General features: G+C 48.8%; 15 protein-coding genes across 15 annotated transcripts; all 15 read right to left on the bottom strand.

Annotated features, from left to right (window-relative positions):
* Nucleotides 1–33,198: 33,198 nt before the first annotated feature.
* On the bottom strand, nucleotides 33,199–39,954 carry LOC131557864 (inositol 1,4,5-trisphosphate receptor-interacting protein-like 1). Its single transcript, XM_058805335.1, is given in 5 exon segments — nucleotides 33,199–33,376; nucleotides 34,931–36,331; nucleotides 36,333–36,618; nucleotides 38,462–38,607; nucleotides 39,947–39,954. Coding segments are annotated over 5 exon segments (2,019 nt in total).
* A 203-nt stretch (nucleotides 39,955–40,157) lies between these two features.
* On the bottom strand, nucleotides 40,158–41,801 carry LOC131557861 (inositol 1,4,5-trisphosphate receptor-interacting protein-like 1). Its single transcript, XM_058805331.1, has one exon. It carries the CDS (start codon nucleotides 41,733–41,735, stop codon nucleotides 40,158–40,160), a length of 1,578 nt encoding a protein of 525 aa, XP_058661314.1. The 5' UTR covers nucleotides 41,736–41,801.
* Nucleotides 41,802–45,408: 3,607 nt separating this feature from the next.
* Nucleotides 45,409–47,052, bottom strand: LOC131557858 (inositol 1,4,5-trisphosphate receptor-interacting protein-like 1). The gene has a single exon (XM_058805328.1). It carries the CDS (start codon nucleotides 46,984–46,986, stop codon nucleotides 45,409–45,411), a length of 1,578 nt encoding a protein of 525 aa, XP_058661311.1. The 5' UTR covers nucleotides 46,987–47,052.
* A 3,597-nt stretch (nucleotides 47,053–50,649) lies between these two features.
* Nucleotides 50,650–52,293, bottom strand: LOC131557857 (inositol 1,4,5-trisphosphate receptor-interacting protein-like 1). The gene has a single exon (XM_058805327.1). The coding sequence runs from the start codon at nucleotides 52,225–52,227 to the stop codon at nucleotides 50,650–50,652; it is 1,578 nt and encodes a 525-aa protein (XP_058661310.1). The 5' UTR covers nucleotides 52,228–52,293.
* A 3,623-nt stretch (nucleotides 52,294–55,916) lies between these two features.
* Nucleotides 55,917–57,560, bottom strand: LOC131557856 (inositol 1,4,5-trisphosphate receptor-interacting protein-like 1). The gene has a single exon (XM_058805326.1). The coding sequence runs from the start codon at nucleotides 57,492–57,494 to the stop codon at nucleotides 55,917–55,919; it is 1,578 nt and encodes a 525-aa protein (XP_058661309.1). The 5' UTR covers nucleotides 57,495–57,560.
* A 1,376-nt stretch (nucleotides 57,561–58,936) lies between these two features.
* On the bottom strand, nucleotides 58,937–66,402 carry LOC131557854 (inositol 1,4,5-trisphosphate receptor-interacting protein-like 1). The gene is made up of 5 exons (XM_058805324.1): nucleotides 66,383–66,402; nucleotides 64,774–64,897; nucleotides 61,197–62,869; nucleotides 59,498–59,621; nucleotides 58,937–58,942 (listed from the first exon to the last, which is right to left on the bottom strand). The coding sequence occupies exons 1-5, from the start codon at nucleotides 66,400–66,402 to the stop codon at nucleotides 58,937–58,939; spliced, it is 1,947 nt and encodes a 648-aa protein (XP_058661307.1).
* Nucleotides 66,403–66,474: 72 nt separating this feature from the next.
* LOC131557850 (inositol 1,4,5-trisphosphate receptor-interacting protein-like 1) lies at nucleotides 66,475–68,044 on the bottom strand. The gene is given in 2 exon segments (XM_058805319.1): nucleotides 66,475–67,876; nucleotides 67,878–68,044. Coding segments are annotated over 2 exon segments (1,569 nt in total).
* A 3,704-nt stretch (nucleotides 68,045–71,748) lies between these two features.
* LOC131557848 (inositol 1,4,5-trisphosphate receptor-interacting protein-like 1) lies at nucleotides 71,749–73,392 on the bottom strand. The gene has a single exon (XM_058805316.1). The coding sequence runs from the start codon at nucleotides 73,324–73,326 to the stop codon at nucleotides 71,749–71,751; it is 1,578 nt and encodes a 525-aa protein (XP_058661299.1). The 5' UTR covers nucleotides 73,327–73,392.
* A 3,638-nt stretch (nucleotides 73,393–77,030) lies between these two features.
* LOC131557847 (inositol 1,4,5-trisphosphate receptor-interacting protein-like 1) lies at nucleotides 77,031–78,674 on the bottom strand. Its single transcript, XM_058805315.1, has one exon. The coding sequence runs from the start codon at nucleotides 78,606–78,608 to the stop codon at nucleotides 77,031–77,033; it is 1,578 nt and encodes a 525-aa protein (XP_058661298.1). The 5' UTR covers nucleotides 78,609–78,674.
* A 3,638-nt stretch (nucleotides 78,675–82,312) lies between these two features.
* LOC131557845 (inositol 1,4,5-trisphosphate receptor-interacting protein-like 1) lies at nucleotides 82,313–83,956 on the bottom strand. Its single transcript, XM_058805312.1, has one exon. The coding sequence runs from the start codon at nucleotides 83,888–83,890 to the stop codon at nucleotides 82,313–82,315; it is 1,578 nt and encodes a 525-aa protein (XP_058661295.1). The 5' UTR covers nucleotides 83,891–83,956.
* A 3,638-nt stretch (nucleotides 83,957–87,594) lies between these two features.
* LOC131557844 (inositol 1,4,5-trisphosphate receptor-interacting protein-like 1) lies at nucleotides 87,595–89,238 on the bottom strand. The gene has a single exon (XM_058805311.1). The coding sequence runs from the start codon at nucleotides 89,170–89,172 to the stop codon at nucleotides 87,595–87,597; it is 1,578 nt and encodes a 525-aa protein (XP_058661294.1). The 5' UTR covers nucleotides 89,173–89,238.
* A 3,629-nt stretch (nucleotides 89,239–92,867) lies between these two features.
* LOC131557840 (inositol 1,4,5-trisphosphate receptor-interacting protein-like 1) lies at nucleotides 92,868–94,499 on the bottom strand. The gene has a single exon (XM_058805309.1). It carries the CDS (start codon nucleotides 94,443–94,445, stop codon nucleotides 92,868–92,870), a length of 1,578 nt encoding a protein of 525 aa, XP_058661292.1. The 5' UTR covers nucleotides 94,446–94,499.
* A 3,650-nt stretch (nucleotides 94,500–98,149) lies between these two features.
* LOC131557838 (inositol 1,4,5-trisphosphate receptor-interacting protein-like 1) lies at nucleotides 98,150–99,793 on the bottom strand. Its single transcript, XM_058805306.1, has one exon. It carries the CDS (start codon nucleotides 99,725–99,727, stop codon nucleotides 98,150–98,152), a length of 1,578 nt encoding a protein of 525 aa, XP_058661289.1. The 5' UTR covers nucleotides 99,728–99,793.
* Nucleotides 99,794–103,431: 3,638 nt separating this feature from the next.
* Nucleotides 103,432–105,075, bottom strand: LOC131557835 (inositol 1,4,5-trisphosphate receptor-interacting protein-like 1). The gene has a single exon (XM_058805301.1). It carries the CDS (start codon nucleotides 105,007–105,009, stop codon nucleotides 103,432–103,434), a length of 1,578 nt encoding a protein of 525 aa, XP_058661284.1. The 5' UTR covers nucleotides 105,010–105,075.
* A 3,635-nt stretch (nucleotides 105,076–108,710) lies between these two features.
* Nucleotides 108,711–110,354, bottom strand: LOC131557834 (inositol 1,4,5-trisphosphate receptor-interacting protein-like 1). The gene has a single exon (XM_058805300.1). It carries the CDS (start codon nucleotides 110,286–110,288, stop codon nucleotides 108,711–108,713), a length of 1,578 nt encoding a protein of 525 aa, XP_058661283.1. The 5' UTR covers nucleotides 110,289–110,354.
* Between the last annotated feature and the right edge of the window lie 1,141 nt (nucleotides 110,355–111,495).

Genomic DNA, 111,495 nt, shown 5'->3' with positions numbered 1-111,495 from the left:
TTGCACAGCTAAGCACCACTTCTTAAGCTCTTTTGCTCCCCATAACCCCACTCAACAGTACCAGCACCAGGACTGGAGGCTGAGTCTCAGTATCCAAACAACATTAGAACTGTCCCTGCAGAGCCCTTGGCACAGGGATTGTTGGGAGCACAGTGTGACAACATGTTTCCCAGGACAGGGAAGAAGCTGGGACAGCACCTTCACAGCTTCAAGTGAGAACAGCCTGCAGGTATTGTCTGGTTGGCAACACTAAATGGTCCATGGGGTGCAAGAATCCTCAGCTTTGCTTCTGAAGCCTTCAAGTTCAACCATGCCTTGTGAACACCAACAAAAGACTTGCCTTGTTTTCAACACAAGAACTTCCTTGTGGTAGCATCTGGATTTTATCACAGCACTACACCTTGCACCTTGGATCCTACAGCTCTTCAGACTTCACCCCTGCACCAGGTGTTTCACTCAGGGAGGCCTTGTCAGAGCATTTCTGTGCCAGGCAGCAGCATTTTTTTTTTTTTTTTAGCATTTGTCTAGTGAAACTGGAGAAAATTTTTTTTCTGTCAGGATTACACAGCAATTCTGTGTGAGGTAGCATTAGTCTGTTGCTCAGTGTAAAAGGAACAAATGGCAGTGTCTCTCCTGAGAGCCACAGCCAATCTTAATCTATTTTGTCACTCCCCTAACCCTTCCCAAGCACTGTGGGTTTGTAATTTATCCTTTTATCCTTCCTTTAGGTGTCCCAATAAACAGTTGTTTTTCTTTCCTCATACGGCTGTCTCTTCTCAGCAGCCCCAGCCTTCGTGTAAGTTCTGTTTACTGTAGGGAGCAACTACTCCATTCCCTTTCCTTTCTCCTGTCTTGGCTCTCCAGGTGGTGACATCTCCTGCACCTTATTTTAGTCACTAGACAAGTAGGTAAACTTTCCTGCAGAAAATATTTCTTTTCCAGTGAAAGCAAGTATTCTTCTACTTGAATGTGCTGGATGTACTTTGTTTCTTTTTAAAGACACACTTTAGCACAACGTTTGTAGAAGAAAGGGAAAGAGATCAATAAATGAAATGAATAAATCATAAAGGCATTTTTTCCACAGTCAAAGGATGAAGGGGAAAGGGTACCAAGGAAGTCACAGGGTTATTTGTGCACTTCTGAAACATTCCAGAAACAGGCACCAAAATTGGGGAGCACTGTATTGTAGTATGCAGAGGTCAGAAACGTTGCTCAAAGGCTCAGCCCCTGGCCTCATAGGAGTATATTGAAATATTAATATCTTAGAATAAAGAAAGGTCAACCAAGAAAACTCCTGTTCTTTCCAGTTGCTGGGAAAACTGCACATGTTAAAATATGGTCTAAGAAGACACAGAACATAACTATTAGGAGGTAGAAAACCTAGAGCTTTGCTTCTCAAATAAGATCTTTTAGCCAACTGGAGCACATCAGCATCATACAACTAATTATTGTTGTGGGAATAGTAGTGGGAATTAGCATTAATTTGGAAATGACTCAGCATGACCATGCATAAAGGATGAATTAATCACTCCTACAGAGTCTCTGGCTGTAGAAGTCCAGTCACAAGTGTGAGAAGCAAAGCAGTATGGCTAACACTGAGATACAAATTTAAGCTGTATTTGAAGCTACCTGATAAATTTAGTGTCAGTCTAAAGAGGCAAAGGGATTTAGGAATGGAAAATAAAGTCAACTGGAAAGGACAGAAGATCACTTGGATGAAATTAACTTGTACACGGGGCGGAAATTAGGAAGCAGGGAGCAAGATCATGCAGGCAGATGTGCTGTCAAAGGTTCAGTCAGGCACAGGCAGAAAATAGCAGCTTTCACAATGAAGAGATACTGCCTGTGATCTGGAGAACAAATGGGTCCACCATTTACCTAAGGAAGAGGACAAACGTGAGGCAAAAGCATTACTGTCAGAGTTATATTTAATAATTTTTCTACAATTCTTTTGAATCTGATGGACAAGTCTTCAGAGCATGGACCAATCCTTCCAACACCTACCAAAGGAAGAGAAGTGGATTTTGAAGTTGCAGAACAGACCTTTTCCCCACATAACTTGTGCAAAGCTTACTGCAAAGACACCAGCAAACCTGGTTTTCTTCTACAACCCTGTTGATCAAGGGAAGCTGATTGATGTCACTTTTTTGGACCTCAGCAAAGCTTTCAGTACTGCCTTTCCCAGGATCCTTCTGGACAAACTTTCTGGCCCACAGCTGGATAAACACATCCTGTGATGGGTGAGCAACTGGCTCAGGGGTCAGGCACACAGGGTGACAGTGCCTGGGGTGACACCAGGCTGGCAGCAGTCACTGGTGGGGTCCCACAAGGCTTCATCCTCAGCCCTGTGCTCCTAAACATCCTCATTAATGATTTGAAGGAATATTAAGTAATTTTGCCAATGACACCAAACTGGGAGGAGTTGTTGACTCCATCGCGGGCAGAGAAGCCCTGCAGAGCCCTGGACAAATGATGGGGCTGGGCAGTTCCCACTCTGAGAGGTTCCAAGGGAATTCTGCCCCTGGGATGGGGCACCCCTGGCTGTATGGACAGACTGGGAAGGGACCTGGGAGTTCCAGGTTGTGGCCAGCTGGACACGGGCCAGCAGTGGCCTGGTGCCAGGAGGGACAGCCCTGTCCTGGGGCACCAGACCCAGCATGGCCAGCCAGGCCTGGGAGGGGATTCTCCCGCTCTGCTCTGGGCTGGGGCAGCCTCACCCCCAGTCCTGGGGGCAGTTTTGGTGCCACAGCATAAAAATCATGGCTGGAGCAGTGTCAGGGGAGGATTAGGCTGGCTTTTAGGAAATTTTCTGCCCTGAGAGGGTGGTTGGGCACTGAACAGGCTCTCCAGGAATGGTCATATCCCCAAGGCTGCCAGAGATCGAGGAGTTTTTGTATAATGCTCTCAGGCACAGGGTGGGATTGTTGGGGTGTCCTGGGCAGGGCCAGGATTTGAACTTGATGATCCTGAGTTGGTGCCTTCCAACTCAGCCTATTCTATTATTCAATTAAATTTGGCCCATAATACTAGATGATGAGCATTTTTCTCTTTTGCAGACATGTAAGTGACCTTGGAAATTTCTTTTCCCTTGTATGTTCTGTATTTGAATAAATTACTCCCCTCGGTGACTATCTCACATGGTCTTCCAGCAACACATGCCAGCAAATGTTTTGATCCCTTCCAATCATGGAAACCAGGCAGGGCTGCAACAGAACCCCTTGGACTGCACAGCTACAGCGCATCCCAGGATAACGCAAAAATGAAGATGGTTACAAATGAGGAACTGACCTCCTTTTCACAAGCAGGATTCAATCACAGAGTGAATAAATTTAACCATGGCTGCCTCCTTCCAACCCCCTGCCATGGGCAGGGGTACCTTCCATTATCCCAGGTTGCTCCAAGCCCCATCCAGCCTAGCCTTGAACAGTTCTATAAAACATGAACATTGCCCCATAAATCAAAGTTACCAGAAAAATATGATTGTATTCTTGAATGGTCCAAATTCTGAGACTCACTCTATTTGGTTCAGTTAAAGATCAAAATTAACATATTTATCTTAGAAACAAGGTCACTTTAAATTCCTAATATCTGAAAAAACTCAGATCTATCAGAAAGGAAAAAGAAATTTAATCACCACTTTAAAAAAGCCGCCACTTGTATTCTAGTTCTGACATCCTAAAAAATAGTAAGCCTTACAATTTTATTTTGATTGTACTAGGCCTTTCTAAACACTCTGTTATGACACTTTTAGGATTTAGTATTTCCTAAGTATGGAAAATTAAGGCTTTTTTCTTTTGAAAAATACAAGAAAAGCCAATCCTTGGAAAAAAAACACAGAGGGTTAATCTTTAACTGTAGGAGCCCATGAGAAACCAGATGCTGAAATCAGGTGGATGCAAGTAAAATGATGTGAAACTGCTCACATTCAACAGACCCATATAGAGGCTTTCAGAAAGAGTCAGCATTTCTAAATCCTGGCCTGTAATCACCAGAGAAAAAAACCAAAAATCCCTCTGGTACAGGCCACAGTGATAGGGAATCGTTTTGTTCAAGACAGAAAAATCAAGATCCTGTCCTCTTGTAGTTAGGGTAGTTAAGATGCCCTGGCAACCTTCTTCAAGCAGGACTATCCAGCTTTTTGATTTGCTTCTAATTTGACTACTTCCTCCCTCCACTGCCCCTCAGGAATCATTTTATACAACTTCAGTATGGAAAGACACCTTTGGTCCATGTCTTTATTTTCCTGTAGCATTGCAGCATATTGGCATGTATCACATCTCCTCAGTTCCAGGAATTCAGGTGCCACACACACAGGTGGGCAACATGCACTCAAAAAGTATCATGACATAAGGAACCATAACCAGATTCGGGCTCATTTCTCCAACAGCAAAAAAAAGGATCAATTTGTCACATTGCTTTGATTTTGAAAAGCACAATTTTCAAAGGGCATCTCTATTTATGCCTCCTAATTATAAGCACCATTACTGGGCACAAACAAGACAGTTCAACAGCCAGCTAAGTGGTCTGCACACAGAGATGCTTATAGATGCAGAGTTCACGTGGGGAAGGCGTATTCACCATACTCATGATGCCTCTTTGAAAATGTCAAGGTACTGCCCTAAAGCTCTAGAGGCAAAGCTCAGCCAGTGCAGAGCACCAGCTCTGAAAATGAACCTGTGAGGACTTTTTAAGTCAACAATTCTGTTCACATTAACAATTTCCATCTTAAAACCACAAGTCACAAAATAAATATAACGTTTTACAATGCAATGCTATCAGTTCAGAACATCCTAATACATGAGTAAGGAGGTTCCCCTTCCCAGAAATGCCCTTTCTTTGTAAAATTCAGTATAAAATGCTTGAAAAGCTAGAAAAACTGTAGTACCTTTACCCTATAAAGCATAATTTTCCCCATAATTATTTATCATTCTGCTCCTGAATTGTGAGGGATAGGCTCTTCATGAGAATTTATAGTATGCCATTGTCTTCTCCAAAGTTCTGGCAATTTATAACAGGAGAAAACTTAGCCATTCATAAATGCAGAATTAGAAAAAGAGTTATTGAAAATCCCTCCAAGTTCAAGGCCTAGGAAATCATACTTGCATGACAAAATATTAGAAGAGGGTAGCTCTGTTTCCTAGCCATCTTCTAAATTTCCATTATCCTGCAAAATATTTCTACAACAGAATTACAGTGGTGAGTGAGCCAACAGCTGTAATGATGGAAATGACATGGAATTTATTAGGTCACAGAACCCTGACACCCTTTAGGTGTATGAAGAGTGCAGAACAGCACAGACAGATGCAGTTAGCCCAGCTTTCCCTGGAAGGAACTCGATGCTGTGAGGTAGGATAAAACATTTTGAGTGCAAGTTAGGAGTCAGAAGGCACGAATTCCATGCCTCCTTCGTGTGGCTGGGAGCCACGCTTGGTGCTCAGCAGCACCAGTGGGACCCACACACAGCCCATGTCTCTCACACAGGAGAAGTGCCAGCAGCAGTGGGCAAAGGTGTAGAGGAAGGGCTGAAGTGTTTGAGTAAGTCGGGGAGCTGTGTAGTTACACAGAAGCAAGGTATCTGTAGATTTTCGTAGTTATGCAAAGGGTGTTTGCCAATTGAAAAGCTGAAAGACTTACTGGCGGCAATAGTACTGGCAGGAGATTCCTCCTGCCAAGGAGAAAAAGTAATAAAACAAGTGCTAGAAATGCAAATGCCATTTAATTAAACCAAGAGCTCTGGGCACTGTTTAGAATTAGCTGCACAGGTTCCTTCAGACCAAATACCCAGCTTAACACAAGTGTGTATATTCAGTCTCTAACAATTTCATAATATTTTATAACAGAAGCTTTTTTGCACTTCTTTCTTTTTGAAGAATAAGCCATACTCTTATAAGATGAGAGTACTGAAAACCATTTCAAAGTTGAATAACATGGAACTCTAAGTGACCCCTGTAATGATCTATTGCCCCTCTGTGAGAGGCATCATTGCTCAGCAGCCTCATGCTGATCCACCTTTTGGATACCATTGCCTGCCCAAAGCTTACTAAAAGGTCATTCTTGGTCTCTAAGGATGCAATTTAAAACTTAGCTCTGAAAATAACCTTTCATCTTTAATGATGTGTTATAATCCCTCTGCAAAATGCTATTAATTTGTAAGCCTTGTGGAGGTAATTGTGTTTACTCAAACCCATAGTCTGAAGTATTCAAGTGCTGGGGTTTAGATATCAGTGGCCAGGTCCCTGTGCAAGCACACTCATTTTAATTCAACATATTGACTTCTTTCCTCTCCACACATCTTCCCCTATTATTTAGAGCCAAGGAAAGTAAAAGCTGTATCTGCTGGCCTTCTTCCCCCTTCCAGCTTTATTTTGGTCTTCTTTCAGAAAAGGTCTCCTGTGAAGGACCACATCAAATTTGTGTGGGAGAAAACAGCAGCTGCAGGCAAATTCAAAGAGTAGAAAGACTGTGAATTTGTCATACCAATTAAATATATACTTGCACACTGAAAATTAAGACATTCAGGATACCCAGTTGCCATGAAAAGAGATGCAATTCTTGGCTGCTCTGATCATGGTCAGCATCTCAGAAGAAAAACAGTGCAACAAAGCTGTGAGCAAATGGGTTGGATCCCAGACATTTTTCATGTGATGGAGCAAACCTGCACCCTCATGTAGCTCTCTTTGTATATCTGATGTCTTTCCTAAATGCCATGTCTTAGAATTGCATTCCTTCAAATGGGAAAAAAAGGCATCTCATATTTCCCTCTATTATCACCCCAAAAAGAAAAATTAGAATAATGCACATATTCAAAAGCTCAGAGGAAGAATCAAGAGTTCCTGATATTTGTTTCTTAATCATCCAACATTTTCCAAGTGTTCAGGGCTGAAAAATCACATTTATTTCACTCCTTTCTACCTTATATTCAGACAAGCAGCAGTTATCCAAATCCACACTGAACAGGCCAGTTAGTTTGGGTTCTTTTTTATATAAAACAATAAATTACAGAAGGTTACATAGAGCAAGAAGAAGAGTTCATTGTGGTCACATAATCAGGAACCAAAATAACACAGCATGAACAAATAGAAATTAGTTATAGACACTTGCTACTATTTCTACAGTGTTGAGCCATCATAGATGAGATTAAATAATGTCATGGTGGGGAGGGGGTGGGGAAATAACTTCCTCTAATCTCTCCTGTCAAATTGCATCCAGGTTAAGAAAAGAATTAAAGGATCTCCTTTTACATTTCCCAGAAGATAAAGGCAGACAGATCATCCCACACTGGGGGTAGGGAGGCAAGATGGGATTCTGGTCTAACACCCACATCCTTAGACAGTTAATGCAGGGAAATTGGGGGTTACAGTCTGGGGTGTCCTGGCAGAATTTTGTGTGCCCACAGGAGAAGGCAGAGATGCATTTCCTGCAGAAGAGTCCTTTCTGTCCTCACTGAGTAGCTCAAGGCTGTGCATACTCAGGGTCCCTAACCTAGCTGAGGTCCCACCTGGGGAGCTTTCCAGGCTGTGGGCACAGGTTGTCAGCACCTGGCAGATATTTCCACAAACGCTGTGTTTGGAAAGTGAGCCCAATCTATTTGAAGAACTAGAATCTCCAATATATGGTCTAATCTATCCAAACATCTTCCCCTTCATAGAAAATGAAGATTATTAAACCCAAACTTTTCCTGATGTTTTGGGTTCTTTCCCTCAAAGCATCCCAGAACAGTTATTCAAATACTGGAGAATCACCATTAGGATTTCCTTTGTCCACATTTATTTATTTATATTTTTAGAACAGGCTCCTGTAAACATCACGGTATAAAGAAATCTAGGTTGTTAGATTTTGAGGACATAATTGCCAATCTTAGCCTTAATTATCACAGATCATTTCTAGCAAGGATATGACCACCCATACCTTCAAGCACATTTGCTCGTTTCTGCAAAACTTATCTAAAAATTTTGCTAATATCAATCAGAACTTAAGGCAGGAAAAAAAGACCACTACTCAACTGCACCTCAAGAAACATGATCTGTGCAGGATTTTACACCTCTCTTTTTATTTTATTACATAAAATCTAATCACACTGAGTATTGCTTCAATACGCTCAACATTCACCATTGAAATTTTCATTAGTTAAAATTCATTCACATCAATAAAAACACAGATAGCTTCTTCTGTACCAAACTGTTCTATCCATCTTCACCACACACTTTGCAGGCACTTAACAGAACACTTGTCAAATCTGGGCTCCTGTGAGGTGCAATGGGTGAAGTAAATTATGTCATTTTATTATCAGCAGGATTACAATGAGTTTGATCAAAGGGATGGTGTCAATGGGGCCTTCTGAAATCTTTGGCATGAGAGCAGCATCTCAAAAACCTCATAGTAATTCCTCTAAATGAATTCACCAGCATCTACTCTGTCACTGTTAATGAAGAATCATTTGCTCCCTTAGGCTCCCATATAGGAAATTTTACTACATTTCATGAAATATCTTGCATCACAAATTGTAGTTGTGATGCAACAGGTTTGCCAGTTTGCAAACAATCTTTACCACTGTCACTCTCTTTGCAAATGGTATTGGAGAAGGTGATGGAGGCAGGCTTCCTTCCCTACCTGCTCAGGTGGGCAAGCTGCCCCTATGGGGCTGGTGCAGAAGGTGTCAAGTGAGGCACTAAAGCTCAGTGATTTCCTTTTTCCTGGCCTTTTCTGCACGTGCTCTGTTTTTCTGGAGATGTCTAGCAATGAGGCAAGCCCTCACAATACCAGCACTGGTAGCAGAGTGACACAGCACTAATGAACCACTTGGAATGATCATCATTCTTACAGAACTAATGAGAATTAGAGTGAAAAACCCTAACTGAATCATTCACACACTGATATATTTATACAAATCAGATGTACCTATCTGGTCTGCTTCCACCAGCTGCTTTTGGTAAAGCTGGATCAGAAAGAAGATTGCCTTAGAGAGAGAAATGACATGCAGAATAATTAATTCTCTTTCCCTTTACTTGTTTACAAAGTATGTTCACACAAAAAAAGCACTCTCTCCCTTTTTAGTATGTTCATACATGCTCTCATTCTTCTTTTCCCATCTAAAAGATTAATTTACTCAACAGTTTGTGGGTATGAAACATTAGACTAACATCCATCAGATGTTATAAAAAAAGCTACTGATCAGCCCAAATTATCTCTGATAGTATTCAAATTAGCATCAAAGTGACAAATGTGTGTTAGTCTGAAATGGCTGGTCCTGCAAAGCATGAATGGCTAAAAGGTCACCACCTAAATTGTCTCTGTGCCTTGTAGCACATCAGCAACAGTCAGGATGTCATCCACTCCCTAGGAGACAAAGTTTAATGAAATTTGAAGAGCAAAGGACTGGACTTCAGAAGAGAGTTTCCATTTCCATCAAAACCCAAATATTACTCATCTTTTAAAAGAAAATTATAATGAAAAAAACATGCACATTCCAATATTTAATTAGGGGCAAAAGTATTTCAGTGAAATTTCCTCATTACAAAGACAGGGATAGAAGAGAATTTAATTACAATACTTATTGAAAATGTGTTAGCTTTACAATTCTCTGTCCTTCTGTCACAGTTCTCCATTAGGCATAACAAAACAGCTCACAGACCAGGTACTCTGATTAGAACAGCAGCTTATGAATATAATATAAGCTGTTGAACATACTGTAAGCAGCAAAGCTTTCAAAAAAATATCTCTTTGTCTGCAAGACAAATTACCTCTCCTCACAACTGCACTGATACTCTGAGTCCTGAATATGCTGAATATAATCTGTGTCACACAGGGCTTTGCTAGTTTTCTTTGTGTTAGATATTTCCACACAGACACCCCTCACTCTCACGAACCACTGCTGTGGTGCATCACATTCTGAAGGCTATTTGCAGTTTGCAGTATATGACTGATCCTTTAAGTCACTGATTAATATTTCTCCTCTCAGAGACCTTTCAAAATGGCTAATTAGCATTTTTAGAGGAATTTTGGGAAACACTCTATTGCCTGGTTAATTGATGGCAATTTCTTTGTCCCCTTCACAAGCACAAGTCCCTTCTACAAATTCTAGAAGTTGAAAGAATTTAAAAGGTGGGAAAATAGTTTCCAATCCAGCAGGTCAGAATGTCATATTCATTTGATTTTAAGTAACATTGATCATCTAGTAGATCAGCAAATGTAAGAGTCATAGAAATTTATGTGGTAGTTGCGGGATGATTTGAACCAAATTTGCAGAAAGTACATTGCAATAAAAATTATGGCTTTAAGAATAATTTGTTTCATGTATTGTTTTACACCTCGAGTGAATTAAAAAAAAAACCAAAACAAAAAACCCTGCTTTTCTTTACCATTTTGAATTAAAAAACCTTAGCTTCTTATCTTGAATATTAATTTCATTCAAAGGGTTGCTGTGCTTTAACCAAAGATGATAAAAATTATTAAGCCACATTGAGTTTTAAGAAGTCAGAGACAAAAGCTCATTAAAGATTAAATTCTGCTGGCAATTCATCATGCTGCCTTGAAGGTAATTTTGAATTGAGGTATTAGGCTTTGGGAATACATCTTTCTACCCAATTCACACACTGTCATTCTTCAGCTCCCATTAGAAGAGGTTACCAACATGTTCCCCTGATTACACGAGGAACCCGCTGCCTTGACACATCTTGAAACACCTCTCAATCATACTGGGAATGGAATTGCTTTAGAATCCCTGACTTGGGAAGCATCAGTGCTTCAGCTCTTTCCCTGCAAAACAGGACTGACTGCACACTGTTTAAGACAGCACCTAAATAGATAAAAGAGAAAGCTGGGGAAAGATAAGATCAGAAACTGAACCAGAAAAAAAGGTAAAAAAAAAAAAAGTAGGATGTGTAATTTGCCTAAGTTCAGAAGGAATGAAAAGCAGAACTGGGAATTGAAAGCAGAAAGCAGATCTTCTGGTCTTAATTTTGAAAATATCTGTATCCAGCACTACCTTTTCCAAATGAGAATTGATAGAAAAGCAGCTGTTTGATTTTGTCTTCCTTCTAAGGAATATCTCACTGTAAACAAGATGATAAAGCGAGGCAGGGTCTAATCAGGACTGAGACAAGGTCTGGCAGAACTATCAGTCTTGATGTTCCAAGAGGTTTTCAAGGACTCAATGGGAGGCATTTTCTCCCCAGTCCAAGAGTCTGTCTCACAATTAGCTTTGCCCAGCAGTTGTGGTAATTGGATAAAATAAGCCCCTATGGGAGCTGTAAGTGTTCAAGCAGGTGGCAGGGAAAAATTTAGCTTTATATGAAGCTGGGCTTCAAAATCCATGCTAATTTTCAGCCTCATCCCTCCCCCTCAAAAAATAAGGGAAAAAAAAAAGGTTGATGATAATTCAAGGTTAGGTTAAAAAACAACCACCCAAACCCATGGAGAGAATGTCCACAATCATAAGGCAATCTGATTTCTGACGAGATTAGAGACATTCGACATAACAGCAAAGAGCATCATGAGAACAGAAGCCCTTATCTCCATTTATGCTCCAGCAGAATTGCAAAATCTGTAATGTTCTGATGGTACTACAATAAAACTACATCTGCCAATCCTCACCCAGCTGTGTCTGGAATAAGCCAAGGTGCAGCCTGTCTCTGTGGGCACTGAAACCACTGTGTAACTCATAGCCTTCCCAGCTTTAAGCACCCACTGCAGGTCCTGCAAACAGTCTGTGCAGTCACACTGCTCTGGTGTCCAGACACCATTTGAAATCCTCCTGTCCTTCCACCAGAGCCTGCTTTTCCTAGGAGGACTGTATAGTCAGATCTTACTCTCATGACATCCTCCTCTTTTTATTTTAATCACATAAAACACATTGCTGAGTTTTTTCCCAAGCATATTTAGAATAATTTTCAATTGTGATTCTACTTGTTTCTCTTTCCTACATCACTATTGTTGATGGTATTTGCCAGACTAAACATGCCTCCTAATCTGCAAGCTAAGGAGCTTCAGCAAGCTAAGAGCCACTGGTTCTCTGCAGATTTAGATCCAAAAGACCTGAATTCTGTTACTGAGCTTCAAATTAACCACAACAGGGCAGAAGGACTTTGCCATGGAAATGCAGATAACAAAGAGCGCAGAGATTCACTGACAAGAAGATATTTTGTGGTAATAGATTAATGGGCTCAGGTATTTACAGAGGAGAGATAGGGTGCCCAGCTTCAAGAGACACTTTCTTCCTTTGAAAAAATTCTCAGATCTACTTCTAAATACAACCACTGACAACAGCACTAGCCTGCTGCCTTGGTAAAGGATCATGTTTGACATTTACTTTTCCATTGCTAAATGGCGATGAATGGGTATAGACCAACAGTGGCGGGTGGCTCTATACCATGGTCAATTTGGAAAAATAAAAAAAGCAAAGGATAGCCAAGGATAAAGGAAAAGAAAGAATATTTAAAAGTGCCTTTGAGATGAGGCAGAGGGAAGCATCCCCAGAGAAGCAGAGGGGAAAGTAGCACAGTTAAACCTGAAGCAGAGACTGAAGATTGCACTGCAACCACTGTTCCATTTTCTGATCACATGAGTAAATGAAAAGCTACTGTCAAGGAAAATTAATTTGACTTTTTGTGAAGATATAGTAGGAACGAGGACAAACCAGGCAGGTTACAAAAACTGGGCCCCTACAGACTTCAGCCCAGTGGAAGAGAGCTTCTGTGAGACTTGACAAGGTACCTTGGGCTGGAGGTGAGAAATAGGTCCTGATCCCTCAATGTCCCTTGAGGGATGACCCACATCAAATCTCAGCTCTTTAATTTTTATTATTTTCAAGCAAACTCTTTGGGGGCCAGTGGTATTTGTCACTCCACAGGCAGCACACCTCCACTACAGAGCCAGAACATAATGACATCATTGTCACATAAAAGCAATGAAATCCAAAGACAATAGGACATAAAAAATGCAGCAGATGGCTTTGTGACTAGAAGAAAATCCTAGAAACACTTACTGAAGTACAAGAAGAGTTGCTGCAGAAGAGCCATGGGAGAAAGCCACAAAGGCTGTAGGTGTTTCACAGCACATCCTGTCTCCACAGTGAGCTGTAGCACATGAACAGGACAGGGCAGAAGACAGAAGGGAGTAGGAGGACTGTCAACACCAGAAGATACAGTCTGCATAATATGCAGCCTGATGCACTTGAATACTCACCTCTCCCTGTCAGGGGAAATGCCAGACATGCTCAGAGAAGAAATTCTCATAAGCCTTCTTGACCTAGGTAAGCATTTCATGCAAACTTCCCACGCTGTTGTACCATGGGTGCAAAATTCTTATATTATTTCCTCTTTTCCAGATACATGGGCATAGTCCTAATTAGATTTCCTTTTTGTTGAAAGGTGTTGCCACACTTCTCATAATTACAAAATAAAAAAGAAAATTACAATTATTTTCCATCTACTAATCTTCTTACAAAAGAAAATGAAAATGGTATGAGCAAACAAAGTAGAACAAATGCACTGTAGAATGTATGTATTAGTAATCTTCAGTTAGGTAGGGGAAAAAAAGCAGGTAGATGACATATTCTATTTATTTATGCTGTAAGTTGCAGCATTGTACAGAGCAATCCAAGCATGCTTTAAAAGAGTTGGGTCATGCAAACCTCCAGCAAGCTGGTGCAAAGGATGGGGTAATTCTCCTGCCAGCAGCAGAAGTGGAACTAGTTTGCTTTGAAATGCTTCTCCCTTCATTCAGGCCATAAGGAGTTAAACTGCCTTAGTTGCCAGTGGTCTGAGTTGACACCAGGTTAAACTCAGTGATGGCAGGATCTTTTCCTTTTGCTTCTGTTGTGAACAATTATAGATAAGCAGCTGTGTGAGAGGTGAAATAATCCACTGAGTTGGAGAGGTCAAGAATCCCCATCTGAGTTGAGGAGGAATTTCCTTGCTGTTCACAAGGAGAGGGGAAAGTTTTCTCCCAGCTCAGCATCAACAGGAGCCTCTTAACACAGCCTGTCCATTAAAGTTTGTCATCTCTGGGTCCCATTGCATAGGACAAACACACTCAATTTATTTTCAAAAACAAGAGGTCGCTCGCAGGGTTTCCAGAGTATTAATGTTAAATAAAATAGAGTCTTTAACCCAAGGACTAAATCTTTTTCCTCTCAGGACTGTGCAAAGGCCCTGTGGGAGTGGAAGCTTTGTGCTCCCTCTCATCTCCAAGAGGTTGGGTGCTTACCAGGATCTGGCCTACCTTGGTCGCAGTGACAACCGCCCAGAGGAGGCACCAGCCCTCAAGAGGGCAACATGCAGGTCACACCGTGCTTCACCCGCACATTTACACAAAATCTGTTTTGGCTTAATTACTGAGGGTTTAATGTTTCTTACAGAAAATCTGTAAAATTGCTTTCTCAGTAGCTTTCAAATCTCTGTGTTCCTTAGGAGGGCTCAAGGCATATTTAGACATCCTTGTTATACTTTAACCAGTGTGACCACATAAGAAAAATGTCCGATTTAAACTCAAAAACGGCCAACACCTGCAGATATGGCACAGAAAAAAAAAACAAAAAAAAAAGAAAAAAATGTAGTGCTGAAACCATCGTTAAGAATAATCTATTAGCTAATGTTGTAAAATAGTGGCATTGCATTTAGGCTGTCTTATTAATGATGAAAAAATACAGAAGTCAGATAAAAATGTAATGAAAGTCATAGATTTAGAAAGTTTAGCTGTGCAAAAAGTCCTAATAGCTCTAGTCCCTATAACATCTTCTTATGAAGGAGGAAAAATTGACACATAGTGACACTCTGCATTCAAAAAAAGACCTAAACAGTCCTAAGAGACAAGAATTTATGTCACCGATTAGGGAAAAAATACAGAAAGGGTCAGGCTGTCAAGGAAGTTCAGTAAAACATCCATTCGTAGAGAGCAGATGGTCTCCTGTGCTAGTGAATTTGGCAAGGCTGATAGGTGCACCACCACCAAGATGAAAACCAGAGGTCTTGACAAACAACTGAATGTCTTCTACCTTTCCTAGTTATTATAATTTTAAAGTTCATGTCTCTAGCTCACGGAAGCCAAGGACTGTCTTTTTTTTTATTTCTCGTCTTCCCCCCTCCCTCCACCTTTTTAATACTGTTTTTCTAACTAGCTGCAACTAGTTTTAATACCATGATCAGATGTTTACTCCTTCAAGGGGAGGTTCCTGCCTTAAATAAGGGATTAAAATGCTGAAATTTGAATTGACACAGAGTACCAGTCTGGGGGATCCTCCCATATACAAGCAATTTGGTGGATTGCACTTTAGGTTATTGAATCTGCCTGACTGTTGAACAAGATGGTGTGGTTTAAAAATTAGCACACAGCCTTCAGCATCTTGCACATTTCAATGTCCTTTCCCCCACCCCCCAAAATTAGTTTCCTTTCCATACAGAGCATGTGGGAATTCCCCTCATCACTCCCATAATTCTCAAGAATTATTACAGTATTGGAGTGCAATGGGCATGTAGAAATCACAGCTTCAATCAGGGCCTCAGTGCAATCCACAAAATTAAAAATATTCCTTGTTATAGTCTAAATATAGGAAAGCATAAATAAATAATTTAATTTTGTAGCTAGGGAAATAAAGCTCCAGGACATTCAGAACCAGCCCCCTGGAGCAAGTTAACATTTTCAAGAGTCTTCAAACAAGACTCAGTGCTACGTGACAAACATCAAGAAACTGCAGTTCAATTTTCAGACATTTCTGCCCCACCTGAAGCTACTCAGACAGTCCCTTGTAGCAGTGTGTTTTTTAATTGTAATGCATTTCTAGCAGTCAGTTTTATAATCTTTCCCATTTTGTGCTGTTATAGCATATTTTATTATTGATGGACTGTTCCTTTCCCCGCTGTGTTATTGGTTTTGCCCTGGCCGGCCATCTCTCCAAAGATCTGCCCCTCTGTTCCCTGTTCCTCCTCCTATTCAATGTTAATCCCTCCCCAAGCCTGCCTCTTTCTCTAGAAACTTCCCTATCAATTTTGCATCCTTTGAAACCCCATTGGTTTGCTTAAATTTTTCTCCTCCCCTGCAGTCCCCTTTTGGTTTAAACATTGTATTCCCCGCCTTGTGTTCCACCCTCAACTTCTCCCAATTGGCCAAAGATTGTATCCTCTCCTGGGACCTCCTCTCTCTTATAATCTGATGTATGCTTTTGAGTTTGCCCTGTCACTGAACCTCCAGGAATAAACTTGTTTGGAAACCATACAGAGGGCCTCTCCCTGATCCTTGTCCCTGCCCTTGCCAGTCTGCAGTCCACCGGTGTCACAGACATCTTTTGTGAAAAATCCTTTCTTGGGATTTTTCTCCCTTCTGAGAAGCTGTGGCCTCAGCAACAAAATGTAAACAATGGTTATCTGCTGCTATGGAATGCAACAGGTGGTGGATCCGTGATTGGTCTCCTGTGGATGTTTGGATTTACTGACCACTCACGGCAGAGCTAGGTCTTGCTCTCTGCCGAGAGACAGATCTTTGTTATTCATTCTTTTCTATTCTTAGCTTAACTAGCGTTCTGAGAACTTTTCCTTCTATTTCTTTTTAGTATAGTTATAATGTAGTATATATATCATAAAATAATAAACCAAGGCTTCTGAACATGGAATCAAAAGTCTCATCTCTCTCTCACCCTCCAAACCCTTGTGACCAGCGTCACACACCTGTGCCGTAGAGCTGCCGTACCCTGCAGCTGCACCCTGGACTGGGCAGCTTTCTGGGGGCAGCCCACCCCTGCTGTCGGGGTCGGGAGCTGGTCGGGCAGAAGAAATCCGGTACCGCGGCAGTCCCTGAGCTGAGCACCACATTATGCACCTTTTCTCTTCCTCTGACCTGTCCAGTAGAGCAATCTCAAAGTGGTTTTGCCAATATTTGTCACATAGCTGCTATCATTGCAAAGAGGAATAGATCCCATCTTTTGCTATGGCCCCCAGTGGCCCATAGGAAATTAGGAGAAAAAATAATAAAATAAAACAAATCTTACCTTAAATCTTTTTTCTTCTGGTTTTCCTTTCTCATTTTCAACAAGTCAACTCATCCAGGTTTTCCTATCAGTGCTTTGATCTTCAAAGCAGTATAGCATCTATGTTTATTTCCATTTCTATCCCTCTTTAACCAAGCAGAAAAAAGACATTTGACAATAATGTTTTGCTTAAGTCCTGTAGGTGTCAGTACCTTTGGAAGGTGTTAGATGGGCAATAGGAACTTAATATTTTTCCTTCTTAATCACGTGGAGCTGATAAAAGATGATGATTGGGAAATAAATACATTACAAAAATTCCTTCTGTTTTTATCAGTAGTGGTGATGATGGCAGATTCACTTTCTTAAAAGGCTTTCCCTCATGAACGAATTCATTTAATGCAGAGCCCTGGAGAGTGAACTTCTAGACTGGTTTAGGAATGTGACAAAACCAATAATGCTCTTAGCACAGATAGGGTGCAGGGACAGACACGACATAGCTTTGCTAATTAAAACTTTGAAAAACTGTTTTCCTGAGAAATCATTGGGATTCCATGATATCACATGTTCTTTGAAGGATGATTTTATGAAATTTCAGAGGTTATTTCAGTATTTGGCCAGGTCTTTGGCTCTCTAGCAAAACACAATACTAACTTGGCTAATAACACATCTCAGAATACAGTAATTTAGATATGCTTGAGAGAGAGAGTTCCACAGCTACATTCCCTAAGTATATTATTTACTTCTGGTTTACTCTGTCACAGGCCTGCAAAGGAAAATCCAGCTTTCCTACTTGCATTTCTTCTCCGAAGTGCAGTGTTCACATGTGGAGCTGAGACAATGTGAAAATGCTGGGAGTGTTTCAAGAGTCATCAAGGCTGTTGCTATCAGGCAATGGTATAAATAATTTTGTAGCTCTACAACCTTTGTCTCAAGAACAGTTTTCCTCCACTACCCTTAAACAAGGTTTGCTTCAAAATGTTATTTTTCTGGTAGCTGGATACCTTGGAATTTTCAGCCAGGCCACAAACACCTGTTGCTTTTTGCATTACTGCTCTATCAGTGCAAACAGCTCTGTTTTTTTCCTGATGCCTGCTACTCTTCCATCACCACACAGAGAAATGCTCCCAGCTTGGTGGCACAGGCAATTCCATTAACGCACTCTTACTTTTTATGGCTATACCACTAAAGGAAATGCTAAATAACAACAGAATCAACAAATGAAGCCCAACTAGCATATTTTCTTTCAAAAGCCCTTCTTGCCACCCCACTCCTGTTCTCTCTAGGACTACACCACAGAAACACACCCACATTGCCTTCCCCCTTGCACCCAAACACCAATATTTAAGACTTCTTTGCACCCTGGGGGTTCTTCTGCAGCAATGAAGTTACACAACATTGCTCCGTTCTACACAAGGATTTTTAACAGTCACTGACTCCACTGAACAATTTTGCCAATGGACTGTAATGGCTTTGGAAAGGAATGTGCATCTTTTCTCAAGTGTAAAGCATTCCTTAGAAATAAATAGTTTTGTGAACCGTGAAAATCAGACAGTCAGGTAATTTGTGCTGATAAGAAACACAATCAGTTGATTAACTCCAAATAGTTTGAAGTTTCAGTTCTTAATTCTTCAACCACCTGTTCTTAGGGACCTTTCAACACTTCCCATAAGAAAGTCCCTCAAAAGAAATACCTCAGGTGATATCGCTGAATTTTGTGTAAATATCTTCCTTTGGGAATTAAAATCTGTATCACTTGTTACAAATACAGGAAAAAGAGGAAAATGAGAAAAGCCACGTTCAAGAGTCCTTGGACATACAAAACCTTCTTGGAAGAACTGCAGGGCAGTGAACCCTGAAGCCACAGCCGATGTTTCTGTGTGCACTGAGTAGAAAATGTCCAACAAAATACTCTTTTCATCAGTAATTTTTCATCTTTTGCCCTTGACTGGTTATTAAAAAAAAAACAACATTATATTTAAAAAATTGCTCAGGTGCTTTTTTTGCCATGATTTGCATTCAGAAACAAGCAGTGGTTTAGTTTTGATTTGACTTACCTTATCATTGCCTGTCTCTCCAGTGAAAACAATACCTGGTTTCTGGAGTCAAAGTTTCACAGCTACAGCAGAGAAGTAAAAGCATGAAAAGGCAGAAAAGCAGTAGAACGTTGACATTCTTTACCTTCTTCTTCCAGTAGTTGAATTTAAGTGCCATTAATTCAAACTCTGTATGTATCTGCAGCTTATTGCCTTCCAGTTTGTCACCCAGTATGCCAACACTGAACCCTTTAACTTATCACTCACTCTCAGAAAATTTAAAAGGTGGCTTGAAAACCTTACAAGAAGAAACATAAAGAGATGAATGGGGAAAAGTAGATATTCTACTTTCAACATTACCCCTGTTGTAAGAGGAGACAGCCCAAAGCTCCTGCTGTTTGCAACCAACAAAAGTAGATTTTTTAAAGTTCTATGAGGACATGGCTGGACATTTAATTCTCAGGGGCAGAAGAGCAGGTGCATGGTGATGTGTCATAGTCATGGTTTTTAAGGGAATCTAGAGGCACAAAGACTGTACTCACACCAAATATAAATGTTTAGGTACTGATATAAAAATCATTCATTTATATGATTTTTCTTTGTGTCCTGGTAAATTCAGTTTGGCAGAGGCTGAGCTCTGCATCTCACAGGTGTGAGATGCCACCAGTTTCCTGCCTGGTTACAACTTGCTTCACATCTCTCACTACATTCCCCACAACAGCCCTCCGTAATTTCCTTTTTTTAATAAAAGGAATAATTAGGACTGCTCTGATGCTCACAGTAAGGCTCCATGGAGCACCCTATTTTCAGCTGTGCTTACATACAGATGAGAATAAAAATAATTCAGGTGGGCAGGGTGATGAAGTATTTCCTGAAAGAGATACCAGTAATTTATTTTGTTTTCACTGAAATGACCCCATGGAGAAGTTTGCCACACAGCTCAAGTGGCATAGTCATAAAAACACGTGCACCAGAAAGCCTCCTACATGTGAGGGCCACCAGCTGTTAAGAGACCCTTGATATATACATCTGAAAACAGAGCAGCTCAGGGACAAAAAAAAGCATTTCAGCATCAGTGAGAGCCCTGTTTCACTGCTCAAGCAAGCAAGCAAGCACGTGCCAGAGAGCTGTCATGGAGCTGGCACTATGTTATTCCTCTCACAGGGACTCCTCTGTGCTTGGAGATGTGGCAGTGCTGCTGACATACAACATGTTCAGTTGTGCCAGGTCTGATATGGGTTATGCACTAGGCGTCCCCTGCAACAAGCATTCTCTAAATTGCATAAACCCTGCAATAATTTTAAATACTGTAAAATGTTAATGCATTATCCAAAACACATCTTCTCGAAATACTCCTCAAGTAAATGATGGGCACACACAGAAAAAAATCCATGTTTATGACACCTTAAGGACCTTGAAATACCTGAGATATTTGCACAGAAAACAAGGGCATACACAGTTTAAAAAGGGTCTGTGATTTTACTCAAAAGGAAATATTGAAGTGAAAGGAGATGACCATCCGATTGATGCATCGAACTCCCATTTATTGATCGATCAGTCACTTTATATAACAGTGTTAATTAACTTCATGCATATTGCAAAATCCAAGCTCACGATAGGTTAACAGAGAAAACTCTAACCACTCCTTTTGTTTTACAATACCTATGATTGTTTATTAATAACAGAACTAGCATTCCCACTGTGATATGAAAGGTTCCCAAAACTTCCATATCACTTCCCAGGGAGCTATCTTTTCCCAGAGAGCCCAGGGACAGAGTGTTTAACTTGTTATGGGAAGACTGTCTGAGAACCTTATTGTTTATAAAATGATGCTCGAGAGACCCTAATTGTTTATAGAATCAAGCTTGGGAACTGCTTTACAACTACCTTTTTACTTTTCTCTCAACTTTATGCCTTCATGGCCTTTTTCTTTAAGCCATGCTTGAACCAAACTCTCAACAAGGAAATTATTTACTCTGAGACAAAACACTCTCTAGGAACTGCCAAGGGCTTCTGTATGAAACAGTGATGAGTTCCATTTCTTTCTTTGAATGTCCCATCAGCCGTGCAATGGCACGGCTCTTTAGTCCCACAGTACCAGGCGTGGGTATGTGCAGTGGCTTGTGCCAGTAGAAAGCAGAGGAACACCTCACGCCTAACACTCTCATTCATGCTCCTGACTGGGAGGAAAAAGCATCCATCTCCCCTCCAACACCACATATACCCTCCAGACACAGGCCAAGCCCTCTAGGAGGGCAGAAACCCTCTTTGGATCCCCCTCACCTTCAGTTCTCCAAGTCCTGGAATAAAGCCTTGAAAAAAGCAGACAGTTCCTAATGCTTCAACAACATAAAATTAAATATTTTGGTTTGTGAAATGCTTTTAGGTGTCTGAGGGCATCATTCAGCCAATGCTGAGGTACCACCACCAATCCAGACATCCTCCTGCCTATTTGACCTTCCACTAGGAAGAAAAGTAGGAAAGGGATGTAGAAATACAACTGTTTTCTGACTTCCAGCCAGCAACATGCGCGAGGGTGTTTCAAACGAATTTTTTGGAAACAATTTCCTGAGAAATGTTGTGGGAGGACTTCAAGGGAGATGAGTGATACCCTTGATTTCATTTCAGGAAAACCATATGCTAAATTGTAGGAATTAATTTTCCCAGCTAATATTTTGACATTTCTACAATATGTCAAAATTAAAATGATAATAATGGTATTTGGCTTATTTATCCTGCATGATGTCTGAATGTATAGTGGTGGGGGAGTGCAGATATATTCATTAGTGCAGATTTATACGAGATTAAAGCATTAGTTGTGTAGAAGCCATGAGACACAGCTTAGCGTCTTCTTAAACTTCTGAGGAGGAACCACAGACACAGCCCCTGGCAGCATCCAGAACTCAACATAAGGAGCAAATCCTTAATGGGGAGGAGCTGCTCCAAACCCATAAGCATTTCACTCTCTTGTGCAAAATATCACCATCACTTCACAAAAGGGAGAATATTTTGGTCAAAATCAAACCCCTCCCTATGACAAGTTAGAGGGTTTTTTTTTCATGTGTTTGTGCATCCATAAATCTCCAGCTCTGACTAGGCAGGATGCCTGCAAGGCTCAAGGCCAGGGTTTAGGCTGGCACTCTCACTGATCTTTCATACAGGATTGTTTCATATTATGGCTCTATTTTACCCTCCTTGATTTATTAATTCAGCAGGTATAAGCTCTGCTAAGAGTGTACTCAGCCTTACTCAAACAAATAGCACAGGATTCCAGTGGTGTAAATAGAAATAAGATCAAAGATTAGAAGTAAAAAAAATCATAACATGACAAAGCAACTGCCAAAAATACTTCCATAAGCACTGATCCTGTTCCTTTACAATGTGACAGAAACACTGACATATACACCAAAGCTAATTCAAACATTACAGAAAAACATTATCTCATAATTTACCGTAATTTGAGAGAAGCTGCTTGGTTCTCCAGAAGGCTGCTGAAGTGGCAGCTTTTGGATTTTACATTCTACAAGCCTGACTGGTACCAGGTGCTATCTGTTGTTTCACTCTCAGAAATCTGTATATTAAAAAATTATCACTTTCTCTTAGGATGCCCTCAGGTCTGGCTGCCCAGGTTCACTCTAGATTTTTCTTTATTGGACACATTTTAAAAGTTATTTTAAAACTGACAATGTACAGGACTGAGGCCCATCCTAACATCATCCAAATAGCAAGCCTGTCTCTGACCCCCAAACCCTGTTTTCTCTCTAGTCTTATCCAACAGTCCAGATTTTGGGTGTCAGCCCTGCTGGGTAAAGGTTGTGATCTGATGCCCACTCAATTTCTTTTTAGAGACTGTACTACTCATAAAACTAAATCTACCCTATATCCACTGATACTTAGGCTGCAACTAAAACTCATAAATATATCATGTAACTCACTTTCTTTAATTGGTTTGATCCCTCAGGGCCCAAAGAAACAAGCAGCTGTAAAAAAATTAGTTTCCATTACTGACATGAGAAGGCACAGCTCTGACAACACGACATCCATTGATGGAGGGAATGTCATGTGCGACCATGCAGCCTGTAGGACTTATAAACACAGACTGAACTTAAAGAAGAAAGAGAAATTAAATTCTACAGGTATTGAATATAACTCCTGATTGGCAGCCAGATGTTGCTTACTCCAGGTTGACAGGCAGTATGACAATGCTCACATCCAGCCTCAGGTAAAAACCAAAGCAGAAAAAGTTTGTCCAGCAGGTGATTAAAGGAAATGTGCATGTTGAGACGTTTCATTCTTTGTTTTTTTGCAAACAACTTCAAGATGTCATTACTAAAGATATTACACTCTTTGCTCTTGATTCAGAGGTTACACACATTTTCATCCATCATCCCCCACCCTCTCCTACCATACAAACAGCTGCAGCAAACCATATTTTAGGTGAAACATACACTGAGAAACAATGGGTAATTCAGATCATCACAGCACATTGTAAATGAGATTCTAAACTGGCAACTAACTACCAAATCTCCTTTATGAGGGCATAAACATTGGTGGAAGCATATTTCTAAAACTTCTAGCAGCAGCACATCTTATGAATGGAACATAATTCCTTCTTCAGCAGATCATATAGCAAAATCCTAGTACAGAAATTACTATAGGCAGGGCAATAAAATATATTTTTTTGCATTCCATAAAATTAAAATTAAGTTTTAAATCTAGGTCATGTAAAAAAAAAATTAAGGTCACTATCACTTCTAATCCAGTGTTTCAGGTAGATACTCATGGATTGTTTCCGGCTTTTTTTCATTTAAAAATTGCCTTAAACATATCCCATATTTCCCTGAGCTAACACTTTCCTACCTTAATGACAGTGTTACATCTAATGCATAAAAGAAGTACTAGGAGATATTATTCTTCTCCTTCATTGCCCCTAAGGAGTGTGACTTTTAGAAAAGAGCCATTTTAAAAGCTGCACTTCCCACGGGTTGAAGGAGGCCTTTGAACTTGGTCAGAGCCTTTTAAAAGTCATTACTTTGAATTACAGAAGAGGTGGCACATTCTAGCTCAGCATCTTCATGCTTTGAGTTTTGGCAAAATTCCTGAGCTCTGATGTGTACACACTCTGATCTGTGCTCCAAATCTGCCATTTCAAACCCCACCAATGCAATGTCCCAGTCCAAGGGAGGCTGAGGGGCAGAGCACCCACATTGTTCCACACCCCTGTGCTCCCTGAGGTGTTAATCATTCTGGGGAGGTGCAGCCCCATCCCCAAGCCCAGCAGCTCCTGACACCAGGGGAGGGCAGGCAGGGATGAGGAGAGCAGGGACAAACCCAGCAAAGTGGCTGCACACAGGTTTTGTGTGAGAGGTGTTGAATCGGAGGGAGCAGAGGCCAAGGAACTCCAAAGATCCATCATGGAATCCTGTCAGCTCCAGAGGTGAGGAGGGATGCTGTGGAGCAGCCATCCAGCATCCAAAGCAAGCTGGGGCTAGGAGGGGCTCACCTATTGCCAGCACCCAGATAATTCTGGCTCCAGGGTAGAAAAATGCTCAGGACAAAAAATCAGAGCGGAGAAAAACACACTAACATCTAAAGCATTCTCTTTTCTCTTATGACATGCAGGATATGCATAAGCTAACTCTTTTTATTTGTTTTAAAACCGATAGTATAAGGAAGCAGATGCTGCTAACCTCAACTGGGTTGAGTTGTCCTTATGCCTACTTAGTCCCAATGAAATTAATTATTATTTTCAAAGAGCAAGACACTTCTTTACAAAGAAAAACTAGAATCAAAAACTACGGAATTTTCAAACTTTGTATACATGGACTCACTTTATATCTGCCATGATGTTAAAAGGAAAAGAAATGATTTAACAGTGAGATTAATGAGAAAAGGTCTTTGCCACAGCAACATAACCAGAGAGTGAAGGAGGTGACTGCTCACACTTCGTAGAAGCATTACAAGGTAAAAAGTGACTCGTGGAAGAAATACTGCATTGTGACAGTCAAAGAAGTAAATCTTTTTAACAATCCCCCAGGAAGAAAATCCCTCTTCCATAAGGAACTCAGCAAACAGAAAACGATGATATGATAATGATACAGTGAGAATTTCTAACAAGGCAGAGCAACCTGCAGACTGTGTTAATACTTTGTCTCTAATTGAAAAGCTAAAGAATAATAGATGATCCCAGAGCCCTGCAATTTAAAGCAAACTGCACTTTGGGAATGCTTTCTGATAGCAATAGTTGACAAAGGTTCACAGAAGTAAAAACTTTCTCTGTATTCAGTGCCTTTCAGCATGGAAAATTAGGTGAATCAATATATAATTTAATATTTAATATACCATTTGAACATTGTAAATGTAAGGCAATGTTGGCATTTGGAGAATGATAGTGGCTAATGAAAGCAAAAATAACTCATAATAGAATGAAGCTAATTTGCACATCATTAATCTTCCTGCCCCATAATTTAAATGCATAATAATACTAGTTTCTCCCCATGTCTCAGCAGTAGCTGAATAACAGTGCCATTTTGTAACCTCACATTATGTATTCAATTCTTTTGGAGGCAGGGTTGATAATACCAATATTAATTGAAATTTCTCAGTATTACCTGCACAGAGCCCTGCTTGTGGTTGCTTTCAGAATCATGCCTCAGTTTAGCAATCCAGATGGATGTTAGATGTCTTCCTTACAGGAGATTATGTTTTTTCAGATCAAAACCTTCAGACAGGATAATTTACTTGCTTCAGAAAATGTGAACTTGTGAATGGGAATGTGTTTTTCTCTGCTATTTTTTTGAAGAGCTGCTACTTTCCATGTGAGGGTGGCAGCTTGAAGAGGGCAGTAGGTGCTTTTCATGATCCCATATTGTTTTTGCCATCAGCAGAAGAGTCACAACATGAGAACTGAAAAATCACCAAAGCCTCAGCCTCGTTTTGTCTCGCAGAATTGCCAGGGCTGAACTGCCAACAAACTCACCATCTGCTTGGTGCCACCAAGTGTGTTCCCACCTTGGGAAGGCTTCACGCCTGTTGGCGGAGGACAGCCAGGCTGTGTACATCCCAAATCTGAAGTTTGGGATCTGGAGACTGGATTGGGCTAGATAAGAATGAGACAATTGGTGGGAAGGGTATTGTCCCTCTCTGCTCTGCACTGGGGTGCCCTCACCTCGAGTTTCAGGGCAGCTTTGGGCACCATGATGTAAAAAAGACATTAAACTGTCGAGAGCATCCAAAGGAGGCCACGGGCACAGTGAAGGGTCTGGAGGGGAAGCCACATGAGAAGCAGCTGAGGGCATTTGGTCTGTTCAGATGGAGGAGACTGAGGCCAGAGCTCATTGTGCTCTTCAACACCTTCAAGAGGGGAAGAGGAGGGGCAGGCCCTGGTCTCTGCTCTGTGTGACCAGGGACAGAACCGAGGGAACGGCTGGAGCTGGGTCAGGGGAGAGTTAGGGTGGATATCATTAAAGGTTCTTCCCCCAGAGGGTGCTGGGGCACTGAACAGGCTCCCCAGGGAATAGTCACAGCCCCAAGGCTGCCAGAGCTCCAGGAGCATTTGGACAATGCTCTCAGGCACAGGGGTGGGATTGTTGCGGTGTCCTGGGTAGGGCCAGGAGTACTCATGGATCCTTGTGGGTGCCTTCTAACTCAGCATATTCTGTGATTCTACAGTTTGATTTTCTTTCCCTCAACTTCAGCTAACACGCAGAAACATACTAAAAGTCAGAGCATATCAAAGGCAGAGCAGCAGGCAGCCAGCAGCTGGGATGTGTAAAATTGAAGACATGGGGGGGCGATCTGAATTCATTTCCCTTACACACATACATGAAGACACACTTTTTAAACATCTGGTTACAGGCAGTTTTTCCACAGGGTGCCTCAAAAGGCCTCTGCACACAGGACACCCCTCATGGACAGCCCTCCTCCTTCTGATTTCTCTGCCCCCATCTCTCTTTATTGCCTGCTGGTCACATTTCTTCTGAAACCAGAGCAATTAGCTTTTCACCTCTATGACATTATTGCCCATATTACTGTACCTTTTTAAAAATAAATAGCCTTTGCCCAGAGAATAAATCCCAAAATAAATACACAAACAGCCTAGCTTGATTCCAGTTATGCTCAGTGGTTCAGTGTTCTGACACTTCTGTCACATGCAAGTCCAGATACCCAAATCTCAGGTGAGGATGTAGTTAGTGATCGCTACTGAAAAGGTTTGACAGGACCAGGGATCAGATGGGTACACACATGGGCAAGGAAAGCTCTTTGTGTATTGTCATTATTTTTTCTATATTACAACAACTTAGTGGCCAGAGCGAGGTTTTCTATACACATGGTTTCTTTGTTTAACAAAAAAAAAAAAGCTGTATAAAATTTTTCAACAATAACAAATGAATTTCCAGTCAACCTGCACCATTTCTTTCAGATAGGAAAAACAAATGCTTAATTTTAGAACAGTATAATTAATTTAGAGACCTTTGAAATGTCTTTAACTCAATTTTTAAATAAAAATGTAATTTCACATTAAGAAGTCAGCAAGTTTAATTTCAAAATTCATGAAAACCAAGGTCTGTCAGAGTTTTGCCTTGGGAAAGGCCAGAATCCACACGTTTTACAAAAAGTGGAAAAATGCTGATGTGTTGGTTATGTCTTTCTGTAGTTTGTATGCAGAAGCTGGTGTGTCAGTTGAGCAAGCTTTCTAAACAATAGCACTCCCTGACCTTGAAGATTTAGGAGGTTTTGGTTTTAAACCTACTTTGGTGCATACATTGTTCTCTCCAATTAGTTGCAGCTTCCTGATGAACTCTGCTATTTCAAAAAAAGGGTCTTGTCTAGTTTGATTTTGAAGCAATTGGTCATTTTTATGGGGGAAAGTTAAACAAGAAAATCTCAGGATGTTAAAAAAAATTAAATTATCATTTTTCAACAAAATTTCAAAAGAAGAAAGCATTATATCTTGATGTCTCCATCAAAGCATCCTCACATCCTGCAGCACAGGTTTCTGATACTCAGGCTTTCTTCTGTGCCTCAGGCAACCACAGACTCAGTGTGAAGGCAGGCAGGGAAAGAACAGTTAGGTACAACGGTAAAAGCTGAACTTAAAAAACTCTTGCTTTCCTACCAAGTTGAATATCATTGCCTCTCTTTGAACGTCCATAGTTCAACATGCTCCACCTGTTCCAAAATTATTCAGGGGAAAAAAATAGACCTTGATTTTACATATGAAATCTAAATCTGAAGTATTTGTACACACATATGTATGTGTATGGCAAAACACAACATAAATAAATAATCCATGTTTAGTCACACACAAATTGCATAAAGGGCATGCCATGGATTTAGGGTCCTGTTCACCCCAATTTCTAGATTAGGAATGGGGTCATCTGGATGGCTGTCAGGATTCACAGAGTGACTGCCACACTGACCACAAGTGCCTGAGATTTCTACCAATCATTACAGCACTGAGGAGATCCTGAGAATTTAGTGGGAGAAAAGCCTGGGGCTCCCAGGTTGGAGCTTCTTAGATTGTAATGGTATTTGTCAGCATGCAAACATTTCATTCCTCCTTCCCAGCCATTTAGAAGCAGAAGTGAGTCAGAAAAGACAGCCAAATGGAGATATTATTGCCATGGCATGTTTATAAATACTTCCATAAGACAGCAGGTTCACAGAGCACTCCAAAGGATTGTCCTTGCTAAGGCATAAGGTATCATCATGGGAATATGCCTTTGGCTGTTGAAGAGATTTCCCTGGATTACAACTGAGCGTATGCCAACAAGCTGGAAGGGTTCCATAGCATGGGAGTGAAGTGTTTGAGGCATCCAAAGCTGTGCTTTAGCACATGTTCCTGCCTAAATCTACTCAGAAGGGAGTCCTTTTGGAGATGGATAGTCCTGCAGTGAGAGGAAACAATTGTTTGTTGAACATCAAGAATGCCTCTCAGTGTTATTCAAGTTATGTGGAAATCAGAAACCTAGAAACCAACAAAAAGTGAACTGAATGTAAACAGTTTGTGATGTTACCTGGAAAATCTCAAAAAATTCAGAAGTAGCAACTCCAATTGCTAACACCTTTTGGAAGGCCTTTAAGTTCATCTGTTTGCAAGCTAAAACAGATGTACTTGGGTATTTTTTTTCACTGTTTTACTGAAAATTAGGAAAGGACAGAACTTAGTGCCTAAGCTCTTGAGAGTGAATAGGTTTTGAAAAAGACCTTTTGTTATATCTTTTTCCTTTCAGAGGCTGAGCACCAGAGAAAACAAGATCACAAAGGCAGAATTGGCTTTGGTTATGTCTATCCCTTTTACCTTGGCCTCTGCTAATGCTGTGGTCAATCAGTACAGAAGCTTGTTTAAACAGATTTTGGAGAAAATGTTTATTTGCATGGGAAATTTGACAAAGTACCACTATTAGTTCAGCTATAGTAAGGGATTGTGATTCCAGCCACATTTCAGCCTCACTGTCAGGGTGGTTTATCTCTACAGAAGAGATTTAGCTTTCTCTTGTGCTAACAAAACTAAAGAAATTCAGAACAGAAATTAGTAAAAGATTAATCCGCTATAAAGTGTTAAGTCATCTTATAGCAAGCAATTCACTTCAAAATCCCATTTCCAGCTAAATTAGTTTTAATTTTTTAATTCAATAGTCAATCACAGAATTTCATTAAAAAGAAACATGCCCTCAATTTTTTTTCATTTGTTTTGAAGACTCCCAGTGAGTCCTTCACTACTGGCTGGTGAAAAACAGTAACACATTAAGGATTTGAACTTCTTGGCCACATCTGTGTGCAGATCCCAGTCTCCCCACCAGCTCATATCCCAAGTTGTGGGCAAACAACCACACGTACTCCTCCCATGGGTACACAAATACTCAGCCTGGTGTTCCTTGGGGTCTGTGCTGCAACATGCCATTAATGAAAGTTCTGAGACTTGCTCAGAGTAATTGTTGCCCCTGTGATGTAACTAAATATTTCCTCTTTTGTGAGCAGAGGTGTTATATATGGCTTCCCAGTTCTTAGATGTCTCAACGGAAGTCCAAAGTTGCCTTTGAAGTATCCATGAAATCACAGAAACAAAGTTTTGGGGAAAGGGGCATATCCACAAAGAAAAGTTAGGTTTGCTAAATGTGGTGGTCTGGGCCCAAGAAAAACTAAAAAGCCTGTAAAAGTAAAGATAAACTGGAGAACTGCAAAGCAGGAATACCACTGAAGCAATGGAATAGAACCAAGCAGAATAAAATGTTGATAAAATATCCAATAAAAACAGAGCGCTGGTGCTGTTTGTTCCATGGAATGGCTCTGCCCCCTCTGCTGCAAACCTCTAGCACAGAGCAACTCAACAGGCTGTGTCAGGAAACAATTCTATCAGCATAGGGTATAATATATAGAAAGATATGGATGGTGAATGTGTGTTATATAATTTTATTCTGTGGTGAAATCCTCTAAGCAGGCCCCCTTTCGGAAGTGAAAAGCCCTGGAATAAACTCAGTGAGTAAAAGGCAGATGTTGTCATTGGGGTAGCTTAGAAATTCAGTGTAACTTGGATAAAAGGGAAAGGAAGATAGAACAATCCTTCTTCTTCAATTGGTTGCCAACACCTAACATGCGTGACCTACTGTGAAGAAAACTACCTCAGCCCAAACCAGTGCACACCTACCTTACAAAAAAAAACTGTGCAGATCAGATAACTGGGATTTCTGAAGCACTTCAAGGGCCTCTGAAAAAAAAAATGGATTTGTGATGTAAAGTGCTTGTTCTTGGGAATTACCAAACAAATATAGATGACAATGGGGAGCTTGGCAGTGGTTAAACACTCCCAGGGAGTTCTCAATCCTTGCCATTCTCACCCTGAAAATAAAGCTTGTAGATAGGAGAGTGAATGAACACACGTTTAATAGAAGAGGGGAGCGGTGATGTGTGGCACAGTGGCTGCCACAGCATGGCTGGAAAATCGGCCTCATGCTCTGCCAGGAGCTGCTGCATGCCTCAGGAAAAGGAGAATATTGCTCAGTAATGAAGAGGTGGCTCTCATTTCACATGTAGGATTTGGACTGGTGGGGGAAGCTCTTTGAGTCCCCTTGGTAGTAAAGTGGCCCAACAGAAGAGATTCTACAATCCCTTGTAGAAGCTAACTGTTCTTTGGGATTTTTCCCTGTGTCCAACAAGGTGTGGAGCCCCATTCCGCACCTTTTGTCATGGAGCAACCCAACTGTGCATTTGCTGCATGTCTGCATCAGTCCTTCCAGGAGCAGCAGCCTTCCAGCCCCTTCCTGAGACATCACTGATGTTTCTGCTCCCTCTAAATAGCTGTCATCTACAAATCCATCGAGAGATGCTGAGAAATAAAATTATCCCCTCCAAATTGCCCTTTCACCACTGAAACGGGACCAAAAATTCCTATCTGGCCCTCAAAAAAATCCCCTTGGGAAGGATTTTTGACCAGGCATTTAACTGCCTCTAAAAATAAAGTTTTTACTTTCCTCAGTACTTCTTTCATGGAAGAGAGGGGGCTGAAAATGAAAATATTGAAAATCCTTAAGTTCTCTGTACTAAACAGCTGGCTAATGAAGGAAACACAAAATAAGGAAGGTTTTGGTTTTTTTTTCTTCAAGGAAAGAAAGTGAAAGAGAAGCAGACATGAGCAAAAGGAAATATAAAGCAACTTTGCATGATTTTCTATTAATTTTCCTTTAATAGGCAAAAAAAGCATTTCAAAGTAAGTTTCCCTTCAGAAGCCTTTAATTAAGAACAGTTCCCTTTCTATTTCGACCAGATAACATGTAAATAGGGTATTTTCCTTTCCAATGGGTTATAGTTACTTAATGTATCTATTATATAGCAGATTGTTTTGCAATATTTGATAAAAATATCTTAAGACATCAATCTCAAGGCCCTGGAAATACTGATCTAAAGAACAAATTGAAACATGAGAGTCAAAGGAGCAAGAAAACTTTGAAAGAAAAAGAATAAACTATTTGATAAGCACACATAAACAGAAGAATATCCTTCAACACATGCTCTAAAATGACAGTATTGCCTACAACAAGCCATAAACTGTGCACTTTGGTTTCAGCCTTGCTGCTTTTCTGAAGAATGAGCATGACAGCATCCTCCTGGCTTCCCCACACCACTTGTGGACCAAGCCAAAGGGATACTGCTCCTCGTTTCTGCTCCAGTAAGAGTTTCCCAGCACAATTGTTCTGCATTAGAAAGATGTCTTTTTGGTGACCAGTTCCAGATAGATTGGTCTGTCTTTCTGTGCATAAACAGGCACAGCTACACAAACTGCAGTGATGAACCGCCATCTAAGAGTCGCAGGCTGCTATTGTAGCTCTTCCCCCTGATTCCTACCCAAAAATGCTCAACCCCATCAGCACCATCATTAAGCTCTAGACAGGTGGAACCCCGCCTTACATAAAGGGTGAGCCCAGTGCCCCCCCCCTTCCCTGCCTGTGTCTTCTGCAGGGTTACAAAGATATAAACCAGAGGGCTATTGTGGTGGCCAACAGCTTGCCTGAAGGCCTCACGCTTTCATTTCATCCTAATTTTAGAACTGAAGCAGAAGTAATTCTATAAGTACTTTAATGATGAAACTTAACCAGTGTGGACCGTTAGGGAGCAGGCCCGGACCGTTGGGGACACCAGCAGCTATTGGCTGTTTGACCGGGTGGCAACTGCTTCAACCAATGTGGACTGACCAGGCAGACATTCAGATCTGCAAAGGAAGAGAGCACTCAATAAAAGTTGCTTGCTGTGCATGAAGCTTGGTGCGTGTGTATGGTGCCATTCCTGCCTCCACAATCAAAGTGGCAGAGGGGTTCCATACAGTAGGAAACTGGAGAAGTCTTGTTCCTTCCGAGTACCTCAGGCAGTGGGGGAAGGAAGAGGGTGATGCACCTGGGAATTAGGATAAAAAAGGAGGCTGCGGCCTTGTCCTGGGTCTCAAGAAATCGAGACACCCCAAGGGGAAATGTCCCTTGGCCTCTCCCTTTATTCCAATACTATTACAGGACTCCTCTGTGTCCTCCCTGGAGATAACCTCTGGCGTTGTGAAGTTTGTTCCCCACAGGGACACACCCTACTCTTTCAGTGCCCATTCTCCAGCTCTTCTCTGCTTTCTAACACGTCTAGAAGCCGAGTCCTTGCTGCTGCACGGATCTCCCACGGCTCTCTGCCAGCAGCACTCCAGAGCTCCCAGCTCCAGCTGGCAGGGCCTCAGCGCCTGCCCTGTGCCGTCCCGCCCTGACGGCCACACCAGGCCCTGCTTGCCGCCCTCATGGTGGCACTCCTGGCCCCAGCGTTCTCCAAGGCCTTCTCCGGGGGCACCTTCTTGCGGCCTTTCACTCTCTGCACCAGGCCCAGCAGAGACCTGAGAGTGGCAGTGGACAAGGGCCTGCAGGGACAGCACCAGGCCCAGTGGCTTCCCTCTGACAGCAGGCCGGCTTGGGCTGGAGATGCACAAGAAATTCCTGCCTCTCAGGCTGCTCAGGCCCTTGCCTACACACACTGCCCACAGCAGCTGTGGCTGCCCCAACCCTGGCAGCGTTCCAAGCCAGGCTGGACGGGGTCTGAAACAAGCGGGCCCAGGAGAAGGTGTCCCTGCCCTTGGCAGCAGGGTTGCAACAAGACCATTTTTAAGCATCCTTCCAAGGGAGGCCTTTCTGGCCTTCTGTGGTCGCAGGGGCCGGGTTCAAATGGACTTAATTTCTGATTAGAACCAATTCACCACTGCAAGTTTGGCCAATTTCAAGGAGACTCTTCACAAGCTCAGATTCACAACTTGTCGCTTTTACCTACACTACAGGTCTGGTTGAGGTCAATAAAGTCCTGCACGTTCCAGGTTCTGGAATCTTCTCCTTTATTGAATCAAGAGCAACAAAATTTCCAGGTTGCTACTCATAAAAGCACTAACTATAGAACATAATTGTGTGTTCCCAGCAGACAGAGACACGATATATGTCTTTACTACTACATAAAAAACATTCTTGTATGCAATATATAATATATAATTGGTAAGTATGCTATAAATGTACCAATTTCATGAAAACCTTATAATAATATGCTATATTATATATAAGAGATAAGTGCCCTATGAGCATTAATATGTATCACAACTAAGAGTGACGCTTAATATTGGCTATATTGCATTCTTTAAACAAAATTAAATATTTGACCCTTTAGAATAATTTCTTCTCATTATATAATAATTACATAATTCATGTAGTTGACAATATTATATTATTCTATTGGCTTTTATGATATTTTACTATTATATATGATAATTGATAAGCTTTCTAGCATATAATATGTGCACAGGGGATATATATACACAAATTAACAACTTAGATGTTTACGTATACAAAATATCAGGTCAGCTCCAACACAGTTGGTACAATGCTGACCTGAAGGATTCCCATGTGGGAACAAGGAGAAACAACGTCCATTCACCAATCCCAAATATTGCCCAGGGATTGTGGAGTCTCTCTCCCCAGAGAAAGTTAAGAACCTCTATCCAAACACAATCCTTTGTAGTGTAGAGCGGGAAGACCTGCCGGGAGCACCCCTGAAGCAAATGATGCCACCAGTGGTCCTCTCAAACATCCCCTCGTCTGAGATTCTGAGATTCGTGTCTCTGCACAAGATGAGGCTCTCAGAGGGAAAATGGACTCAAAGAAAGAGGTGGGGGAATAATAGCATTTCCTTGTGCATGTTCCTTGATCTTTGGAGCCAACCTGGTCATCACTGGATGCAGTGCTGGGGAGGCTCTTGAGACCACACTGCTGCTGCTGCTGCTGCTGCTGATGGCATAGTGCTGCTACGCAGCGTTTTCCCTTCCCTCTCCGAAACCCACATTCTCCCTTCTTTTCCCATCTCTCCTGAGAACTGGTTCTCTGCCACCCGGTGTGAGCATCACCTGCACAGCTCTGTGCAGGAGAGCCTCTTTCACTGTTCATTTTTAAGGATACGTTTGAACCAATGCTGCAGATCCATGTACTGGTTCATTGCCTGAGAGTGGGCAACGGGATCCATCACCAGGTCATGGAAGAGATTGCGTGACCTGGCCATTAGGACCTCTGGGGGCAAACGGATGCCCTCAGGAAGCCTCTGGTTGCCCACAATGAAGTGATTGAGGCGTCTCCTTTCCACACACGTGCGCAGGCTCTCGCTGATATCCATCAGCCGGCTCACAAAATGTCTCCTGCGCCACTGTGACGCGGGCAAGATGCTCAGGAGGTGCATGACAATGGTCTTGATGGTATAGGTGGAAAAGCCTAAGCCCAGCTGAAGACGAGTGAAGAACTGCAGGCATTTCAGGTGCAAGCTGTCAGGGGGAGCCTGCCTGGCGATGTACCTGAAGAACTTCATCTCGGCCACAGCGTAGCTCTCTGGCCAGATTGTGCTGGAGGTGTGGGCTTGCCTAGGCTGGCTACTCACAAAGACGTCTGAGTTGCCTTGCCGCAGCCCAAAGAGGATCTCGATCCGGTAGCTTTCTCTGCCGTTGGTCACCTTGAACTGGCAGGAGCGTCTGGGGGGCAGCAGCACTAAATGCCAACTGTGTGACTCAAGCAAAGCCGGCCAGATTGCTCTCACCAGCTGGTAGAACCAGCGGGCAGTTTTCTCCACGTCCAGGTAGGAGCCCGTGCACAGGGTATGAAGGAGGCTGGGATCCTGATGCCTCCTCAGCTCCTCCTCAGGGTGGTGCAGGAAGCACAGCATGTGCTCACCCTGCTGCTCACTCGTGCAGGTGCACTCCTGCTGCACGCAGATGTGGAAGTTCCTCAAGCGCCTCTGCCGTGCAGTGCCCAGCTCTAGGTGGAAGCTGTGCCCTCGGGGAGGTGTCATGGGTATAAGCACATGGTACACAACATCCTGCTCACGGGGAGTCCAACCTTCGAAGGCACTACCCACCCCAATGGCTCCTTGCAGCACCGGATAGAAACTGTTGGACAAGACCCGTCGAAAATAAATTGCAAAATGCTCCATCAGGGTTCTTGTCCACATGCATCCTCCCTGCAGGTCCTGCACAGGCCACTGTACGCGCTCCATTATGATTCTTCCAAAGTTGTCGGCACGATCACAAAATTCTTGCACTTGATTTCCAACGTCATTGACGTTTGCTGCATTGGCAGCCTCATTGCCAGCTTCATTGGCAGCAGCATTGTCGACATCCTCTGCACGGCCATCATCACTGTCGTCTTCCTCCACCTCCATTTCATTGTCTCCTTCATCTTCATTTCCAAAGTCTTCTTCATGTGCATGCACATTTTCAACCTCCTCTTCATTTACACCATCATGTCCTTCTCCTTGCTCCTCTGTCCTCAGGCTCCCTTTCCTCCACATATACCAAGAGAAGGAGCAGGAGCCCAGCAAGAGCCCAGAGCTGCCAGTGCTGCCGGGCAGAGGAGAGCAGGTCTCCCCAGGCCAAGACACCCTGCTTCAGCAGGACCAGCTGCTCCACCTCCCGCTGCAGACGAATCTTCTCCTCTTCCTGGAGCTTGGCACGCACCTCCACTCGCAGACGTGTCACCTCGTCCAAGCCATCACCCACGGGCTGTGGGTACTGGATTAAACTTGGCAAGAGCAAGAGCCACAATACCCAGGTATCCATGGTCTGCAGGAGGATGGAGAGAAGGCCTTGAGAGGGAGGGGCTGAGAGGGAGGCAGCTGGCAGCAGGGATTGTGGGGGGGCAGCAGGGACAGGAATCCCAGGGATCTGGGAGCAGGAAGCACAGGACCCCAGAGAGCTGGCAGCAGCCAGGCCCGTTCCACTGCCCGAGCAGCAGCAGCAGCAGCAGTAGCAGCACGGTGTCCTGCCCAAAGCTGGGCCATGAGGGGCTGTTCCTGGATGCAGGGGGAAAAGCCAGCCCCGGGTACTGCGTTTCTGCCCTGGCCCTTATCCCTAGCCCAGCCTCCCCACCATGTGTGCACTCACCGCTTGCCCAAGCAATACAGGGCCAGCGTTACCTGCTGGGGCCTTGTATAGCTGCCCCCATTTGTGACATGGCCCCGTCACGTCATGGACATCACAGTACACCACAGCCAGCCCAGCCCCACCCTTTGTCCCCACCCCAGCTCAGACTGTCGCAGGGGCCCTGGGGTACCGGTTAAGGCAGCCTTTGAGTGAATCTTCTTCAAAGAACCTCTCTTGGCCCTTCTCTTGTCTTTTTTCTCAGCTGCCCTCCACTGGCAATCTCATAGATATCCATGTTGGAAGGCACTCTTGAGGATCACGGAGTCAAAGCCTTGACTCCATGCTGAGCTTCAGTTAAATCTCTGAGTCTATAAAAGCTGCACTTTGGTTTCAGCCCTGCTGCTTTTCTGAAGAATGAGCATGACAGCATCCTCCTGGCTTCCCCACACCACTTGTGGACCAGGCCTCTGGAGAGCACTCCTTTTTTCTACTCCAGAAAGAGTTTCCCAGCACAATTGTTCTGCATTAGAAAGATGTCTTTTTGGTGACCAGCTCCAGATAGATTGGTCTGTCTTTCTGTGCATAAACAGGCACAGCTACACAGACTGCAGGGATGAACCGCCATCTAAGAGTCGCAGGCTGCTATTGTAGCTCTTCCCCCTGATTCCTACCCAAAAATGCTCAACCCCATCAGCACCATCATTAAGCTCTAGAAAGGTGGAACCCCGCCTTACATAAAGGGTGAGCCCAGTGCCCCCCCCTTCCCTGCCTGTGTCTTCTGCAGGGTTACAAAGATATAAACCAGAGGGCTATTGTGGTGGCCAACAGCTTGCCTGAAGGCCTCACGGTTTCATTTCATCCTAATTTTAGAACTGAAGCAGAAGTAATTCTATAAGTACTTTAATGATGAAACTTAACCAGTGTGGACCGTTAGGGAGCAGGCCCGGACCGTTGGGGACACCAGCAGCTATTGGCTGTTTGACCGGGTGGCAACTGCTTCAACCAATGTGGACTGACCAGGCAGACATTCAGATCTGCAAAGGAAGAGAGCACTCAATAAAAGTTGCTTGCTGTGCATGAAGCTTGGTGCGTGTGTATGGTGCCATTCCTGCCTCCACAATCAAAGTGGCAGAGGGGTTCCATACAGTAGGAAACTGGAAAAGTCTTGTTCCTTCCGAGTACCTCAGGCAGTGGGGGAAGGAAGAGGGTGATGCACCTGGGAATTAGGATAAAAAAGGAGGCTGCGGCCTTGTCCTGGGTCTCAAGAAATCGAGACACCCCAAGGGGAAATGTCCCTTGGCCTCTCCCTTTATTCCAATACTATTACAGGACTCCTCTGTGTCCTCCCTGGAGATAACCTCTGGCGTTGTGAAGTTTCTTCCCCACAGGGACACACCCTACTCTTTCAGTGCTCATTCTCCAGCTCTTCTCTGCTTTCTAACACATCTAGAAGCCGTGTATTTGCTGCTGCACGGATCTCCCACGGCTCTCTGCCAGCAGCACTCCAGAGCTCCCAGCTCCAGCTGGCAGGGCCTCAGCGCCTGCCCTGTGCCGTCCCGCCCTGACGGCCACACCAGGCCCTGCTTGCTGTCCTCATGGTGGCACTCCTGGCCCCAGCGTTCTCCAAGGCCTTCTCCGGGGGCACCTTCTTGCGGCCTTTCACTCTCTGCACCAGGCCCAGCAGAGACCTGAGAGTGGCAGTGGACAAGGGCCTGCAGGGACAGCACCAGGCCCAGTGGCTTCCCTCTGACAGCAGGCCGGCTTGGGCTGGAGATGCACAAGAAATTCTTGCCTCTCAGGCTGCTCAGGCCCTTGCCTACACACACTGCCCACAGCAGCTGTGGCTGCCCCATCCCTGGCAGCGTTCCAAGCCAGGCTGGACGGGGTCTGAAACAAGCGGGCCCAGGAGAAGGTGTCCCTGCCCTTGGCAGCAGGGTTGCAACAAGACCATTTTTAAGCATCCTTCCAAGGGAGGCCCTTCTGGCCTTCTGTGGTCGCAGGGGCCGCGGTCAACTGGACTTAATTTCTGATTAGAACCAATTCACCACTGCAAGTTTGGCCAATTTCAAGGAGACTCTTCACAAGCTCAGATTCACAACTTGTCGCTTTTACCTACACTACAGGTCTGGTTGAGGTCATTAAAGTCCTGCACGTTCCAGGTTCTGGAATCTTCTCCTTTATTGAATCAAGAGCAACAAAATTTCCAGGTTGCTACTCATAAAAGCACTAACTATAGAACATAATTGTGTGTTCCCAGCAGACAGAGACACGATATATGTCTTTACTACTACATAAAAAACATTCTTGTATGCAATATATAATATATAATTGGTAAGTATGCTATAAATGTACCAATTTCATGAAAACCTTATAATAATATGCTATATTATATATAAGAGATAAGTGCCCTATGAGCATTAATATGTATCACAACTAAGAGTGACGCTTAATATTGGCTATATTGCATTCTTTAAACAAAATTAAATATTTGACCCTTTAGAATAATTTCTTCTCATTATATAATAATTACATAATTCATGTAGTTGACAATATTATATTATTCTATTGGCTTTTATGATATTTTACTATTATATATGATAATTGATAAGCTTTCTAGCATATAATATGTGCACAGGGGATATATATACACAAATTAACAACTTAGATGTTTACGTATACAAAATATCAGGTCAGCTCCAACACAGTTGGTACAATGCTGACCTGAAGGATTCCCATGCGGGAACAAGGAGAAACAACGTCCATTCACCAATCCCAAATATTGCCCAGGGATTGTGGAGTCTCTCTCCCCAGAGAAAGTTAAGAACCTCTATCCAAACACAATCCTTTGTAGTGTAGAGCGTAAAGACCTGCCGGGAGCACCCCTGAAGCAAATGATGCCACCAGTGGTCCTCTCAAACATCCCCTCGTCTGAGATTCTGAGATTCGTGTCTCTGCACAAGATGAAGCTCTCAGAGGGAAAATGGACTCAAAGAAAGAGGTGGGGGAATAATAGCATTTCCTTGTGCATGTTCCTTGATCTTTGGAGCCAACCTGGTCATCACTGGATGCAGTGCTGGGGAGGCTCTTGAGACCACACTGCTGCTGCTGCTGCTGCTGCTGCTGGCATAGTGCTGCTACGCAGCGTTTTCCCTTCCCTCTCCGAAACCCACATTCTCCCTTCTTTTCCCGTCTCTCCTGAGAACTGGTTCTCTGCCACCCGGTGTGAGCCTCACAAGCACAGCTCTGTGCAGGAGAACCTCTTTCACTGTTCATTTCTAAGGATCCGTTTGAACCAATGCTGCAGATCCATGTACTGGTTCATTGCCTGAGAGTGGGCAACGGGATCCATCACCAGGTCATGGAAGAGATTGCGTGACCTGGCCATTAGGACCTCTGGGGGCAAGCGGATGCCCTCAGGAAGCCTCTGGTTGCCCACAATGGAGTGCTTAAAGCGTCTCCTTGCCACACACGTGCGCAGGCTCTCGCTGATATCCATCAGCCGGCTCACAAAATGTCTCCTGCGCCACTGTGACGCGGGCAAGATGCTCAGGAGGTGCATGACAATGGTCTTGATGGTATAGGTGGAAAAGCCTAAGCCCAGCTGAAGACGAGTGAAGAACTGCAGGCATTTCAGGTGCAAGCTGTCAGGGGGAGCCTGCCTGGCGATGTACCTGAAGAACTTCATCTCGGTCACAGCGTAGCTCTCTGGCCAGATTGTGCTGGAGGTGTGGGCTTGCCTAGGCTGGCTGCTCACAAAGACGTCTGAGTTGCCTTGCCGCAGCCCAAAGAGGATCTCGATCCGGTAGCTTTCTCTGCCGTTGGTCACCTTGAACTGGCAGGAGCGTCTGGGGGGCAGCAGCACTAAATGCCAACTGTGTGACTCAAGCAAAGCCGGCCAGATTGCTCTCACCAGCTGGTAGAACCAGCGGGCAGTTTTCTCCACGTCCAGGTAGGAGCCCGTACACAGGGTATGAAGGAGGCTGGGATCCTGATGCCTCCTCAGCTCCTCCTCAGGGTGGTGCAGGAAGCACAGCATGTGCTCACCCTGCTGCTCACTCGTGCAGGTGCACTCCTGCTGCACGCGGATGTGGAAGTTCCTCAAGCGCCTCTGCCATGCAGTGCCCAGCTCTAGGTGGAAGCTGTGCCCTCGAGGAGGTGTCATGGGTATGAGCACCTGGTACACAACATCCTGCTCACGGGGACTCCAACCTTCGAAGGCACTACCCACCCCAATGGCTCCTTGCAGCACCGGATAGAAACTGTTGGACAAGACCCGTCGAAAATAAATTGCAAAATGCTCCATCAGGGTTCTTGTCCGCATGCATCCACCCTGCAGGTCCTGCACAGGCCACTGTACGCGCTCCATTACGATTCTTCCAAAGTTGTCGGCACGATCACGGAATTCTTGCACTTGATTTCCAACGTCATTGACGTTTGCTGCATTGGCAGCTTCATTGCCAGCTTCATTGGCAGCAGCATTGTCGACATCCTCTGCACGGCCGTCATCACTGTCGTCTTCCTCCACCTCCATTTCATTGTCTCCTTCATTTTCATTTCCAAAGTCTTCTTCATGTGCATGCACATTTTCAACCTCCTCTTCATTTACACCATCATGTCCTTCTCCTTGCTCCTCTGTCCTCAGGCTCCCTTTCCTCCACATATACCACAGTGCCAGGAGAAGGAGCAGGAGCCCAGCAAGAGCCCAGAGCTGCCAGTGCTGCCGGGCAGAGGAGAGCAGGTCTCCCCAGGCCAAGACACCCTGCTTCAGCAGGACCAGCTGCTCCACCTCCCGCTGCAGACGAATCTTCTCCTCTTCCTGGAGCTTGGCACGCACCTCCATTCGCAGACGTGTCACCTCGTCCAAGCCATCACCCACGGGCTGTGGGTACTGGACTAAACTTGGCAAGAGCAAGAGCCACAATACCCAGGTATCCATGGTCTGCAGGAGGATGGAGAGAAGGCCTTGAGAGGGAGGGGCTGAGAGGGAGGCAGCTGGCAGCAGGGATTGTGGGGGGGCAGCAGGGACAGGAATCCCAGGGATCTGGAGCAGGAAGCACAGGACCCCAGAGAGCTGGCAAGCAGCCAGGCCCGTTCCGCTGCCCAAGCAGCAGCAGCAGCAGCAGCAGCAGCAGCAGCAGCAGCACGGTGTCCTGCCCAAGGCTGGGCCATGAGGGGCTGTTCCTGGATGCAGGGGGAAAAGCCAGCCCCGGGTACTGCGTTTCTGCCCCGGCCCTTATCCCTAGCCCAGCCTCCCCACCATGTGTGCACTCACCGCTTGCCCAAGCAATACAGGGCCAGCGTTACCTGCTGGGGCCTTGTATAGCTGCCCCCATTTGTGACATGGCCCCGTGATGTCATGGACATCACAGTACACCACAGCCAGCGCAGCCCCAGCCTTTGTCCCCACCCCAGCTCAGACTGTCGCAGGGGCCCTGGGGTACCGGTTAAGGCAGCCTTTGAGTGAATTTTCTTCAAAGAACCTCTCTTGGCCCTTCTCTTGTCTTTTTTCTCAGCTGCCCTCCACTGGCAATCTCATAGATATCCATGTTGGAAGGCACTCTTGAGGATCACAGAGTCAAAGCCTTGACTCCATGCTGAGCTTCAGTTAAATCTCTGAGTCTATAAAAGCTGCACTTTGGTTTCAATCTTTCTGCTTTTCTGAAGAATGAGCATGATAGCATCCTCCTGGCTTCCCCACACCACTTGTGGACCAGGCCTCTGGAGAGCACTCCTTTTTTCTACTCCAGAAAGAGTTTCCCAGCACAATTGTTCTGCATTAGAAAGATGTCTTTTTGGTGACCAGCTCCAGATAGATTGGTCTGTCTTTCTGTGCATAAACAGGCACAGCTACACAGACTGCAGGGATGAACCGCCATCTAAGAGTCGCAGGCTGCTATTGTAGCTCTTCCCCCTGATTCCTACCCAAAAATGCTCAACCCCATCAGCACCATCATTAAGCTCTAGACAGGTGGAACCCCGCCTTACATAAAGGGTGAGCCCAGTGCCCCCCCCTTCCCTGCCTGTGTCTTCTGCAGGGTTACAAAGATATAAACCAGAGGGCTATTGTGGTGGCCAACAGCTTGCCTGAAGGCCTCACGGTTTCATTTCATCCTAATTTTAGAACTGAAGCAGAAGTAATTCTATAAGTACTTTAATGATGAAACTTAACCAGTGTGGACCGTTAGGGAGCAGGCCCGGACCGTGGGGGACACCAGCAGCTATTGGCTGTTTGACCGGGTGGCAACTGCTTCAACCAATGTGGACTGACCAGGCAGACATTCAGATCTGCAAAGGAAGAGAGCACTCAATAAAAGTTGCTTGCTGTGCATGAAGCTTGGTGCGTGTGTATGGTGCCATTCCTGCCTCCACAATCAAAGTGGCAGAGGGGTTCCATACAGTAGGAAACTGGAGAAGTCTTGTTCCTTCCGAGTACCTCAGGCAGTGGGGGAAGGAAGAGGGTGATGCACCTGGGAATTAGGATAAAAAAGGAGGCTGCGGCCTTGTCCTGGGTCTCCAGAAATCGAGACACCCCAAGGGGAAATGTCCCTTGGCCTCTCCCTTTATTCCAATACTATTACAGGACTCCTCTGTGTCCTCCCTGGAGATAACCTCTGGCGTTGTGAAGTTTGTTCCCCACAGGGACACACCCTACTCTTTCAGTGCCCATTCTCCAGCTCTTCTCTGCTTTCTAACACATCTAGAAGCCGAGTCCTTGCTGCTGCACGGATCTCCCACGGCTCTCTGCCAGCAGCACTCCAGAGCTCCCAGCTCCAGCTGGCAGGGCCTCAGCGCCTGCCCTGTGCCCTCCCGCCCTGACGGCCACACCAGGCCCTGCTTGCCGCCCTCATGGTGGCACTCCTGGCCCCAGTGTTCTCCAAGGCCTTCTCCGGGGGCACCTTCCTGCGGCCTTTCACTCTCTGCACCAGGCCCAGCAGAGACCTGAGAGCGGCAGTGGACAAGGGCCTGCAGGGACAGCACCAGGCCCAGTGGCTTCCCTCTGACAGCAGGCCGGCTTGGGCTGGAGATGCACAAGAAATTCTTGCCTCTCAGGCTGCTCAGGCCCTTGCCTACACACACTGCCCACAGCAGCTGTGGCTGCCCCATCCCTGGCAGCGTTCCAAGCCAGGCTGGACGGGGTCTGAAACAAGCGGGCCCAGGAGAAGGTGTCCCTGCCCTTGGCAGCAGGGTTGCAACAAGACCATTTTTAAGCATCCTTCCAAGGGAGGCCCTTCTGGCCTTCTGTGGTCGCAGGGGCCGCGGTCAACTGGACTTAATTTCTGATTAGAACCAATTCACCACTGCAAGTTTGGCCAATTTCAAGGAGACTCTTCACAAGCTCAGATTCACAACTTGTCGCTTTTACCTACACTACAGGTCTGGTTGAGGTCAATAATGTCTTGCATGATCCAGGTTCTGGAATCTTGTCCTTTATTGAATCAAGAGCAACGAAATTTCCAGGTTGCTACTCATAAAAGCACTAACTATAGAACATAGTTGTGTGTCCCCAGCAGACAGAGACACAATATATGTCTTTACTACTACATAAAAAACATTCTTGTATGCAATATATAAGATATAATTGGTAAGTATGCTATAAATGTACCAATTTCATGAAAACCTTATAATAATATGCTATATTATATATAAGAGATAAGTGCCCTATGAGCATTAATATGTATCACAACTAAGAGTGACGCTTAATATTGGCTATATTGCATTCTTTAAACAAAATTAAATATTTGACCCTTTAGAATAATTTCTTCTCATTATATAATAATTACATAATTCATGTAGTTGACAATATTATATTATTCTATTGGCTTTTATGATATTTTACTATTATATATGATAATTGATAAGCTTTCTAGCATATAATATGTGCACAGGGGATATATATACACAAATTAACAACTTAGATGTTTACGTATACAAAATATCAGGTCAGCTCCAACACAGTTGGTACAATGCTGACCTGAAGGATTCCCATGCGGGAACAAGGAGAAACAACGTCCATTCACCAATCCCAAATATTGCCCAGGGATTGTGGAGTCTCTCTCCCCAGAGAAAGTTAAGAACCTCTATCCAAACACAATCCTTTGTAGTGTAGAGCGTAAAGACCTGCCGGGAGCACCCCTGAAGCAAATGATGCCACCAGTGGTCCTTTCAAACATCCCCTCGTCTGAGATTCTGAGATTCGTGTCTCTGCACAAGATGAAGCTCTCAGAGGGAAAATGGACTCAAAGAAAGAGGTGGGGGAATAATAGCATTTCCTTGTGCATGTTCCTTGATCTTTGGAGCCAACCTGGTCATCACTGGATGCAGTGCTGGGGAGGCTCTTGAGACCACACTGCTGCTGCTGCTGCTGCTGCTGCTGGCATAGTGCTGCTACGCAGCGTTTTCCCTTCCCTCTCCGAAACCCACATTCTCCCTTCTTTTCCCATCTCTCCTGAGAACTGGTTCTCTGCCACCCGGTGTGAGCCTCACAAGCACAGCTCTGTGCAGGAGAACCTCTTTCACTGTTCATTTCTAAGGATCCGTTTGAACCAATGCTGCAGATCCATGTACTGGTTCATTGCCTGAGAGTGGGCAACGGGATCCATCACCAGGTCATGGAAGAGATTGCGTGACCTGGCCATTAGGACCTCTGGGGGCAAGCGGATGCCCTCAGGAAGCCTCTGGTTGCCCACAATGGAGTGCTTAAAGCGTCTCCCTGCCACACACGTGCGCAGGCTCTCGCTGATATCCATCAGCCAGCTCACAAAATGTCTCCTGCGCCACTGTGACGCGGGCAAGATGCTCAGGAGGTGCATGACAATGGTCTTGATGGTATAGGTGGAAAAGCCTAAGCCCAGCTGAAGACGAGTGAAGAACTGCAGGCATTTCAGGTGCAAGCTGTCAGCGGGAGCCCGCCTGGCGATGTACCTGAAGAACTTCATCTCAGCCACAGCGTAGCTCTCTGGCCAGATTGTGCTGGAGGTGTGGGCTTGCCTAGGCTGGCTGCTCACAAAGACGTCTGAGTTGCCTTGCCGCAGCCCAAAGAGGATCTCGATCCGGTAGCTTTCTCTGCCGTTGGTCACCTTGAACTGGCAGGAGCGTCTGGGGGGCAGCAGCACTAAATGCCAACTGTGTGACTCAAGCAAAGCCGGCCAGATTGCTCTCACCAGCTGGTAGAACCAGTGGGCAGTTTTTTCCACATCCAGGTAGGAGCCCGTGCACAGGGTATGAAGGAGGCTGGGATCCTGATGCCTCCTCAGCTCCTCCTCAGGGTGGTGCAGGAAGCACAGCATGTGCTCACCCTGCTGCTCACTCGTGCAGGTGCACTCCTGCTGCACGCGGATGTGGAAGTTCCTCAAGCGCCTCTGCCATGCAGTGCCCAGCTCTAGGTGGAAGCTGTGCCCTCGAGGAGGTGTCATGGTTATGAGCACCTGGTACACAACATCCTGCTCACGGGGAGTCCAACCTTCGAAGGCACTACCCACCCCAATGGCTCCTTGCAGCACCGGATAGAAACTGTTGGACAAGACCCGTCGAAAATAAATTGCAAAATGCTCCATCAGGGTTCTTGTCCACATGCATCCTCCCTGCAGGTCCTGCACAGGCCACTGTACGCGCTCCATTATGATTCTTCCAAAGTTGTCGGCACGATCACAAAATTCTTGCACTTGATTTCCAACGTCATTGACGTTTGCTGCATTGGCAGCTTCATTGCCAGCTTCATTCGCAGCAGCATTGTCGACATCCTCTGCACGGCCATCATCACTGTCGTCTTCCTCCACCTCCATTTCATTGTCTCCTTCATCTTCATTTCCAAAGTCTTCTTCATGTGCATGCACATTTTCAACCTCCTCTTCATTTACACCATCATGTCCTTCTCCTTGCTCCTCTGTCCTCAGGCTCCCTTTCCTCCACATATACCACAGTGCCAGGAGAAGGAGCAGGAGCCCAGCAAGAGCCCAGAGCTGCCAGTGCTGCCGGGCAGAGGAGAGCAGGTCTCCCCAGGCCAAGACACCCTGCTTCAGCAGGACCAGCTGCTCCACCTCCCGCTGCAGACGAATCTTCTCCTCTTCCTGGAGCTTGGCACGCACCTCCATTCGCAGACGTGTCACCTCGTCCAAGCCATCACCCACGGGCTGTGGGTACTGGACTAAACTTGGCAAGAGCAAGAGCCACAATACCCAGGTATCCATGGTCTGCAGGAGGATGGAGAGAAGGCCTTGAGAGGGAGTGGCTGAGAGGGAGGCAGCTGGCAGCAGGGATTGTGGGGGGGCAGCAGGGACAGGAATCCCAGGGATCTGGAGCAGGAAGCACAGGACCCCAGAGAGCTGGCAGCAGCCAGGCCCGTTCCGCTGCCCGAGCAGCAGCAGCAGCAGCAGCAGCAGCAGCACGGTGTCCTGCCCAAGGCTGGGCCATGAGGGGCTGTTCCTGGATGCAGGGGGAAAAGCCAGCCCCGGGTACTGCGTTTCTGCCCCGGCCCTTATCCCTAGCCCAGCCTCCCCACCATGTGTGCACTCACCGCTTGCCCAAGCAATACAGGGCCGGCGTTACCTGCTGGGGCCTTGTATAGCTGCCCCCATTTGTGACATGGCCCCGTCACGTCATGGACGTCACAGTACACCACAGCCAGCCCAGCCCCACCCTTTGTCCCCACCCCAGCTCAGACTGTCGCAGGGGCCCTGGGGTACCGGTTAAGGCAGCCTTTGAGTGAATTTTCTTCAAAGAACCTCTCTTGGCCCTTCTCTTGTCTTTTTTCTCAGCTGCCCTCCACTGGCAATCTCATAGATATCCATGTTGGAAGGCACTCTTGAGGATCACGGAGTCAAAGCCTTGACTCCATGCTGAGCTTCAGTTAAATCTCTGAGTCTATAAAAGCTGCACTTTGGTTTCAATCTTGCTGCTTTTCTGAAGAATGAGCATGATAGCATCCTCCTGGCTTCCCCACACCACTTGTGGACCAGGCCTCTGGAGAGCACTCCTTTTTTCTACTCCAGTAAGAGTTTCCCAGCACAATTGTTCTGCATTAGAAAGATGTCTTTTGGGTGACCAGTTCCAGATAGATTGGTCTGTCTTTCTGTGCATAAACAGGCACAGCTACACAGACTGCAGTGATGAACCGCCATCTAAGAGTCGCAGGCTGCTATTGTAGCTCTTCCCCCTGATTCCTACCCAAAAATGCTCAACCCCATCAGCACCATCATTAAGCTCTAGACAGGTGGAACCCCGCCTTACATAGAGGGTGAGCCCAGCGCCCCCCCCTTCCCTGCCTGTGTCTTCTGCAGGGTTACAAAGATATAAACCAGAGGGCTATTGTGGTGGTCAGCAGCTTGCCTGAAGGCCTCACGCTTTCATTTCATCCTAATTTTAGAACTGAAGCAGAAGTAATTCTATAAGTACTTTAATGATGAAACTTAACCAGTGTGGACCGTTAGGGAGCAGGCCCGGACCGTTGGGGACACCAGCAGCTATTGGCTGTTTGACCGGGTGGCAACTGCTTCAACCAATGTGGACTGACCAGGCAGACATTCAGATCTGCAAAGGAAGAGAGCACTCAATAAAAGTTGCTTGCTGTGCATGAAGCTTGGTGCAAGTGTATGGTGCCATTCCTGCCTCCACAATCAAAGTGGCAGAGGGGTTCCATACAGTAGGAAACTGGAGAAGTCTTGTTCCTTCCGAGTACCTCAGGCAGTGGGGGAAGGAAGAGGGTGATGCACCTGGGAATTAGGATAAAAAAGGAGGCTGCGGCCTTGTCCTGGGTCTCAAGAAATCGAGACACCCCAAGGGGAAATGTCCCTTGGCCTCTCCCTTTATTCCAATACTATTACAGGACTCCTCTGTGTCCTCCCTGGAGATAACCTCTGGCGTTGTGAAGTTTGTTCCCCACAGGGACACACCCTACTCTTTCAGTGCCCATTCCCCTGCTCTTCTCTGCTTTCTAACACATCTAGAAGCCGAGTCCTTGCTGCTGCACGGATCTCCCACGGCTCTCTGCCAGCAGCACTCCAGAGCTCCCAGCTCCAGCTGGCAGGGCCTCAGCGCCTGCCCTGTGCCCTCCCGCCCTGAAGGCCACACCAGGCCCTGCTTGCCGCCCTCATGGTGGCACTCCTGGCCCCAGTGTTCTCCAAGGCCTTCTCCGGGGGCACCTTCCTGCGGCCTTTCACTCACTGCACCCGGCCCAGCAGAGACCTGAGAGCGGCAGTGGACAAGGGCCTGCAGGGACAGCACCAGGCCCAGTGGCTTCCCTCTGACAGCGGGCCGGCTTGGGCTGGAGATGCACAAGAAATTCCTGCCTCTCAGGCTGCTCAGGCCCTTGCTTACACACACTGCCCACAGCAGCTGTGGCTGCCCCATCCCTGGCAGCGTTCCAAGCCAGGCTGGACGGGGTCTGAAACAAGCGGGCCCAGGAGAAGTTGTCCCTGCCCTTGGCAGCAGGGTTGCAACAAGACCATTTTTAAGCATCCTTCCAAGGGAGGCCTTTCTGGCCTTCTGTGGTCGCAGGGGCCGGGTTCAAATGGACTTAATTTCTGATTAGAACCAATTCACCACTGCAAGTTTGGCCAATTTCAAGGAGACTCTTCACAAGCTCAGATTCACAACTTGTCGCTTTTACCTACACTACAGGTCGGGTTGAGGTCAATAAAGTCTTGCATGATCCAGGTTCTGGAATCTTGTCTTTTATTGAATCAAGAGCAAAAAAATTTCCAGGTTGCTACTCATAAAAGCACTAACTATAGAACATAGTTGTGTGTCCCCAGCAGACAGAGACACAATATATGTCTTTACTACTACATAAAAAACATTCTTGTATGCAATATATAAGATATAATTGGTAAGTATGCTATAAATGTACCAATTTCATGAAAACCTTATAATAATATGCTATATTATATATAAGAGATAAGTGCCCTATGAGCATTAATATGTATCACAACTAAGAGTGACGCTTAATATTGGCTATATTGCATTCTTTAAACAAAATTAAATATTTGACCCTTTAGAATAATTTCTTCTCATTATATAATAATTACATAATTCATGTAGTTGACAATATTATATTATTCTATTGGCTTTTATGATATTTTACTATTATATATGATAATTGATAAGCTTTCTAGCATATAATATGTGCACAGGGGATATATATACACAAATTAACAACTTAGATGTTTACGTATACAAAATATCAGGTCAGCTCCAACACAGTTGGTACAATGCTGACCTGAAGGATTCCCATGCGGGAACAAGGAGAAACAACGTCCATTCACCAATCCCAAATATTGCCCAGGGATTGTGGAGTCTCTCTCCCCAGAGAAAGTTAAGAACCTCTATCCAAACACAATCCTTTGTAGTGTAGAGCGTAAAGACCTGCCGGGAGCACCCCTGAAGCAAATGATGCCACCAGTGGTCCTCTCAAACATCCCCTCGTCTGAGATTCTGAGATTCGTGTCTCTGCACAAGATGAAGCTCTCAGAGGGAAAATGGACTCAAAGAAAGAGGTGGGGGAATAATAGCATTTCCTTGTGCATGTTCCTTGATCTTTGGAGCCAACCTGGTCATCACTGGATGCAGTGCTGGGGAGGCTCTTGAGACCACACTGCTGCTGCTGCTGCTGCTGCTGATGGCATAGTGCTGCTACGCAGCGTTTTCCCTTCCCTCTCCGAAACCTACCTTCTCCCTTCTTTTCCCATCTCTCCTGAGAACTGGTTCTCTGCCACCCGGTGTGAGCCTCACAAGCACAGCTCTGTGCAGGAGAGCCTCTTTCACTGTTCATTTCTAAGGATCCGTTTGAGCCAATGCTGCAGATCCATGTACTGGTTCATTGCCTGAGAGTGGGCAACGGGATCCATCACCAGGTCATGGAAGAGATTGCGTGACCTGGCCATTAGGACCTCTGGGGGCAAGCGGATGCCCTCAGGAAGCCTCTGGTTGCCCACAATGAAGTGCTTAAAGCGTCTCCTTGCCACACACGTGCGCAGGCTCTCGCTGATATCCATCAGCCAGCTCACAAAATGTCTCCTGCGCCACTGTGACGCGGGCAAGATGCTCAGGAGGTGCATGACAATGGTCTTGATGGTATAGGTGGAAAAGCCTAAGCCCAGCTGAAGACGAGTGAAGAACTGCAGGCATTTCAGGTGCAAGCTGTCAGGGGGAGCCCGCCTGGCGATGTACCTGAAGAACTTCATCTCGGCCACAGCGTAGCTCTCTGGCCAGATTGTGCTGGAGGTGTGGGCTTGCCTAGGCTGGCTGCTCACAAAGACGTCTGAGTTGCCTTGCCGCAGCCCAAAGAGTATCTCGATCCGGTAGCTTTCTCTGCCGTTGGTCACCTTGAACTGGCAGGAGCGTCTGGGGGGCAGCAGCACTAAATGCCAACTGTGTGACTCAAGCAAAGCCGGCCAGATTGCTCTCACCAGCTGGTAGAACCAGCGGGCAGTTTTCTCCACGTCCAGGTAGGAGCCCGTACACAGGGTATGAAGGAGGCTGGGATCCTGATGCCTCCTCAGCTCCTCCTCAGGGTGGTGCAGGAAGCACAGCATGTGCTCACCCTGCTGCTCACTCGTGCAGGTGCACTCCTGCTGCACGCGGATGTGGAAGTTCCTCAAGCGCCTCTGCCGTGCAGTGCCCAGCTCTAGGTGGAAGCTGTGCCCTCGAGGAGGTGTCATGGGTATGAGCACCTGGTACACAACATCCTGCTCACGGGGACTCCAACCTTCGAAGGCACTACCCACCCCAATGGCTCCTTGCAGCACCGGATAGAAACTGTTGGACAAGACCCGTCGAAAATAAATTGCAAAATGCTCCATCAGGGTTCTTGTCCACATGCATCCACCCTGCAGGTCCTGCACAGGCCACTGTACGCGCTCCATTACGATTCTTCCAAAGTTGTCGGCACGATCACGGAATTCTTGCACTTGATTTCCAACGTCATTGACGTTTGCTGCATTGGCAGCTTCATTGCCAGCTTCATTGGCAGCAGCATTGTCGACATCCTCTGCACGGCCATCATCACTGTCGTCTTCCTCCACCTCCATTTCATTGTCTCCTTCATCTTCATTTCCAAAGTCTTCTTCATGTGCATGCACATTTTCAACCTCCTCTTCATTTACACCATCATGTCCTTCTCCTTGCTCCTCTGTCCTCAGGCTCCCTTTCCTCCACATATTCCACAGTGCCAAGAGAAGGAGCAGGAGCCCAGCAAGAGCCCAGAGCTGCCAGTGCTGCCGGGCAGAGGAGAGCAGGTCTCCCCAGGCCAAGACACCCTGCTTCAGCAGGACCAGCTGCTCCACCTCCCGCTGCAGATGAATCTTCTCCTCTTCCTGGAGCTTGGCACGCACCTCCATTCGCAGACGTGTCACCTCGTCCAAGCCATTACCCACGGGCTGTGGGTACTGGACTAAACTTGGCAAGAGCAAGAGCCACAATACCCAGGTATCCATGGTCTGCAGGAGGATGGAGAGAAGGCCTTGAGAGGGAGGGGCTGAGAGGGAGGCAGCTGGCAGCAGGGATTGTGGGGGGCAGCAGGGACAGGAATCCCAGGGATCTGGAGCAGGAAGCACAGGACCCCAGAGAGCTGGCAGCAGCCAGGCCCGTTCCGCTGCCCGAGCAGCAGCAGCAGCAGCAGCAGCAGCAGCACGGTGTCCTGCCCAAGGCTGGGCCATGAGGGGCTGTTCCTGGATGCAGGGGGAAAAGCCAGCCCCGGGTACTGCGTTTCTGCCCCGGCCCTTATCCCTAGCCCAGCCTCCCCACCATGTGTGCACTCACCGCTTGCCCAAGCAATACAGGGCCGGCGTTACCTGCTGGGGCCTTGTATAGCTGCCCCCATTTGTGACATGGCCCCGTCACGTCATGGACGTCACAGTACACCACAGCCAGCCCAGCCCCACCCTTTGTCCCCACCCCAGCTCAGACTGTCGCAGGGGCCCTGGGGTACCGGTTAAGGCAGCCTTTGAGTGAATTTTCTTCAAAGAACCTCTCTTGGCCCTTCTCTTGTCTTTTTTCTCAGCTGCCCTCCACTGGCAATCTCATAGATATCCATGTTGGAAGGCACTCTTGAGGATCACGGAGTCAAAGCCTTGACTCCATGCTGAGCTTCAGTTAAATCTCTGAGTCTATAAAAGCTGCACTTTGGTTTCAATCTTGCTGCTTTTCTGAAGAATGAGCATGATAGCATCCTCCTGGCTTCCCCACACCACTTGTGGACCAGGCCTCTGGAGAGCACTCCTTTTTTCTACTCCAGTAAGAGTTTCCCAGCACAATTGTTCTGCATTAGAAAGATGTCTTTTGGGTGACCAGTTCCAGATAGATTGGTCTGTCTTTCTGTGCATAAACAGGCACAGCTACACAGACTGCAGTGATGAACCGCCATCTAAGAGTCGCAGGCTGCTATTGTAGCTCTTCCCCCTGATTCCTACCCAAAAATGCTCAACCCCATCAGCACCATCATTAAGCTCTAGACAGGTGGAACCCCGCCTTACATAGAGGGTGAGCCCAGCGCCCCCCCCTTCCCTGCCTGTGTCTTCTGCAGGGTTACAAAGATATAAACCAGAGGGCTATTGTGGTGGTCAGCAGCTTGCCTGAAGGCCTCACGCTTTCATTTCATCCTAATTTTAGAACTGAAGCAGAAGTAATTCTATAAGTACTTTAATGATGAAACTTAACCAGTGTGGACCGTTAGGGAGCAGGCCCGGACCGTTGGGGACACCAGCAGCTATTGGCTGTTTGACCGGGTGGCAACTGCTTCAACCAATGTGGACTGACCAGGCAGACATTCAGATCTGCAAAGGAAGAGAGCACTCAATAAAAGTTGCTTGCTGTGCATGAAGCTTGGTGCAAGTGTATGGTGCCATTCCTGCCTCCACAATCAAAGTGGCAGAGGGGTTCCATACAGTAGGAAACTGGAGAAGTCTTGTTCCTTCCGAGTACCTCAGGCAGTGGGGGAAGGAAGAGGGTGATGCACCTGGGAATTAGGATAAAAAAGGAGGCTGCGGCCTTGTCCTGGGTCTCAAGAAATCGAGACACCCCAAGGGGAAATGTCCCTTGGCCTCTCCCTTTATTCCAATACTATTACAGGACTCCTCTGTGTCCTCCCTGGAGATAACCTCTGGCGTTGTGAAGTTTGTTCCCCACAGGGACACACCCTACTCTTTCAGTGCTCATTCTCCAGCTCTTCTCTGCTTTCTAACACATCTAGAAGCCCGTGTCCTTGCTGCTGCACGGATCTCCCACGGCTCTCTGCCAGCAGCACTCCAGAGCTCCCAGCTCCAGCTGGCAGGGCCTCAGCGCCTGCCCTGTGCCCTCCCGCCCTGACGGCCACACCAGGCCCTGCTTGCCGTCCTCATGGTGGCACTCCTGGCCCCAGCGTTCTCCAAGGCCTTCTCCGGGGGCACCTTCTTGCGGCCTTTCACTCACTGCACCAGGCCCAGCAGAGACCTGAGAGCGGCAGTGGACAAGGGCCTGCAGGGACAGCACCAGGCCCAGTGGCTTCCCTCTGACAGCGGGCCGGCTTGGGCTGGAGATGCACAAGAAATTCTTGCCTCTCAGGCTGCTCAGGCCCTTGCGTACACACACTGCCCACAGCAGCTGTGGCTGCCCCATCCCTGGCAGCGTTCCAAGCCAGGCTGGACGGGGTCTGAAACAAGCGGGCCCAGGAGAAGGTGTCCCTGCCCTTGGCAGCAGGGTTGCAACAAGACCATTTTTAAGCATCCTTCCAAGGGAGGCCCTTCTGGCCTTCTGTGGTCGCAGGGGCCGCGGTCAACTGGACTTAATTTCTGATTAGAACCAATTCACCACTGCAAGTATGGCCAATTTCAAGGAGACTCTTCACAAGCTCAGATTCACAACTTGTCGCTTTTACCTACACTACAGGTCTGGTTGAGGTCAATAAAGTCTTGCATGATCCAGGTTCTGGAATCTTGTCCTTTATTGAATCAAGAGCAACGAAATTTCCAGGTTGCTACTCATAAAAGCACTAACTATAGAACATAGTTGTGTGTCCCCAGCAGACAGAGACACGATATATGTCTTTACTACTACATTAAAAAAAACTCTTATATATTAAACTCCTTATATATAGAATATAACATTTATAATTGCTACGTATGATATAAATGTATCAATTTTTTGGAAATTTTAAAATAACATGTTTTCATCCATATAAGATATAAGTGCCCTATGAGCATTAATACGTATCACAACTTAGAGTGACGCTAAATATTGGCTATATTGCATTCTTTAAACAAAATTACATATTTGACCCTTTGGAATAATTTCTTCTCATGATATAATAGTTACATAATTCATGTAGTTGACAATATTTATATTATTCCATTGGCTTTTATGATATTTTACTATTATATATGATAATTGATAAGCTTTCTAGCATATAATATGTACACAGGGGATATATATACACAAATTAACAACCTAGATCTTTACATATACAAAGTATCAGGTCAGCTCCAACACAGTTGGTACAATGCTGACCTGAAGGATTCCCATGAGGGAAGAAGGAGAAACAACGTCCATTCAGCAATCCCAAACATTGCCCAGGGATTGTGGAGTCTCCCTCCCCAGAGAGAGAGAGTCAACAACCTTGATCCGAACACAATCCTTTGTAGTGTAGAGAGGGAAGACCTGCCGGGAGCACCCCTGAAGCAAATGATGCCACCAGTGGTCCTTTCAAACATTCCCTCATCTGAGATTCTGAGATTCGTGTCTCGGCACAAGATGAAGCCCTCAGAGGGAAAATGGAATAAAGAAAGAGGTGGGGGAATAATAGCATTTCCTTGTGCATGTTCCTTGATCTTTGGAGCCAACCTGGTCATCACTGGATGCAGTGCTGGGGAGGCTCTTGAGACCACACTGCTGCTGCTGCTGCTGCTGCTGCTGATGGCATAGTGCTGCTACGCAGCGTTTTCCCTTCCCTCTCCGAAACCTACCTTCTCCCTTCTTTTCCCATCTCTCCTGAGAACTGGTTCTCTGCCACCCGGTGTGAGCCTCACAAGCACAGCTCTGTGCAGGAGAACCTCTTTCACTGCTCATTTCTAAGGATCCGTTTGAACCAATGCTGCAGATCCATGTACTGGTTCATTGCCTGAGAGTGGGCAACGGGATCCATCACCAGGTCATGGAAGAGATTGCGTGACCTGGCCATTAGGACCTCTGGGGGCAAGCGGATGCCCTCAGGAAGCCTCTGGTTGCCCACAATGAAGTGATTGAGGCGTCTCCTTTCCACACATGTGCGCAGGCTCTCGCTGATATCCATCAGCCGGCTCACAAAATGTCTCCTGCGCCACTGTGACGCGGGCAAGATGCTCAGGAGGTGCATGACAATGGTCTTGATGGTATAGGTGGAAAAGCCTAAGCCCAGCTGAAGACGAGTGAAGAACTGCAGGCATTTCAGGTGCAAGCTGTCAGGGGGAGCCTGCCTGGCGATGTACCTGAAGAACTTCATCTCGGCCACAGCGTAGCTCTCTGGCCAGATTGTGCTGGAGGTGTGGGCTTGCCTAGGCTGGCTGCTCACAAAGACGTCTGAGTTGCCTTGCCGCAGCCCAAAGAGGATCTCGATCCGGTAGCTTTCTCTGCCGTTGGTCACCTTGAACTGGCAGGAGCGTCTGGGGGGCAGCAGCACTAAATGCCAACTGTGTGACTCAAGCAAAGCCGGCCAGATTGCTCTCACCAGCTGGTAGAACCAGCGGGCAGTTTTCTCCACGTCCAGGTAGGAGCCCGTGCACAGGGTATGAAGGAGGCTGGGATCCTGATGCCTCCTCAGCTCCTCCTCAGGGTGGTGCAGGAAGCACAGCATGTGCTCACCCTGCTGCTCACTCGTGCAGGTGCACTCCTGCTGCACGCGGATGTGGAAGTTCCTCAAGCGCCTCTGCCATGCAGTGCCCAGCTCTAGGTGGAAGCTGTGCCCTCGAGGAGGTGTCATGGGTATGAGCACCTGGTACACAACATCCTGCTCACGGGGACTCCAACCTTCGAAGGCACTACCCACCCCAATGGCTCCTTGCAGCACCGGATAGAAACTGTTGGACAAGACCCGTCGAAAATAAATTGCAAAATGCTCCATCAGGGTTCTTGTCCACATGCATCCTCCCTGCAGGTCCTGCACAGGCCACTGTACGCGCTCCATTATGATTCTTCCAAAGTTGTCGGCACGATCACGGAATTCTTGCACTTGATTTCCAACGTCATTGACGTTTGCTGCATTGGCAGCTTCATTGCCAGCTTCATTGGCAGCAGCATTGTCGACATCCTCTGCACGGCCATCATCACTGTCGTCTTCCTCCACCTCCATTTCATTGTCTCCTTCATCTTCATTTCCAAAGTCTTCTTCATGTGCATGCACATTTTCAACCTCCTCTTCATTTACACCATCATGTCCTTCTCCTTGCTCCTCTGTCCTCAGGCTCCCTTTCCTCCACATATTCCACAGTGCCAAGAGAAGGAGCAGGAGCCCAGCAAGAGCCCAGAGCTGCCAGTGCTGCCGGGCAGAGGAGAGCAGGTCTCCCCAGGCCAAGACACCCTGCTTCAGCAGGACCAGCTGCTCCACCTCCCGCTGCAGATGAATCTTCTCCTCTTCCTGGAGCTTGGCACGCACCTCCATTCGCAGACGTGTCACCTCGTCCAAGCCATTACCCACGGGCTGTGGGTACTGGACTAAACTTGGCAAGAGCAAGAGCCACAATACCCAGGTATCCATGGTCTGCAGGAGGATGGAGAGAAGGCCTTGAGAGGGAGGGGCTGAGAGGGAGGCAGCTGGCAGCAGGGATTGTGGGGGGCAGCAGGGACAGGAATTCCAGGGATCTGGGAGCAGGAAGCACAGGACCCCAGAGAGCTGGCAAGCAGCCAGGCCCGTTCCGCTGCCCAAGCAGCAGCAGCAGCAGCAGCAGCAGCAGCAGCAGCAGCAGCACGGTGTCCTGCCCAAGGCTGGGCCATGAGGGGCTGTTCCTGGATGCAGGGGGAAAAGCCAGCCCCGGGTACTGCGTTTCTGCCCCGGCCCTTATCCCCAGCCCAGCCTCCCCACCATGTGTGCACTCACCGCTTGCCCAAGCAATACAGGGCCAGCGTTACCTGCTGGGGCCTTGTATAGCTGCCCCCATTTGTGACATGGCCCCGTGATGTCATGGACGTCACAGTACACCACAGCCAGCCCAGCCCCACCCTTTGTCCCCACCCCAGCTCAGACTGTCGCAGGGGCCCTGGGGTACCGGTTAAGGCAGCCTTTGAGTGAATCTTCTTCAAAGAACCTCTCTTGGCCCTTCTCTTGTCTTTTTTCTCAGCTGCCCTCCACTGGCAATCTCATAGATATCCATGTTGGAAGGCACTCTTGAGGATCACGGAGTCAAAGCCTTGACTCCATGCTGAGCTTCAGTTAAATCTCTGAGTCTATAAAAGCTGCACTTTGGTTTCAGCCCTGCTGCTTTTCTGAAGAATGAGCATGACAGCATCCTCTTGGCTTCCCCACACCACTTGTGGACCAGGCCTCTGGAGAGCACTCCTTTTTTCTACTCCAGAAAGAGTTTCCCAGCACAATTGTTCTGCATTAGAAAGATGTCTTTTAGGTGACCAGTTCCAGATAGATTGGTCTGTCTTTCTGTGCATAAACAGGCACAGCTACACAGACTGCAGGGATGAACCGCCATCTAAGAGTCGCAGGCTGCTATTGTAGCTCTTCCCCCTGATTCCTACCCAAAAATGCTCAACCCCATCAGCACCATCATTAAGCTCTAGACAGGTGGAACCCCGCCTTACATAAAGGGTGACCCCAGCGCCCCCCCCTTCCCTGCCTGTGTCTTCTGCAGGGTTACAAAGATATAAACCAGAGGGCTATTGTGGTGGCCAACAGCTTGCCTGAAGGCCTCACGGTTTCATTTCATCCTAATTTTAGAACTGAAGCAGAAGTAATTCTATAAGTACTTTAATGATGAAACTTAACCAGTGTGGACCGTTAGGGAGCAGGCCCGGACCGTTGGGGACACCAGCAGCTATTGGCTGTTTGACCGGGTGGCAACTGCTTCAACCAATGTGGACTGACCAGGCAGACATTCAGATCTGCAAAGGAAGAGAGCACTCAATAAAAGTTGCTTGCTGTGCATGAAGCTTGGTGCGTGTGTATGGTGCCATTCCTGCCTCCACAATCAAAGTGGCAGAGGGGTTCCATACAGTAGGAAACTGGAAAAGTCTTGTTCCTTCCGAGTACCTCAGGCAGTGGGGGAAGGAAGAGGGTGATGCACCTGGGAATTAGGATAAAAAAGGAGGCTGCTGCCTTGTCCTGGGTCTCAAGAAATCGAGACACCCCAAGGGGAAATGTCCCTTGGCCTCTCCCTTTATTCCAATACTATTACAGGACTCCTCTGTGTCCTCCCTGGAGATAACCTCTGGCGTTGTGAAGTTTGTTCCCCACAGGGACACACCCTACTCTTTCAGTGCTCATTCTCCAGCTCTTCTCTGCTTTCTAACACATCTAGAAGCCCGTGTCCTTGCTGCTGCACGGATCTCCCACGGCTCTCTGCCAGCAGCACTCCAGAGCTCCCAGCTCCAGCTGGCAGGGCCTCAGCTCCTGCCCTGTGCCCTCCCGCCCTGACGGCCACACCAGGCCCTGCTTGCCGTCCTCATGGTGGCACTCCTGGCCCCAGCGTTCTCCAAGGCCTTCTCCGGGGGCACCTTCTTGCGGCCTTTCACTCTCTGCACCAGGCCCAGCAGAGACCTGAGAGCGGCAGTGGACAAGGGCCTGCAGGGACAGCACCAGGCCCAGTGGCTTCCCTCTGACAGCGGGCCGGCTTGGGCTGGAGATGCACAAGAAATTCTTGCCTCTCAGGCTGCTCAGGCCCTTGCCTACACACACTGCCCACAGCAGCTGTGGCTGCCCCATCCCTGGCAGCGTTCCAAGCCAGGCTGGACGGGGTCTGAAACAAGCGGGCCCAGGAGAAGGTGTCCCTGCCCTTGGCAGCAGGGTTGCAACAAGACCATTTTTAAGCATCCTTCCAAGGGAGGCCCTTCTGGCCTTCTGTGGTCGCAGGGGCCGCGGTCAACTGGACTTAATTTCTGATTAGAACCAATTCACCACTGCAAGTATGGCCAATTTCAAGGAGACTCTTCACAAGCTCAGATTCACAACTTGTCGCTTTTACCTACACTACAGGTCTGGTTGAGGTCAATAAAGTCTTGCATGATCCAGGTTCTGGAATCTTGTCCTTTATTGAATCAAGAGCAACGAAATTTCCAGGTTGCTACTCATAAAAGCACTAACTATAGAACATAGTTGTGTGTCCCCAGCAGACAGAGACACGATATATGTCTTTACTACTACATTAAAAAAACCTCTTATATATTAAACTCCTTATATATACAATATAACATTTATAATTGCTACGTATGATATAAATGTATCAATTTTTTGGAAATTTTAAAATAACATGTTTTCATCCATATAAGATATAAGTGCCCTATGAGCATTAATACGTATCACAACTTAGAGTGACGCTAAATATTGGCTATATTGCATTCTTTAAACAAAATTACATATTTGACCCTTTAGAATAATTTCTTCTCATGATATAATAGTTACATAATTCATGTAGTTGACAATATTTATATTATTCCATTGGCTTTTATGATATTTTACTATTATATATGATAATTGATAAGCTTTCTAGCATATAATATGTACACAGGGGATATATATACACAAATTAACAACCTAGATCTTTACATATACAAAGTATCAGGTCAGCTCCAACACAGTTGGTACAATGCTGACCTGAAGGATTCCCATGAGGGAAGAAGGAGAAACAACCTCCATTCAGCAATCCCAAACATTGCCCAGGGATTGTGGAGTCTCCCTCCCCAGAGAGAGAGAGTCAACAACCTTGATCCGAACGCAATCCTTTGTAGTGTAGAGCGGGAAGACCTGCCGGGAGCACCCCTGAAGCAAATGATGCCACCAGTGGTCCTTTCAAACATTCCCTCATCTGAGATTCTGAGATTCGTGTCTCGGCACAAGATGAAGCCCTCAGAGGGAAAATGGACTCAAAGAAAGAGGTGGGGGAATAATAGCATTTCCTTGTGCATGTTCCTTGATCTTTGGAGCCAACCTGGTCATCACTGGATGCAGTGCTGGGGAGGCTCTTGAGACCACACTGCTGCTGCTGCTGCTGCTGATGGCATAGTGCTGCTACGCAGCGTTTTCCCTTCCCTCTCCGAAACCCACATTCTCCCTTCTTTTCCCGTCTCTCCTGAGAACTGGTTCTCTGCCACCCGGTGTGAGCCTCACAAGCACAGCTCTGTGCAGGAGAACCTCTTTCACTGCTCATTTCTAAGGATCCGTTTGAACCAATGCTGCAGATCCATGTACTGGTTCATTGCCTGAGAGTGGGCAACGGGATCCATCACCAGGTCATGGAAGAGATTGCGTGACCTGGCCATTAGGACCTCTGGGGGCAAGCGGATGCCCTCAGGAAGCCTCTGGTTGCCCACAATGAAGTGATTGAGGCGTCTCCTTTCCACACACGTGCGCAGGCTCTCGCTGATATCCATCAGCCGGCTCACAAAATGTCTCCTGCGCCACTGTGACGCAGGCAAGATGCTCAGGAGGTGCATGACAATGGTCTTGATGGTATAGGTGGAAAAGCCTAAGCCCAGCTGAAGACGAGTGAAGAACTGCAGGCATTTCAGGTGCAAGCTGTCAGGGGGAGCCTGCCTGGCGATGTACCTGAAGAACTTCATCTCGGCCACAGCGTAGCTCTCTGGCCAGATTGTGCTGGAGGTGTGGGCTTGCCTAGGCTGGCTGCTCACAAAGACGTCTGAGTTGCCTTGCCGCAGCCCAAAGAGGATCTCGATCCGGTAGCTTTCTCTGCCGTTGGTCACCTTGAACTGGCAGGAGCGTCTGGGGGGCAGCAGCACTGAATGCCAACTGTGTGACTCAAGCAAAGCCGGCCAGATTGCTCTCACCAGCTGGTAGAACCAGCGGGCAGTTTTCTCCACGTCCAGGTAGGAGCCCGTGCACAGGGTATGAAGGAGGCTGGGATCCTGATGCCTCCTCAGCTCCTCCTCAGGGTGGTGCAGGAAGCACAGCATGTGCTCACCCTGCTGCTCGCTCGTGCAGGTGCACTCCTGCTGCACGCGGATGTGGAAGTTCCTCAAGCGCCTCTGCCATGCAGTGCCCAGCTCTAGGTGGAAGCTGTGCCCTCGAGGAGGTGTCATGGGTATGAGCACCTGGTACACAACATCCTGCTCACGGGGACTCCAACCTTCGAAGGCACTGCCCACCCCAATGGCTCCTTGCAGCACCGGATAGAAACTGTTGGACAAGACCCGTCGAAAATAAATTGCAAAATGCTCCATCAGGGTTCTTGTCCACATGCATCCTCCCTGCAGGTCCTGCACAGGCCACTGTACGCGCTCCATTATGATTCTTCCAAAGTTGTCGGCACGATCACGGAATTCTTGCACTTGATTTCCAACGTCATTGACGTTTGCTGCATTGGCAGCTTCATTGCCAGCTTCATTGGCAGCAGCATTGTCGACATCCTCTGCACGGCCATCATCACTGTCGTCTTCCTCCACCTCCATTTCATTGTCTCCTTCATCTTCATTTCCAAAGTCTTCTTCATGTGCATGCACATTTTCAACCTCCTCTTCATTTACACCATCATGTGCTTCTCCTTGCTCCTCTGTCCTCAGGCTCCCTTTCCTCCACATATACCACAGTGCCAAGAGAAGGAGCAGGAGCCCAGCAAGAGCCCAGAGCTGCCAGTGCTGCCGGGCAGAGGAGAGCAGGTCTCCCCAGGCCAAGACACCCTGCTTCAGCAGGACCAGCTGCTCCACCTCCCGCTGCAGATGAATCTTCTCCTCTTCCTGGAGCTTGGCACGCACCTCCACTCGCAGACGTGTCACCTCGTCCAAGCCATTACCCACGGGCTGTGGGTACTGGACTAAACTTGGCAAGAGCAAGAGCCACAATACCCAGGTATCCATGGTCTGCAGGAGGATGGAGAGAAGGCCTTGAGAGGGAGGGGCTGAGAGGGAGGCAGCTGGCAGCAGGGATTGTGGGGGGCAGCAGGGACAGGAATTCCAGGGATCTGGGAGCAGGAAGCACAGGACCCCAGAGAGCTGGCAAGCAGCCAGGCCCGTTCCGCTGCCCAAGCAGCAGCAGCAGCCGCAGCAGCAGCAGCAGCAGCAGCAGCACGGTGTCCTGCCCAAGGCTGGGCCATGAGGGGCTGTTCCTGGATGCAGGGGGAAAAGCCAGCCCCGGGTACTGCGTTTCTGCCCCGGCCCTTATCCCTAGCCCAGCCTCCCCACCATGTGTACACTCACCGCTTGCCCAAGCAATACAGGGCCAGCGTTACCTGCTGGGGCCTTGTATAGCTGCCCCCATTTGTGACATGGCCCCGTGATGTCATGGACGTCACAGTACACCACAGCCAGCCCAGCCCCACCCTTTGTCCCCACCCCAGCTCAGACTGTCGCAGGGGCCCTGGGGTACCGGTTAAGGCAGCCTTTGAGTGAATCTTCTTCAAAGAACCTCTCTTGGCCCTTCTCTTGTCTTTTTTCTCAGCTGCCCTCCACTGGCAATCTCATAGATATCCATGTTGGAAGGCACTCTTGAGGATCACGGAGTCAAAGCCTTGACTCCATGCTGAGCTTCAGTTAAATCTCTGAGTCTATAAAAGCTGCACTTTGGTTTCAGCCCTGCTGCTTTTCTGAAGAATGAGCATGACAGCATCCTCCTGGCTTCCCCACACCACTTGTGGACCAGGCCTCTGGAGAGCACTCCTTTTTTCTACTCCAGAAAGAGTTTCCCAGCACAATTGTTCTGCATTAGAAAGATGTCTTTTAGGTGACCAGTTCCAGATAGATTGGTCTGTCTTTCTGTGCATAAACAGGCACAGCTACACAGACTGCAGGGATGAACCGCCATCTAAGAGTCGCAGGCTGCTATTGTAGCTCTTCCCCCTGATTCCTACCCAAAAATGCTCAACCCCATCAGCACCATCATTAAGCTCTAGACAGGTGGAACCCCGCCTTACATAAAGGGTGACCCCAGCGCCCCCCCCTTCCCTGCCTGTGTCTTCTGCAGGGTTACAAAGATATAAACCAGAGGGCTATTGTGGTGGCCAACAGCTTGCCTGAAGGCCTCACGGTTTCATTTCATCCTAATTTTAGAACTGAAGCAGAAGTAATTCTATAAGTACTTTAATGATGAAACTTAACCAGTGTGGACCGTTAGGGAGCAGGCCCGGACCGTTGGGGACACCAGCAGCTATTGGCTGTTTGACCGGGTGGCAACTGCTTCAACCAATGTGGACTGACCAGGCAGACATTCAGATCTGCAAAGGAAGAGAGCACTCAATAAAAGTTGCTTGCTGTGCATGAAGCTTGGTGCGTGTGTATGGTGCCATTCCTGCCTCCACAATCAAAGTGGCAGAGGGGTTCCATACAGTAGGAAACTGGAGAAGTCTTGTTCCTTCCGAGTACCTCAGGCAGTGGGGGAAGGAAGAGGGTGATGCACCTGGGAATTAGGATAAAAAAGGAGGCTGCGGCCTTGTCCTGGGTCTCAAGAAATCGAGACACCCCAAGGGGAAATGTCCCTTGGCCTCTCCCTTTATTCCAATACTATTACAGGACTCCTCTGTGTCCTCCCTGGAGATAACCTCTGGCGTTGTGAAGTTTGTTCCCCACAGGGACACACCCTACTCTTTCAGTGCTCATTCTCCAGCTCTTCTCTGCTTTCTAACACATCTAGAAGCCCGTGTCCTTGCTGCTGCACGGATCTCCCACGGCTCTCTGCCAGCAGCACTCCAGAGCTCCCAGCTCCAGCTGGCAGGGCCTCAGCACCTGCCCTGTGCCCTCCCGCCCTGACGGCCACACCAGGCCCTGCTTGCCGTCCTCATGGTGGCACTCCTGGCCCCAGCGTTCTCCAAGGCCTTCTCCGGGGGCACCTTCTTGCGGCCTTTCACTCTCTGCACCAGGCCCAGCAGAGACCTGAGAGCGGCAGTGGACAAGGGCCTGCAGGGACAGCACCAGGCCCAGTGGCTTCCCTCTGACAGCGGGCCGGCTTGGGCTGGAGATGCACAAGAAATTCTTGCCTCTCAGGCTGCTCAGGCCCTTGCCTACACACACTGCCCACAGCAGCTGTGGCTGCCCCATCCCTGGCAGCGTTCCAAGCCAGGCTGGACGGGGTCTGAAACAAGCGGGCCCAGGAGAAGGTGTCCCTGCCCTTGGCAGCAGGGTTGCAACAAGACCATTTTTAAGCATCCTTCCAAGGGAGGCACTTCTGGCCTTCTGTGGTTGCAGGGGCCGCGGTCAACTGGACTTAATTTCTGATTAGAACCAATTCACCACTGCAAGTATGGCCAATTTCAAGGAGACTCTTCACAAGCTCAGATTCACAACTTGTCGCTTTTACCTACACTACAGGTCTGGTTGAGGTCAATAAAGTCTTGCATGATCCAGGTTCTGGAATCTTGTCCTTTATTGAATCAAGAGCAACGAAATTTCCAGGTTGCTACTCATAAAAGCACTAACTATAGAACATAGTTGTGTGTCCCCAGCAGACAGAGACACGATATATGTCTTTACTACTACATTAAAAAAACCTCTTATATATTAAACTCCTTATATATACAATATAACATTTATAATTGCTACGTATGATATAAATGTATCAATTTTTTGGAAATTTTAAAATAACATGTTTTCATCCATATAAGATATAAGTGCCCTATGAGCATTAATACGTATCACAACTTAGAGTGACGCTAAATATTGGCTATATTGCATTCTTTAAACAAAATTACATATTTGACCCTTTAGAATAATTTCTTCTCATGATATAATAGTTACATAATTCATGTAGTTGACAATATTTATATTATTCCATTGGCTTTTATGATATTTTACTATTATATATGATAATTGATAAGCTTTCTAGCATATAATATGTACACAGGGGATATATATACACAAATTAACAACCTAGATCTTTACATATACAAAGTATCAGGTCAGCTCCAACACAGTTGGTACAATGCTGACCTGAAGGATTCCCATGAGGGAAGAAGGAGAAACAACGTCCATTCAGCAATCCCAAACATTGCCCAGGGATTGTGGAGTCTCCCTCCCCAGAGAGAGAGAGTCAACAACCTTGATCCGAACGCAATCCTTTGTAGTGTAGAGCGGGAAGACCTGCCGGGAGCACCCCTGAAGCAAATGATGCCACCAGTGGTCCTTTCAAACATTCCCTCATCTGAGATTCTGAGAGTCGTGTCTCGGCACAAGATGAAGCCCTCAGAGGGAAAATGGACTCAAAGAAAGAGGTGGGGGAATAATAGCATTTCCTTGTGCATGTTCCTTGATCTTTGGAGCCAACCTGGTCATCACTGGATGCAGTGCTGGGGAGGCTCTTGAGACCACACTGCTGCTGCTGCTGCTGCTGCTGCTGATGGCATAGTGCTGCTACGCAGCGTTTTCCCTTCCCTCTCCGAAACCTACCTTCTCCCTTCTTTTCCCATCTCTCCTGAGAACTGGTTCTCTGCCACCCGGTGTGAGCCTCACAAGCACAGCTCTGTGCAGGAGAACCTCTTTCACTGCTCATTTCTAAGGATCCGTTTGAACCAATGCTGCAGATCCATGTACTGGTTCATTGCCTGAGAGTGGGCAACGGGATCCATCACCAGGTCATGGAAGAGATTGCGTGACCTGGCCATTAGGACCTCTGGGGGCAAGCGGATGCCCTCAGGAAGCCTCTGGTTGCCCACAATGAAGTGATTGAGGCGTCTCCTTTCCACACATGTGCGCAGGCTCTCGCTGATATCCATCAGCCGGCTCACAAAATGTCTCCTGCGCCACTGTGACGCGGGCAAGATGCTCAGGAGGTGCATGACAATGGTCTTGATGGTATAGGTGGAAAAGCCTAAGCCCAGCTGAAGACGAGTGAAGAACTGCAGGCATTTCAGGTGCAAGCTGTCAGGGGGAGCCTGCCTGGCGATGTACCTGAAGAACTTCATCTCAGCCACAGCGTAGCTCTCTGGCCAGATTGTGCTGGAGGTGTGGGCTTGCCTAGGCTGGCTGCTCACAAAGACGTCTGAGTTGCCTTGCCGCACCCCAAAGAGGATCTCGATCCGGTAGCTTTCTCTGCCGTTGGTCACCTTGAACTGGCAGGAGCGTCTGGGGGGCAGCAGCACTAAATGCCAACTGTGTGACTCAAGCAAAGCCGGCCAGATTGCTCTCACCAGCTGGTAGAACCAGCGGGCAGTTTTCTCCACGTCCAGGTAGGAGCCCGTGCACAGGGTATGAAGGAGGCTGGGATCCTGATGCCTCCTCAGCTCCTCCTCAGGGTGGTGCAGGAAGCACAGCATGTGCTCACCCTGCTGCTCACTCGTGCAGGTGCACTCCTGCTGCACGCGGATGTGGAAGTTCCTCAAGCGCCTCTGCCATGCAGTGCCCAGCTCTAGGTGGAAGCTGTGCCCTCGGGGAGGTGTCATGGGTATGAGCACCTGGTACACAACATCCTGCTCACGGGGACTCCAACCTTCGAAGGCACTGCCCACCCCAATGGCTCCTTGCAGCACCGGATAGAAACTGTTGGACAAGACCCGTCGAAAATAAATTGCAAAATGCTCCATCAGGGTTCTTGTCCACATGCATCCTCCCTGCAGGTCCTGCACAGGCCACTGTACGCGCTCCATTATGATTCTTCCAAAGTTGTCGGCACGATCACGGAATTCTTGCACTTGATTTCCAACGTCATTGACGTTTGCTGCATTGGCAGCTTCATTGCCAGCTTCATTGGCAGCAGCATTGTCGACATCCTCTGCACGGCCATCATCACTGTCGTCTTCCTCCACCTCCATTTCATTGTCTCCTTCATCTTCATTTCCAAAGTCTTCTTCATGTGCATGCACATTTTCAACCTCCTCTTCATTTACACCATCATGTGCTTCTCCTTGCTCCTCTGTCCTCAGGCTCCCTTTCCTCCACATATACCAAGAGAAGGAGCAGGAGCCCAGCAAGAGCCCAGAGCTGCCAGTGCTGCCGGGCAGAGGAGAGCAGGTCTCCCCAGGCCAAGACACCCTGCTTCAGCAGGACCAGCTGCTCCACCTCCCGCTGCAGATGAATCTTCTCCTCTTCCTGGAGCTTGGCACGCACCTCCATTCGCAGACGTGTCGCCTCGTCCAAGCCATTACCCACGGGCTGTGGGTACTGGACTAAACTTGGCAAGAGCAAGAGCCACAATACCCAGGTATCCATGGTCTGCAGGAGGATGGAGAGAAGGCCTTGAGAGGGAGGGGCTGAGAGGGAGGCAGCTGGCAGCAGGGATTGTGGGGGGCAGCAGGGACAGGAATTCCAGGGATCTGGGAGCAGGAAGCACAGGACCCCAGAGAGCTGGCAAGCAGCCAGGCCCGTTCCGCTGCCCAAGCAGCAGCAGCAGCAGCAGCAGCAGCAGCAGCAGCAGCAGCACGGTGTCCTGCCCAAGGCTGGGCCATGAGGGGCTGTTCCTGGATGCAGGGGGAAAAGCCAGCCCCGGGTACTGCGTTTCTGCCCCGGCCCTTATCCCCAGCCCAGCCTCCCCACCATGTGTGCACTCACCGCTTGCCCAAGCAATACAGGGCCAGCGTTACCTGCTGGGGCCTTGTATAGCTGCCCCCATTTGTGACATGGCCCCGTGATGTCATGGACGTCACAGTACACCACAGCCAGCCCAGCCCCACCCTTTGTCCCCACCCCAGCTCAGACTGTCGCAGGGGCCCTGGGGTACCGGTTAAGGCAGCCTTTGAGTGAATCTTCTTCAAAGAACCTCTCTTGGCCCTTCTCTTGTCTTTTTTCTCAGCTGCCCTCCACTGGCAATCTCATAGATATCCATGTTGGAAGGCACTCTTGAGGATCACGGAGTCAAAGCCTTGACTCCATGCTGAGCTTCAGTTAAATCTCTGAGTCTATAAAAGCTGCACTTTGGTTTCAGCCCTGCTGCTTTTCTGAAGAATGAGCATGACAGCATCCTCCTGGCTTCCCCACACCACTTGTGGACCAGGCCTCTGGAGAGCACTCCTTTTTTCTACTCCAGAAAGAGTTTCCCAGCACAATTGTTCTGCATTAGAAAGATGTCTTTTAGGTGACCAGTTCCAGATAGATTGGTCTGTCTTTCTGTGCATAAACAGGCACAGCTACACAGACTGCAGTGATGAACTGCCATCTAAGAGTCGCAGGCTGCTATTGTAGCTCTTCCCCCTGATTCCTACCCAAAAATGCTCAACCCCATCAGCACCATCATTAAGCTCTAGACAGGTGGAACCCCGCCTTACATAAAGGGTGACCCCAGCGCCCCCCCCTTCCCTGCCTGTGTCTTCTGCAGGGTTACAAAGATATAAACCAGAGGGCTATTGTGGTGGTCAGCAGCTTGCCTGAAGGCCTCACGCTTTCATTTCATCCTAATTTTAGAACTGAAGCAGAAGTAATTCTATAAGTACTTTAATGATGAAACTTAACCAGTGTGGACCGTTAGGGAGCAGGCCCGGACCGTTGGGGACACCAGCAGCTATTGGCTGTTTGACCGGGTGGCAACTGCTTCAACCAATGTGGACTGACCAGGCAGACATTCAGATCTGCAAAGGAAGAGAGCACTCAATAAAAGTTGCTTGCTGTGCATGAAGCTTGGTGCGTGTGTATGGTGCCATTCCTGCCTCCACAATCAAAGTGGCAGAGGGGTTCCATACAGTAGGAAACTGGAAAAGTCTTGTTCCTTCCGAGTACCTCAGGCAGTGGGGGAAGGAAGAGGGTGATGCACCTGGGAATTAGGATAAAAAAGGAGGCTGCGGCCTTGTCCTGGGTCTCAAGAAATCGAGACACCCCAAGGGGAAATGTCCCTTGGCCTCTCCCTTTATTCCAATACTATTACAGGACTCCTCTGTGTCCTCCCTGGAGATAACCTCTGGCGTTGTGAAGTTTGTTCCCCACAGGGACACACCCTACTCTTTCAGTGCTCATTCTCCAGCTCTTCTCTGCTTTCTAACACATCTAGAAGCCCGTGTCCTTGCTGCTGCACGGATCTCCCACGGCTCTCTGCCAGCAGCACTCCAGAGCTCCCAGCTCCAGCTGGCAGGGCCTCAGCGCCTGCCCTGTGCCCTCCCGCCCTGACGGCCACACCAGGCCCTGCTTGCCGTCCTCATGGTGGCACTCCTGGCCCCAGCGTTCTCCAAGGCCTTCTCCGGGGGCACCTTCTTGCGGCCTTTCACTCTCTGCACCAGGCCCAGCAGAGACCTGAGAGCGGCAGTGGACAAGGGCCTGCAGGGACAGCACCAGGCCCAGTGGCTTCCCTCTGACAGCGGGCCGGCTTGGGCTGGAGATGCACAAGAAATTCTTGCCTCTCAGGCTGCTCAGGCCCTTGCCTACACACACTGCCCACAGCAGCTGTGGCTGCCCCATCCCTGGCAGCGTTCCAAGCCAGGCTGGACGGGGTCTGAAACAAGCGGGCCCAGGAGAAGGTGTCCCTGCCCTTGGCAGCAGGGTTGCAACAAGACCATTTTTAAGCATCCTTCCAAGGGAGGCCCTTCTGGCCTTCTGTGGTTGCAGGGGCCGCGGTCAACTGGACTTAATTTCTGATTAGAACCAATTCACCACTGCAAGTATGGCCAATTTCAAGGAGACTCTTCACAAGCTCAGATTCACAACTTGTCGCTTTTACCTACACTACAGGTCTGGTTGAGGTCAATAAAGTCTTGCATGATCCAGGTTCTGGAATCTTGCCCTTTATTGAATCAAGAGCAACGAAATTTCCAGGTTGCTACTCATAAAAGCACTAACTATAGAACATAGTTGTGTGTCCCCAGCAGACAGAGACACGATATATGTCTTTACTACTACATTAAAAAAAACTCTTATATATTAAACTCCTTATATATACAATATAACATTTATAATTGCTACGTATGATATAAATGTATCAATTTTTTGGAAATTTTAAAATAACATGTTTTCATCCATATAAGATATAAGTGCCCTATGAGCATTAATACGTATCACAACTTAGAGTGACGCTAAATATTGGCTATATTGCATTCTTTAAACAAAATTACATATTTGACCCTTTAGAATAATTTCTTCTCATGATATAATAGTTACATAATTCATGTAGTTGACAATATTTATATTATTCCATTGGCTTTTATGATATTTTACTATTATATATGATAATTGATAAGCTTTCTAGCATATAATATGTACACAGGGGATATATATACACAAATTAACAACCTAGATCTTTACATATACAAAGTATCAGGTCAGCTCCAACACAGTTGGTACAATGCTGACCTGAAGGATTCCCATGAGGGAAGAAGGAGAAACAACGTCCATTCAGCAATCCCAAACATTGCCCAGGGATTGTGGAGTCTCCCTCCCCAGAGAGAGAGAGTCAACAACCTTGATCCGAACGCAATCCTTTGTAGTGTAGAGCGGGAAGACCTGCCGGGAGCACCCCTGAAGCAAATGATGCCACCAGTGGTCCTTTCAAACATTCCCTCATCTGAGATTCTGAGATTCGTGTCTCGGCACAAGATGAAGCCCTCAGAGGGAAAATGGACTCAAAGAAAGAGGTGGGGGAATAATAGCATTTCCTTGTGCATGTTCCTTGATCTTTGGAGCCAACCTGGTCATCACTGGATGCAGTGCTGGGGAGGCTCTTGAGACCACACTGCTGCTGCTGCTGCTGCTGCTGCTGATGGCATAGTGCTGCTACGCAGCGTTTTCCCTTCCCTCTCCGAAACCTACCTTCTCCCTTCTTTTCCCATCTCTCCTGAGAACTGGTTCTCTGCCACCCGGTGTGAGCCTCACAAGCACAGCTCTGTGCAGGAGAACCTCTTTCACTGTTCATTTCTAAGGATCCGTTTGAACCAATGCTGCAGATCCATGTACTGGTTCATTGCCTGAGAGTGGGCAACGGGATCCATCACCAGGTCATGGAAGAGATTGTGTGACCTGGCCATTAGGACCTCTGGGGGCAAGCGGATGCCCTCAGGAAGCCTCTGGTTGCCCACAATGAAGTGATTGAGGCGTCTCCTTTCCACACATGTGCGCAGGCTCTCGCTGATATCCATCAGCCGGCTCACAAAATGTCTCCTGCGCCACTGTGACGCGGGCAAGATGCTCAGGAGGTGCATGACAATGGTCTTGATGGTATAGGTGGAAAAGCCTAAGCCCAGCTGAAGACGAGTGAAGAACTGCAGGCATTTCAGGTGCAAGCTGTCAGGGGGAGCCTGCCTGGCGATGTACCTGAAGAACTTCATCTCAGCCACAGCGTAGCTCTCTGGCCAGATTGTGCTGGAGGTGTGGGCTTGCCTAGGCTGGCTGCTCACAAAGACGTCTGAGTTGCCTTGCCGCAGCCCAAAGAGGATCTCGATCCGGTAGCTTTCTCTGCCGTTGGTCACCTTGAACTGGCAGGAGCGTCTGGGGGGCAGCAGCACTAAATGCCAACTGTGTGACTCAAGCAAAGCCGGCCAGATTGCTCTCACCAGCTGGTAGAACCAGCGGGCAGTTTTCTCCACGTCCAGGTAGGAGCCCGTGCACAGGGTATGAAGGAGGCTGGGATCCTGATGCCTCCTCAGCTCCTCCTCAGGGTGGTGCAGGAAGCACAGCATGTGCTCACCCTGCTGCTCACTCGTGCAGGTGCACTCCTGCTGCACGCGGATGTGGAAGTTCCTCAAGCGCCTCTGCCATGCAGTGCCCAGCTCTAGGTGGAAGCTGTGCCCTCGGGGAGGTGTCATGGGTATGAGCACCTGGTACACAACATCCTGCTCACGGGGACTCCAACCTTCGAAGGCACTACCCACCCCAATGGCTCCTTGCAGCACCGGATAGAAACTGTTGGACAAGACCCGTCGAAAATAAATTGCAAAATGCTCCATCAGGGTTCTTGTCCACATGCATCCACCCTGCAGGTCCTGCACAGGCCACTGTACGCGCTCCATTATGATTCTTCCAAAGTTGTCGGCATGATCACGGAATTCTTGCACTTGATTTCCAACGTCATTGACGTTTGCTGCATTGGCAGCTTCATTGCCAGCTTCATTGGCAGCAGCATTGTCGACATCCTCTGCACGGCCATCATCACTGTCGTCTTCCTCCACCTCCATTTCATTGTCTCCTTCGTCTTCATTTCCAAAGTCTTCTTCATGTGCATGCACATTTTCAACCTCCTCTTCATTTACACCATCATGTGCTTCTCCTTGCTCCTCTGTCCTCAGGCTCCCTTTCCTCCACATATACCACAGTGCCAAGAGAAGGAGCAGGAGCCCAGCAAGAGCCCAGAGCTGCCAGTGCTGCCGGGCAGAGGAGAGCAGGTCTCCCCAGGCCAAGACACCCTGCTTCAGCAGGACCAGCTGCTCCACCTCCCGCTGCAGATGAATCTTCTCCTCTTCCTGGAGCTTGGCACGCACCTCCATTCGCAGACGTGTCACCTCGTCCAAGCCATTACCCACGGGCTGTGGGTACTGGACTAAACTTGGCAAGAGCAAGAGCCACAATACCCAGGTATCCATGGTCTGCAGGAGGATGGAGAGAAGGCCTTGAGAGGGAGGGGCTGAGAGGGAGGCAGCTGGCAGCAGGGATTGTGGGGGGCAGCAGGGACAGGAATTCCAGGGATCTGGGAGCAGGAAGCACAGGACCCCAGAGAGCTGGCAAGCAGCCAGGCCCGTTCCGCTGCCCAAGCAGCAGCAGCAGCAGCAGCAGCAGCAGCAGCAGCAGCAGCACGGTGTCCTGCCCAAGGCTGGGCCATGAGGGGCTGTTCCTGGATGCAGGGGGAAAAGCCAGCCCCGGGTACTGCGTTTCTGCCCCGGCCCTTATCCCCAGCCCAGCCTCCCCACCATGTGTGCACTCACCGCTTGCCCAAGCAATACAGGGCCAGCGTTACCTGCTGGGGCCTTGTATAGCTGCCCCCATTTGTGACATGGCCCCGTGATGTCATGGACGTCACAGTACACCACAGCCAGCCCAGCCCCACCCTTTGTCCCCACCCCAGCTCAGACTGTCGCAGGGGCCCTGGGGTACCGGTTAAGGCAGCCTTTGAGTGAATCTTCTTCAAAGAACCTCTCTTGGCCCTTCTCTTGTCTTTTTTCTCAGCTGCCCTCCACTGGCAATCTCATAGATATCCATGTTGGAAGGCACTCTTGAGGATCACGGAGTCAAAGCCTTGACTCCATGCTGAGCTTCAGTTAAATCTCTGAGTCTATAAAAGCTGCACTTTGGTTTCAGCCCTGCTGCTTTTCTGAAGAATGAGCATGACAGCATCCTCCTGGCTTCCCCACACCACTTGTGGACCAGGCCTCTGGAGAGCACTCCTTTTTTCTACTCCAGAAAGAGTTTCCCAGCACAATTGTTCTGCATTAGAAAGATGTCTTTTAGGTGACCAGTTCCAGATAGATTGGTCTGTCTTTCTGTGCATAAACAGGCACAGCTACACAGACTGCAGTGATGAACTGCCATCTAAGAGTCGCAGGCTGCTATTGTAGCTCTTCCCCCTGATTCCTACCCAAAAATGCTCAACCCCATCAGCACCATCATTAAGCTCTAGACAGGTGGAACCCCGCCTTACATAAAGGGTGACCCCAGCGCCCCCCCCTTCCCTGCCTGTGTCTTCTGCAGGGTTACAAAGATATAAACCAGAGGGCTATTGTGGTGGTCAGCAGCTTGCCTGAAGGCCTCACGCTTTCATTTCATCCTAATTTTAGAACTGAAGCAGAAGTAATTCTATAAGTACTTTAATGATGAAACTTAACCAGTGTGGACCGTTAGGGAGCAGGCCCGGACCGTTGGGGACACCAGCAGCTATTGGCTGTTTGACCGGGTGGCAACTGCTTCAACCAATGTGGACTGACCAGGCAGACATTCAGATCTGCAAAGGAAGAGAGCACTCAATAAAAGTTGCTTGCTGTGCATGAAGCTTGGTGCGTGTGTATGGTGCCATTCCTGCCTCCACAATCAAAGTGGCAGAGGGGTTCCATACAGTAGGAAACTGGAAAAGTCTTGTTCCTTCCGAGTACCTCAGGCAGTGGGGGAAGGAAGAGGGTGATGCACCTGGGAATTAGGATAAAAAAGGAGGCTGCTGCCTTGTCCTGGGTCTCAAGAAATCGAGACACCCCAAGGGGAAATGTCCCTTGGCCTCTCCCTTTATTCCAATACTATTACAGGACTCCTCTGTGTCCTCCCTGGAGATAACCTCTGGCGTTGTGAAGTTTGTTCCCCACAGGGACACACCCTACTCTTTCAGTGCTCATTCTCCTGCTCTTCTCTGCTTTCTAACACATCTAGAAGCCCGTGTCCTTGCTGCTGCACGGATCTCCCACGGCTCTCTGCCAGCAGCACTCCAGAGCTCCCAGCTCCAGCTGGCAGGGCCTCAGCGCCTGCCCTGTGCCCTCCCGCCCTGACGGCCACACCAGGCCCTGCTTGCCGTCCTCATGGTGGCACTCCTGGCCCCAGCGTTCTCCAAGGCCTTCTCCGGGGGCACCTTCTTGCGGCCTTTCACTCTCTGCACCAGGCCCAGCAGAGACCTGAGAGCGGCAGTGGACAAGGGCCTGCAGGGACAGCACCAGGCCCAGTGGCTTCCCTCTGACAGCGGGCCGGCTTGGGCTGGAGATGCACAAGAAATTCTTGCCTCTCAGGCTGCTCAGGCCCTTGCCTACACACACTGCCCACAGCAGCTGTGGCTGCCCCATCCCTGGCAGCGTTCCAAGCCAGGCTGGACGGGGTCTGAAACAAGCGGGCCCAGGAGAAGGTGTCCCTGCCCTTGGCAGCAGGGTTGCAACAAGACCATTTTTAAGCATCCTTCCAAGGGAGGCCCTTCTGGCCTTCTGTGGTTGCAGGGGCCGCGGTCAACTGGACTTAATTTCTGATTAGAACCAATTCACCACTGCAAGTATGGCCAATTTCAAGGAGACTCTTCACAAGCTCAGATTCACAACTTGTCGCTTTTACCTACACTACAGGTCTGGTTGAGGTCAATAAAGTCTTGCATGATCCAGGTTCTGGAATCTTGTCCTTTATTGAATCAAGAGCAACGAAATTTCCAGGTTGCTACTCATAAAAGCACTAACTATAGAACATAGTTGTGTGTCCCCAGCAGACAGAGACACGATATATGTCTTTACTACTACATTAAAAAAAACTCTTATATATTAAACTCCTTATATATACAATATAACATTTATAATTGCTACGTATGATATAAATGTATCAATTTTTTGGAAATTTTAAAATAACATGTTTTCATCCATATAAGATATAAGTGCCCTATGAGCATTAATACGTATCACAACTTAGAGTGACGCTAAATATTGGCTATATTGCATTCTTTAAACAAAATTACATATTTGACCCTTTAGAATAATTTCTTCTCATGATATAATAGTTACATAATTCATGTAGTTGACAATATTTATATTATTCCATTGGCTTTTATGATATTTTACTATTATACATGATAATTGATAAGCTTTCTAGCATATAATATGTACACAGGGGATATATATACACAAATTAACAACCTAGATCTTTACATATACAAAGTATCAGGTCAGCTCCAACACAGTTGGTACAATGCTGACCTGAAGGATTCCCATGAGGGAAGAAGGAGAAACAACCTCCATTCAGCAATCCCAAACATTGCCCAGGGATTGTGGAGTCTCCCTCCCCAGAGAGAGAGAGTCAACAACCTTGATCCGAACGCAATCCTTTGTAGTGTAGAGCGGGAAGACCTGCCGGGAGCACCCCTGAAGCAAATGATGCCACCAGTGGTCCTTTCAAACATTCCCTCATCTGAGATTCTGAGATTCGTGTCTCGGCACAAGATGAAGCCCTCAGAGGGAAAATGGACTCAAAGAAAGAGGTGGGGGAATAATAGCATTTCCTTGTGCATGTTCCTTGATCTTTGGAGCCAACCTGGTCATCACTGGATGCAGTGCTGGGGAGGCTCTTGAGACCACACTGCTGCTGCTGCTGCTGCTGCTGCTGATGGCATAGTGCTGCTACGCAGCGTTTTCCCTTCCCTCTCCGAAACCTACCTTCTCCCTTCTTTTCCCATCTCTCCTGAGAACTGGTTCTCTGCCACCCGGTGTGAGCCTCACAAGCACAGCTCTGTGCAGGAGAACCTCTTTCACTGTTCATTTCTAAGGATCCGTTTGAACCAATGCTGCAGATCCATGTACTGGTTCATTGCCTGAGAGTGGGCAACGGGATCCATCACCAGGTCATGGAAGAGATTGCGTGACCTGGCCATTAGGACCTCTGGGGGCAAGCGGATGCCCTCAGGAAGCCTCTGGTTGCCCACAATGAAGTGATTGAGGCGTCTCCTTTCCACACACGTGCGCAGGCTCTCGCTGATATCCATCAGCCGGCTCACAAAATGTCTCCTGCGCCACTGTGACGCGGGCAAGATGCTCAGGAGGTGCATGACAATGGTCTTGATGGTATAGGTGGAAAAGCCTAAGCCCAGCTGAAGACGAGTGAAGAACTGCAGGCATTTCAGGTGCAAGCTGTCAGGGGGAGCCTGCCTGGCGATGTACCTGAAGAACTTCATCTCAGCCACAGCGTAGCTCTCTGGCCAGATTGTGCTGGAGGTGTGGGCTTGCCTAGGCTGGCTGCTCACAAAGACGTCTGAGTTGCCTTGCCGCAGCCCAAAGAGGATCTCGATCCGGTAGCTTTCTCTGCCGTTGGTCACCTTGAACTGGCAGGAGCGTCTGGGGGGCAGCAGCACTAAATGCCAACTGTGTGACTCAAGCAAAGCCGGCCAGATTGCTCTCACCAGCTGGTAGAACCAGCGGGCAGTTTTCTCCACGTCCAGGTAGGAGCCCGTGCACAGGGTATGAAGGAGGCTGGGATCCTGATGCCTCCTCAGCTCCTCCTCAGGGTGGTGCAGGAAGCACAGCATGTGCTCACCCTGCTGCTCACTCGTGCAGGTGCACTCCTGCTGCACGCGGATGTGGAAGTTCCTCAAGCGCCTCTGCCATGCAGTGCCCAGCTCTAGGTGGAAGCTGTGCCCTCGGGGAGGTGTCATGGGTATGAGCACCTGGTACACAACATCCTGCTCACGGGGACTCCAACCTTCGAAGGCACTACCCACCCCAATGGCTCCTTGCAGCACCGGATAGAAACTGTTGGACAAGACCCGTCGAAAATAAATTGCAAAATGCTCCATCAGGGTTCTTGTCCACATGCATCCACCCTGCAGGTCCTGCACAGGCCACTGTACGCGCTCCATTATGATTCTTCCAAAGTTGTCGGCACGATCACGGAATTCTTGCACTTGATTTCCAACGTCATTGACGTTTGCTGCATTGGCAGCTTCATTGCCAGCTTCATTGGCAGCAGCATTGTCGACATCCTCTGCACGGCCATCATCACTGTCGTCTTCCTCCACCTCCATTTCATTGTCTCCTTCGTCTTCATTTCCAAAGTCTTCTTCATGTGCATGCACATTTTCAACCTCCTCTTCATTTACACCATCATGTGCTTCTCCTTGCTCCTCTGTCCTCAGGCTCCCTTTCCTCCACATATACCACAGTGCCAAGAGAAGGAGCAGGAGCCCAGCAAGAGCCCAGAGCTGCCAGTGCTGCCGGGCAGAGGAGAGCAGGTCTCCCCAGGCCAAGACACCCTGCTTCAGCAGGACCAGCTGCTCCACCTCCCGCTGCAGATGAATCTTCTCCTCTTCCTGGAGCTTGGCACGCACCTCCATTCGCAGACGTGTCACCTCGTCCAAGCCATTACCCACGGGCTGTGGGTACTGGACTAAACTTGGCAAGAGCAAGAGCCACAATACCCAGGTATCCATGGTCTGCAGGAGGATGGAGAGAAGGCCTTGAGAGGGAGGGGCTGAGAGGGAGGCAGCTGGCAGCAGGGATTGTGGGGGGCAGCAGGGACAGGAATTCCAGGGATCTGGGAGCAGGAAGCACAGGACCCCAGAGAGCTGGCAAGCAGCCAGGCCCGTTCCGCTGCCCAAGCAGCAGCAGCAGCAGCAGCAGCAGCAGCAGCAGCAGCAGCACGGTGTCCTGCCCAAGGCTGGGCCATGAGGGGCTGTTCCTGGATGCAGGGGGAAAAGCCAGCCCCGGGTACTGCGTTTCTGCCCCGGCCCTTATCCCCAGCCCAGCCTCCCCACCATGTGTGCACTCACCGCTTGCCCAAGCAATACAGGGCCAGCGTTACCTGCTGGGGCCTTGTATAGCTGCCCCCATTTGTGACATGGCCCCGTGATGTCATGGACGTCACAGTACACCACAGCCAGCCCAGCCCCACCCTTTGTCCCCACCCCAGCTCAGACTGTCGCAGGGGCCCTGGGGTACCGGTTAAGGCAGCCTTTGAGTGAATCTTCTTCAAAGAACCTCTCTTGGCCCTTCTCTTGTCTTTTTTCTCAGCTGCCCTCCACTGGCAATCTCATAGATATCCATGTTGGAAGGCACTCTTGAGGATCACGGAGTCAAAGCCTTGACTCCATGCTGAGCTTCAGTTAAATCTCTGAGTCTATAAAAGCTGCACTTTGGTTTCAGCCCTGCTGCTTTTCTGAAGAATGAGCATGACAGCATCCTCCTGGCTTCCCCACACCACTTGTGGACCAGGCCTCTGGAGAGCACTCCTTTTTTCTACTCCAGAAAGAGTTTCCCAGCACAATTGTTCTGCATTAGAAAGATGTCTTTTAGGTGACCAGTTCCAGATAGATTGGTCTGTCTTTCTGTGCATAAACAGGCACAGCTACACAGACTGCAGTGATGAACTGCCATCTAAGAGTCGCAGGCTGCTATTGTAGCTCTTCCCCCTGATTCCTACCCAAAAATGCTCAACCCCATCAGCACCATCATTAAGCTCTAGACAGGTGGAACCCCGCCTTACATAAAGGGTGACCCCAGCGCCCCCCCCTTCCCTGCCTGTGTCTTCTGCAGGGTTACAAAGATATAAACCAGAGGGCTATTGTGGTGGTCAGCAGCTTGCCTGAAGGCCTCACGCTTTCATTTCATCCTAATTTTAGAACTGAAGCAGAAGTAATTCTATAAGTACTTTAATGATGAAACTTAACCAGTGTGGACCGTTAGGGAGCAGGCCCGGACCGTTGGGGACACCAGCAGCTATTGGCTGTTTGACCGGGTGGCAACTGCTTCAACCAATGTGGACTGACCAGGCAGACATTCAGATCTGCAAAGGAAGAGAGCACTCAATAAAAGTTGCTTGCTGTGCATGAAGCTTGGTGCGTGTGTATGGTGCCATTCCTGCCTCCACAATCAAAGTGGCAGAGGGGTTCCATACAGTAGGAAACTGGAAAAGTCTTGTTCCTTCCGAGTACCTCAGGCAGTGGGGGAAGGAAGAGGGTGATGCACCTGGGAATTAGGATAAAAAAGGAGGCTGCTGCCTTGTCCTGGGTCTCAAGAAATCGAGACACCCCAAGGGGAAATGTCCCTTGGCCTCTCCCTTTATTCCAATACTATTACAGGACTCCTCTGTGTCCTCCCTGGAGATAACCTCTGGCGTTGTGAAGTTTGTTCCCCACAGGGACACACCCTACTCTTTCAGTGCTCATTCTCCTGCTCTTCTCTGCTTTCTAACACATCTAGAAGCCCGTGTCCTTGCTGCTGCACGGATCTCCCACGGCTCTCTGCCAGCAGCACTCCAGAGCTCCCAGCTCCAGCTGGCAGGGCCTCAGCGCCTGCCCTGTGCCCTCCCGCCCTGACGGCCACACCAGGCCCTGCTTGCCGTCCTCATGGTGGCACTCCTGGCCCCAGCGTTCTCCAAGGCCTTCTCCGGGGGCACCTTCTTGCGGCCTTTCACTCTCTGCACCAGGCCCAGCAGAGACCTGAGAGCGGCAGTGGACAAGGGCCTGCAGGGACAGCACCAGGCCCAGTGGCTTCCCTCTGACAGCGGGCCGGCTTGGGCTGGAGATGCACAAGAAATTCTTGCCTCTCAGGCTGCTCAGGCCCTTGCCTACACACACTGCCCACAGCAGCTGTGGCTGCCCCATCCCTGGCAGCGTTCCAAGCCAGGCTGGACGGGGTCTGAAACAAGCGGGCCCAGGAGAAGGTGTCCCTGCCCTTGGCAGCAGGGTTGCAACAAGACCATTTTTAAGCATCCTTCCAAGGGAGGCACTTCTGGCCTTCTGTGGTCGCAGGGGCCGCGGTCAACTGGACTTAATTTCTGATTAGAACCAATTCACCACTGCAAGTATGGCCAATTTCAAGGAGACTCTTCACAAGCTCAGATTCACAACTTGTCGCTTTTACCTACACTACAGGTCTGGTTGAGGTCAATAAAGTCTTGCATGATCCAGGTTCTGGAATCTTGTCCTTTATTGAATCAAGAGCAACGAAATTTCCAGGTTGCTACTCATAAAAGCACTAACTATAGAACATAGTTGTGTGTCCCCAGCAGACAGAGACACGATATATGTCTTTACTACTACATTAAAAAAAACTCTTATATATTAAACTCCTTATATATACAATATAACATTTATAATTGCTACGTATGATATAAATGTATCAATTTTTTGGAAATTTTAAAATAACATGTTTTCATCCATATAAGATATAAGTGCCCTATGAGCATTAATACGTATCACAACTTAGAGTGACGCTAAATATTGGCTATATTGCATTCTTTAAACAAAATTACATATTTGACCCTTTAGAATAATTTCTTCTCATGATATAATAGTTACATAATTCATGTAGTTGACAATATTTATATTATTCCATTGGCTTTTATGATATTTTACTATTATATATGATAATTGATAAGCTTTCTAGCATATAATATGTACACAGGGGATATATATACACAAATTAACAACCTAGATCTTTACATATACAAAGTATCAGGTCAGCTCCAACACAGTTGGTACAATGCTGACCTGAAGGATTCCCATGAGGGAAGAAGGAGAAACAACCTCCATTCAGCAATCCCAAACATTGCCCAGGGATTGTGGAGTCTCCCTCCCCAGAGAGAGAGAGTCAACAACCTTGATCCGAACGCAATCCTTTGTAGTGTAGAGCGGGAAGACCTGCCGGGAGCACCCCTGAAGCAAATGATGCCACCAGTGGTCCTTTCAAACATTCCCTCATCTGAGATTCTGAGATTCGTGTCTCGGCACAAGATGAAGCCCTCAGAGGGAAAATGGACTCAAAGAAAGAGGTGGGGGAATAATAGCATTTCCTTGTGCATGTTCCTTGATCTTTGGAGCCAACCTGGTCATCACTGGATGCAGTGCTGGGGAGGCTCTTGAGACCACACTGCTGCTGCTGCTGCTGCTGCTGCTGATGGCATAGTGCTGCTACGCAGCGTTTTCCCTTCCCTCTCCGAAACCTACCTTCTCCCTTCTTTTCCCATCTCTCCTGAGAACTGGTTCTCTGCCACCCGGTGTGAGCCTCACAAGCACAGCTCTGTGCAGGAGAACCTCTTTCACTGTTCATTTCTAAGGATCCGTTTGAACCAATGCTGCAGATCCATGTACTGGTTCATTGCCTGAGAGTGGGCAACGGGATCCATCACCAGGTCATGGAAGAGATTGCGTGACCTGGCCATTAGGACCTCTGGGGGCAAGCGGATGCCCTCAGGAAGCCTCTGGTTGCCCACAATGAAGTGATTGAGGCGTCTCCTTTCCACACACGTGCGCAGGCTCTCGCTGATATCCATCAGCCGGCTCACAAAATGTCTCCTGCGCCACTGTGACGCGGGCAAGATGCTCAGGAGGTGCATGACAATGGTCTTGATGGTATAGGTGGAAAAGCCTAAGCCCAGCTGAAGACGAGTGAAGAACTGCAGGCATTTCAGGTGCAAGCTGTCAGGGGGAGCCTGCCTGGCGATGTACCTGAAGAACTTCATCTCAGCCACAGCGTAGCTCTCTGGCCAGATTGTGCTGGAGGTGTGGGCTTGCCTAGGCTGGCTGCTCACAAAGACGTCTGAGTTGCCTTGCCGCAGCCCAAAGAGGATCTCGATCCGGTAGCTTTCTCTGCCGTTGGTCACCTTGAACTGGCAGGAGCGTCTGGGGGGCAGCAGCACTAAATGCCAACTGTGTGACTCAAGCAAAGCCGGCCAGATTGCTCTCACCAGCTGGTAGAACCAGCGGGCAGTTTTCTCCACGTCCAGGTAGGAGCCCGTGCACAGGGTATGAAGGAGGCTGGGATCCTGATGCCTCCTCAGCTCCTCCTCAGGGTGGTGCAGGAAGCACAGCATGTGCTCACCCTGCTGCTCACTCGTGCAGGTGCACTCCTGCTGCACGCGGATGTGGAAGTTCCTCAAGGGCCTCTGCCATGCAGTGCCCAGCTCTAGGTGGAAGCTGTGCCCTCGGGGAGGTGTCATGGGTATGAGCACCTGGTACACAACATCCTGCTCACGGGGACTCCAACCTTCGAAGGCACTGCCCACCCCAATGGCTCCTTGCAGCACCGGATAGAAACTGTTGGACAAGACCCGTCGAAAATAAATTGCAAAATGCTCCATCAGGGTTCTTGTCCACATGCATCCACCCTGCAGGTCCTGCACAGGCCACTGTACGCGCTCCATTATGATTCTTCCAAAGTTGTCGGCACGATCACGGAATTCTTGCACTTGATTTCCAACGTCATTGACGTTTGCTGCATTGGCAGCTTCATTGCCAGCTTCATTGGCAGCAGCATTGTCGACATCCTCTGCACGGCCATCATCACTGTCGTCTTCCTCCACCTCCATTTCATTGTCTCCTTCGTCTTCATTTCCAAAGTCTTCTTCATGTGCATGCACATTTTCAACCTCCTCTTCATTTACACCATCATGTGCTTCTCCTTGCTCCTCTGTCCTCAGGCTCCCTTTCCTCCACATATACCACAGTGCCAAGAGAAGGAGCAGGAGCCCAGCAAGAGCCCAGAGCTGCCAGTGCTGCCGGGCAGAGGAGAGCAGGTCTCCCCAGGCCAAGACACCCTGCTTCAGCAGGACCAGCTGCTCCACCTCCCGCTGCAGATGAATCTTCTCCTCTTCCTGGAGCTTGGCACGCACCTCCATTCGCAGACGTGTCACCTCGTCCAAGCCATTACCCACGGGCTGTGGGTACTGGACTAAACTTGGCAAGAGCAAGAGCCACAATACCCAGGTATCCATGGTCTGCAGGAGGATGGAGAGAAGGCCTTGAGAGGGAGGGGCTGAGAGGGAGGCAGCTGGCAGCAGGGATTGTGGGGGGCAGCAGGGACAGGAATTCCAGGGATCTGGGAGCAGGAAGCACAGGACCCCAGAGAGCTGGCAAGCAGCCAGGCCCGTTCCGCTGCCCAAGCAGCAGCAGCAGCAGCAGCAGCAGCAGCAGCAGCAGCAGCACGGTGTCCTGCCCAAGGCTGGGCCATGAGGGGCTGTTCCTGGATGCAGGGGGAAAAGCCAGCCCCGGGTACTGCGTTTCTGCCCCGGCCCTTATCCCCAGCCCAGCCTCCCCACCATGTGTGCACTCACCGCTTGCCCAAGCAATACAGGGCCAGCGTTACCTGCTGGGGCCTTGTATAGCTGCCCCCATTTGTGACATGGCCCCGTGATGTCATGGACGTCACAGTACACCACAGCCAGCCCAGCCCCACCCTTTGTCCCCACCCCAGCTCAGACTGTCGCAGGGGCCCTGGGGTACCGGTTAAGGCAGCCTTTGAGTGAATCTTCTTCAAAGAACCTCTCTTGGCCCTTCTCTTGTCTTTTTTCTCAGCTGCCCTCCACTGGCAATCTCATAGATATCCATGTTGGAAGGCACTCTTGAGGATCACGGAGTCAAAGCCTTGACTCCATGCTGAGCTTCAGTTAAATCTCTGAGTCTATAAAAGCTGCACTTTGGTTTCAGCCCTGCTGCTTTTCTGAAGAATGAGCATGACAGCATCCTCCTGGCTTCCCCACACCACTTGTGGACCAGGCCTCTGGAGAGCACTCCTTTTTTCTACTCCAGAAAGAGTTTCCCAGCACAATTGTTCTGCATTAGAAAGATGTCTTTTAGGTGACCAGTTCCAGATAGATTGGTCTGTCTTTCTGTGCATAAACAGGCACAGCTACACAGACTGCAGGGATGAACCGCCATCTAAGAGTCGCAGGCTGCTATTGTAGCTCTTCCCCCTGATTCCTACCCAAAAATGCTCAACCCCATCAGCACCATCATTAAGCTCTAGACAGGTGGAACCCCGCCTTACATAAAGGGTGACCCCAGCGCCCCCCCCTTCCCTGCCTGTGTCTTCTGCAGGGTTACAAAGATATAAACCAGAGGGCTATTGTGGTGGTCAGCAGCTTGCCTGAAGGCCTCACGCTTTCATTTCATCCTAATTTTAGAACTGAAGCAGAAGTAATTCTATAAGTACTTTAATGATGAAACTTAACCAGTGTGGACCGTTAGGGAGCAGGCCCGGACCGTGGGGGACACCAGCAGCTATTGGCTGTTTGACCGGGTGGCAACTGCTTCAACCAATGTGGACTGACCAGGCAGACATTCAGATCTGCAAAGGAAGAGAGCACTCAATAAAAGTTGCTTGCTGTGCATGAAGCTTGGTGCGTGTGTATGGTGCCATTCCTGCCTCCACAATCAAAGTGGCAGAGGGGTTCCATACAGTAGGAAACTGGAGAAGTCTTGTTCCTTCCGAGTACCTCAGGCAGTGGGGGAAGGAAGAGGGTGATGCACCTGGGAATTAGGATAAAAAAGGAGGCTGCGGCCTTGTCCTGGGTCTCAAGAAATCGAGACACCCCAAGGGGAAATGTCCCTTGGCCTCTCCCTTTATTCCAATACTATTACAGGACTCCTCTGTGTCCTCCCTGGAGATAACCTCTGGCGTTGTGAAGTTTGTTCCCCACAGGGACACACCCTACTCTTTCAGTGCCCATTCTCCAGCTCTTCTCTGCTTTCTAACACATCTAGAAGCCCGTGTCCTTGCTGCTGCACGGATCTCCCACGGCTCTCTGCCAGCAGCACTCCAGAGCTCCCAGCTCCAGCTGGCAGGGCCTCAGCGCCTGCCCTGTGCCCTCCCGCCCTGACGGCCACACCAGGCCCTGCTTGCCGTCCTCATGGTGGCACTCCTGGCCCCAGCGTTCTCCAAGGCCTTCTCCGGGGGCACCTTCTTGCGGCCTTTCACTCTCTGCACCAGGCCCAGCAGAGACCTGAGAGCGGCAGTGGACAAGGGCCTGCAGGGACAGCACCAGGCCCAGTGGCTTCCCTCTGACAGCGGGCCGGCTTGGGCTGGAGATGCACAAGAAATTCTTGCCTCTCAGGCTGCTCAGGCCCTTGCCTACACACACTGCCCACAGCAGCTGTGGCTGCCCCATCCCTGGCAGCGTTCCAAGCCAGGCTGGACGGGGTCTGAAACAAGCGGGCCCAGGAGAAGGTGTCCCTGCCCTTGGCAGCAGGGTTGCAACAAGACCATTTTTAAGCATCCTTCCAAGGGAGGCACTTCTGGCCTTCTGTGGTCGCAGGGGCCGCGGTCAACTGGACTTAATTTCTGATTAGAACCAATTCACCACTGCAAGTATGGCCAATTTCAAGGAGACTCTTCACAAGCTCAGATTCACAACTTGTCGCTTTTACCTACACTACAGGTCTGGTTGAGGTCAATAAAGTCTTGCATGATCCAGGTTCTGGAATCTTGTCCTTTATTGAATCAAGAGCAACGAAATTTCCAGGTTGCTACTCATAAAAGCACTAACTATAGAACATAGTTGTGTGTCCCCAGCAGACAGAGACACGATATATGTCTTTACTACTACATTAAAAAAAACTCTTATATATTAAACTCCTTATATATACAATATAACATTTATAATTGCTACGTATGATATAAATGTATCAATTTTTTGGAAATTTTAAAATAACATGTTTTCATCCATATAAGATATAAGTGCCCTATGAGCATTAATACGTATCACAACTTAGAGTGACGCTAAATATTGGCTATATTGCATTCTTTAAACAAAATTACATATTTGACCCTTTAGAATAATTTCTTCTCATGATATAATAGTTACATAATTCATGTAGTTGACAATATTTATATTATTCCATTGGCTTTTATGATATTTTACTATTATACATGATAATTGATAAGCTTTCTAGCATATAATATGTACACAGGGGATATATATACACAAATTAACAACCTAGATCTTTACATATACAAAGTATCAGGTCAGCTCCAACACAGTTGGTACAATGCTGACCTGAAGGATTCCCATGAGGGAAGAAGGAGAAACAACCTCCATTCAGCAATCCCAAACATTGCCCAGGGATTGTGGAGTCTCCCTCCCCAGAGAGAGAGAGTCAACAACCTTGATCCGAACGCAATCCTTTGTAGTGTAGAGCGGGAAGACCTGCCGGGAGCACCCCTGAAGCAAATGATGCCACCAGTGGTCCTTTCAAACATTCCCTCATCTGAGATTCTGAGATTCGTGTCTCGGCACAAGATGAAGCCCTCAGAGGGAAAATGGACTCAAAGAAAGAGGTGGGGGAATAATAGCATTTCCTTGTGCATGTTCCTTGATCTTTGGAGCCAACCTGGTCATCACTGGATGCAGTGCTGGGGAGGCTCTTGAGACCACACTGCTGCTGCTGCTGCTGCTGCTGCTGATGGCATAGTGCTGCTACGCAGCGTTTTCCCTTCCCTCTCTGAAACCTACCTTCTCCCTTCTTTTCCCATCTCTCCTGAGAACTGGTTCTCTGCCACCCGGTGTGAGCCTCACAAGCACAGCTCTGTGCAGGAGAACCTCTTTCACTGTTCATTTCTAAGGATCCGTTTGAACCAATGCTGCAGATCCATGTACTGGTTCATTGCCTGAGAGTGGGCAACGGGATCCATCACCAGGTCATGGAAGAGATTGCGTGACCTGGACATTAGGACCTCTGGGGGCAAGCGGATGCCCTCAGGAAGCCTCTGGTTGCCCACAATGAAGTGATTGAGGCGTCTCCTTTCCACACACGTGCGCAGGCTCTCGCTGATATCCATCAGCCGGCTCACAAAATGTCTCCTGCGCCACTGTGACGCGGGCAAGATGCTCAGGAGGTGCATGACAATGGTCTTGATGGTATAGGTGGAAAAGCCTAAGCCCAGCTGAAGACGAGTGAAGAACTGCAGGCATTTCAGGTGCAAGCTGTCAGGGGGAGCCTGCCTGGCGATGTACCTGAAGAACTTCATCTCGGCCACAGCGTAGCTCTCTGGCCAGATTGTGCTGGAGGTGTGGGCTTGCCTAGGCTGGCTGCTCACAAAGACGTCTGAGTTGCCTTGCCGCAGCCCAAAGAGGATCTCGATCCGGTAGCTTTCTCTGCCGTTGGTCACCTTGAACTGGCAGGAGCGTCTGGGGGGCAGCAGCACTAAATGCCAACTGTGTGACTCAAGCAAAGCCGGCCAGATTGCTCTCACCAGCTGGTAGAACCAGCGGGCAGTTTTCTCCACGTCCAGGTAGGAGCCCGTGCACAGGGTATGAAGGAGGCTGGGATCCTGATGCCTCCTCAGCTCCTCCTCAGGGTGGTGCAGGAAGCACAGCATGTGCTCACCCTGCTGCTCACTCGTGCAGGTGCACTCCTGCTGCACGCGGATGTGGAAGTTCCTCAAGCGCCTCTGCCATGCAGTGCCCAGCTCTAGGTGGAAGCTGTGCCCTCGAGGAGGTGTCATGGGTATGAGCACCTGGTACACAACATCCTGCTCACGGGGACTCCAACCTTCGAAGGCACTGCCCACCCCAATGGCTCCTTGCAGCACCGGATAGAAACTGTTGGACAAGACCCGTCGAAAATAAATTGCAAAATGCTCCATCAGGGTTCTTGTCCACATGCATCCTCCCTGCAGGTCCTGCACAGGCCACTGTACGCGCTCCATTATGATTCTTCCAAAGTTGTCGGCACGATCACGGAATTCTTGCACTTGATTTCCAACGTCATTGACGTTTGCTGCATTGGCAGCTTCATTGCCAGCTTCATTGGCAGCAGCATTGTCGACATCCTCTGCACGGCCATCATCACTGTCGTCTTCCTCCACCTCCATTTCATTGTCTCCTTCATCTTCATTTCCAAAGTCTTCTTCATGTGCATGCACATTTTCAACCTCCTCTTCATTTACACCATCATGTGCTTCTCCTTGCTCCTCTGTCCTCAGGCTCCCTTTCCTCCACATATACCACAGTGCCAAGAGAAGGAGCAGGAGCCCAGCAAGAGCCCAGAGCTGCCAGTGCTGCCGGGCAGAGGAGAGCAGGTCTCCCCAGGCCAAGACACCCTGCTTCAGCAGGACCAGCTGCTCCACCTCCCGCTGCAGATGAATCTTCTCCTCTTCCTGGAGCTTGGCACGCACCTCCATTCGCAGACGTGTCACCTCGTCCAAGCCATTACCCACGGGCTGTGGGTACTGGACTAAACTTGGCAAGAGCAAGAGCCACAATACCCAGGTATCCATGGTCTGCAGGAGGATGGAGAGAAGGCCTTGAGAGGGAGGGGCTGAGAGGGAGGCAGCTGGCAGCAGGGATTGTGGGGGGCAGCAGGGACAGGAATTCCAGGGATCTGGGAGCAGGAAGCACAGGACCCCAGAGAGCTGGCAAGCAGCCAGGCCCGTTCCGCTGCCCAAGCAGCAGCAGCAGCAGCAGCAGCAGCAGCAGCACGGTGTCCTGCCCAAGGCTGGGCCATGAGGGGCTGTTCCTGGATGCAGGGGGAAAAGCCAGCCCCGGGTACTGCGTTTCTGCCCCGGCCCTTATCCCCAGCCCAGCCTCCCCACCATGTGTGCACTCACCGCTTGCCCAAGCAATACAGGGCCAGCGTTACCTGCTGGGGCCTTGTATAGCTGCCCCCATTTGTGACATGGCCCCGTGATGTCATGGACGTCACAGTACACCACAGCCAGCCCAGCCCCACCCTTTGTCCCCACCCCAGCTCAGACTGTCGTAGGGGCCCTGGGGTACCGGTTAAGGCAGCCTTTGAGTGAATCTTCTTCAAAGAACCTCTCTTGGCCCTTCTCTTGTCTTTTTTCTCAGCTGCCCTCCACTGGCAATCTCATAGATATCCATGTTGGAAGGCACTCTTGAGGATCACGGAGTCAAAGCCTTGACTCCATGCTGAGCTTCAGTTAAATCTCTGAGTCTATAAAAGCTGCACTTTGGTTTCAGCCCTGCTGCTTTTCTGAAGAATGAGCATGACAGCATCCTCCTGGCTTCCCCACACCACTTGTGGACCAGGCCTCTGGAGAGCACTCCTTTTTTCTACTCCAGAAAGAGTTTCCCAGCACAATTGTTCTGCATTAGAAAGATGTCTTTTAGGTGACCAGTTCCAGATAGATTGGTCTGTCTTTCTGTGCATAAACAGGCACAGCTACACAGACTGCAGTGATGAACTGCCATCTAAGAGTCGCAGGCTGCTATTGTAGCTCTTCCCCCTGATTCCTACCCAAAAATGCTCAACCCCATCAGCACCATCATTAAGCTCTAGACAGGTGGAACCCCGCCTTACATAAAGGGTGACCCCAGCGCCCCCCCCTTCCCTGCCTGTGTCTTCTGCAGGGTTACAAAGATATAAACCAGAGGGCTATTGTGGTGGTCAGCAGCTTGCCTGAAGGCCTCACGGTTTCATTTCATCCTAATTTTAGAACTGAAGCAGAAGTAATTCTATAAGTACTTTAATGATGAAACTTAACCAGTGTGGACCGTTAGGGAGCAGGCCCGGACCGTTGGGGACACCAGCAGCTATTGGCTGTTTGACCGGGTGGCAACTGCTTCAACCAATGTGGACTGACCAGGCAGACATTCAGATCTGCAAAGGAAGAGAGCACTCAATAAAAGTTGCTTGCTGTGCATGAAGCTTGGTGCGTGTGTATGGTGCCATTCCTGCCTCCACAATCAAAGTGGCAGAGGGGTTCCATACAGTAGGAAACTGGAGAAGTCTTGTTCCTTCCGAGTACCTCAGGCAGTGGGGGAAGGAAGAGGGTGATGCACCTGGGAATTAGGATAAAAAAGGAGGCTGCGGCCTTGTCCTGGGTCTCAAGAAATCGAGACACCCCAAGGGGAAATGTCCCTTGGCCTCTCCCTTTATTCCAATACTATTACAGGACTCCTCTGTGTCCTCCCTGGAGATAACCTCTGGCGTTGTGAAGTTTGTTCCCCACAGGGACACACCCTACTCTTTCAGTGCTCATTCTCCAGCTCTTCTCTGCTTTCTAACACATCTAGAAGCCCGTGTCCTTGCTGCTGCACGGATCTCCCACGGCTCTCTGCCAGCAGCACTCCAGAGCTCCCAGCTCCAGCTGGCAGGGCCTCAGCGCCTGCCCTGTGCCCTCCCGCCCTGACGGCCACACCAGGCCCTGCTTGCCGTCCTCATGGTGGCACTCCTGGCCCCAGCGTTCTCCAAGGCCTTCTCCGGGGGCACCTTCTTGCGGCCTTTCACTCTCTGCACCAGGCCCAGCAGAGACCTGAGAGCGGCAGTGGACAAGGGCCTGCAGGGACAGCACCAGGCCCAGTGGCTTCCCTCTGACAGCGGGCCGGCTTGGGCTGGAGATGCACAAGAAATTCTTGCCTCTCAGGCTGCTCAGGCCCTTGCCTACACACACTGCCCACAGCAGCTGTGGCTGCCCCATCCCTGGCAGCGTTCCAAGCCAGGCTGGACGGGGTCTGAAACAAGCGGGCCCAGGAGAAGGTGTCCCTGCCCTTGGCAGCAGGGTTGCAACAAGACCATTTTTAAGCATCCTTCCAAGGGAGGCCCTTCTGGCCTTCTGTGGTTGCAGGGGCCGCGGTCAACTGGACTTAATTTCTGATTAGAACCAATTCACCACTGCAAGTATGGCCAATTTCAAGGAGACTCTTCACAAGCTCAGATTCACAACTTGTCGCTTTTACCTACACTACAGGTCTGGTTGAGGTCAATAAAGTCTTGCATGATCCAGGTTCTGGAATCTTGTCCTTTATTGAATCAAGAGCAACGAAATTTCCAGGTTGCTACTCATAAAAGCACTAACTATAGAACATAGTTGTGTGTCCCCAGCAGACAGAGACACGATATATGTCTTTACTACTACATTAAAAAAAACTCTTATATATTAAACTCCTTATATATACAATATAACATTTATAATTGCTACGTATGATATAAATGTATCAATTTTTTGGAAATTTTAAAATAACATGTTTTCATCCATATAAGATATAAGTGCCCTATGAGCATTAATACGTATCACAACTTAGAGTGACGCTAAATATTGGCTATATTGCATTCTTTAAACAAAATTACATATTTGACCCTTTAGAATAATTTCTTCTCATGATATAATAGTTACATAATTCATGTAGTTGACAATATTTATATTATTCCATTGGCTTTTATGATATTTTACTATTATATATGATAATTGATAAGCTTTCTAGCATATAATATGTACACAGGGGATATATATACACAAATTAACAACCTAGATCTTTACATATACAAAGTATCAGGTCAGCTCCAACACAGTTGGTACAATGCTGACCTGAAGGATTCCCATGAGGGAAGAAGGAGAAACAACCTCCATTCAGCAATCCCAAACATTGCCCAGGGATTGTGGAGTCTCCCTCCCCAGAGAGAGAGAGTCAACAACCTTGATCCGAACGCAATCCTTTGTAGTGTAGAGCGGGAAGACCTGCCGGGAGCACCCCTGAAGCAAATGATGCCACCAGTGGTCCTTTCAAACATTCCCTCATCTGAGATTCTGAGATTCGTGTCTCGGCACAAGATGAAGCCCTCAGAGGGAAAATGGACTCAAAGAAAGAGGTGGGGGAATAATAGCATTTCCTTGTGCATGTTCCTTGATCTTTGGAGCCAACCTGGTCATCACTGGATGCAGTGCTGGGGAGGCTCTTGAGACCACACTGCTGCTGCTGCTGCTGCTGCTGCTGATGGCATAGTGCTGCTACGCAGCGTTTTCCCTTCCCTCTCCGAAACCTACCTTCTCCCTTCTTTTCCCATCTCTCCTGAGAACTGGTTCTCTGCCACCCGGTGTGAGCCTCACAAGCACAGCTCTGTGCAGGAGAACCTCTTTCACTGTTCATTTCTAAGGATCCGTTTGAACCAATGCTGCAGATCCATGTACTGGTTCATTGCCTGAGAGTGGGCAACGGGATCCATCACCAGGTCATGGAAGAGATTGCGTGACCTGGCCATTAGGACCTCTGGGGGCAAGCGGATGCCCTCAGGAAGCCTCTGGTTGCCCACAATGAAGTGATTGAGGCGTCTCCTTTCCACACACGTGCGCAGGCTCTCGCTGATATCCATCAGCCGGCTCACAAAATGTCTCCTGCGCCACTGTGACGCGGGCAAGATGCTCAGGAGGTGCATGACAATGGTCTTGATGGTATAGGTGGAAAAGCCTAAGCCCAGCTGAAGACGAGTGAAGAACTGCAGGCATTTCAGGTGCAAGCTGTCAGGGGGAGCCTGCCTGGCGATGTACCTGAAGAACTTCATCTCGGCCACAGCGTAGCTCTCTGGCCAGATTGTGCTGGAGGTGTGGGCTTGCCTAGGCTGGCTGCTCACAAAGACGTCTGAGTTGCCTTGCCGCACCCCAAAGAGGATCTCGATCCGGTAGCTTTCTCTGCCGTTGGTCACCTTGAACTGGCAGGAGCATCTGGGGGGCAGCAGCACTAAATGCCAACTGTGTGACTCAAGCAAAGCCGGCCAGATTGCTCTCACCAGCTGGTAGAACCAGCGGGCAGTTTTCTCCACGTCCAGGTAGGAGCCCGTGCACAGGGTATGAAGGAGGCTGGGATCCTGATGCCTCCTCAGCTCCTCCTCAGGGTGGTGCAGGAAGCACAGCATGTGCTCACCCTGCTGCTCACTCGTGCAGGTGCACTCCTGCTGCACGCGGATGTGGAAGTTCCTCAAGCGCCTCTGCCATGCAGTGCCCAGCTCTAGGTGGAAGCTGTGCCCTCGAGGAGGTGTCATGGGTATGAGCACCTGGTACACAACATCCTGCTCACGGGGACTCCAACCTTCGAAGGCACTGCCCACCCCAATGGCTCCTTGCAGCACCGGATAGAAACTGTTGGACAAGACCCGTCGAAAATAAATTGCAAAATGCTCCATCAGGGTTCTTGTCCACATGCATCCTCCCTGCAGGTCCTGCACAGGCCACTGTACGCGCTCCATTATGATTCTTCCAAAGTTGTCGGCACGATCACGGAATTCTTGCACTTGATTTCCAACGTCATTGACGTTTGCTGCATTGGCAGCTTCATTGCCAGCTTCATTGGCAGCAGCATTGTCGACATCCTCTGCACGGCCATCATCACTGTCGTCTTCCTCCACCTCCATTTCATTGTCTCCTTCATCTTCATTTCCAAAGTCTTCTTCATGTGCATGCACATTTTCAACCTCCTCTTCATTTACACCATCATGTGCTTCTCCTTGCTCCTCTGTCCTCAGGCTCCCTTTCCTCCACATATACCACAGTGCCAAGAGAAGGAGCAGGAGCCCAGCAAGAGCCCAGAGCTGCCAGTGCTGCCGGGCAGAGGAGAGCAGGTCTCCCCAGGCCAAGACACCCTGCTTCAGCAGGACCAGCTGCTCCACCTCCCGCTGCAGATGAATCTTCTCCTCTTCCTGGAGCTTGGCACGCACCTCCATTCGCAGACGTGTCACCTCGTCCAAGCCATTACCCACGGGCTGTGGGTACTGGACTAAACTTGGAAAGAGCAAGAGCCACAATACCCAGGTATCCATGGTCTGCAGGAGGATGGAGAGAAGGCCTTGAGAGGGAGGGGCTGAGAGGGAGGCAGCTGGCAGCAGGGATTGTGGGGGGCAGCAGGGACAGGAATTCCAGGGATCTGGGAGCAGGAAGCACAGGACCCCAGAGAGCTGGCAAGCAGCCAGGCCCGTTCCGCTGCCCAAGCAGCAGCAGCAGCAGCAGCAGCAGCAGCAGCAGCAGCAGCACGGTGTCCTGCCCAAGGCTGGGCCATGAGGGGCTGTTCCTGGATGCAGGGGGAAAAGCCAGCCCCGGGTACTGCGTTTCTGCCCCGGCCCTTATCCCCAGCCCAGCCTCCCCACCATGTGTGCACTCACCGCTTGCCCAAGCAATACAGGGCCAGCGTTACCTGCTGGGGCCTTGTATAGCTGCCCCCATTTGTGACATGGCCCCGTGATGTCATGGACGTCACAGTACACCACAGCCAGCCCAGCCCCACCCTTTGTCCCCACCCCAGCTCAGACTGTCGCAGGGGCCCTGGGGTACCGGTTAAGGCAGCCTTTGAGTGAATCTTCTTCAAAGAACCTCTCTTGGCCCTTCTCTTGTCTTTTTTCTCAGCTGCCCTCCACTGGCAATCTCATAGATATCCATGTTGGAAGGCACTCTTGAGGATCACGGAGTCAAAGCCTTGACTCCATGCTGAGCTTCAGTTAAATCTCTGAGTCTATAAAAGCTGCACTTTGGTTTCAGCCCTGCTGCTTTTCTGAAGAATGAGCATGACAGCATCCTCCTGGCTTCCCCACACCACTTGTGGACCAGGCCTCTGGAGAGCACTCCTTTTTTCTACTCCAGAAAGAGTTTCCCAGCACAATTGTTCTGCATTAGAAAGATGTCTTTTAGGTGACCAGTTCCAGATAGATTGGTCTGTCTTTCTGTGCATAAACAGGCACAGCTACACAGACTGCAGGGATGAACCGCCATCTAAGAGTCGCAGGCTGCTATTGTAGCTCTTCCCCCTGATTCCTACCCAAAAATGCTCAACCCCATCAGCACCATCATTAAGCTCTAGACAGGTGGAACCCCGCCTTACATAAAGGGTGACCCCAGCGCCCCCCCCTTCCCTGCCTGTGTCTTCTGCAGGGTTACAAAGATATAAACCAGAGGGCTATTGTGGTGGTCAGCAGCTTGCCTGAAGGCCTCACGCTTTCATTTCATCCTAATTTTAGAACTGAAGCAGAAGTAATTCTATAAGTACTTTAATGATGAAACTTAACCAGTGTGGACCGTTAGGGAGCAGGCCCGGACCGTTGGGGACACCAGCAGCTATTGGCTGTTTGACCGAGTGGCAACTGCTTCAACCAATGTGGACTGACCAGGCAGACATTCAGATCTGCAAAGGAAGAGAGCACTCAATAAAAGTTGCTTGCTGTGCATGAAGCTTGGTGCGTGTGTATGGTGCCATTCCTGCCTCCACAATCAAAGTGGCAGAGGGGTTCCATACAGTAGGAAACTGGAAAAGTCTTGTTCCTTCCGAGTACCTCAGGCAGTGGGGGAAGGAAGAGGGTGATGCACCTGGGAATTAGGATAAAAAAGGAGGCTGCGGCCTTGTCCTGGGTCTCAAGAAATCGAGACACCCCAAGGGGAAATGTCCCTTGGCCTCTCCCTTTATTCCAATACTATTACAGGACTCCTCTGTGTCCTCCCTGGAGATAACCTCTGGCGTTGTGAAGTTTGTTCCCCACAGGGACACACCCTACTCTTTCAGTGCTCATTCTCCAGCTCTTCTCTGCTTTCTAACACATCTAGAAGCCCGTGTCCTTGCTGCTGCACGGATCTCCCACGGCTCTCTGCCAGCAGCACTCCAGAGCTCCCAGCTCCAGCTGGCAGGGCCTCAGCGCCTGCCCTGTGCCCTCCCGCCCTGACGGCCACACCAGGCCCTGCTTGCCGTCCTCATGGTGGCACTCCTGGCCCCAGCGTTCTCCAAGGCCTTCTCCGGGGGCACCTTCTTGCGGCCTTTCACTCTCTGCACCAGGCCCAGCAGAGACCTGAGAGCGGCAGTGGACAAGGGCCTGCAGGGACAGCACCAGGCCCAGTGGCTTCCCTCTGACAGTGGGCCGGCTTGGGCTGGAGATGCACAAGAAATTCTTGCCTCTCAGGCTGCTCAGGCCCTTGCCTACACACACTGCCCACAGCAGCTGTGGCTGCCCCATCCCTGGCAGCGTTCCAAGCCAGGCTGGACGGGGTCTGAAACAAGCGGGCCCAGGAGAAGGTGTCCCTGCCCTTGGCAGCAGGGTTGCAACAAGACCATTTTTAAGCATCCTTCCAAGGGAGGCACTTCTGGCCTTCTGTGGTCGCAGGGGCCGCGGTCAACTGGACTTAATTTCTGATTAGAACCAATTCACCACTGCAAGTATGGCCAATTTCAAGGAGACTCTTCACAAGCTCAGATTCACAACTTGTCGCTTTTACCTACACTACAGGTCTGGTTGAGGTCAATAAAGTCTTGCATGATCCAGGTTCTGGAATCTTGTCCTTTATTGAATCAAGAGCAACGAAATTTCCAGGTTGCTACTCATAAAAGCACTAACTATAGAACATAGTTGTGTGTCCCCAGCAGACAGAGACACGATATATGTCTTTACTACTACATTAAAAAAAACTCTTATATATTAAACTCCTTATATATACAATATAACATTTATAATTGCTACGTATGATATAAATGTATCAATTTTTTGGAAATTTTAAAATAACATGTTTTCATCCGTATAAGATATAAGTGCCCTATGAGCATTAATACGTATCACAACTTAGAGTGACGCTAAATATTGGCTATATTGCATTCTTTAAACAAAATTACATATTTGACCCTTTAGAATAATTTCTTCTCATGATATAATAGTTACATAATTCATGTAGTTGACAATATTTATATTATTCCATTGGCTTTTATGATATTTTACTATTATATATGATAATTGATAAGCTTTCTAGCATATAATATGTACACAGGGGATATATATACACAAATTAACAACCTAGATCTTTACATATACAAAGTATCAGGTCAGCTCCAACACAGTTGGTACAATGCTGACCTGAAGGATTCCCATGAGGGAAGAAGGAGAAACAACCTCCATTCAGCAATCCCAAACATTGCCCAGGGATTGTGGAGTCTCCCTCCCCAGAGAGAGAGAGTCAACAACCTTGATCCGAACGCAATCCTTTGTAGTGTAGAGCGGGAAGACCTGCCGGGAGCACCCCTGAAGCAAATGATGCCACCAGTGGTCCTTTCAAACATTCCCTCATCTGAGATTCTGAGATTCGTGTCTCGGCACAAGATGAAGCCCTCAGAGGGAAAATGGACTCAAAGAAAGAGGTGGGGGAATAATAGCATTTCCTTGTGCATGTTCCTTGATCTTTGGAGCCAACCTGGTCATCACTGGATGCAGTGCTGGGGAGGCTCTTGAGACCACACTGCTGCTGCTGCTGCTGCTGCTGCTGATGGCATAGTGCTGCTACGCAGCGTTTTCCCTTCCCTCTCCGAAACCTACCTTCTCCCTTCTTTTCCCATCTCTCCTGAGAACTGGTTCTCTGCCACCCGGTGTGAGCCTCACAAGCACAGCTCTGTGCAGGAGAACCTCTTTCACTGTTCATTTCTAAGGATCCGTTTGAACCAATGCTGCAGATCCATGTACTGGTTCATTGCCTGAGAGTGGGCAACGGGATCCATCACCAGGTCATGGAAGAGATTGCGTGACCTGGCCATTAGGACCTCTGGGGGCAAGCGGATGCCCTCAGGAAGCCTCTGGTTGCCCACAATGAAGTGATTGAGGCGTCTCCTTTCCACACACGTGCGCAGGCTCTCGCTGATATCCATCAGCCGGCTCACAAAATGTCTCCTGCGCCACTGTGACGCGGGCAAGATGCTCAGGAGGTGCATGACAATGGTCTTGATGGTATAGGTGGAAAAGCCTAAGCCCAGCTGAAGACGAGTGAAGAACTGCAGGCATTTCAGGTGCAAGCTGTCAGGGGGAGCCTGCCTGGCGATGTACCTGAAGAACTTCATCTCGGCCACAGCGTAGCTCTCTGGCCAGATTGTGCTGGAGGTGTGGGCTTGCCTAGGCTGGCTGCTCACAAAGACGTCTGAGTTGCCTTGCCGCAGCCCAAAGAGGATCTCGATCCGGTAGCTTTCTCTGCCGTTGGTCACCTTGAACTGGCAGGAGCGTCTGGGGGGCAGCAGCACTAAATGCCAACTGTGTGACTCAAGCAAAGCCGGCCAGATTGCTCTCACCAGCTGGTAGAACCAGCGGGCAGTTTTCTCCACGTCCAGGTAGGAGCCCGTGCACAGGGTATGAAGGAGGCTGGGATCCTGATGCCTCCTCAGCTCCTCCTCAGGGTGGTGCAGGAAGCACAGCATGTGCTCACCCTGCTGCTCACTCGTGCAGGTGCACTCCTGCTGCACGCGGATGTGGAAGTTCCTCAAGCGCCTCTGCCATGCAGTGCCCAGCTCTAGGTGGAAGCTGTGCCCTCGAGGAGGTGTCATGGGTATGAGCACCTGGTACACAACATCCTGCTCACGGGGACTCCAACCTTCGAAGGCACTGCCCACCCCAATGGCTCCTTGCAGCACCGGATAGAAACTGTTGGACAAGACCCGTCGAAAATAAATTGCAAAATGCTCCATCAGGGTTCTTGTCCACATGCATCCTCCCTGCAGGTCCTGCACAGGCCACTGTACGCGCTCCATTATGATTCTTCCAAAGTTGTCGGCACGATCACGGAATTCTTGCACTTGATTTCCAACGTCATTGACGTTTGCTGCATTGGCAGCTTCATTGCCAGCTTCATTGGCAGCAGCATTGTCGACATCCTCTGCACGGCCATCATCACTGTCGTCTTCCTCCACCTCCATTTCATTGTCTCCTTCATCTTCATTTCCAAAGTCTTCTTCATGTGCATGCACATTTTCAACCTCCTCTTCATTTACACCATCATGTGCTTCTCCTTGCTCCTCTGTCCTCAGGCTCCCTTTCCTCCACATATACCACAGTGCCAAGAGAAGGAGCAGGAGCCCAGCAAGAGCCCAGAGCTGCCAGTGCTGCCGGGCAGAGGAGAGCAGGTCTCCCCAGGCCAAGACACCCTGCTTCAGCAGGACCAGCTGCTCCACCTCCCGCTGCAGATGAATCTTCTCCTCTTCCTGGAGCTTGGCACGCACCTCCATTCGCAGACGTGTCACCTCGTCCAAGCCATCACCCACGGGCTGTGGGTACTGGACTAAACTTGGCAAGAGCAAGAGCCACAATACCCAGGTATCCATGGTCTGCAGGAGGATGGAGAGAAGGCCTTGAGAGGGAGGGGCTGAGAGGGAGGCAGCTGGCAGCAGGGATTGTGGGGGGCAGCAGGGACAGGAATTCCAGGGATCTGGGAGCAGGAAGCACAGGACCCCAGAGAGCTGGCAAGCAGCCAGGCCCGTTCCGCTGCCCAAGCAGCAGCAGCAGCAGCAGCAGCAGCAGCAGCAGCAGCAGCACGGTGTCCTGCCCAAGGCTGGGCCATGAGGGGCTGTTCCTGGATGCAGGGGGAAAAGCCAGCCCCGGGTACTGCGTTTCTGCCCCGGCCCTTATCCCTAGCCCAGCCTCCCCACCATGTGTGCACTCACCGCTTGCCCAAGCAATACAGGGCCAGCGTTACCTGCTGGGGCCTTGTATAGCTGCCCCCATTTGTGACATGGCCCCGTGATGTCATGGACGTCACAGTACACCACAGCCAGCCCAGCCCCACCCTTTGTCCCCACCCCAGCTCAGACTGTCGCAGGGGCCCTGGGGTACCGGTTAAGGCAGCCTTTGAGTGAATCTTCTTCAAAGAACCTCTCTTGGCCCTTCTCTTGTCTTTTTTCTCAGCTGCCCTCCACTGGCAATCTCATAGATATCCATGTTGGAAGGCACTCTTGAGGATCACGGAGTCAAAGCCTTGACTCCATGCTGAGCTTCAGTTAAATCTCTGAGTCTATAAAAGCTGCACTTTGGTTTCAGCCCTGCTGCTTTTCTGAAGAATGAGCATGACAGCATCCTCCTGGCTTCCCCACACCACTTGTGGACCAGGCCTCTGGAGAGCACTCCTTTTTTCTACTCCAGAAAGAGTTTCCCAGCACAATTGTTCTGCATTAGAAAGATGTCTTTTAGGTGACCAGTTCCAGATAGATTGGTCTGTCTTTCTGTGCATAAACAGGCACAGCTACACAGACTGCAGGGATGAACCGCCATCTAAGAGTCGCAGGCTGCTATTGTAGCTCTTCCCCCTGATTCCTACCCAAAAATGCTCAACCCCATCAGCACCATCATTAAGCTCTAGACAGGTGGAACCCCGCCTTACATAAAGGGTGACCCCAGCGCCCCCCCCTTCCCTGCCTGTGTCTTCTGCAGGGTTACAAAGATATAAACCAGAGGGCTATTGTGGTGGTCAGCAGCTTGCCTGAAGGCCTCACGCTTTCATTTCATCCTAATTTTAGAACTGAAGCAGAAGTAATTCTATAAGTACTTTAATGATGAAACTTAACCAGTGTGGACCGTTAGGGAGCAGGCCCGGACCGTTGGGGACACCAGCAGCTATTGGCTGTTTGACCGAGTGGCAACTGCTTCAACCAATGTGGACTGACCAGGCAGACATTCAGATCTGCAAAGGAAGAGAGCACTCAATAAAAGTTGCTTGCTGTGCATGAAGCTTGGTGCGTGTGTATGGTGCCATTCCTGCCTCCACAATCAAAGTGGCAGAGGGGTTCCATACAGTAGGAAACTGGAAAAGTCTTGTTCCTTCCGAGTACCTCAGGCAGTGGGGGAAGGAAGAGGGTGATGCACCTGGGAATTAGGATAAAAAAGGAGGCTGCTGCCTTGTCCTGGGTCTCAAGAAATCGAGACACCCCAAGGGGAAATGTCCCTTGGCCTCTCCCTTTATTCCAATACTATTACAGGACTCCTCTGTGTCCTCCCTGGAGATAACCTCTGGCGTTGTGAAGTTTGTTCCCCACAGGGACACACCCTACTCTTTCAGTGCTCATTCTCCAGCTCTTCTCTGCTTTCTAACACATCTAGAAGCCCGTGTCCTTGCTGCTGCACGGATCTCCCACGGCTCTCTGCCAGCAGCACTCCAGAGCTCCCAGCTCCAGCTGGCAGGGCCTCAGCGCCTGCCCTGTGCCCTCCCGCCCTGACGGCCACACCAGGCCCTGCTTGCCGTCCTCATGGTGGCACTCCTGGCCCCAGCGTTCTCCAAGGCCTTCTCCGGGGGCACCTTCTTGCGGCCTTTCACTCTCTGCACCAGGCCCAGCAGAGACCTGAGAGCGGCAGTGGACAAGGGCCTGCAGGGACAGCACCAGGCCCAGTGGCTTCCCTCTGACAGTGGGCCGGCTTGGGCTGGAGATGCACAAGAAATTCTTGCCTCTCAGGCTGCTCAGGCCCTTGCCTACACACACTGCCCACAGCAGCTGTGGCTGCCCCATCCCTGGCAGCGTTCCAAGCCAGGCTGGACGGGGTCTGAAACAAGCGGGCCCAGGAGAAGGTGTCCCTGCCCTTGGCAGCAGGGTTGCAACAAGACCATTTTTAAGCATCCTTCCAAGGGAGGCACTTCTGGCCTTCTGTGGTCGCAGGGGCCGCGGTCAACTGGACTTAATTTCTGATTAGAACCAATTCACCACTGCAAGTATGGCCAATTTCAAGGAGACTCTTCACAAGCTCAGATTCACAACTTGTCGCTTTTACCTACACTACAGGTCTGGTTGAGGTCAATAAAGTCTTGCATGATCCAGGTTCTGGAATCTTGTCCTTTATTGAATCAAGAGCAACGAAATTTCCAGGTTGCTACTCATAAAAGCACTAACTATAGAACATAGTTGTGTGTCCCCAGCAGACAGAGACACGATATATGTCTTTACTACTACATTAAAAAAAACTCTTATATATTAAACTCCTTATATATACAATATAAAATTTATAATTGCTACGTATGATATAAATGTATCAATTTTTTGGAAATTTTAAAATAACATGTTTTCATCCATATAAGATATAAGTGCCCTATGAGCATTAATACGTATCACAACTTAGAGTGACGCTAAATATTGGCTATATTGCATTCTTTAAACAAAATTACATATTTGACCCTTTAGAATAATTTCTTCTCATGATATAATAGTTACATAATTCATGTAGTTGACAATATTTATATTATTCCATTGGCTTTTATGATATTTTACTATTATATATGATAATTGATAAGCTTTCTAGCATATAATATGTACACAGGGGATATATATACACAAATTAACAACCTAGATCTTTACATATACAAAGTATCAGGTCAGCTCCAACACAGTTGGTACAATGCTGACCTGAAGGATTCCCATGAGGGAAGAAGGAGAAACAACGTCCATTCAGCAATCCCAAACATTGCCCAGGGATTGTGGAGTCTCCCTCCCCAGAGAGAGAGAGTCAACAACCTTGATCCGAACGCAATCCTTTGTAGTGTAGAGCGGGAAGACCTGCCGGGAGCACCCCTGAAGCAAATGATGCCACCAGTGGTCCTTTCAAACATTCCCTCATCTGAGATTCTGAGATTCGTGTCTCGGCACAAGATGAAGCCCTCAGAGGGAAAATGGACTCAAAGAAAGAGGTGGGGGAATAATAGCATTTCCTTGTGCATGTTCCTTGATCTTTGGAGCCAACCTGGTCATCACTGGATGCAGTGCTGGGGAGGCTCTTGAGACCACACTGCTGCTGCTGCTGCTGCTGCTGCTGATGGCATAGTGCTGCTACGCAGCGTTTTCCCTTCCCTCTCCGAAACCTACCTTCTCCCTTCTTTTCCCATCTCTCCTGAGAACTGGTTCTCTGCCACCCGGTGTGAGCCTCACAAGCACAGCTCTGTGCAGGAGAACCTCTTTCACTGTTCATTTCTAAGGATCCGTTTGAACCAATGCTGCAGATCCATGTACTGGTTCATTGCCTGAGAGTGGGCAACGGGATCCATCACCAGGTCATGGAAGAGATTGCGTGACCTGGCCATTAGGACCTCTGGGGGCAAGCGGATGCCCTCAGGAAGCCTCTGGTTGCCCACAATGAAGTGATTGAGGCGTCTCCTTTCCACACACGTGCGCAGGCTCTCGCTGATATCCATCAGCCGGCTCACAAAATGTCTCCTGCGCCACTGTGACGCGGGCAAGATGCTCAGGAGGTGCATGACAATGGTCTTGATGGTATAGGTGGAAAAGCCTAAGCCCAGCTGAAGACGAGTGAAGAACTGCAGGCATTTCAGGTGCAAGCTGTCAGGGGGAGCCTGCCTGGCGATGTACCTGAAGAACTTCATCTCGGCCACAGCGTAGCTCTCTGGCCAGATTGTGCTGGAGGTGTGGGCTTGCCTAGGCTGGCTGCTCACAAAGACGTCTGAGTTGCCTTGCCGCAGCCCAAAGAGGATCTCGATCCGGTAGCTTTCTCTGCCGTTGGTCACCTTGAACTGGCAGGAGCGTCTGGGGGGCAGCAGCACTAAATGCCAACTGTGTGACTCAAGCAAAGCCGGCCAGATTGCTCTCACCAGCTGGTAGAACCAGCGGGCAGTTTTCTCCACGTCCAGGTAGGAGCCCGTGCACAGGGTATGAAGGAGGCTGGGATCCTGATGCCTCCTCAGCTCCTCCTCAGGGTGGTGCAGGAAGCACAGCATGTGCTCACCCTGCTGCTCACTCGTGCAGGTGCACTCCTGCTGCACGCGGATGTGGAAGTTCCTCAAGCGCCTCTGCCATGCAGTGCCCAGCTCTAGGTGGAAGCTGTGCCCTCGAGGAGGTGTCATGGGTATGAGCACCTGGTACACAACATCCTGCTCACGGGGACTCCAACCTTCGAAGGCACTGCCCACCCCAATGGCTCCTTGCAGCACCGGATAGAAACTGTTGGACAAGACCCGTCGAAAATAAATTGCAAAATGCTCCATCAGGGTTCTTGTCCACATGCATCCTCCCTGCAGGTCCTGCACAGGCCACTGTACGCGCTCCATTATGATTCTTCCAAAGTTGTCGGCACGATCACGGAATTCTTGCACTTGATTTCCAACGTCATTGACGTTTGCTGCATTGGCAGCTTCATTGCCAGCTTCATTGGCAGCAGCATTGTCGACATCCTCTGCACGGCCATCATCACTGTCGTCTTCCTCCACCTCCATTTCATTGTCTCCTTCATCTTCATTTCCAAAGTCTTCTTCATGTGCATGCACATTTTCAACCTCCTCTTCATTTACACCATCATGTGCTTCTCCTTGCTCCTCTGTCCTCAGGCTCCCTTTCCTCCACATATACCACAGTGCCAAGAGAAGGAGCAGGAGCCCAGCAAGAGCCCAGAGCTGCCAGTGCTGCCGGGCAGAGGAGAGCAGGTCTCCCCAGGCCAAGACACCCTGCTTCAGCAGGACCAGCTGCTCCACCTCCCGCTGCAGACGAATCTTCTCCTCTTCCTGGAGCTTGGCACGCACCTCCATTCGCAGACGTGTCACCTCGTCCAAGCCATCACCCACGGGCTGTGGGTACTGGACTAAACTTGGCAAGAGCAAGAGCCACAATACCCAGGTATCCATGGTCTGCAGGAGGATGGAGAGAAGGCCTTGAGAGGGAGGGGCTGAGAGGGAGGCAGCTGGCAGCAGGGATTGTGGGGGGCAGCAGGGACAGGAATTCCAGGGATCTGGGAGCAGGAAGCACAGGACCCCAGAGAGCTGGCAAGCAGCCAGGCCCGTTCCGCTGCCCAAGCAGCAGCAGCAGCAGCAGCAGCAGCAGCAGCAGCAGCACGGTGTCCTGCCCAAGGCTGGGCCATGAGGGGCTGTTCCTGGATGCAGGGGGAAAAGCCAGCCCCGGGTACTGCGTTTCTGCCCCGGCCCTTATCCCCAGCCCAGCCTCCCCACCATGTGTGCACTCACCGCTTGCCCAAGCAATACAGGGCCAGCGTTACCTGCTGGGGCCTTGTATAGCTGCCCCCATTTGTGACATGGCCCCGTGATGTCATGGACGTCACAGTACACCACAGCCAGCCCAGCCCCACCCTTTGTCCCCACCCCAGCTCAGACTGTCGCAGGGGCCCTGGGGTACCGGTTAAGGCAGCCTTTGAGTGAATCTTCTTCAAAGAACCTCTCTTGGCCCTTCTCTTGTCTTTTTTCTCAGCTGCCCTCCACTGGCAATCTCATAGATATCCATGTTGGAAGGCACTCTTGAGGATCACGGAGTCAAAGCCTTGACTCCATGCTGAGCTTCAGTTAAATCTCTGAGTCTATAAAAGCTGCACTTTGGTTTCAGCCCTGCTGCTTTTCTGAAGAATGAGCATGACAGCATCCTCCTGGCTTCCCCACACCACTTGTGGACCAGGCCTCTGGAGAGCACTCCTTTTTTCTACTCCAGAAAGAGTTTCCCAGCACAATTGTTCTGCATTAGAAAGATGTCTTTTAGGTGACCAGTTCCAGATAGATTGGTCTGTCTTTCTGTGCATAAACAGGCACAGCTACACAGACTGCAGTGATGAACTGCCATCTAAGAGTCGCAGGCTGCTATTGTAGCTCTTCCCCCTGATTCCTACCCAAAAATGCTCAACCCCATCAGCACCATCATTAAGCTCTAGACAGGTGGAACCCCGCCTTACATAAAGGGTGACCCCAGCGCCCCCCCCTTCCCTGCCTGTGTCTTCTGCAGGGTTACAAAGATATAAACCAGAGGGCTATTGTGGTGGTCAGCAGCTTGCCTGAAGGCCTCACGCTTTCATTTCATCCTAATTTTAGAACTGAAGCAGAAGTAATTCTATAAGTACTTTAATGATGAAACTTAACCAGTGTGGACCGTTAGGGAGCAGGCCCGGACCGTTGGGGACACCAGCAGCTATTGGCTGTTTGACCGGGTGGCAACTGCTTTAACCAATGTGGACTGACCAGGCAGACATTCAGATCTGCAAAGGAAGAGAGCACTCAATAAAAGTTGCTTGCTGTGCATGAAGCTTGGTGCGTGTGTATGGTGCCATTCCTGCCTCCACAATCAAAGTGGCAGAGGGGTTCCATACAGTAGGAAACTGGAAAAGTCTTGTTCCTTCCGAGTACCTCAGGCAGTGGGGGAAGGAAGAGGGTGATGCACCTGGGAATTAGGATAAAAAAGGAGGCTGCGGCCTTGTCCTGGGTCTCAAGAAATCGAGACACCCCAAGGGGAAATGTCCCTTGGCCTCTCCCTTTATTCCAATACTATTACAGGACTCCTCTGTGTCCTCCCTGGAGATAACCTCTGGCGTTGTGAAGTTTGTTCCCCACAGGGACACACCCTACTCTTTCAGTGCTCATTCTCCAGCTCTTCTCTGCTTTCTAACACATCTAGAAGCCCGTGTCCTTGCTGCTGCACGGATCTCCCACGGCTCTCTGCCAGCAGCACTCCAGAGCTCCCAGCTCCAGCTGGCAGGGCCTCAGCGCCTGCCCTGTGCCCTCCCGCCCTGACGGCCACACCAGGCCCTGCTTGCCGTCCTCATGGTGGCACTCCTGGCCCCAGCGTTCTCCAAGGCCTTCTCCGGGGGCACCTTCTTGCGGCCTTTCACTCTCTGCACCAGGCCCAGCAGAGACCTGAGAGCGGCAGTGGACAAGGGCCTGCAGGGACAGCACCAGGCCCAGTGGCTTCCCTCTGACAGTGGGCCGGCTTGGGCTGGAGATGCACAAGAAATTCTTGCCTCTCAGGCTGCTCAGGCCCTTGCCTACACACACTGCCCACAGCAGCTGTGGCTGCCCCATCCCTGGCAGCGTTCCAAGCCAGGCTGGACGGGGTCTGAAACAAGCGGGCCCAGGAGAAGGTGTCCCTGCCCTTGGCAGCAGGGTTGCAACAAGACCATTTTTAAGCATCCTTCCAAGGGAGGCACTTCTGGCCTTCTGTGGTCGCAGGGGCCGCGGTCAACTGGACTTAATTTCTGATTAGAACCAATTCACCACTGCAAGTATGGCCAATTTCAAGGAGACTCTTCACAAGCTCAGATTCACAACTTGTCGCTTTTACCTACACTACAGGTCTGGTTGAGGTCAATAAAGTCTTGCATGATCCAGGTTCTGGAATCTTGTCCTTTATTGAATCAAGAGCAACGAAATTTCCAGGTTGCTACTCATAAAAGCACTAACTATAGAACATAGTTGTGTGTCCCCAGCAGACAGAGACACGATATATGTCTTTACTACTACATTAAAAAAAACTCTTATATATTAAACTCCTTATATATACAATATAACATTTATAATTGCTACGTATGATATAAATGTATCAATTTTTTGGAAATTTTAAAATAACATGTTTTCATCCATATAAGATATAAGTGCCCTATGAGCATTAATACGTATCACAACTTAGAGTGACGCTAAATATTGGCTATATTGCATTCTTTAAACAAAATTACATATTTGACCCTTTAGAATAATTTCTTCTCATGATATAATAGTTACATAATTCATGTAGTTGACAATATTTATATTATTCCATTGGCTTTTATGATATTTTACTATTATATATGATAATTGATAAGCTTTCTAGCATATAATATGTACACAGGGGATATATATACACAAATTAACAACCTAGATCTTTACATATACAAAGTATCAGGTCAGCTCCAACACAGTTGGTACAATGCTGACCTGAAGGATTCCCATGAGGGAAGAAGGAGAAACAACCTCCATTCAGCAATCCCAAACATTGCCCAGGGATTGTGGAGTCTCCCTCCCCAGAGAGAGAGAGTCAACAACCTTGATCCGAACGCAATCCTTTGTAGTGTAGAGCGGGAAGACCTGCCGGGAGCACCCCTGAAGCAAATGATGCCACCAGTGGTCCTTTCAAACATTCCCTCATCTGAGATTCTGAGATTCGTGTCTCGGCACAAGATGAAGCCCTCAGAGGGAAAATGGACTCAAAGAAAGAGGTGGGGGAATAATAGCATTTCCTTGTGCATGTTCCTTGATCTTTGGAGCCAACCTGGTCATCACTGGATGCAGTGCTGGGGAGGCTCTTGAGACCACACTGCTGCTGCTGCTGCTGCTGCTGCTGATGGCATAGTGCTGCTACGCAGCGTTTTCCCTTCCCTCTCCGAAACCTACCTTCTCCCTTCTTTTCCCATCTCTCCTGAGAACTGGTTCTCTGCCACCCGGTGTGAGCCTCACAAGCACAGCTCTGTGCAGGAGAACCTCTTTCACTGTTCATTTCTAAGGATCCGTTTGAACCAATGCTGCAGATCCATGTACTGGTTCATTGCCTGAGAGTGGGCAACGGGATCCATCACCAGGTCATGGAAGAGATTGCGTGACCTGGACATTAGGACCTCTGGGGGCAAGCGGATGCCCTCAGGAAGCCTCTGGTTGCCCACAATGAAGTGATTGAGGCGTCTCCTTTCCACACACGTGCGCAGGCTCTCGCTGATATCCATCAGCCGGCTCACAAAATGTCTCCTGCGCCACTGTGACGCGGGCAAGATGCTCAGGAGGTGCATGACAATGGTCTTGATGGTATAGGTGGAAAAGCCTAAGCCCAGCTGAAGACGAGTGAAGAACTGCAGGCATTTCAGGTGCAAGCTGTCAGGGGGAGCCTGCCTGGCGATGTACCTGAAGAACTTCATCTCGGCCACAGCGTAGCTCTCTGGCCAGATTGTGCTGGAGGTGTGGGCTTGCCTAGGCTGGCTGCTCACAAAGACGTCTGAGTTGCCTTGCCGCACCCCAAAGAGGATCTCGATCCGGTAGCTTTCTCTGCCGTTGGTCACCTTGAACTGGCAGGAGCGTCTGGGGGGCAGCAGCACTAAATGCCAACTGTGTGACTCAAGCAAAGCCGGCCAGATTGCTCTCACCAGCTGGTAGAACCAGCGGGCAGTTTTCTCCACGTCCAGGTAGGAGCCCGTGCACAGGGTATGAAGGAGGCTGGGATCCTGATGCCTCCTCAGCTCCTCCTCAGGGTGGTGCAGGAAGCACAGCATGTGCTCACCCTGCTGCTCACTCGTGCAGGTGCACTCCTGCTGCACGCGGATGTGGAAGTTCCTCAAGCGCCTCTGCCATGCAGTGCCCAGCTCTAGGTGGAAGCTGTGCCCTCGAGGAGGTGTCATGGGTATGAGCACCTGGTACACAACATCCTGCTCACGGGGACTCCAACCTTCGAAGGCACTGCCCACCCCAATGGCTCCTTGCAGCACCGGATAGAAACTGTTGGACAAGACCCGTCGAAAATAAATTGCAAAATGCTCCATCAGGGTTCTTGTCCACATGCATCCTCCCTGCAGGTCCTGCACAGGCCACTGTACGCGCTCCATTATGATTCTTCCAAAGTTGTCGGCACGATCACGGAATTCTTGCACTTGATTTCCAACGTCATTGACGTTTGCTGCATTGGCAGCTTCATTGCCAGCTTCATTGGCAGCAGCATTGTCGACATCCTCTGCACGGCCATCATCACTGTCGTCTTCCTCCACCTCCATTTCATTGTCTCCTTCATCTTCATTTCCAAAGTCTTCTTCATGTGCATGCACATTTTCAACCTCCTCTTCATTTACACCATCATGTGCTTCTCCTTGCTCCTCTGTCCTCAGGCTCCCTTTCCTCCACATATACCACAGTGCCAAGAGAAGGAGCAGGAGCCCAGCAAGAGCCCAGAGCTGCCAGTGCTGCCGGGCAGAGGAGAGCAGGTCTCCCCAGGCCAAGACACCCTGCTTCAGCAGGACCAGCTGCTCCACCTCCCGCTGCAGACGAATCTTCTCCTCTTCCTGGAGCTTGGCACGCACCTCCATTCGCAGACGTGTCACCTCGTCCAAGCCATCACCCACGGGCTGTGGGTACTGGACTAAACTTGGCAAGAGCAAGAGCCACAATACCCAGGTATCCATGGTCTGCAGGAGGATGGAGAGAAGGCCTTGAGAGGGAGGGGCTGAGAGGGAGGCAGCTGGCAGCAGGGATTGTGGGGGGCAGCAGGGACAGGAATTCCAGGGATCTGGGAGCAGGAAGCACAGGACCCCAGAGAGCTGGCAAGCAGCCAGGCCCGTTCCGCTGCCCAAGCAGCAGCAGCAGCAGCAGCAGCAGCAGCAGCAGCAGCAGCAGCACGGTGTCCTGCCCAAGGCTGGGCCATGAGGGGCTGTTCCTGGATGCAGGGGGAAAAGCCAGCCCCGGGTACTGCGTTTCTGCCCCGGCCCTTATCCCTAGCCCAGCCTCCCCACCATGTGTGCACTCACCGCTTGCCCAAGCAATACAGGGCCAGCGTTACCTGCTGGGGCCTTGTATAGCTGCCCCCATTTGTGACATGGCCCCGTGATGTCATGGACGTCACAGTACACCACAGCCAGCCCAGCCCCACCCTTTGTCCCCACCCCAGCTCAGACTGTCGCAGGGGCCCTGGGGTACCGGTTAAGGCAGCCTTTGAGTGAATCTTCTTCAAAGAACCTCTCTTGGCCCTTCTCTTGTCTTTTTTCTCAGCTGCCCTCCACTGGCAATCTCATAGATATCCATGTTGGAAGGCACTCTTGAGGATCACGGAGTCAAAGCCTTGACTCCATGCTGAGCTTCAGTTAAATCTCTGAGTCTATAAAAGCTGCACTTTGGTTTCAGCCCTGCTGCTTTTCTGAAGAATGAGCATGACAGCATCCTCCTGGCTTCCCCACACCACTTGTGGACCAGGCCTCTGGAGAGCACTCCTTTTTTCTACTCCAGAAAGAGTTTCCCAGCACAATTGTTCTGCATTAGAAAGATGTCTTTTAGGTGACCAGTTCCAGATAGATTGGTCTGTCTTTCTGTGCATAAACAGGCACAGCTACACAGACTGCAGGGATGAACCGCCATCTAAGAGTCGCAGGCTGCTATTGTAGCTCTTCCCCCTGATTCCTACCCAAAAATGCTCAACCCCATCAGCACCATCATTAAGCTCTAGACAGGTGGAACCCCGCCTTACATAAAGGGTGACCCCAGCGCCCCCCCCTTCCCTGCCTGTGTCTTCTGCAGGGTTAC

This window comes from Ammospiza caudacuta, chromosome 5 (assembly GCF_027887145.1).
Source record: "Ammospiza caudacuta isolate bAmmCau1 chromosome 5, bAmmCau1.pri, whole genome shotgun sequence".
NCBI classification, from domain to species: domain Eukaryota; kingdom Metazoa; phylum Chordata; class Aves; order Passeriformes; family Passerellidae; genus Ammospiza; species Ammospiza caudacuta.
This window is presented reverse-complemented; position numbering and strand designations above follow the sequence as displayed.

Coding starts and splice junctions, on each gene's coding strand:
- LOC131557861 (XM_058805331.1), bottom strand. CDS start 41,735: ATGGAGGTGCGTGCCAAGCTCCAGGAAGAGGAGAAGATTCGTCTGCAG.
- LOC131557858 (XM_058805328.1), bottom strand. CDS start 46,986: ATGGAGGTGCGTGCCAAGCTCCAGGAAGAGGAGAAGATTCGTCTGCAG.
- LOC131557857 (XM_058805327.1), bottom strand. CDS start 52,227: ATGGAGGTGCGTGCCAAGCTCCAGGAAGAGGAGAAGATTCATCTGCAG.
- LOC131557856 (XM_058805326.1), bottom strand. CDS start 57,494: ATGGAGGTGCGTGCCAAGCTCCAGGAAGAGGAGAAGATTCATCTGCAG.
- LOC131557854 (XM_058805324.1), bottom strand. CDS start 66,402: ATGGGAAAAGAAGGGAGAAG. Junction 62,870..64,773: donor GGAGTGCCACCATGAGGACG/GCAAGCAGGGCC, acceptor ATCCTCCTGCAG/ACCATGGATACCTGGGTATT. Junction 59,622..61,196: donor CGGATCCTTAGAAATGAGCA/GTGAAAGAGGTT, acceptor CTGTCCCTGCAG/GCCCTTGTCCACTGCCGCTC.
- LOC131557848 (XM_058805316.1), bottom strand. CDS start 73,326: ATGGAGGTGCGTGCCAAGCTCCAGGAAGAGGAGAAGATTCATCTGCAG.
- LOC131557847 (XM_058805315.1), bottom strand. CDS start 78,608: ATGGAGGTGCGTGCCAAGCTCCAGGAAGAGGAGAAGATTCATCTGCAG.
- LOC131557845 (XM_058805312.1), bottom strand. CDS start 83,890: ATGGAGGTGCGTGCCAAGCTCCAGGAAGAGGAGAAGATTCATCTGCAG.
- LOC131557844 (XM_058805311.1), bottom strand. CDS start 89,172: ATGGAGGTGCGTGCCAAGCTCCAGGAAGAGGAGAAGATTCATCTGCAG.
- LOC131557840 (XM_058805309.1), bottom strand. CDS start 94,445: ATGGAGGTGCGTGCCAAGCTCCAGGAAGAGGAGAAGATTCATCTGCAG.
- LOC131557838 (XM_058805306.1), bottom strand. CDS start 99,727: ATGGAGGTGCGTGCCAAGCTCCAGGAAGAGGAGAAGATTCATCTGCAG.
- LOC131557835 (XM_058805301.1), bottom strand. CDS start 105,009: ATGGAGGTGCGTGCCAAGCTCCAGGAAGAGGAGAAGATTCGTCTGCAG.
- LOC131557834 (XM_058805300.1), bottom strand. CDS start 110,288: ATGGAGGTGCGTGCCAAGCTCCAGGAAGAGGAGAAGATTCGTCTGCAG.